This window comes from Colossoma macropomum, unplaced genomic scaffold, assembly GCF_904425465.1.
Source record: "Colossoma macropomum unplaced genomic scaffold, Colossoma_macropomum, whole genome shotgun sequence".
Lineage (NCBI taxonomy): Eukaryota > Metazoa > Chordata > Actinopteri > Characiformes > Serrasalmidae > Colossoma > Colossoma macropomum.
Genome location: NW_023494793.1, coordinates 2,149,865 through 2,294,043, shown reverse-complemented (window position 1 = coordinate 2,294,043; position 144,179 = coordinate 2,149,865). Strand labels below are relative to the sequence as shown.

At 40.4% G+C, this 144,179-nt stretch overlaps 4 protein-coding genes across 5 annotated transcripts; 2 read left to right on the top strand and 2 right to left on the bottom strand.

The window, feature by feature from the left end:
- Window positions 1–29,749: 29,749 nt before the first annotated feature.
- On the bottom strand, window positions 29,750–42,905 carry ccdc157 (coiled-coil domain containing 157). The gene is made up of 10 exons (XM_036579690.1): window positions 42,581–42,905; window positions 40,493–40,652; window positions 37,029–37,469; window positions 35,474–35,696; window positions 35,308–35,385; window positions 33,705–33,874; window positions 32,009–32,185; window positions 31,551–31,716; window positions 30,684–30,804; window positions 29,750–30,313 (listed from the first exon to the last, which is right to left on the bottom strand). Exons 1-10 carry the CDS (start codon window positions 42,826–42,828, stop codon window positions 30,082–30,084), a joined length of 2,016 nt encoding a protein of 671 aa, XP_036435583.1. The 5' UTR covers window positions 42,829–42,905; the 3' UTR covers window positions 29,750–30,081.
- An 82-nt stretch (window positions 42,906–42,987) lies between these two features.
- On the top strand, window positions 42,988–57,774 carry sf3a1 (splicing factor 3a, subunit 1). Its single transcript, XM_036578199.1, is given in 16 exon segments — window positions 42,988–43,242; window positions 44,518–44,627; window positions 44,749–44,959; window positions 45,887–46,144; window positions 46,361–46,435; window positions 47,538–47,688; window positions 48,931–49,127; window positions 52,024–52,141; window positions 52,735–53,042; window positions 53,249–53,494; window positions 53,571–53,778; window positions 55,170–55,300; window positions 55,302–55,331; window positions 56,190–56,291; window positions 56,397–56,468; window positions 56,900–57,774. Coding segments are annotated over 16 exon segments (2,358 nt in total). The 5' UTR covers window positions 42,988–43,203; the 3' UTR covers window positions 57,002–57,774.
- A 1,326-nt stretch (window positions 57,775–59,100) lies between these two features.
- On the top strand, window positions 59,101–67,436 carry pold2 (polymerase (DNA directed), delta 2, regulatory subunit). Its single transcript, XM_036578196.1, has 11 exons — window positions 59,101–59,154; window positions 59,502–59,724; window positions 61,790–61,911; window positions 62,099–62,222; window positions 63,474–63,588; window positions 64,389–64,587; window positions 65,428–65,508; window positions 65,627–65,784; window positions 66,040–66,167; window positions 66,697–66,798; window positions 67,018–67,436. The coding sequence occupies exons 2-11, from the start codon at window positions 59,511–59,513 to the stop codon at window positions 67,173–67,175; spliced, it is 1,401 nt and encodes a 466-aa protein (XP_036434089.1). The 5' UTR covers window positions 59,101–59,154; window positions 59,502–59,510; the 3' UTR covers window positions 67,176–67,436.
- A 1,169-nt stretch (window positions 67,437–68,605) lies between these two features.
- Window positions 68,606–123,931, bottom strand: si:ch1073-459j12.1 (inactive carboxypeptidase-like protein X2). 2 transcript variants are annotated; one of them, XM_036578195.1, is made up of 22 exons: window positions 123,627–123,931; window positions 116,310–116,384; window positions 114,094–114,303; window positions 108,621–108,923; window positions 106,495–106,638; window positions 105,399–105,488; window positions 104,857–104,937; window positions 97,903–97,959; window positions 95,498–95,560; window positions 88,492–88,578; window positions 82,582–82,691; window positions 82,232–82,371; window positions 80,850–80,934; window positions 79,704–79,848; window positions 78,422–78,510; window positions 77,183–77,306; window positions 76,505–76,701; window positions 76,090–76,269; window positions 74,467–75,202; window positions 74,183–74,322; window positions 73,902–74,001; window positions 68,606–72,370 (listed from the first exon to the last, which is right to left on the bottom strand). In XM_036578195.1, the coding sequence occupies exons 1-22, from the start codon at window positions 123,790–123,792 to the stop codon at window positions 71,754–71,756; spliced, it is 3,939 nt and encodes a 1,312-aa protein (XP_036434088.1). In that variant the 5' UTR covers window positions 123,793–123,931; the 3' UTR covers window positions 68,606–71,753. The 2 variants fall into 2 exon arrangements, with proteins under 2 accessions (XP_036434088.1, XP_036434087.1); XM_036578194.1 differs by having other exon boundaries at window positions 105,399–105,491; window positions 123,627–123,930.
- Between the last annotated feature and the right edge of the window lie 20,248 nt (window positions 123,932–144,179).

Here is a 144,179-nt window from a genome sequence, read left to right as displayed (position 1 = left end):
CAAAGACAGTTTTCCCTGAAATAAATCTCTGTGTAAATAAAACTATGTGTGTGAGAGTGGCTGCTGCATGTGTGTACAGTCCACAGCAGTTACAGCCTCAAAACCACACTTCACAGCACCCACAGCATGCATATCTATGCAGACTCCTCACCAGTGTGCAAAATAACCCCAGTCTTCGGGGGGTTCCATGTTGGCTCACTAATCCAGCATTGGCTGGCTGCTCACTGACCATAGCAGCCCTGAGGCCTGCTTCAGTTCCCTCTTTCTACCAGTCTCTTGGGAAAGTTTTACAAATGTGTTATGGCACATGGTAAAGTTTTTCAGAGGTATCCCCGGTATAATTACAGTTGTTAGGCCATAAAGAACCAACTGTGAAACAGTTTGCTACAGCGCCACCCTGAAGCAAACCAGTCCTGCATGTCTAGTTATTTTAGAATGCCAGAGACAGAAGTTTGCAGCTTGTGGGTAAAGCATGTTAAACAATGACAGCAAAATTTTATTTTTATTAATTAAGGGGTGCCAGACTACCTTGCTCTTCACTGGTGTTCCACAGGGCTCAGTCCTGGGTCCTCTTCTCTTTTCTCTTTGTACTGGCACTCTTGTAATGTAATATCCTCTCATGTCTTCTCCTACCACTGCTATGCTAATGACACTCAGCTAACTCTTTCTTTCGCATCTTCTCATACTCAGGTTTCAGTGGACTTCATAAAATGAGTGTAGGTACAAGGTAGAGACAATAAATTGGAAACTCATATAATCTATGTAATAATATACTTACATTTTTGAGAAGGTGTCACCATCATCTAAAGCCTCCAGGTTTTAACAGAATCAAAACACAGATATTGTTCATGTACACTGTATTTGTATTTAAAGAGCCTCACTGCCACCATCCTCTTGATGCCTAGTAAGGTGTAGTAAAGACTCACCTGGGCTACACGTTTGTTCTTATTGATGACAGGCTGAGTTGTCGAGGTGACCTCAACTGAAAAAAAATGGAACATTAATTAATGGTTTATTACAGAGTCATTTCATGCAAGTCTGAGTCGAGTCTCCAGTCTTTAGTAGAGAATTTCATTCTCATTATTAGCTGCATTATATATCATATAATTTTGCTACAACACAAACTCACCATCTATTTTCTTAAGGATGATGTTTACATCCCCTGATACTGTATTGTGAGAGAATGCTGGAGCACTAATAAGACCTCCACCAACAGCTGAAAGGTTCGCACTCAGAGTGGAGGGACAGTACTGTGTTAAAACTCCCCCTCCTGAAAAAAAGGAGAAATACACAAATCACAAATCACAGGAGGAAAATGATTCAATAAGATGTCACTTTATAGCAGCAATAAATTCATGCAGGAATTTATTTAGCACTGTTAAAAATGTGCAGTGAGCTACAATAAATGTTATTTGGTTTCCTTACTAAATTGATATCTGCTTGAGACTGTAATAAAAACAGAAGTTAAATATAGCCACAAGCAGCAATCATAGGGGTCCAAGCACCATCAGTCTTCAATAACATTATAAGTCTTCATTAACATCGTAAGTTTTTGATAATTATTAATATTCAGCATCTTACAAGGCTCTCAAGATACACACTTCACATTGCTTCATATTGCTTTGCCAAGGGCAGCTCAGGTAGGATTTAAACTGAGCACCTTCTGATTGGAAGGGAGGTGTTTTCATGGTGAGCCACAAGCGGCCCATGTCAACACTGCATTTTTTGAGACGATTTATTGGTAGTGAGCAATAAGGAACCAAGCACCATTTTAGGAACTAGTTTCAGACTTTCAATTATTGTGATTATTGAGTAATATAATAGATAATTCACAATAAACCCCTGGTTGTCATTCTGCACAAGTGTTTCAAATTCAGTTATAATCAGACAGTTGCTTACATATTGGTAGCTCTTTAATTCAGATGAAGCCAGGTCACATTGATTTGTTCAAATATTGCTGCCGTATTCTGGTTAAAAGTTATGATGGTTTTTATTAATTATTTATCCACAGATTGGTCTAAGACTAGTTTTGAGTTGATTCAATAAAAACTCGAGGAGCAGAAAAAAAAATCACATTTCAAACTTTTAACAATTGTGGAACAACTGTACCTTTTTTAAAAGACTTGTTGAGCTTGGTGGAATACACCAAATTCAGAAACTTTCTGTGCCGCAAGATAAATATTGGAAAGCCTACAACTGTATGTATATTTGAAGTCGTAATTTGCATTTCATGTTGAAGCTCCTTCTGGTGGGCACAGAGTATATTGCCATTCCTGATTCTTTGGCCAAGATGTGTTTGTCAAATTTCCATGTTTCCTGTGCAATTTTGGAACATACATGTAATTGCAAAGTTTTAGATGTTTTAGATGCCCATTACACCAGAAAAAGCAAAGCTGAACAGAGCAATTGATGTTTCATGGCCATTCTTTGCAATAAAGTCAAGATTATTTTAAATTATTTACCCACAGATTGTTTTAAAACCAAATTTGAGAAAATTTGTTTAAAATCCAGACTAGTTCAAAAAGTAGGCAACCACACTGAGCTAACAGCACATCTTAATGAAAGAATGAAATAAATACTACAGAAAGTTGGAGTGACGTAATCTGAAAAACTCGAAAATGAATTGTTACTCATTTTGAGTAAGATCATTTTTCAGCATATTCTGAGTCAAGGTGACTTTATTTAAATGTATTATGTTTACTAGTTTTTTATTCGTTGACTTTACATGCAAATACAAACAGGCCCATAATGGGTTGTTTTTAAAGACTGTTGAAAATTTAGTGCGGCTGGATTGTTTCCCCTCTTCTAACTACACTGTAAAAAGTGTCTCGTCAGATCTGCTTAAGAAAATTACTTCATGTAGTAACAAGCAATTAAACCAGTTTTATTCAGCTCAAAAAATTATCGTTCATTCAAAGTATTTATTTAGGTTGAATAAAACTAGTTTACTTGTTACTGCATGAAGTCTTTTTTTTAGTAGATCTGAGGAGCCTCTTTTTACAGTGTATATATGCATGCTTATAATGAATGACAGACTGTTTACTCCATGTATTAGTCCTAGTTTTAGCCTGTTCAGAATTACCTACATTAAAAGTGATAGTTGCCAATTAAGCATTTGAAACAGTCTTGATGCCTATCAGGAGTAGCTGGTCACACCAGCACAAGCGCAAAATGCCCTAATGTTTTCAGCCAAAACATCAGTTGACTTAGTGGTTGAGCTGTTGGGGTATCCTATACCAGTGAATTTATGTGATAGACTGCATAAATGTTTACATTTAAATGATTAGGACTTTTTTGTGCTTTTCTCATAACTTTATTTTGATGATTTCAGACTTTCAAATGAGACCTTTGAGTTCAATCGACTTCCTGCAATTTAGTTTAGACCTCACAGCTTGATCAATGTTTGGTCAATGCAATCTTCTTGAGTAAAATCCACATCATTCCTGTTGGCTCTTGGTACCATATATTTGCGTATTGAGCATGTCTTTTTACCTTATTTACCCAGCTGTCTGTGTGTCGTCACTTTCCCCAGATTCTAATTAGGCAAGCTGTTTCAGATTTTATTGCTTATTTTTCTTAATCTCAAGAATTCAGTTTAAACAGGTGAAAATAAAATTTCAACTAGTAATTATTAAATTCCTGATGTCAAATGTGAAAATTAAGTATTAAATATCGACTAATTAAACTAGGGCTTGCAATAAAATCAAATTACACTCCACTTATTTGGATTTCAACTTCCAAACACATTTTCCATAAACAGGAGGGAAACATGGAATCTGATGGAGGAAGAAGAGACTGTCCGTCCAAACAGATCAAAATGTGTCTTTAAAATATATCGGCTATTCAGCTGAGTGTGTGTGATGTGTTGCATGTTTAGAAACATTGTAGAAAATATCATTTTAATTTTAAAATAATTCAATTAACATTTTATTATCATTTAATCCACATCAGCTTCTTCCCAAATCACCGTCAGAAAGGCTGAGGTGTTGTTTTTTGATATTGTGTTGTGTTATGAATCGCTACCGGCACATTTGAACGCAGTAAACGCGCGGCCACGCCTCCTCCTTTATGAATCTGCAGACATGTTACGCTGCTACGCTATTCGCTCTAAACGTCACGCTAAATCTGCTGCTGCGTTTTATGAATCTGGCCCAGTGTCATTAATCAGAAAACTGCCACTCAGATATTTCAGACATTTTGAGAACAGTACCACTCACAGCATCACAGCCATTTCACTTCTCTACACTCTCAGAAAAAAAGATACCACACTGTCACTGGAGCAGTCCCCCTCCTGTCACTGAGGTGGGACCCTCAAGGGTCCATCTCAGTACCTTTAGTCAGGGAACATAACTGTACCATAATCCACAACTTCAAAATAAACGATTTTCTGTGCCTGTACACAAAATGAATTGATAAAGCTGAGAAAGGCTGCGCTGTAGTGTCTGAATTAGAAGCTCCTCAATAATGTAAAGCACAGAGAAGGTTCAGCGCATAATAATAATAAGTAAGTAGTGGTAAAATACAAACAGAACAGACTGAGCCAATATACGGTCAATAATGGTCAAATATTGTTGTGTTTGAATGGAAATAGGGTCCGTATGCCTTTAACAGCAACAAGCGCAAAGGCGAGACCTGGTTTCCTGTTGCTGCTGAGAGAGAGAGACACAGAGAGAGAGAGAGAGAGAGAGGGAGAGAGAGAGATAGACACACACACACACACACACATAGAAAGAGAGGGAGAGAGAGAGAGAGAGACAGACACAGAGAGGGAGAGAGAGAGAGAGACAGAGAGAGACACAGAGAGATAGAGAGATAATATAAACATAATAAAGATAATAGAGCAATATAAACGTACATTCAGAACCAAAAAGGCTCAGAACACTCACAAACACTAATCAGACACTAATCGAGGAGTCAATCAGAACAAACCAGTTCTGGGAGAACTGGAACAAGCTTGAAAACTAAGACCAAAGGAAGCCTGTTGGCCTGATGGAACTGAATGAAATGATAAAAACTCAACTTCTAAATTTCAACTGGCTATTCTAAAATGACTTAATCTGGTTCTGAGCGTAGGTCACTTCCCTGAAATCTGGAATCATGGACTAATAACCCCAATCTTTAAAAGTGGAGATAAATAAAAGTGGACCCTGATAATTACAGAGGCATCTGTGTGAACAGTAATCTGAGGAAGTTACTGTGCAGCATTTTAAATTCTAGATTTCTAAACCTCCTTATGGAGCTCAGTGTCTTGAGTAGAAGTTAAATGGCTAAAAATATTTGAATCAGTAATTGAACCAGTTGCCCTTTGTGGTAGTGAAGTGCGGGGTCAACTAACTAATCAGGAATTCCACAAATGGGACAAACATTTGTGTTTGACTGAGACCCTGCATGCAGAGCTGTGTGAAATGATTTTAAAGGTGCACAGAAACGCCACAAACACACACTAACACACACTAACACCCCACTAACACACACTAACACCTCACTAACACACACTAACACTCACTAATACCCCACTAACACTCCACTAACACACACTAACACCCCACTAACACACACTAATACCCCACTAACACCTCACTAACACACACTAACACTCACTAATACCCCACTAACACCTCACTAACACACACTAACACCTCACTAACACACACTAACACCCCACTAACACACACTAACACTCACTAATACCCCACTAACACCTCACTAACACACACTAACACCCCACTAACACACACTAACACACACTAATACCCCACTAACACCTCAGTAACACAGACTAACACCCCACTAACACCTCACTAACACACACTAACACTCACTAACACACACTAACACCCCACTAACACACACTAACACCTCACTAACACACACTAACACACACTAATACCCCACTAACACCTCACTAACACACACTAACACACACTAATACCCCACTAACACTCCATTAACACACACTAACACCCCACTAACACACACTAATACCCCACTAACACCTCGCTAACACACACTAACACCTCACTAACACACATTAACACCCCACTAACACACACTAAGACCTCACTAACACACACTAACACCCCACTAACACACACTTACACCCCACTAACACCTCACTAACACACACTAACACCTCACTAACACACATTAACACCCCACTAACACACACTAAGACCTCACTAACACACACTAACACCCCACTAACACACACTAACACCCCACTAACACACACTAACACCTCACTAACACACACTAACACACACTAACACCTCACTAACACTTCACAGGCTCAGGACCAGAACCGGAAACCTAATTAGAGTGAACCCAATTACAAAACAGCTCTGAATTATCTCACCTATTGGGAAACCGAGTCAGACTCACAGAGTAAACTGCAGTGTTATTTGGCCCTAAAACATCAGTACAGCGTAGCTGATTACCTGAGCACACTGACTGACCCTAAACTGAGGTCCACCTTGACGAGGCACAGACTCAGTCAGCACCGTCTGGCCATAGAGACGGGCAGACACAGTAAGTCTTGGCTACCCAGGAATCAAAGACTGTGCCAGCAGTGCCAGACGAATAGGCCTGAGACAGAGCTGCACTTTCTGACTGAATGTTCAAAATTTACTCACATTAGAACAGAATTCTTCAGTAAAATCACCAAAACATGTCCTGTATTTGAGAATCTTCCCCCCACAGAGAAGCTGCTGTACGTTCTATAAGAACATAAAGAGTTCTGCACACCTGCCACACTCTGAGGGTCAGTGAGTGACCACACCATGTCAGAGATACACACCTACAAACACATATTCTGCTTATTATTATTAGAATTATTATTATTATTATTATAACACCTGTTATATCTGTTCTTGCTTTATATCTGTTATTGCTTTTTTGTATATGTTGTACTTTGTTCTTAATCTTCCTACAAAAGCTTTGGCAATACTAGTGTTAAAATGTGTCATGCCAATAAAGCAACATTGAATTGAACTGAATTGAATTGAGAGAGAGAGAGAGAGAGAGAGAGAGAGAGAGAGAGAGACATAGAGAGATAGATAGAGAGAGAGAGAGAGACACAGAGAGAGGGAGTGAGAGAGAGAGTTTGACTTTTAACCCCCTTTTAATGAAGCATTATTGATTAAAAGATTTTACATCCTATAGTAAAGAGCTGATAGTTATATTATAAATAATGAGGATCTCCAAAGAAAAATCACCCGTTCACAAAGATTCACCAATTGAAAGATATCACACCCAGATCACTGACTGATACGATACTTTCACCAGCGCACCACTTTTTCTCAAAACAGGAAATGTTATGAGTGCTTTGGTAAAAGACAAATTCAGAGAGAGAGACACAGAGAAAGGGAGAGAGAGAGAGAGAGAGTGTAAACCGTGAGGGATCCTCTGTGGTTAATGTGCTACAGCTCTGAGGAAAAAAGCTGTCAGAACATCCAGTTGTGCTTGTGGTGAAATCAGAAGAAATAACCTCACTCCATCGTGGTGAACATGACTGTGAGTAGGAAGATCAGTTTAAACTAAAATTTAAGAAGCTGCATTTCACCCAGCAGCGTCCCTAAGCAGTACTGTTATGTTCCACACTTCAGCACTGGATGTCATTTAAGGGAACTGCCGTTGATCAATACCTTCAAGTTCCCTTTTTCACTTCTTATGATTTAGAATCACCTTTAAAGTGTCTTTAAACTGGGCGATTGAAATGCACCTCGAGTCTCTAGGAGAGTCACTTAGCGGCCATCAGTCAACACCACCAGGCAGTTATTTCAGGCTGTATAAGACTATACTCCTCTCTCTTTGAACGGAGAGACACCTAGAAACTCGAAACTGAAGGACTAATTATCATTTCAAAGACATATTCAAAATCATCAGTAAAAACCTTCTGAATAGTCTGTGGTGTTTGGCCTGAATAATGCATAAAAACCTGTTTTTCAGATTGTTCTGGCTACTGATCACACAGAACAACCATTCCACAACCATTCAGTTCTCATGTTTTGTATTTGCAACATATTTTTTGACATTTTGAAAGTTTATTTTGCTTGTAGATTTTCTCATTTTATTTGAAACTCCATAGCCAACTAGCCACTTTCAGGCTTTGCAATAACATTCATGAACATTAGCATATTACTGACACAAAGTCCATTTTGCATTTTGAAGGGACATGTTTCTCTGGAGTTTCTTCAACTTATTCTTCGACTTAAAAGAAAGAAGTACAACCTAGACTTTCACTTATTTGGTAACCAGCGTGTAATCTAGCCTAATAACTTAGCCTCCTCGTTGTCTTTCATTAGTTACTTAAGTTAAAGTTTCTTCTACCTGCTAGTCACACTTATGAGGCTCGCCAGCCTTATTGGGGATTTCCATGCTCTGCATCGTCTGCCTCTTGGCTCTTTGGCTCGGGTGAAATTCTGTTCGATGTTTAGATGTAAATTTGAAAGCCATATTTTGCTTTTATAACATTGTTATTGCCCTCAGCGCCTTCAGCATGTAGCATATTTTGAATATTAAAGTTATGGGGAAAATGTAAAAATGATCTAATAAGCTTATTTTGCACAACTTTTGTGTTTGATTTTGTGTGTACTTTAAATAAGTTTGTGCACAAGATGTGAGAAAATGCTTGTTTCAGCTCAGTGCTTGTTTTTACAATAAATTCCAATTTAAGTTTCACTTAAAGCCAGTAAAGAGTATTTATAATGCTCTGTAAAGTACTAGGTATTAAAATAAAATTTCCTTCAAATTTAATGGCATTAAAAATCAGTTTTCGCGAGCAGATGTAGGCTTGGACACTCTCTTCACAAAAACCCTCACTTTTCAAAATCTTCACCCCAGTTAGCAAAATTTGTCTGGTTAGTTGATCCTTGGTTTGTTCTGGCCCAATATATGGCTGGGTCTTTGGCCCAGATCTGGCCCACACACTGTAAAGTGAGTAGAACTAATTTGACCCCAGTCTGGCCCAACTGCATTGTTGGTCCACAACATTTATGCCAGAAATGTCCCACGAATGTAGACACAAGGCAAAACCATATAAAGCTGTCCAGGATCTGGGCCCTATTCAGGCACACATGTCTAGTACTTACTCAGTGGTGAACTAACACTTACATGGGAGAGCCAGAATGGGGCTTGTCTTGTGTCTTGTCTTAGATGTCTTGAGTGAGTTTTTCTTTACCCACATTACATTGCCGAGTCAGTATGAAAGTGTTAAGCACACAGCAGCAACAGAAGTACCTGACGTCCGGACACACGTCCTCCAACTGCACAACCGCAAATACTCTTATTGGCTCCCTACTGAAAAATCTGTAAATAATATGTGAATGAGGCTCTTGAGTTTACTATCTGAAGCTGGGCTCAAACCTCAGTTTGTGTCCACAAGGTGTCAGGAATCAGACACAGAGCAGTTCGTACGTCACTAAAAGCGGTCAAGTCTGCGCTTATATTGGGCAGTTTTGATGAACGAGGGCTATTGAACCTGAAGCTTTTACACACAGGTTATGGAGCGATAGATGTTTCTAAGATCTGTTTGATTAGCACAGCATCCTATACGTGTTTGAGGAAAAACAAGTCAGAATACATAAGAGATGCCTTTAAATATCCTGCCTTTGCCATGGAAATGATCTGAATTGAACCTAAACTACACATTTAGTGAAAATGATTTGTGATGCCATTTTGTAGCTTAGGCTTTGTTTTACAATAGTTTTAAGAAAATTGTGGCCTAAACCATATTTTTTTAAAATCTGTTTATAGAGGAGGGGTATATACAGAGCCCAATATATTACCATCATTAACGTTTCATATAAAAACTCAGAAGACTCGTGTAGGTTCACTGGTGGTTCTGGATAGTAAATAAAATGTCTATATTTGTGTTGTAGTCATGGCGACCCCTGGTTCCTATCACCACCACTGTAGAGACATCTGAACCATTTCACACCAAACCACTCTGAATCGCTGTGTTTGTATCTTAGCCACTGAATTATGAAACTTAAAAGTTGCTGAAATTTCCCCTTTAAAAGCATTTAAAAGTTATAATAATAATACAGTAGAAGCTGATATTCTCACACTCATTCTTTCGTGTCAAACTCAATGTCCAGAGCTAAAACGACAAAGCTGTCAGTATCTGTAAAACTGTAGAACAGCCTAAGATTTACTGTGTGGGTCATTTAGTAATCAGACGAATCAATATCTAACAAAAACAAAGTCATTACACATTTATTTGGACCTTTAAAACATTTTTGACTCTATTATAAAGGCTGAAACTGTAGTTTGGCCATTTTTAATGTCTCCAACAAAATAAAACAGCCAAATTCTACGTCTGTTACACAGAGACTGACTGACATGGACAAAAACACATCACTCTCAGAGTTACTGGCATTTAGAGTGTGGCTTGTTTTCACTTCACGTGTGAAGTTAATTCATCTCTGCCATCTAGTTGTCTCTGCCCTGTAGTTGTCCAGTCAGTGAATCTGATCCTGTAAGGTGCTACTTGGTGCCAAGACTATTTGTTGATCCTCAGAAACAAACAAAAGGACAAACAAAAGAGGCGAACACTTCCCTGAGTAAATGTTAGTAAACATTTTTATGGATTTTGCAGTTCACAGTGCAGGAAAGGCTGGAGTGAGAGAAGTATTTCCAGACAGACTCACATACAGGCCGTCAGAGAAGACACCAGGTTCTTCTTGCATAACCAGCCAGTCATCTAATGAAGTGACTAGCGTTTGTGACATTAACGCTAACATGTCCAAAAGTATCCAGACACTGATTGCTGCTACAAGTGTTAGACTGAGCGCTCACAGCTTTTATAATCTCCATGGTAATCTCAATTCCTAGGCTCTGGAATATAGCTCATGTAACTCCACTGCATAAAGGAGGTGATTTCTATTGGACTTTTCACTCTGCGCATGAGCGAAAACAGACGGTGGATATTGCGAGATGCAGCAAAACACTTTTGGAGAGGTGCTGAAATCAAACATGACATAAAGGATTTAAATATTCTTCATGCTGATCAGAATACTGATAAAATCTGATTATCTGCAGTTATCGGATTATTAAGTGCATGTAAACGCTCTCAATGACAGGGAAGATGGACTACTTGGAAGGTCAGTCAAGAACCCATGTGTCAAACACAAGGCCCACAGGCCAAGTCAGGCATGTGACACCGTCCTATTCGGCCCGTGAAATTATATTAATTTTCCGTTCTTTCCCGTTTCACCCTCAGATGCACTCCAGTCCCCAGTCTGTGGTGGTAAAGTTTCTCAAGTACAAAGACAAAACAACTGGCTTAACAAACTTCAAATACCTGAAGGGAAGTAACATCCACATTAGTGAGGACTGTACAGAAACTGTAAAGAGGAAATAACTTACACCCACAGTGAAAGCTGCAGTGGGTCAGTTGGCAAGCAGGACAAGTCCATTTGGATGTACAGAGAAAAAGAGGTGTGAGTCCAGGCGTGCGCCCACGAGAACACATACACAGACAGATAATGTGAAAAATTAAGAAGCACAGTAATATGAGGTGCAGCAAAAGCTGACAGGGACAGACCTGTCATAAACCACGAAAGAAGGGACTAAAAATATAGCACACATCAATATATCACTGTTGTCGGAAGAAACCCTTGTATCTCTATTTTTGACATTTTTCAGTTTTTGACATAATTTGAAAATACCTGTTGCCCTTTATATTGTATGTAAATTTCATGATGAATGGACCAAAAGAAACAGCCCAAAATTAATTTTGGAAAAACGTCTGGTTCCATTGACTTACATTAACAGTAAAGTATGTACGTAATACACAGTCATTTTTAGGTAATATGCATAATGTTGTCACTGTCTGGTTACAAGGTGAAGCTCAGATACAATCTAACTCCTCAAGACTCAGCAGATGGAGCTTCACCTTGTAACCAGACAGTGACAACATTATGCATATTACTTAAAAATTACTTAAAAATGACTGTGTATTACGTTTGACATAAACCTCGTATCTCCAAAATGGTAACTTTACAGGAGAAAGAAAAAACATACTTTACTTTTAATGTAAGTCAATGGAACCAGACTTTTTTCCAAAATTAATTTTGGGGGCGTTTATTTTGGTCCATTCATCATGAAATTTACACACAATGTAAAGGGCCACAGGTATTTTCAAATACCCAGTGGCCCTTTACATCATTAGTAAACCCAGTGACCCAGTGACATCATTAGTAAAGCCTAGTGCATGCACATAACACATGCTCATGCTTTCAGATATTTGGCTGATGCGCATGTTTGAGAGTGAATCATGTATTTCTCATCACATGTATCTGTCTCTGTAACAGCTGGCGGGCTAGCTGTGTAAACAAGCTGGCTCTTCGAAACGAGAGAGAGTCCAGTTTAAAATCGCTGTTCACTGTTTAGTTTTGCTTTTTGTATGTAAATAATTATCGGTTTAATTCTAAACTCAGGGACTTTTTCTGTCTTCTCAAACTAACGTTACAGCAGTGGAGAGACGCTGTTTGAGGAGCTGAGGAAGAGGAGCTGTTACGGGGAGAAAACTAGCCACTAGCCAAACGCCAGTGGCACTTGCCGCTCAAGAGTGGCACTAACCAAACGCCAGTCCTCGTACAGTAAAAGCTACATTTACAGAGACCTGCAGAGAACAACAGCTGAATAAACTCAGCACAAACTGGCAGCACTGCTGTGTCTGATCCACTCAAACCAGCGCAACACACACTAACACACCATCAGTGTTACTGCAGTGCTGAGAATGATCCACCACCCAAATAGTACCTGCTCTGTGAGGGTCCATGGGGGTCCTGACCACTGAAGAACAGGGTAAAAGGGGGCTAACAAAGTATCAGAGAAACAGATGGACTACAGTCTGTAACTGTAGAACTACAAAGTGCACCTATATAGTAAGTGGAGCTGATAAAATGGACAATGAGCGTAGAAACGAGGAGGTGGTCAGAATGTTATGCCTGACAAGACTGACAGAAAGAGCTTTCAACCGAGGAACGCATTTCGTAACCACGTAACCACAGGATTTCCGCATGGTAACTGTGAAAAAAGCGCGCTCTGGAAACGGCGTGGTCTGTACGCCGCGAATTGAAACGAGCAAATCAGAGTGTTATGACCCATCTGGCATGTGTTTTCATTGGCTGATACGCCTCTACATCAGATTCACCCTTGTAAACATTCTGAAGTTCGCTCTGGTGAAGGCACATTTTACTCCGGCAGGTCCGGGCTGCACATCAGCCTCTGCAGCCTCCGCAGACTCACCCCACAGTCTCTACCTGCGCTTCGTGTTTGTGGATTCAGGAACGAACAAAATCAGATCTGGGTTTCATTTGATCAGGTAGTGAATATATGAAGCTCTGTAGCCGGACAGTTTGTGTGTGTGAGACTCTGAGTGTCTGTAAAGACAGTTAAAGCCCGACTCTTCATCCCTGTTACCCTCACTGTATTCAACTCCTGCATGATCTGGAGGACAGACTCACTGACCGATCATGGGCGAAATATCTGTAAGATCTGAACACAAAGGACGATCAAACTCAGCTCAGAGTGGAAACGATGGACATGAAGGTGAGACTTACAGCTCTTACACCTGCACCCACTCGATTAGGGAACCCATAATGATCTATCAATAATGAGATGATTGACTACAGTAAAAATGTAAAGGTAACCCAATCCAAAGGATTATAGTCTAAAGTAACATAATCTGATTACTCCCCTCTCGTCACTGGGGTGGAACCCTCAAGGCTCCATCTCAGTACCTTTAGTCAGGGAACATAACTCTAACACAATCCACTGAAATGATATGTTCTAAGCTGTACTGACTCCACACACCCCGTCTCGCCTCCAGGCTTTTATTTTACTGTTCTGTTTTAAAACATTCGGTTATGAAAAGGTACAAATACAATACTTGTACATTTTAAAGTCATATAATTAAACAAAGCCAAGCGCAAAATAATCAGCGAGACTTTTTCATCGAGAATTTCACTGAACAGGTCAACAGGAGAACCGCACTGATTACAGAACTACATGATGGTAGATCATAGGTGACCTAACTCTCCGCGAGGTTTAAGCAGCTGATAGACAGAAATAGAGCAAAATATGGAAATATCTCAAACAAAAAGGTGACACATTTATACGGTATCATTTGTTTATCATTTGAGTTTAGAAGTACACTGAGAAATGTCCCCTGAGACTAAAACTGTACACTGCACTGTAAAACCTGATAAGTCAACTGTGATTTTCCCAAATATTTTAAGCTCAATAACTCATTCACACTTAAGTAAGCTGAGTAAATTGTACAAACTCCATTTGTCTTGACGACATTAATATGATTGACTATTTGGGAATTATGCTTAAGCTGTTCTAACTCGATATAATTAAGTATTTGTAAATGAAATTCACCATTAGGCTGTCATTTTGACAAATCATATTACTGTAATCATGTTGTATTACAGAGATATGATCATAGACATTTATAACAATATTCTGTCCATCTTAATATCACTACAGACCACCACACCAAACACTAGCAGTTCAGCCCAGAGTACGGCAGGGTTGGGATGGCTACTGAAAAATGAGTAGTAAGTTGATAGTGACACTGCAAATTTAGACTAAGTAAAGGCAAAGTTAGCCATTCCAGGTTTTTCCTGACAAAAATAACCAAATACAAACCAAACTATTTTGTGCAAAGAATTGTCTGTTGAAATAAATCAGCAAGATCTGTACGTGACATTCAGAGTCCTCTGTTAAACTTCAGCAACACTTTAGCCTCAAAATTCTCATCAGTGACGCTGGCTCTGCTTAGCACTGTTAGTAATAGTCTATTACGAAAAGGTTTTTTTCCGCTTCAGCTAAGTCAGGGGTCGGCACCACGCAGCTGTTTTACTGCCCTGTTGCGGCTCCATAGCAGAATTAGATTTTTAGGTAAAATAACAATCATCCTTTACAGAAAATAATGCTCTGCTAATCATTATAACATACAGTACTAACACTGTTTAACAATAAATGGTCTTAAACGCTGGAGTTAACGCATAACCGCTAATTCACCAACCTTTAATTTTTTTAGTGAAGGTAACTTTATGTAAATGTGTTATTTTCACTATTTTTATTTAAGTCGACAATACATGCAAATGCAGACAGGCCAATAAGGGGACTGTTGAAAATGTAGTGTGCCTGTGTTGTTTTGCACCTTTACTGCCTATATATACACATTTACAGTGAATGTCTGTTTACTCCATGTATTAGTCTTGGTTTTAGTCTATTCAGAATTAGCTATGTTAAAAGTGATGGATGCCAAGCACATGAAATAGTCTTGATGTCTGTCAGGAGTAGCTGGTCGTCTCAGCGCAAGCTCAATAGGTTCTACAGTTTTGTAGCTAAAATATCAGTTGATTCAGTGTTTGAGCTGTTGAAGTGTTCTGTATCAGTGAATGTATGTGATATACTGCATAAATGTTTACACTGAAATGATTTGGGCTTCTTATGATTTCTCATAACTTTATTTGGATGATTTCAGACAATCAAACAGGATCTTTAAGTTGAATAATCTTATTACAATGTAGGTTAGATTTTTCAGCTTCACTTCATAAAGGTTTGGTCATTGCAACCTTCTTGAGTAAAACCCACTTCGTTCCTATAGGGTCTTGCTACTGTATATTTTGCATATTGGGCGTGTCTTTTCACCTCGTTTACCCTCTGTGTGTTGTCATTCTCCCCGACCTACTTCAAAAGTCAGATATGGTCGCCTGTGGTTTTTTGAGCGTTAATGCGTTACCACAAAACCTACTTTTGCAATGAGTTATCGTTTTTGGGAAAAGTCATCGTCACTCAGCCCAACACGATACAGCACAAGCAGCACTGCTGCACATGTTAACAAGAGCAGCTTATTTAGCAGCATTAAATTCTCTCCTACTGCAAATGATGTTCTTCAGAGATGTTTGCTAACAAATCCTGCTGTCTGAGGCTGCAGCTACTGAAGCTGTAAAAGTGTTGATACTTGCATAAAATAATTACAAAAGTTAAAGTATCTCATAAATAGAAATACAAAAGAAGCAATGAAAATCTACTTAAGTACTGAGTCCTGCAGTGGAACTTCTACTACATTCAGCATTTATCAGTATAGGAAGTGAAGATTGTGCGACTCTGTTCTTCTCTGTTTGGGATTCTTTGGGTCTAAAATACGAAGCTCCAAAGTCAGAGATGTAACCAATCACAAAGCAGTACAAATATTGCCCCCTCAAAACAAACTAAAATTAAACGGAAGAAAGGAATTAGTATCTAAATATGAATGGCTAAAATGTAACAGAGTAAAAATATTTCTTTTACTGACTTTAGTAGAAGTAATATGATTTTAAAAACTCAGGAGAGTAAAAATCTCTTGATGTACTTCAGTAAATGTTACTGGTTACTACCCACCTCTCAATAGGAAAAGCAGTATGTTTTGCCCCACCACTTTTCGAGGTGTGGTGCCACCCCTGCCCAGCTTTGGCCACTGGAAGTGAGACCATTTGAGAGAAGCTCTCTGTTCACTTCCATTCATTTCAGGTGGTTTAGATCACCATACTGGCCTGTCCTCTTCTACAGAGGCTGGGCTGTCTGTTCTATGATCAACAGGCCTGACCAATCGTAATGCATAGCTAAAGATAATTTTATAAATGTTTTTTTTTTTGTATCTATTTCTTAAATTTATTTTTTCTCTGTGTTTCACGCATTTGATCAATTTAAAATCAGTTCAATTTGAATAATATTCATAGTGCGCTTGATTAAATTATTTCAAATAATTGCTATGTTTTATTGTATAGTGATCATTAATATCATACATTTTTAGCTGAGCTCACTGTGTATTGTCATATCACTCAGCCATAGCAGAAATGAATTTGAACTGATTTCTGGTTGTATTGCAGTCTCGTCTGCTCATATGGAGGAAGATGACAGTGAATCAAGAGCAGCACATCAAAATCAATTTAGTAAGGAAACAAAACCCCATTCATCCTCATTCACTGCACATGTCTACTACTGCTGAATAAATGCTTGAATTTAGGGCCTTCTTGTTGGATTGTTTTCCTCCTGTGATTTATGATTTGTGTTTTTCTTCTGTTTATGTTCAGCAGGGGGACTTTTAACACTGCGCTCTCCCTCCACTCTGAGAGCAAACCTTTCAGCTGTTGATGGAGGTCTGATCAGTGCTCCAGCATTCTCTCAGAATAAAGTATCAGGGGATCTAAACATCATCCTTAACAAAATAGATGGTAAGTTTGTGCTTGTGTGTATATATATATATATATATGTGTGTGTGTGTGTATATATATATATATATACACATATATATATATATATATACACACACACACATATTTGTGTGTGTATGTGTGTGTTCAAAAATGTTATTGTAGTATTGTAGTAGCAACACATTTCAAAAAAGTTGGGATGGGGCCTTCAAAAGGCTGGTAAAGTTGTGTAATACTAAAAAAAACACCTGGTGGAACATCTCACAACTAATTAGGATAATTGACAACAGGTCAGTAACATGATTGGGTATGAAAGAGCATCTCAGAGAGTCTTTCAGAAGTAAAGATGAGGAGGGTTCACCACTCTGAAAGACTGCACAATCAAATAGTGCAACAATTCAAGAATAACGTTTCTCAACATAAAATAGCAAAGAACTTCTGATTTTCATCATCTACGGTACAAAATAGCATTAAAAGATTCAGAGAATCTGGAGAAATCTCTTTATGTAAGGGACACGACATGTCTAAAGACACATTATGAAGACGTCTTAGGACATCTTGAGGCATGTCTTAAGAAATGAAGACATGTCTTTAAGACATGTCTATAGACACGGATCTTAAGATGTCTTGACAATAATAACATCCCAAGATGTCTCAAGATGTAGGATGCATAATACGTATTTTTAAATTTTGCCTAATTTTTTTTTAAATAAATCTTTTACTTTTAAATATTTTTAAGGGAATTTTAAAATGTAACATTATTTATAGCAAAAATTCTAGTGATTCAATTTTTTTCATTATTTATTTTTTTGTTCTATGTAGGATGCATAATGGTATCATTATTTTAATATATATATATTGTATATTATTTTATAAACATACAAACATTACATACATTAGTACATACTACATTTATACATTTCAGAACAAATTTAACAACAAAAGTAATATAATAATAATAATAATAGGCACATGGTTCCCAGTCTGTAACTTTCTCTACAATAAGCCATTTTATATGAAACCACTAAATGACTTTGTTTACATTGCAAGGACAGAATCAAGTTTACAAAAATGTGGAATTCGCCTTTAAATGTTTCTGTTGCATTAGAAAAGCTTATGGAATCAGTGAAAATGTATTTGTGAGTTCAGACCATGCCTTCAACATGGTGGTAGTATGAGGGAAGACTCTTATGCAACTATTTTGTAATACAGCGTTGCTGCAAAATTTAAAAATCTAATTTACTCTGCAATCCAAAGCATAGCCCATGAAAAAGCACCCGCATAGCTTTCAAAAAATATAATTACAGTTATTGTTTATTGTTTTTACAACTGTGTATATGCACAGTACAATAGTGTCATCACACTTGATATGTTCTACAGATGGGGAAAAACATGTTAACTGACTTTGTGTAGAAATCTGAAATATACTGCAATAGATACAGTTCCACAAACCAATGACTCTGATTTTAAGGTCTGCTGTTATTCCGTATATAAGTTATGCTAAAGTTACTAGCAATATAGTACTATGAACAATTATAAATGATGGGAAACAATTTTAAGACAAATTCATATGGACTGAAAAGAAAAACTGACCAACAGAGTAATACAGAGGTCTGAACCCCAGCAGCACTCATAACATACCTGAGCCAGATAATGATCAGCTGTCAAACAATTAACCCCAGACTCAGATGTGCTGGGAGCTGGAATAGAGCCAAGCTGTGGACATTTTATTTGGACATGCGTGGACACAGGAAACAGGACACAGATAACTCAGTGTGCATATGTCCATGCCGTAATGCCTGAACACTAACATTACTGATATCGCACTGCTAATGTTACCGATCTCTCCTTTCAGAGTTAAATCTGTGATGAGTGAGAGAGCTGTCAGATTCACAGCCCATCGCTTCTTCCTCTGCTTTTTCTCAGTGTTGGTCTTCTTTGTCAGAGATATGAGGAAAATGCATCTGCTAAAAAATCAATTTTAAGACAATAAATTTGAAATTACTTTTGGATCTGCATACACAAGCAGGCTGAATTTAAAGGGGACCTATTATGCTAATTTCCCATGTTCATAAATTATAAAATATTTTTGGGTCTACTATAATATATTTACATGCTTCAGTGTTCCAGAAACACATTATTTTTCTCATACTGTAATTGTTTACTCACCCTCTGTCTGAAACACTCAGTTAGAGTTCCTGTGTCTTTAAGCCCCTCCTTCCTGATGAGCCCAGTACGCTCAGATTAGTTAGCTCGCTCACTTGGCTCTGACTGATCAAGCGCCAGAGCTGTTCCGCCAATACACGGCCTCCGGTAGATGCGTTGCGTTGTGTGAGAGCATGCCAAGCTCACTGGTAGGTGGGCAATAAGGATTTTGTTATGGGATTACATCATCTTGTAACAAAGGAAAAGGGCTGGGGAACTTCAGCCCTCAGGCAGCTAAGAAAAGTGGTTTCTCTGGGAGAGAGTTTCTCCCTCTGGCATATACTTTCAGCTTTGTATCTTACACACACAAAAAGCTACATAACACAGTAAATAAAAGGGAAAGCATTATATATTCCCTTTATAAGTAGAATATAATGTACAGTATACATAATTTTACTCATCTAAAATCAACTCAGGCATTTAGTACACAAAGAAATGTGACAAGGCTTTAAATAATACCTATGCATGAACTCCAGCGTAAGAGCACAGTTGAGTCAACATGCAACAGAAATGATCATTTGCAGTTGAGGCTGGAGTGAGCTTAGTACTGATATCTGTATCTGTTGAAAGCTGTGTTAAAGGAGAATTACACGATTTTTAAGCACAATTTCCTCATTAAGATGCAAAAAAGTAGTTTGATACAAAATGTTCCACTGTGGAAAAACTTACAGAGTCAGAGTTGTTCACAGTGGCAGTGACAAGAACCAGACGTTTGAAGAGTTCAATGCCTCTAATCTCTCACAGAGAATTATTACATGAAATGATTTATTAATAAGAGCTGAACTCTATTAGAGCATGTTTACCACATGCTGTATGCTATAAATTGTAGGGCTCTGAGACTTGCAGTATTACACATTAAAGCACTGTGAAGAAGTAAATTCGTAAATATTGATACAGTGTTGGTGATATTGCCATATCGACATATTGAACACAGCTGTAGTGGCAAATAACATATTAATAAATTGAATGAACAAAGCGCAGATATTTGAATACTGTAACCCAGCTTTACCGAAACATTCTGCTCTTCTGCATTACAATAAAAACTTCATGAAATATATTTGTTTGAAATACCCACCAATTCTAAACATCTGTCTGACATTCATATAGTTTTATTTAAAAAATTAAAACTTGAGTCTCACCAGTTGCTCAGCTTCAGATGATTTCTGATGAGAAACATCTAAAACAAAACAGACACATGAGGTAAATGCAGCAAAACAACAACAGCAAAGCATAACAATGAAAAACACAAAACAAACTGGTCATTATATATTACTGACTAAAATGTAGCCGAGTAAAACATAGATTATTAATCTAAAGCACAAATAATACATTTTAAAAATACTCTAGAAAGTACAAATCCACCGAGACGTTACTAGAGTAAATGTAACTGAGCAAATTAAAATTATTACTACCCTCTCTGAGCTACACAGACTGACGGACTGTGTTCAGTTTCACTGCTGTATTGATCAGTGTGCTGACCCTGCTGCACTGTGATCAGTCTTAGGTTTCACTCTGAGGCAGTCTTTCATTTGGAGCGGTGCTAAGCGGCATCTGACGCAGCCGCGAGGCGCAAACAGACAAGCCGCTTAGCCGCTAGCTAGCTAATTATACGCTAACCTAACGCTGGTGTCGTCACTCGGCAGATCGACCCAGAAATACAGAAATACTCCAGCTGACTGTTAGTGAGGCTGCTTATCTCATTCGGTCACCACTCACGTTTTAAAAGCAGAATCTGACTATTGCACTCCACTCGATCCAGTCAGCTAGTTAGCGTAGCTAATTACGCAGCTGAAAATCCTCATTTGTGGAGCTGAAAGCGTCACCCTCACCGTCAGAAAAAACTGGAAATGTTATACTGGCATTTATATCGAGATACATAATAGTTTTCTAAGTTATATGAATCACTATATGCTCGACCAGGCCTGCGTTTGGTCTGACGGTGTTTGTGCTGACGTTCAGTTTCACCAGATCTGAGTCATCACGATGGATTTTCTCGAGACTCAAAGTCGTTTAGCTTGAGGAATGATGCCGCTCTGACTCGGAGGTCTGAGGATGTCCCACAATGTACCCCGTAGCCCCGCCCAGTGCTAATTAACATATATTTGCATGTTGGTCCATTTGAAAACGAAATCGAAAAGTCGAAAATGAAAAGTAAAAGTCCAGCAGGTGGCGCTGATGTTCGTTTGCATTTGCCTTTTCATTCTGACACTTAAAAACCGTCACTTTGCTGTTGATTTATCAGTTTTGCATTTTCATTTTGTCAGATCTGCAGCATTTTGGTTTTAGTTTTGACCCGTATTCTGCACTTCATGGAGAAAAGCCAAAGTGAAGCTTGGATTTTCTTTTCTCTATAAGCTTTTTCATTTTAGATTTGGCCATGAAAAAACCAGAATAACAACTAAAATTAATGACAAACAGCTGTTTTACATTTTTTTATATTTTTGTCACAAATGGCTCGTGCTCATGTGAAAAATGAAATTGCAAATGTAGGCATTTCATTTCATTTTCAATTTTGGCAGGATATTTGCGCAGATGTTTGGAAAAAGAAATGGCAAAAAGAGGTTTGCATTTCATTTTATGGTTTTAATTTTAACTTCTTCTTTGGCTGGATTTGCCTCCCATACGCGTTAGCGCCCTGAGAGACTCGCTCCACGTCCAAGCGGCAGAGTCTCGCGCTCTGATTGGTCTGAAACTCCCGCCAGTCTTTTGTTTGTCCTCCCATAGAGGTTTTGTTTTTCCGGTTCGCACCTCTCTGCTGTACTGAATGAACTGTGCTGTTTTGTTTTTGTTTGTTTGTTTTAATCTAGACACAGAGCAGAAAAACTGCAAACTCTTGAAATACATGAGACAGCTGTACAGGATTATTATACAAAGCATCACTGGAGGCCATGTCTTAATATATTAAAGTCAAAGTAGGAAGTTGGACATTTAAACAAAAATCTGTTTATTATGTAATTTTACGTGGTGAAACAATATAGACCTTTATATTAGTACTCAAATACATTTGTTTATTATTGTTTGTGTTTTCCAAATACCTGGAGATAATAATTTTTAAAGTTATACATGGTATATAAAAAAGTTTGTTCTCTCTTTCTGTTGGGCCAAATTAAAAGTCCTAATGGTCTAACTTTGGGCAGCCCTGATCTGCTTAAGAAAATAAACAGAAGTGTAGATGTTGAAGAGAGTGAACCAAGTGCTTTTTCTGCATTAAGTTTTGGTGGTGTGTGATCTCTAAAGTACCCAGGTTAGCTGTTAAGTACACTTACTTCCTAATAGTTCAAAGTTGTTTTATCTTGGTTCCTAGCTTGTTGTCTCTGGTTACAATTGTACATTTAAAAATAGATCAATGTTGTTTTAATCATAGCATGTTTTCTGCAAATGAGCAAAAGGCTGTGACTGACTGTGATTATCTCCATTGGTAAATGTTACAAATTAAAAGTTATTCTACCATGAACTTCAATGATATAAGAAAATGAGTTTAAACATTTTAAGGTAAGGTAAATGGTTTAAGAATTGAATTTTTCTTTTGCTGTTTTGCTACTGTAAACACATTTCTGCAATAATCAAAAAACAAAACATACACAAAAAAAAATCACAAAAGTACTATAATATAGTAATTATATTTTACATTAGGCAGTGCTGTGGTAATCCTGGTAATCCTCAGTTGTAATTTTCAGTTTGGCAGTACCACAGGAATACTACACTCATACCACAGGACTTTTTGTAATGGACTACTCTTTGGACTCAACTGAACTGTCTTAAGACACAACATCTCTATGTCTTAAGACAAAGTGATGTCTTAAGTCATGCCTCGTCTTCAAGACACACTAAATAATTACTTCTTTGTCTTAAGACGTTAACTTTCATGTCTCAAGACAAAGATCGTGTCTTCACTCATACGTCTTAAGACGTTCTTGAGATGTCTTGGCATAAAAAAATGTCTCAAGACATCTTATAAATACTGTCAAGACATCTTAAGACACAGTGACAGCTGGGTATGTTACGCTCATATTTGATTAAATGTTTCTAAAATTATAAGCCCTTGCATGAACAGGTTGTCAAAACAATACGCTGAAAATTCGTCATGATTTGATACAGTTCATTGCTTTATAAAAACATTTTCAGCTATTCTAGAGATGGGATCAGCAAATCGGACTCCTTAGTCACATGTTGACCTGACTCTCAACTTAAGACTCGAGTCTCTCTCTTATTTAAAGCCATGTTGAACCTGACAAGTGCACTCATCTCAGACTCTCATGAAGCAAACATCTGTGGAATAAACTATTAGCTAATATTCCAGTTTCTTTTGTTTGTTTGTTTTTTTCAGTTGTGGTCACCCCGACAACTCAGCCTGACAAACGTTTAGCTCAGGTGAGACTTCACTACACCTTACTAGGCATCAAGAGGATTGTGGCAGTGAGGCTCTTATAGAGCGTACATTAACAATATCTGTGTTCTGATTCTGGTAAAACAGGAGGCTTTAGATGACGGTGACACCTCCTCAAAAACGTAAGTGTTTCATTGCATAGATCATATGAAGCTACGCAGAGTTGCCAGTTCATGGACTCCTACACTGTCATTTTATGATGTCCACTAAACATGTGGCAGCCTATCTCTGAATAAAGGCATCCTGTATCTCATATATCTCAGAATCAGAAAATGCTGGACTGCTGTTGTCCAGATATTATGTGGGTGGTGGTTCATTCTCGGCACAGCAGTGACACTGACATGGTAGTGTGTGTCGTTCAGGCACAGCGGTGTTGCTGGGGTTTTAGACACGTCAGTGTCAGTACTAGGTTGGTTGAAGAGTGAGAAAATATTCCGCCAGGATTAATGGACCAAGAAAACCAAATAATTTCTGGTCAGCAGTGGTTCTGTTGTGGTCACTCTTTCCATTTATAGACATAAAGAAATTGTGCAACAACCACAAGATGAGGTAGAGTGTGGGGCGTGGGCAAAAAAATAGCCCACCAAAAAGTTCACACATTACATTACACAGTACAAAGGCATTAAAAAAGTAGGAAATTGACCTGCCATGTTTGTTTGTACACTGATTTGGCCACCACAAACATCGCATTTGGGCCCTCCAGGGCAAAAAGATTCAGCACCTCTGGGCTAGAGTCTGTAACTGTAAAACCTGGTTTGGTGAATTTGTTGTCTGTCTGTAAGTGAGACAGTTCAGTTGTCTTTGTTTTCTTTTAGGATTCTCAGGACTCCCAAAAAGATAAAAAGAAAAACACAGGTCATTTTCCGGAGAAAGAGAGGCAAGGGTCTACATTCTGCCAGAGTCAGGGCCACCCGAGGCAGGTTGATTTTTGATTATGTCAAAGGTCGGCCAGATCGGCTGGCCCTGGAAGACGAGAATGAGGAGAGCAGAGAGTGTATTCATCCACCAGGAGGACGCATTCTGACCAGCCTTACCGGAGAGATCACTGGGACTCGAGTGACCGCTGACTACCTCTGTTATGAATGTGACTCTGCAATTCACCACTTTAAAGCCAAAACCTTCAGAGTCAAGTGCGCAAAGTGCAAACACAGCTGGAAGTGTGCCAAACTGCAGAGTACATGCTCGGCTGAAATAACCATCGAAATGTCTGACGGCACAAACCGGACAGTGGAACTGAGCGACTCACTGCTGCGCTCGATTGTCAGCTTTGAAAGAGAGGGATACTGTAACACGGACAAAATCGAGAAAAAGGTTTTGAAGTTAGGCAACATTAGAGTGGACTACATGGATGGGCATCTTAAGAGGGTGGAAAGGATTGCAGCAGACCACATTTCTGCTTAGAGAGCCTCCTGTACGACGGCGCTTTAGGGCCACTGTTAATAAAAATAAAAATAGTAGTCTTTGAGAATAAAGTCGTAATATTTCGAGAAAATTAATAATATTTCGAGAAAAAAAATCGTAATATTTCGAGAAAAAAAATCATAGAGTTACGACATTAAAGTGGCATTAATACCAGGAAAGGTCGCAATATTGAGGCCAAAGGCTTTGCGAAGGGAAGCAGCCCCTCCTCATGTTAAATGAGGGGCAGTGAGTTGGTGGAGTTCTACTTTCACATCAATTCACCCATAAAGAAACACTCAGTCTCCCTGTCTCTCCTGCACATCAGCACCAGCCTGTTATTAGAATCTCAGGCAGGGTCGTCTACACGGCTATCAGGGCTACATCTCCCCCCATTCAAAGAGGGCATGAAGTTTCACAGACAGTGAGAATGATGATCAGAATGATCCACAGAGAGACAGGAGTGAGTGGAACTTCGGCGCCAGTACAGCAACCGAGACCCCAATGCGTTATGGCAGCCCCCCTACAGTTAGACCCCCTACAGTTAGCCCACTTTATCCTCCAAATATTATGACTTTATTCTCAAAGGCTTTTTTTTTAATTTACAGTGGCCCTAAAATGCTGTCGTACTCTTGTAATATTGACTTGTTGAATGTTTTTGAAGTATTCTTATCAGGAATGTACTGGTACTGTTTTAGTCCAACAAAGCCAAAGAAATCTACAACAAAAAACAAGGTGGTTTCTTAAAGCTTTGCTAAAGGTTCTTTTTAGAACCATATTGGAAGAAACAAAACAGTAGGTCAGTGGAATCTAAGGCAGCTCTCTTGATAAGTTGTTGGATGCCACTTGTCTGACTCCACGTTACCTCACCATGAATCAAATTGACACACAACTTACAAGCCATATTGATACTGTTTTTACTAGGTATGTTCACTTTGAATGGTTTGTGGTTGAGTACTTGAACCTAAAGCTTCCTGATCACTTGAATGAAAAAGGCTTATGAAGTATGGATAAAGCGCCCTGCCACACTGAACACATTGTGTTTACATGCTCTCAATAATCTGATCATATTCGTATTTCTGCAGTTACCTGATTATTCAAATGGTAGTGTAAACAGCACTCTCTGATTTCTTAGATCAGAATAAGGTCCGGAAATCTGATGAAGAAATCTGATAAAGAGGCTGGGTTTTAGCTCGGTAATGAGATTTCTCAGTGCATGTGAACTCTTACTCTGATTTCTTTCGGTTTTCTAAGTCTGCACATGAGCAAAAACAGACCGCAGTACCGAAACTGCGAGATGGCAGTAAAACACTTTTAAAGTGATGCTAAAACTAGCTACATGCTTGGCCAAATTAAGGATTTAAATATTCTTCATCTTCTAGACAATGGAAGTTCATATTTTCAGGTAAAGTGTTGTGATTAAAAAAAAAACGGCCTGAAGTTTGAATTTTACATTACGTTTACGTCACGTTGTATTCTGTGAGTTTATTGACTTAATATATCAGAATTTACTGATTAGAAGGACTGTCTGGATACTTTTGGACATGTTGTCAGTGAATAGCTGAATGTAGCTTAATGATCACTTCATTTTGTGTCTAGGCAGTTTTGCACCTTATTGCAGGGTCTTGTCTGATGGCCTCTGTAATCTATCCTTCACTGTAAAATTCATAAAATATGTTTATATGTTTTGTATTTGACTCTGTAAGAAAAAAGATATAAATTTATAAATATATAAATTTTCAGATATTTTGCAATGAAAATGGTAAAATAGCCTTGGGGCAAGTTTGTATACATCGTAAAGTGTTTTATGGATTGTAATTGTAAAAGAATGTACTTAAAGGTGGGTAGTTCAGCTCTAGAATGTAAAAAATCCTCCACAGGATTTTCATTCAACCGTCTGGCCACGGTCTGTGCTGAGGATGTATCTTTGACAGTGCCACCCCAGTGACAGTGTACCTGTTTAATACAGCATATTCTGGGATCAGCACTGGGGCCAAGTGGCCGTCTACTGGATCAGACTGGACAACTACACGTTTCTCTAAGCTGCTTCTCTATGTTGGGGAAAATCATCTGTTCTGTGAATCTTTTATTAAACTTGGTTTATAATAACCTAAGGCTGATTTTTTTATACATATTTATTTTTGGTAAACATTACAGTAAAAGATAAGCTAACTGATAATTAACTTACACTTGAAATAAAGCAAGACAAATCATTTACTTAAAACTTTTTACTTTACTTTACTTTACTTTACTTTTCAGATCATCTCTAACTTTATACTAGATGTAGAATTAAGCACTGCTGCAAAAAATAATTCTGTAGGTAATTAGTAGGTTATTATTATGTAATTAGTACAATTACCGGATGAATGTGTGTGTGTGTATATATATATATATATATATATATATATATATATATATATATATATATATATATATAATATATATAATATAATATAATGTGATATCACAAGTCTGTAGGTTCCGTGGCTTCATCTGATCAGTTACCTAATCTTCTAGATTTGTGGATTTTAATTTCTTTAAATAACTTTACAGATCATGCTTATTCTGACATCTTGTGGACAAATTCTGCAACTACACATTTAAAGAACATTAAGCAGAGCGCCCAATGAGACCAGCCCCCAATCGCGCCCCCCTCCCCTTTTTGGGGATCTGTAGTGGAAACACTGTGACTGGAAAGACGCCAAGAAATGTGAGAAAACTTCATTTAATGCTGAGTCTGTGAGCCACAATGAGCCAATGAGCTGCTCCGCTCGCCAACCAATTAGCACTCAGTAGCAGTAATGTTAGCGTCCCACTGCCCAAAACCCGTTTGCTGTAGAAAAAAGGAAACATAAAGGTGAGATTTCTTTGCTTTTTTAGTGAAATACATCCTTCTACTTTCTAAAATGGGAAAGGAAAGTTCTGGGCGAGAGATTAGAAACTATTTTAAGTTTTTCGTTTTTAGCTCCATTCACTCCCATTCATTGAGGACTCGCTTGCAGGCGCCCTCTGCTGTTTAGCAGTCTTTTTTTTTGATATAATGGGGGAAATAGGAAGAGGCCAGACTCCTCATAAGCCGGCTCTGATCATACCATTTGCTTAAAAACTGGCTAGACACGCCTCAGGTGGGAACCCTCTCCAGATTAGCTTCAACCGTCTTGAAGTTGGATACTGTTGAAGTTCTTTTGAATTCAGGAACAAATAATGTGATTTCGGTGTCATTTTATTATCTGTAAGGAGACATACTTGCACTTTTGACTGTCAGCTTCCAGCATGTAGGTGCAAAAAGGCTACTGTGTGTAAATCATCATTGTTTACAATAAAGGCAATCAGCTGCAGCTTCGTTTTTGTTAATGTAATTAATAATTAATGTAAACACATAGATTTCTGTGGACTGTAACGCCATCGTCTTTAAATTACATCACAAGTGGCAATCATAGGGGTCTAAGCTTTGCCGTACTACTGAACAGATGTAAATGCTGTGCAATTTACCACTGATTAAAATATTCATTTTCAGTTACTGATTACTTCCAACCCCCAAGGTTGGGAGGCACAATCCTGCTTCTGACACCAATGTGGCCCCACAAAGGGTTCTGCTACTGTTTGACATTGTTACAATAGAACAACTCTTTTAGACAGGTTCTATATAGAACCATGCAAACAACCCTGATTATCCAAAGGGTTCTTTGAGTGTTCATGGTTCTATATAGAACCATTTTCTTTACTAAAGAAACTTTCAAGAACCATCTTTTTTAAGAGTGTGTGTAGAACTTACCAGGAAGGCAGTGTTAACTGAAAAAAAACAGAGTAGGGTTTCTGGGTTTGCATGTGTCTCATGTTGGATATGTTTCTTAAGTAATAAAATCCAGACCTGGAGATATTACTGATATGGGATTTTAATGATAAACATGCATCCAGTGTTACAACAAGGTCGTTAAGGTGGAGAATAAAATATACAACTTTTTCTACCAGACTTAGGACCCAACAGCAAAACACCTATTTTATCAGAGTCTAGCGGGAGGAAGTTCCTGGGTATCCAGGCTTTTATATATTTAACACTTTATGTCTAATTGTACCACTGAGTCTGACTAAGCTGGCACATCTAACTGAGTGTCATTAGCATATAAATGAAAGGCAGCATTGGGTTTATGATTATGTATCCTAGGAGGTGTAAATAAGGGTAGAAAAGTAAGGGCGCTAAAACAGAGCCCTGGGGGACACCATATTGCACTTTACTATCTAAACCAACAAACTGGTAGCGTCCTGTCAATAAAGACCTAAACCAAGGCAGTAATGTATACTTAACTGTCATGTGTACTGTGCTCCTTAAATGTTCAGTATTCTTGATTTTCTTTACATTAATGGCGCCTTAAAATTATGCACATAATAAAATTTAAAAATCAGTTTTTTTATTTTTTGCTCTTGAACATGGGTTTAAGTTTGAAACAGGCATGTTTGGAAGTTACTGACCACAAACACTGCAGCATATAAAAAGATGTGTACATTTTTATTTTAAAAAACAAAATCATCTCACTTTGCATATATTACAGTAAGAGTCCCTGATGGTTTTGTGAGTCGCCTCCTGCCACCCAGCAGGTGGTCACTCAGATTTCACCGTTCAGGATTTTAAACTGATGAGTAACAGTAGATCAGTGCACCTACTGGTCAGTGATGCTATTTGCATAACGATGATGTGTCAGGAGTTTACAGAAAATCATTTACTGTTGATTTTGCCTGGTCAGGATTTTTGCAAGTTATTTTTACGCTGATACACATAAACATCTGAAAGCTGCCTGCTGTTCAGAGCAAACCTGTCCAAACGGGTCACACGAGTGTAGATGTAGTGTATCAGGTGGTTTGTGCAGAGCTGTGACATCATTTCCTCCTGCGGTGGGGGCCAGCGGAGCGGCTGCGTGCAGCTTGGCGTATCTTGCTGTACGTCTCTGCTGCGTTTGGACTGAGGGTCAGACAGAGGGTCTGCTGATGAAGAATGGAGGAGGGAGAGGATGTAGGGTGGTCCCAGGTCTCCAGCACTGCTGCTGTTTCCCTTCGGCCCCCTGTTGGTCCTCTGGAGTCTGGACGTCCAGGCTGGTCTCCTCTGCTCTGACTGAGAGTGAGAGTTTGAGGGAGTGAACATTGAATTGGCTTTATTTCAGTACATCATTTTCACATGAACAATGTACATAACATCAACATAATGGCAAAATTAAGTCAATAATATGTAAATCATAAAAATTATTATTATTATAAATGTGACAAATATATACACCTTTGAATCAAGAAATTCATTGCATCACTTCTTTTCAGTGCATTTCATTAAATGGCCTGGCATCTCTGAGCAGCATGTCATGCAACCATGTACAGTCTACCCTCATTATATATCTTTAGGACTTTCACACATACATAATGGTAGTTATGTAACAGACTTTTCAGAAGTTGCCTTTAAAATTTTGCGGAACGTATAAGTTGAAGCTCACCCAGTGTCTCTGAGTTTGGCCAGGCTGTTACTCAGAGTCGTGTTCTCCTGCTCCAGCACTCTGATCCTCACTGAATTAGCCTTCAACTGCTGCTCCATATCACACAGAACATCACCTGTACCTGGGAGAGAAATGTCCTGACTGTGTAGTAAAAACCTGCAGCACCAACAACATGTTCCTGACTTTGCAAAGTGCTTTTTATAAAAACTACAAACTACAGGGCTGGAATTACAGCCCTATTACATATGAGTACTTACACACACTTGGGACACATGACTATTACATATATACGCACTCATATCGCTGCTGTCAGAGGAAAATATTTTGTGTCTCAATTTTTGGCATTTTGCATTGTTGTTATAATTCAAAATCTCCAGCTGCCCTCTATACTGTGTCAAAATTTCGTGATGAATGGACAAACAGAAATGGTCTAAAATGACTTGAAATAATTGATTTCTTCATTAACTTTCATTAAACATTAAGAATGTTTTTTCCTCGTTAACGTTTTGGAGATATGAGGTTATATAATACATAAGTGACATGATATTATTACATATAGGCACTTACATATCGCCGCTGTTGGAAGAAAACCTTGTATCTCCAAAATGGTAATTTTACAGGAGAAGGAAAAAACAGACTTTACTTTTAATGTAAGTCAATGGAACCAGAATTCTTTCCAAGTCATTTTGGGCCGTTTCTTTTAGTCCATTCATCATGAAATTTGTACCCAATATAAAAGACAACAGACATTTTCAAATCATGTCAAAAACTGAAAAACGACAAAAATGGAGATACGAGGTTTTCTTCCGATTTATGTATGACTCTAAATTCTGATACTGTATAAAAACAAGTGTGTGTGTGTCTCACTTTGTGGTGCCGTGTGTTGAGGGTTAAGTTCGGGGAAAGCCACCAGTATCCTCTCTCTCTGAGCAGCCTGCTGTAAATCCTCATTCAGCCGATAAACGCTCTCCTCCAGCTCACGCATCCGCATGCGCTGCCTCTCTGTCTCCTCACTCAGAGACCGGCACTGACTCTATATATACAGTATAGCAGGGGAGTTAAAAAAGCATTGAGCTGAAGATTATAGACTATAACAGATTATGGTCATAGTTCTAACAATATTCAATAAAGTACACACTTATTTTCCACTACTGTGTAAACAGTTCCAGCTACTACATTAGTGTATTCAGTGTGCGAAGCCCCTCATCAACCTGGCTTGAAACTAACTCACTCACTCACTTTTAGCAGGAGCATAACTTTCCATAAGGGGGCGCCATTTTGAGTCAAATCATTTTTCACGCTACATGAGAGCAGTGCTGTGATACCGTTTGCTGTGTGAGTTGTTCCTGCAGTGTGTCTCTCTCCTGCGTGGTGTGTGTGAATGTGTGTGTAAGCTCCGCCCTCTCGTCCTCACACTCCTCCAGACGAGCCTGCAGGTCCTCGCACTGCTGCACTAATGCATCCACACGCTCCAGCAGAGCACGCTGCTTCACCTGCATTGCCTGACACACACACATCATCATCACTAATGATTATATTATATTAAATAATATCAATCATTACTAATAATATACAATGAATTCTTATTTATTGCACACATTAAAGACATTTGTATGTACTTGTGTACAGTAACACACTACAGAGGTCACACAGACACAGTATGGGTGTAAAATGTGATGATTCAACTCTATATATAGAATATATAAACTGAAACATTGGTTTGGATTTGTTGAAATGTGGCATTTGAAAGTAAAAGTGTTGAGAACGTGATGCTATGTGAATGTGTTATTGCTGTCTATGTGTGATTACTGTGTAAACAGTCCATCCAGCACATTTTAGGATTCAGCGCATATTTAACAATCATTCTGAATTGTACGATCACAACCATCATAATCTAATCTAATCACTTTGAGGGCTGAGACACAAAACCGGTCAAATGTTTCAAGCAGTGCTGGACGAAGTACACAAATCCTGTACTTGAGTTAAAGTAGAGACACCCAAGGTAAAATATTACTGCAGTAAAAGTAGAAGTTCCTCCCTTTAGACCTCCACTTGAGTAAAAGTACTAAAGTATTTGGCTTCAAATGTACTTAAGTATCAAAAGTAAAGATACTAAAAGATTAATTATGGCTCTGATGTCCTATTATCATTTTTATAACAAGACTCGCTTCATTAACTCATTTTAGGTGAAAATACTCCAGTGTCTCTCTTGGTAAACCAGTCTTTTAATAGAAGGTCATTAATTAGTGACGCTGATGTCTATTAAAATTATCATAAGCACAAAACACTGAAGGCGAACAGTTTCCATCAGGTAGAACTGAGTGGCTCTGAAATCACTTTTTACACACAAGCAAAGTTTCAGTTTAATATTATTTTGAACTTAGTTACGAGTTTAAGTTTAATAAAAACTTTAAACTCAGATTCACAAATGAGTTTCCTTTACTAAACTGCATCTGTAGGTCTCTGTTCATAAACATAAACTAGCCTAAACTAATTTACTATAAAATGAAATGTCTGAATGAATTCAGAAAAAAGACACGTCAGTCACAACTGCATATGTGTACATATTTCTATATTGTGGTCTATTTACACAAAGTTAGGTTAGTTCATCATTTATGTTGAACTAAATTTTACACTGTTGCACTGATGTTGAACCGTGTGCTGCACTGGGTCGGTATGACCAACAGGTCAAAACAAGCTCAAAACAAAGTGACCGCTGTGCCCTGATTGGTGTTCTTGCTTTGCGCTTCTTTCGTTTTGACATGTTACATTTTTATACACACATAAACCAAAAGGAACGACAGATTTCTCATAATGTAGAGGAGTAAAAAGTGAGATATTTGACTTTGAAATGTAGTGGAGTGAAAGTAAAAAGTCACCCAAAATGGAAAAACTTCAGTAAAGTACAGATACAGAAAAAAACTACTTAAGTACAGAAATGAATTACATTTACTTCATTACTGTCCACGACTGGATTCAAGACACATCAACAAAAAGCACAGAAAAGCATCACCCTCATACCTCACGTTGGCGCTGTGCGCTGCAGTATTTGGCGCGCTCTTTGTCCAGCAGCGTGTTTGTGTTACTGAGCTCCGTCTCTAACTCTCTCCTCCTCACCTCCTCCTCCCTCCACCTCACCTCCTGCAGACGCAGACTGTGCACCTCCTCCACCAGAGAATCCCTCTCACACTCTGTACAGAGAGACAGGACAGTAGTGCACAAGCAAACGCAAGACTTTTCCATAAACCTCTCCTCTGAACTGAAGGTTCACATGCTTATGCAGTTTCTGTTTATTTGCTGGGTTTAACATTTTGGAAACAAAAAAATATAAAATATGAAACGTGAACTAAAAACTTTTTTTTCCAACGTGTTAAATTCAGTACGTAAACAGTTATTGTGCATTAAAGTGCGCAGAAGTGTGTCTCTGCAGAGGATGTGTAACTTATTTACACTGAAAAAATGAACAAAACATGGAATTTAATCAGGGGTGCACAAACTTTTGTAAACGACTGTACATATTGGCACTGTCGAAACAAAACTTTCTCTTTTCATTTTGGTCATTTTTTATTTTTATATTTATATTTATATCTATTACATAATTTGAAAATGCCAGCTGCCATTTACACTGTCAAAACCTCAGGCAACAGAAACGGCCCCTATATATGCTTACATTAACACTGTACACAGCCTCTGCTCTTCTGGGAAGGCTCTACACTAGATGCTGATACATTGCTGTGAGGATTTGATTGAGCATTAGTGAGGTCAGGTACTGACGTTGGATGGTCTGGACCACGCCAACTCATCCCAAAGGTACTGGATGGAGCTCCATCACTCCAGAGAACACAGCTCCACTGCTCCACAGCCCAATGCTGGGGGGCTTTATACCCCTCTAACCAACGCTTGGCACTGGGCATGGTGACCTTAGGCTCATGTACATCTAGAGCGTCCAGTTCTATTTGTCAGTGATTTACTATGGAGAATAAAGTTGTGTGAGTGTCCGTAATGAGTGACCTCAGCTGAATGTATTCATTAGAAGAGCTGCCTGAACACTTTTGGACATGTAGTGTACGTTTACAGTCTAATGCAAAAAATTTGAGCACTGCTAGTCAAATCATTTTGTTTGTGTTGATTTTCTAAGTAAAATTAGGTTGATGCATCCTCTATAGAGAGTTTGTAGAGCATAAAGCGTTTATTTATGGAATTTAATACAATTAAAAAATAAAATGTTAAAAATAAAAAAGTTGATAAAATAACTTCATTTAACTTAATACTGGGGGGTAAATTAGAATATACAAACTTGTACAGAGGACTGTTTTGTGTTTTATTTGTCTTTATGTTTATTTCAGCAAATAAATAGAAATTGTGAACTAAAATTTGCAGAAATATGGCATATTTAGACTTATTCCTTAAAAAACATAATTTTTTACACATATCAGTGTCAGTGCTAGGTCTGGACCACCGCCCAAAAATATCCATACAAGAGAAACTGACCATTAATAAAGGGCTAGAACTAAGTGTACACCAGAAAGGTGGAGGGGTTTCCAATAAAGTGGCCAGCAACCGTCCTAAGTGAGTAACTACCCCAGCAGCGCAGCTGATACACTCATACTCATTATATGCTTACGGAGACTCTGCTGTGTCTCTCTCTGCAGCTCCAGCTCTGCTGTCAGCTCTGAAATCTTCACCTCTAAAGCTGTGGCTCCTGAAAAAGACATCAGAAGAAAAGTGATCCGGTTTGGAGTTGAATGGCTGTAAACATGCTGTCTTTTCTATAATTGCAGGGTCCTGACCTCTTTTCAGCTCCTCCTGCTGCTCCTGCAGCCTCCGCTGCACCTCCTCTCCTCTGGCCTTCACCTCCTGCAGCCTGCGCTCCCACTCCTCCTCCCTCCTCCTCCTCTCCTCTCTCTCTCTCGCTGCTCTCTCCTCCTCTCGCTCCAGCTGAGCTCTCAGCTCCTCTCTCTCCTCTTCAGCCTTTCTCAGTCCGTCTCTGAGCGACTCCAGCGTCTCGTTCACCTCCAATCCGAAACGACACAGTGATTAATTGACTGATTATGACACGTGGGAATTTGGGAATATCTTTCAATATTATGTTGCCACTGAGAGTTAGGAATATTACTAAAGGACTGAGGATGAGGATTGGAAGTCTGGACATACCAGTTGATCCATCTGGTGTTTAAGGGGTTAAACTGAGGCAAAAACCCAAATAATTATAAATAACAATAAAACGCTACAAAAAAATCTACACTTAAAAGATACACTTTAAAGGAATAGTTCAGAAAAACACACCTACACACACACACACACACACACACACACACACACACACACATATATATATATATATATATATACATACACTGATCAGGCATAACATTATGACCACCTCCTTGTTTCTACGCTCATTGTCCATTTTATCAGCTCCACTTACTATATAGGTGCACTTTGTAGTTCTACAGTTACAGACTGTAGTCCATCTGTTTCTCTGATACTTTTTTAGCCCCCTTTTACCCTGTTCTTCAGTGGTCAGGACCCCCATGGACCCTCACAGAGCAGGTACTATTTGGGTGGTGGATCATTCTCAGCACTGCAGTGACACTGACATGGTGGTGGTGTGTTAGCGTGTGTTGCGCTGGTCTGAGTGGATCAGACACAGCAGTGCTGCTGGAGTTTTTAAACACCTCAGTGTCGCTGCTGGACTGAGAATAGTCCACCAATCAAAAATATCCAGCCAACAGTGTCCTGTGGGCAGCGTCCTGTGACCACTGGTGAAGGACTAGAGGATGACCAACACAAACTGTGCAGCAGCAGATGAGCTATCATCTCTGACTTTACATCTACAAGGTGGACCGACAAGGTAGGAGTGTCTAATAGAGTGGACAGTGGGTGGACTCAGTGTTTAAAAACTCCAGCAGCACTGATCCACTTGCACCAGCACAACACACAGAAACACACCACCACCACGTCAGTGTCATATATATTTATATATGTATATATATATATATTTATATTTATATTTATATTTATATATATATGTACACGTGTGTGTGTGTGTGTGTATTTTTTTGAATTCATTCACAGCGGTTTAGCCCCGCCCCTTTAAACAGAGTTTCAGCTTATACTGCTTTTTGAATGAGGCACAATACAGGGCAGCCAATCAGAACAGAGCTCGTTTACATGTATTAGTCTTAAAGGCACAGCAACAAAAGCACCCAGTTTAATTCTAAGGATTCAAAAAAGTACAAATGAACTTGACTGTTGACTGTTTTGGTGCTTAAACCCACAGAGAAATGTAAGATGTGGCCCTTTAACAGTGAAAACCATGCATGTTTTCCTAATGAGCCTCACCTCAGTGATGTGCTTCCTAATGCAGCCCATATCTCTGCGCTGCTCGCACGCCCACTGGGCCACGTCGCTCGCAGTGAGGCGGCCGAGCTGTCCCGTGTCCTCCACAGCCACCAGGAGGTGCTGCAGGAAGGAGGTCAGACCCAGAGTCCTGCACAGAGACACACACGCCTCCGCGCTCTCCTTCAGACTGGACTGAACACGGGCACACGCCGCACACGGCACCAGAGCGGACTCCGCCGTCTGAACGCTCACATTGCGGGACTGAAGGGTGCCTGCAGGGTGCGCTGTCCTGCTCGGAGTACAGGAGGCCAGGGATGTTTGGTGGGGTGTGGTGGGTTTGGAGGCTGAGGCAGTTCTGGCAGTGGACGTGTGGTCAGTCTGTGAGATGTTCTTCTGGGATGTAGAAGAAGGAGAACGTTGGCTGCGCTCATTGGTTGTTTTCTAAAAAAGAAACCAGATCAGTCCAAAAGTGGCAACTGCATTAATTCTGAATGATAGAATAGATAAAGTTATAATCTACCAAAAACTATCTGTTCAAAAGTACCACATTGGCTGATACAGGGGTTCAGTTGCACACACACAGCTTTAATCTCTATAGTAAGGGACTGACCAATAGAATGGGACGCATTGGAGCAGCTGTACATAAGCCTAAGGTCACCATGCCCAAAGCCAAGTGTGTTTTTAGGCATAATTCTGATTTGTACTGAAATAATCACATCAAATCTTGGTGAAATGTGAGTCTTCCTGATGCATTTCCGAAATAATTTCCTTAAAAAACAGATAATTTTCTTAAAAAACTGGTAATCCGTTAATAATCTGACTAATAGCTCAATCAGAATACAATGCATCAATGTATACATTCCAATCGGGATAGACTCGTCGGATTAAAGCCATTCCGAATTCTGTTCCGATTGAACGAGGTGGGTAATCCAGTACATAATCCGTTAAACAGAAGAAAAATGATGAAAGTCAGGAGAGGCCTATAATTCGGGTGGCTAGAATTTTCTGGATTGTTATTTTGAAAGTATGACTTATTAGTGTCTAAAGATAACAACTTTTATTTTAAGATCACTACATAATTATGTTGTGATCTCTAGAGACCAACTTTTGTTAACAACTTTGTTATCTTGAGATCACAAGAGTTAAATCATGATCTCAAGATCCAGAAAATGATAGCTACCTTATGGTCTCTCTGGACCTTCGTAAAAAAATAGCCATGTAAATGTAAATCAGTAAGTCTGATTACCTTCCCAAATGGAAAGCTTAATCTTTTCAGGTCTTTGAGACCACCGGTGGTTCCAAAACGCACTTCGCATATTCTTCATAACTTTCATATTTCATAAGCTACATTCAGAAGGTGGGGGTCGTATGAGAGCTGTAACTGTCTTCTTTCCAGTCAAATAGATGGGTGATGTAATTTTAAACCCTTATAATAAAAGAAGCTGAACTCAATTTTTTTCTACTGAAAGTCGACCCATTTTTCCACAAATCTGGGCTATAAACTATAAACAGATGGCGTCTCTTCAGTGATCTGCTCTGTAAACATTATTTTTATAAAATAATACAAAGAGCGTCTAAGATTTTTGGCTTTCAGCAGTAAATTGTAAGCATATAACAATATGTGTGATCATAAAACACACTGTCGGTTAATTTGAGGGGAGCTTTCACAAAAAAATAAATAAATAAAATAAAAATTTACATTTATTTCATGTCATGTAAATTCAGATGGACAAACCAAAATATACCCTGGTGAATTTTAGTGCTTGTATGTTTATGTCATAACGGACATTTATAACGTTCAGCATGCCGGGAGCAGAAACTGGCCTGCAGGGAGACGAAGTTTATGCTTTAAACTTTAAGAGACTTAAAAATAACTACCAGAATGGACAGCCAATCTGCTCACAATAACGAGCTGATCAGACAAGTATATGAGCAAATAAACAGCAGTGGCTTTACACAAACTATATCTCAGAATGTTGCAGCACATCTCATCCCTTCTTTAATAAGTACATATGAAGTGTGTTTTCCTGAGTCGGCCATAATTTTAAAGCAATTTAAAACACAATCATGGCAACTGAAAGCTCAGGTAACACACTGCTGCTGGACTCAGGTCATGCTTGTTGTCATGGTAACATCTGCACTAAGCGGTACTCTACGCATGCGTGTGATTTTGGATCTGACTGCTTGTAGTGAGCAAGTTAACAGAGCTTTTCATCAGAGCCAGTTCATGAGGAGCCTGGCCACTTCTTATTTCCCCCATTATATCAAAAATAGGACTGCTGAAACAGCAGAGGGCGCCCATGAGCAAGTCCTCAGTGAATGGGAGTGAATGGAGCTCAACAGCTAAAAAACGAAAAAGTTAAAATAGTTTCTAATCTTTTGCCCAGAACGTTTCTTTAATTTTAGAAAGTAGACGGATGAATTTCACTAAAAAACAAAGAAATCTCACCTGTATGTTTCCTTTTTTCTACAGTAAACGGGTTTTGGGCAGCAGAAGGCGGGCTTTACTGCTAGTGAGTGCTGATTGGTTGGCGAGCGGAGCAGCTCATTGGCTGTCTGCGCTCACTGACGTCATGAACGTACATGAGGCGCCATTTTAAACTCCTATAACTCGAGTTTAAAAGCTCTTAAAAATATAACAGCAGTGTTAAAATGTTTTATGCTGCTCTGTGTTCAGGAAATGATTGCATTTTTTTACAATAAAAATGTTTAAGCATTTATAAACTATGATTTTGCTCAAATGCTCCATATTAAACCATTCATTGTGGACTCAGGAGCGCCCTCTAGAGTTTAAGAAACCCAGAAGTCACAGAGTGTAATTCTCTGTTTTCATCAGAGTGTTGAGTAAAGTGTGAATATAAACACCTCAGTTTTAATCTATAATCGGAATGAATTCAATCGGATTGGTGAAAATCTTTGCATGTAAACACAGCCAGTGCTGTGATGTCAGAAATGCACAGGTTGTCCAGTAGGTAAATATTGAAACCACTTCAAAAACACTGTTCATTTAACTATTTAACAAACACAAAGGAACATGCTGGTGAATCTACAGTACCAGTCAAATGTTTGGACACATCTATTCTTTTCTAAAGGGCTTTTTCTATCAGAGCTATGAAATAACATGAGAAATTATGCAGCGACAAAAAACATCTCGAACAAATCTAAACTATCTTCTACTTTAGATTCTTCAGGATTCCTCCCTTCGTCTTGATGCAGACGCTCTTAAGCAGCTTCTTACTTTTCCAACATGACTGAAGAAGAAACATACACAGAACTTGTTTGGCTGCAGCTTTAAAGATTATATTTAATTTCAAACTAATATTAAGTATTTGATTCATTTCAGACTTTTATGCATACGCCTTAGATGCAAATGTCATCAGTGTAATGAAGAATGATCAAGTGTGTCGTAATTGTTGGCTGTAGATCAGACACTGTAGGTAAAATGTGCACGTTGAATATCTTACTCCTTGCCGCTGTTGGCTGCTGAGCTGGACCAGGTTATTCCAGTAGCGTTTCACCACTTGACCAATGGACACAGACGGCCCGGTTTGGCCAGAACGGCTGGCTCTCTGCCCTCCGATCATCTCTGTGTAGACGTTAAAACTCTGAAAAAGGAGCATCAGCCTGTAACACAGAAACACAAACATACATACAATATATTATACAGCACCAATACAAACTGTACAAACTCTATAGTGCTATACTTTTATATTTATATACCTTTATACTCTTATTATATGTATTTCATTGACATCTACATCATATTGTGTCTACAATCTATATTAATCTACACCAATCAGGCATAACTTTATGACCACCTCCTTGTTTCTACGCTCATTGTCCATTTTATCAGCTCCACTTACTATATAGGTGCACTTTGTAGTTCTACAGTTACAGACTGTAGTCCATCTGTTTCTCTGATACTTTGTTAGCCCCCTTTTACCCTGTTCTTCAGTGGTCAGGACCCCCATGGACCCTCACAGAGCAGGTACTATTTGGGTGGTGGATCATTCTCAGCACTGCAGTAACACTGACGTGGTGGTGGTGTGTTAGTGTGTGTTGTGCTGGTACGAGTGGATCAGACACAGCAGTGCTGCTGGAGTTTTTAAACACTGTGTCCACTCACTGTCCACTCTATTAGACACTCCTACCTTGTCAGTCCACCTTGTAGATGTAAAGTCAGAGACGATGGCTCATCTGCTGCTGCACAGTTTGTGTTGGTCATCCTCTAGTCCTTCATCAGTGGTCACAGGACGCTGCCCACAGGACGCTGTTGGCTGGATATTTCTGGTTGGTGGACTATTCTCAGTCCAGCAGTGACACTGAGGTGTTTAAAAACTCCAGCAGCTCTGCTGTGTCTGATCCACTCAGACCAGCGCAACACACACTAACACACCACCACCACGTCAGTGTTACTGCAGTGTTACTATTGCTATTACAGCTCATTATTATGTTACTTTATACTTTTATATTTATATACTTTCATACTCTTATTATATGCATTACTTTGACATCTGCATAATATTGTGTAGTATTGATCTATATTAATGTATAATACTATACTAAAATTCAGTATAAGAGCACATAGTAAACTGTAATAATAGTCAGAATTTACTGTAGGATGTCTATAGGAACCCTAATGACATGCATGAGGAATTTCTATTGTTGTTTTCTATATGAAAATATAGAGTAAACTACATATTTAAGAATATGCTTCTTCAAGGGCTCCTTCTTTAGTCCTATTTACACCCATACGTTCTATATAGAACCATGTTTTTTGCATGATGAAACGGTTCTTCAGATTGACGGAGAATGTGTTGTATATGGTCCTATCTAGAACTCTTTTGAAAACAGTTCAATACTCCCTTTAAAAAGATGGTGCTTCAAAGGTTTTTTAGTAAAGAAAATGGTTCTATATAGAACCATGAACACTCAAAAAAACAGTTGCATGATTAAAGGGTTCTTTGCGTCATGAAATGGTTCTTCAGATTGATGGAGAAGATGGTTCTATATGGAACCTTTTTAAAAATGGTTCTATATAGCACCCAAATGGTTCTTTTATTGTTATGATGTCAAGCTTGTAACAAAAGAAGAACCCTTCTGGGTGGTATATAGAACCCTTTTTTGAAAAGTTTCTATACAGAACTATCTACAGCAAACTCATGCACATTTTCCACCAATCCGGAGAACCCTTTCATGATGCAAAGAACCATTTAATCATGAAACTGGCTGGTGGAGTGTTCATTGCTTTATATAGAACCACTGTCTTTACTAAAGAACCCTTAATGAACCATCTATAGCACCAAAAAGGCTCTTCTATTGTTACAAGCATGACATCATACCAGTAGCAGAACCCTATATGGTGCTATATAGAACCATATATAACACATTCATCAATCTGAAGAACCATTTAAGCATGCAAATGGTTCTATATAGAACTCATGGTTCCAAATAGAACCACTGCTTTTACTAAAGAAGCCCTGAGCTTCAATGTAAACTCCAAAACATGCATTTATAGTATGTGTATCAGACACGCTGACCATCCTGCTGACCTGTCAATCACCAGCTCCAGCAGGACAATGTGTGAGTGCTGGTTGAACTCAGTGTCCCCTTCAGTGTAGTCGTACTCCTGCAGCAGCTGCACCAGATCCAAATTACAGGAGACTTTATCTGGGAATTTCCACGAAGGAACGCGGACCGGTCCGGTTCGGGAAAACACGTCCAGAACTGCCGCCTGCAGGTCAATAACGTCCCTCCGGAGACTCTCCACACAGTCCCGGCGGCCCAAAAGATGTGTCATCACTCCTGAAACTGCTACAAACACTTTAAAATCGCTTATTTTCCTAACTCAGACAAGCAGAAGCCGCTTCTTCCTCTGTTTTCTCCCGTCGCTGTAGATACATGTAGTTCCAACGCAGCTAAAACTACACTTCCCAGAATTCTGCGCACGTTGGTGTACCGGATGTGACCGTGTGGCGTCGCAGACCGCTGATCTGGGCCTCGGTGGAATCCTGCGCACGTTTACTGTTCTTTCTTTTTTTGTTTTAAACCGACTAATTTAGCTTTTATGCTGAAGGAAAAGGACTCAGCGTAAAGCAGAGGGCTGATATCGACCGCCGGAGGCTGTGTGTGAGTGTTTATCCCTTCAGTCCGAGCCGAGTTTGGAGAGGCAGCCATGCCGCCTGTTCAGATCAGCCAGCCGGAGCCCAACAAGGTTTGTTTTTAAGTCATTTATAAGTTTAATATTCATTTTTCTGCCCTTTATTAATATGTCGTTTGTTTTTAGGAGGTGTGCAGAGCCTTTTAGCTAGACAGAGCAGAAATTCGGCAGCTTCTTGGTCGAATTTTCCCGTTCCACCTTAAATACTGAATGAAACTGCTGCACTACTTAAGGTGGAACGGGAGAATTAGAACAAGAAGCTGGCTTATTGTTTTGCTGCTCGACTGTCTTTTCATTATTTGGTCCTATATCCTCAATTTTATAAAGTATTCTGCTTTACATTAGCGTTTTCCAACTTCTCTATTATACATATTACTATATATATATATATATATATATATATATATATATATATATATATCACTTAGGCTGTTTTTTGTTACCTTTACTATTCCTTTAAGATTGATATGTTAATGAGCTCTGTTCTGATTGGCTGCCCTGTACTGTGCTTCATTCAAAAAAGCAGTTCAGGCTAAAACACTCCTTATAACTTCAGCCTGAATGGGCGGAGCTAAACTGCTATAGGCTGAATAAGGGGATGTAAATACGTTGATTTTCATGACCTTACAAAAACAGTTCAGAGCAGGCTGTTTTTTTTTTGGTGTAGCTTTCATATGAATGGCCTGAAGGGTTTACAGTTAATTTTTTGAATCTTTAACAATGTTTGCGTGGTTCATCAAGGTCCACGTGTTTCGTTTTTAAATTTTGAAATGACAGGAAAATAACGTTTTTTTCATTATATGGGTGCTTTAATAATCTATAGGTGGTATCAGTACTTCTGTGCGGTACTGTGATCATTCGGATTCGCTCTTGTCCTAAACAATGAGAAAATTAGTTTAAGAGTAGCTCTGAGGTTATATAGTTTAGTGCTTAAAGTTGGTGAAACTGAACGGCTCAGGCTTGGTTTTGTTTCATTTTGGAGTTCTTTTGGATTTATTTGGCCAAATTTCTGTCCCATTTTATTCTCCGCAAATGTGTTCATTAATGCCATTTGCACAGTTTTCACACATCAGTTTTTTCCTTTTGTTGCGTTATTTTATTTAGTTTTTGTAAAAGTTTAATATAATCGCGTATCACTTGTTGTTCATTCAGTTTATATTGTGTTTTATAACCTCTTCCTCATACTATTTCTTAGTTATTTATGCTTTTCTTCTCAGTTGCTTGTGGAAAAATAAGTGAAACTAATATTAAAACTGTTGTTCAAATGTTCTGCTTTCAACGTAATAAAATTAGCCCATGTTAAAAAATGTTTCCTTACGTTTTAAACAGGCCGATGAGCAGAAAGAAGAGACTCCGGCTACTAAGCCCATCGTGGGCATCATCTACCCGCCTCCTGAAGTCCGAAACATCGTTGACAAGACTGCGAGCTTCGTAGCCAGGTTTGTCACCCATTTCTGACAACATTGTGTTCGTTATTTTCAACAGTAACATGACTGAATATAAAAGAGTTTCTGATCTGTTGTTGGTATTTGTACATCATCAAATCTCTCTTACCTCCAGGAACGGCCCAGAGTTTGAGGCGAGGATTCGACAGAATGAGATCAACAATCCCAAATTTAATTTCCTCAACCCTACCGACCCTTACCATGCCTACTACCGCCACAAGGTTAACGAGTTTAAAGAAGGTAAAGGGCAGGAGCCGTCGGCAGCGGTGCCGAAGGTCATGCAGCAGCAGTCCATGCAGCAGTCCATGCAGCAGCTACCACAGAAGGTCAGAGGAGTTTGCTCAACTTGCAGAACGTTTCCTCTGTGTAGATCCGTGCTGAGCTAACGGCCACTTTTCGTATAACGCTGCCCACACAGTTTAGCACTGTTTCTGTTGACTTTATCAGATTTAAAGGTGTTCATTGACTGTCTGAAGGTCAGAAAAATTGTATACAAAAGTTTGGGCACTCCTGGTACAGTTTTATAGTTTGTTGACTTCATAAGTGAAGATAAGTTCTCTTTAGAGAACACACTTAAATCTAACACTGTTCTGCAAATTGTAATAGAAAAAAAAACTGAAAACAACAATTAAAATGTACCGTACATTTTTTATATATATTAAATAGTCTAATACATGAAATTCGATAAATAAACAGTAATAGTACATTTCAATCTGTGTTTTCTATAGAGGATTCTTAAAAAAATCAACAAAACAGGTCATTTTACCCAATTTTACATATGACTGTGTTATAAATAAACTCTGCAAAATAGTAACTTTTTTGAGGGGAGGAAAGAAATTCTTAATATTAACATAAGTTCATGTAAAAAATTTTAATTTGAACCTTAATTGGAATCAATTGCTAACAATAAAATAAGTAATAATGATCAGTTTCTGTTGGTCCATTCATTATGCAATGTTTGCCCATTATAAAGAGTAGCTTTCAAATGGAAAATAAATTGCTAGATTTTTAAAAAAATACATTATAGCAATCATATATTTTGATACATATTTTTTAGTCTGCGTCATTGTTAGATTATATTCATTGTCTATATTGATTAGTGTCCATATTTATTACTGTGTTTGAGTCTTTCTATAGTCAGTGTTTATTAGCTGGTTTCTGTATTTATTAGTCTATATATTCAGAGTACAGTGATGTATTTGAGATTTGCTTGTTGCAGTATTTAAACCTCTCCTGTGTGCTGATGTTTCCAGGTCCAAGCGCAGGTGATCCATGAGACGATTGTGCCGAAGGAGCCTCCTCCCGAGTTTGAGTTCATCGCCGATCCTCCCTCCATCTCAGCCTTCGACCTGGATGTGGTGAAGCTGACCGCTCAGTTTGTGGCCCGTAACGGCCGTCAGTTTCTCACGCAGCTGATGCAGAAGGAGCAGAGGAACTACCAGTTTGACTTCCTGCGGCCGCAGCACAGTCTCTTCAACTACTTCACCAAACTGGTGGAGCAGTACACCAAGGTGCTGCACTGACTGAGTAACAAGCACAAACCCATGCAAGAAAAATCTAGGACGTGGGCTCTTTAGAGGAATAATAGAAAATATTTAAATGTTTTTTATGCCATTCCAAACTGTGTATGCTTTATTTGAATATTCAGTATTGACTGTGTGATGTTGATTTATCCGTGAGTATAACTGCTAAATTAAGAGCTGTGCTCTCTTTCTTTTGTTCTAAAGGTGCTGATCCCTCCAAAAGGACTCCTACAGAAACTCAAGAGGGAGGCCGAGAACCCGCGGGAAGTTTTGGATCAGGTAAGACTTTACGAGATGAGTGATACACCACGTGTGTCAAGAGTGCACATTACTCTAAATACTGTATCTTTCTTAGGCCCAATCCCATTTCACCCCTCGCCCCTACCACTCAGCCCTACCCCTCCTTTTTGTATGTTCACGTCTAGGGGTAGGGTGTCCTAGTTCTTATTGAGATAGAGCGGTAGGGTGAAGTGTTGGGGCTACGTGGCCCTCGAAACAGAAGTTTTTCAGAGATGCTCCAAACAGAGAGCTATGAGAAAAAGTAAAAACAGCAACAGACCAAAGAAACACACAAGTGTGAGAGGTTTCTCTGTTTTAATTATGACAGCCATTGAAATATCTTTAGTTTAATGTTGTTTCATTGTATTATGGTCCTTTTCTTCATAACAAGCATAAAAAAATCACTATTTTTAGCTAATTTCTCAGTCTAGCTAGCTAACTTTCCCGTTCCACCTTAAATGGTGCAGCAGTTACATTCTGAAGCCTCAGGCGTCAGAACTGCTGCTCCATTTAAGTTGGAACGGGGAAATTCAAACGAGAAGCTGGAAGATATCTGACTTCAGCTTCATTTCACTGAAGAATTAGGGGTGAGTGATAATAAATAATTGCCCCCCTCTTTGAAGATCATATGATGCCCTAAATGTAACTAAAGCCCAGCAGTGAGGAGCTGAACTTTACCCTCCTCTGCTGTCACTGCAGACTGGCAGGGTCGCCTACAGAGCAGCGCTGGTAGCTGTTAATGAAGTGATGCTCTTTTTATTTGAGGGTCCCATTTCAGAGGGAAGATTTCAACCACTACCCTGTAACTCAGTTCCAAGAGGTTAGGGTGACACTCGAAAACAAGGGGTAGGGGTAAAAAGAAGAAATTGGACTGGGCCATTGAATTCTGAAGTCACTGTTTTGGTTATTCACAAATTTTTTTCTTTTTATTTCTTTTTTCCTTAGTTAATATTATTTTTTGATTGAATATTTGTGAACGTCTCTTTGTCTGGTCTGGTCTGGTCTGGTCGCGTATTTGTGCAGAAGATAAATCCTTGTATGTGCAGTTTACAGAAAAGGCCGCACTGGCAGCTCTTTTCATGTTCATGCTTCTGCGTTTCAGGTGAGGTACCGGGTGGAGTGGGCCAAATTCCAGGAGCGAGAGAGGAAGAAGGAGGAAGAGGAGAGGGAGAAAGAGCGCGTGGCTTACGCTCAGATTGACTGGCATGACTTTGTCGTCGTGGAGACGGTTGACTTCCAGCCCAATGAGCAAGGTGAGCATAACCAGATGAAGTAAGTTGAAGCAGTAAACTGACTGCAGATCCATATGCAGCCTACATATTGTATATAAGCCATATTGCAGACAGCATGTAGTTTATAGCTGAGTTAGTATGTCAGTATTGTTAGTTAGAACCAAGATTGTGTTGCCCTAAACACTGACAGTGTCTGTGAATCTTTTCTGTGATGTGTTAATACAAATACACCCAGCATGTTGATCTTTCAGTCACATATCAACTCTTTTTGTCTTTTTTGTTGTGTTGTGTGTTTGTTTTATTTAGTAATTGTTTAGTTTCCCAAAAAGTTTAATATAATCAGATCTCACTTTTGTTGCTCAGGCAGTTGAGTTTAGGTTTTAAAACCTCTTTTTCGTTAGAATTTTTTGTTAATTATGCTGTTTTTATCAGTTCCTTATGGAAAAATAAGTGAAACTATAACTAAAACTAATTCAAATGGGCTAATTTAATAATTTTGTAAGCAAAGCGTGAAAAAATGTTTCTTTAAGTTTTAAACAACAGACAAATGAGCAGAACGAAGAGAGTCCTGCTTACAGAATGACTTAGTCAGTATGTCAGCAATGTTAGATAAAACCCAGATTGTGTTGCCCTAAACACTGACAGTATCTGTGAATTAATGTCTTTTTTTGCGATGTGTTAATACAGATACACCCAGTATGTCGACCTCTCAGTTTTAACCTCTTAGACTCCTCGGAACCACCGGTGGTTCCAAAACACACTTCTTCATATTCTTCATAACTTTCATATTTCATAAACTACATTCTAAAGGCGGGGGTCGTATGAGAGCTGTAACTGTCTTCTTTCCAGTCAAATAGATGGGTGATGTAATTTTAAACCCTTACAATAAAAGAAGCTGAACTCAAAAGTTTTTTTGTCTCCGGAAAGTCGACCCATTTTTCCACAAATCTGGGCTATAAACTATAAACAGATGGCGTCTCTTCAGTGATCTGCTCTGTAAACATTATTTTTATAAAATAATACGTAAAGAGCGATTTTTGGCTTTCAGCAGTAAATTGTAAGCATATAACAATATGTGTGATCATAAAACACGTTCTGTTAATTTGAGGGGAACTTTTACAAAAATAAATAAAATAAATTTGCATTTCTTTCATGCAGTTACTGAAAAATTTGCTTTACGATTTGGTCATGTAGATTCAGATGGACAAACCAAAATATACCCAGGAGAATAAGAGATTAAATATGCTGTTAATCCTTTCTCAGGTAACTTCCCTCCTCCCACCACTCCCGAGGAGCTGGGCGCTCGCATCCTGATCCAGGAGCGCTACGAGAAGTACGGGGAGAGTGAGGAAGTGGAGATGGAGGTGGAGAGTGAGGATGAGGAGGACGAGCGAGAAAACAGAGACGAAGGCCACGCGGCTCAGCCTGACCAGGACACACAGCTGCAGGATATGGATGAGGTGGGAAAAACACACATACATACATACTTGCATAACTTAGACTCAGGGGCATCAAACTCAACGAGTAAAAGGGCCATATTAGAAAATCTCAACAAATCTGTGGGCCGGAGAAAAAAATGTTATTATTTCATTTAATTAATGTTGTGCTGTAACCCAAACTGGCCATTGTTTATTCAGAATACGCAAAAACTTCAGCAGTAAAACACAGACACTTGTAGTAGACCTTGAAATATTACACGACTACTTAAAATATTCAAAGTTTGAATGTTCCCAGGAGCTCAGTCTTTGAAACCTACCTATCTGCTTGAACTCAACACCTGTCATCCTTTCTATGCTATTGAGGTGTAACCTCTGTCCCATAGACTGTTGTTGAGGTAGGAGATTCGGAGTGCACATAACACTAGCCACGTTTACATGCAGCCTAATAATCCAACTAATAGCTCAATCGGAATAGTCTAGTCCGATTGAGGCCATTCAGAATACAGTTTCTATCCGACTGATCGAGGTGGGTAATCCTGTAAATAATCTGTTAAATAGAAGAATAATATCCGTGTAAACTCCTGTATCTGATTACATTCCCTATCGGAAAGTTTAAGTCCGTTCTGATCATGTTCGTCGCGTCATAGTGAAAGTTTATACCGTTCAACATGGCGGAGCAGAAACTGGTCTGCAGAGGAGACGAAGTTTATGCTCTGATCTTTAAAAGACGGCGGTGGGACGGACGTCCAGCTTATGTGTCTCAGAACACGACGTCTTCCTCTCAGCCTTCTTTAATAAGGACATGTGAAGGACGTTTTCCTGAGTCTGACATCATTTTAAAGCAATTAAAAACACAAGCACTGCTCACTGCTGCTCATCTCACTCTGACTGGACTCACGTGATGCTTGTTGTCATGGTAACGTTTACTCTAAGTGGTTCTCCATGCACGTGCGTCATTTTGGATCTGATTACTTGTAGTGAGAATGTAAACGGAGATTTTCCATCAGATTGTTTAATAGAGTGAGCAAATAAACACCTCAGTCTTAATCTATAATCGGAATGTATTCAATCAGATTGGAGAAAGTCTTTGCATGTAAACACAGCCACTGCAGTGCATGCTGGGGGCTGTTGTGAAGCACATTGTAAAACAGGCTAATATGAATAGAAAATTAAACTACTTCTGCGGGACGGAGAGAACTGTGTTAGGGGCCTGATCTGTTCGACACATGGGACTCAGACGATGATGGCCAAAAATATGCCATTTCCTGTTCACCCCGCATACAGTTAAAAGAGCCAAGACATGTTTGGTGTCTAAAGTTTGCTTTGATTTAAAAGTTTAAAGTTTTTTAAAGTTTCCTACGTTTGTCCTTGTTTATAGATGAGTGTGTTACGTCGTGTAAGACGCCACACAGTGCAGTTTAAAATGTATGTTGTTTAGCATGCAGTCAGCACCATGCTGATTTAGGGTATAGGCTTCTATTGCTTGTTGGCTTCATTAGCCACGTAGCACCGATGATAAAACCAAAGGAAAACATAACATCACGGTTTTTCACAATCACTCCACTGAGACTCCGTTGCTAAGCAACGACTTTGACAGCTGTAGGAGACGCTCAAGACATTTGAACGTTTTTACTTCTTACTTTGCCACAAACAGAAAATGGACACTTTGAAGATCACGTTTGACCGACAGCCGATTTGGTCAGACTCTGAAGATGAGACGACACTAAATTCCCAAACTGTCATCACCACTGAGCAGCTTTTCAGTCGGCAGCTGTGACAGAAGAACAGCTGAACAACCTGGAATCAACCAGAAATGAACCCAACACCATTCGCCAAACGTGTAGTCTGATCTTCAGAGTCTGACCAAATCAGACTGAGCCATAAAACTGCAACAATAAAAAACAAAAAAGCTGCTCAGTGGTGATGACAGTTTGGGAATTTAGTGTAAGGAGCTGGAGAACGAACTGCCGGCTGTGCAGCGAGTGGGCGGAGCTCGTTACTCTGACGTAGCAACGAGCTGCTCGTTAAGGAACTATAATTTGGTGAAGGAACTGCGAACATTAAAACATGTTAAACGCCGCGTTCACGGCCCAGTTTATTAATTTATTACTGTATTTATTTAACTGTTGTATTAAAGCAGTAGAACACTCGAGGAGTGTGTTATCGCCAATAACATCACGGCTGTGATGATCTACGGCGACCAAATCACAGCCGTGATGTTATTTCACTGTAACACACTCCTCAAGTGTTCTGTTGCTTAATTGACACACAGACAGGCACTGATAGTACCGCCTTTGAAAACAGCCAAACTATGAATGCAGTGATTTTTATTCAGTGTTTCACAAACTGCACCAAATCCATGTACTAATTTTATTCTCTTTGTAAGGAAACGCAGCTGGTCAGTGTTTAATTATTTGTGAAAAACGATCATCAGAACTCGAACAGTTGATTTGCGACGTTCTCCGAAAAAAAGTGCATTATTTATCACAATTACAATAAAATGTTGTCATGTTGCCCGCCTGTAAGTGATGGTCATATAGGACTTCTATGCTGGCTACTAACTATGCTGACTAAAAACAAAGACAGTAGGCCTCAATCATCGATTTCCTAAGTGTGTTCTTAAGTGTGTTCTTATGAAAGGTCCTAAGAAAAAGTCTACGTCAGATTCATGTCGTGTTCTTAAAGCGCAGAACTGTTCTTACCTTTGTGCTCTTGAGTGAGTGTAGACTCTTCTTACCTAAGAACAAATCCCACATAAGAAAACATTGGTGAGTCAGAGTCTTCGTAAAAAATGCGTAAGTGGGTTTTAAGAGGAAATTCCTCCTGAAGAACGGTTGGTGAACGAGGCCTTTTGTGCTCTTTTGAAAGGAGGTTTGTTGTAGTTTTACCAAATTGAACGTTGTATGGTCTCTCATAGGGCTCTGATGAAGAGGAGGAGGGAATGAAGGCTCCTCTTCCCCCTGATAACCCAATGCCACCACCGCTGCCTCCAACACCTGATCAGGTCATCATCCGCAAAGACTACGACCCCAAGGGTAAGACCCCTGACTTTGTGTTCAGTTTGAGAGGAACCGCAGAGCTGCTCACTGACCATTAGGTACCGTTAGTAGTCATATTTGTATGTTCACATCACAAAGAACCCTACATTCATTCATTACTTCTCTTTTGACTAGAACTGACCATATTTGAGTTGTTCTTTAGCTCTGTGGTCCTCAGCCAATTATGTGTAGAGAGTAAAGCGTTCATAAAGGTAAAAAAGCCATGTCTCCCATATTCCTGCTTACTGAAGTAATAACTGCTTTACATCCATAATATTTATGTAATATGTTTTATTCTTTCAATGGAAAGCAACATTATAATGTGATTAACACAACAAATGACAGAAAGGGGGAAAGAACTGACCCAAAAAGGACCAGAGGGGTCAGAAAGCTGTTCATGATTGGACAGGTGTGCCACCCTGACTGGTTCAAGAGCTGTTTATTCCCAAAAGAAGGTTAGGTGTGCAGTATAGGTTGCCATGGTGATGTAGCCCAATAAAAAGTAATCTTTTAAAAAGTTAGCAGGATAGGTAAGAAATCCTGATTTAAGACCCGGACTGTGTTTAATTTTCACTTTCCTTCTCCCTCAGCCTCCAAGCCCCATCCCATCGTCCAGGCTACAGAAGAGTACCTCATTTCTCCCATCACTGGTGAGAAGATTCCGGCCAGTAAGATGCAGGAGCACATGCGCATCGGCCTGCTGGACCCGCGCTGGCTGGAGCAGAGAGACCGCGGCATCCGCGAGCGACAGATCGAGGAGGAGGTGTATGCCCCCGGCTTGGACATCGAGAGCAGCCTGAAGCAGCTCGCCGAGAGGCGTACCGATATCTTCGGTGTGGAGGAAACGGCCATCGGAAAGAAGATCGGAGAGGAGGAGATCCAGAAACCGGAGGAGAAGGTTAGTGTTGAAGAGCTGGGTTATTTTTATCCAGGGAGGCAGTAATTTGAGTGATTTAGCAATGAGTTCTGTAATTTTAATCCAGTATGAATCTGCAGTGTGTAGTTTTACAGTCTGACAGTAATAATTGTGGAGTGATTTTAATCCAGTATGCATCTGCAGAAAGCTGTGCCGCTTACGTTCTCCAATATCTTATCACTCTATAGGTGACATGGGACGGTCACTCTGGCAGTATGGCTCGCACTCAGCAGGCCGCTCAGGCTAACATCACCCTGCAGGAGCAGATCGAGGCCATCCACAAAGCGAAGGGTCTGGTGCAGGAGGACGACACCAAGGAGAAGATCGGCCCCAGCAAACCCAACGAGCTCCCTCAGCCCCCGCTGCCCTCCACCGCGGCCAGCATACCCAAACCCAGCCCACCCATCAGCACCATGCCCAAACCCCCACCAGCTGTCAGTATTGTCCAGCTTGAAACACATCACTGCTCGTGCTGATTAAGACAAGTCACTAAACCGTTGTGTTTCACAGGTTCCTCCCCCAGTGCCGACCACCCTTCTGTCTGCTGTTCCTGTTATCCCACGGCCCCCGATGGCTCCTGTGGTGCGTCTGGCACCTGGCCAGGTGCTGACCCCCATGCCACCCATGGTACATGCACCACGCATCAATGTGGTGCCTATGCCCCCTGCAGCGCCACACATCATGGCCCCCAGACCTCCACCCATGGTGGTTCCTGCAGGTGAGACAGCAGCACTAAAACTTTGTAGCTCTTGTCAGAAACCAGATCCACCTTCCTGCAGGTTTCACCTGCAGGGAAATCGTAACGCATCTTATTCAGCTGCTCAAGAACGTCAGAAGACAGTATTTAGATCAGGGGTGCCAGGCCTGGTCCTGGAAATCTACCACCCTGCAGAGTTTAGACCAGGGGTGGCAACCCAAATGTGAAGAAGAGCCATTTTGTTCTCTCAACAAAAATCTAACCACCTTGGGAGCCGCAACATTTTATGTCCATTTCATTGAAGTAATGTTTTATCATCTTTGCTGTAATTATGCCTCAGTATGGGCTAATATACTAGGATAGGCGAAAAAACATAATATAAATGAAAACACAGACTTACTTTGCTCTGCTTTAAGCTTTAGTTCAGCTATAGCTGCTTTTCTCACATCTCCGGCAGGAAACTTGTCCTCAAAAGTAAAACAGTTTTTAGTAAAATGTCTCTCAACGTTTGACTTTTTACGAGGCGGAAGTCGCCTCTCATTCGGCAGCTTCTTGTTCGAATTTTTCTGTTCCATCTTAAATAGCGCCTGAGGTGCCAGAATGTAACTGCTGCACGATTTAAGGTGGAATGGGAAAATTTGAACAAGAAGCTGGCGAATAAGAAACTTTGTAGTGTTTGTCAGTTTCTCGTTGCAGATTAAACGTATCAGGAAACCAGCTGGAGTGATTATAAACACAAATAAGTCAATTCGTCTTTAAATTATCGATGTTCGTCTTAAATCTCTCTCTGCCGTTTCGTTAGCTACTAGCTAGGCGAGTCTGTTGTCTGTGTTGCTATGGTGACCAGCAGTCTGTGCTGATCTTCAGGGTTAAAGGGTGAATCAGCAGTTCTACATTAACTCCAGAGTTTAAGACCATTTATTGTTAAACTGTGTTGAACGATCAGCAGAGCTTTATTTTACTGTAAAGGAGGATTATTTTATTTTTACCTACTAATCTGATTCTGCTGTGGAGCCACAACAGGGCAGTAAAAGAGCCGCATGTTGCCGACCCCTGGTTTAGACACATATGGCTGTAATATTCAGACACCCCTGAAGTCCTTCTTTACCTGTGTCAGCTGTGTCAGACTGGGGTTTAAGGTGAGCTCTCCAGGACCAGGACTGGGCTCCCTGGATTGAAATGAACCAGATGTGGTGGATTAGAAACTGAAACTAATGTGAAAAATCTCCAGGATCACTGACGTAGCTTGTTCATCATTGATTTGAAAAACCTGTTTGTGTACATGTAAGACTTACTGCAGCCTGAATCGGCCTATTTTTCCATTTTTGTGTATCAGCCTGATCCAGATGCAGTTCCACCAAATCAGCCACAAAGACCCAGTACTGAAAGTGTTTTTCTGCTCTGCTCCTCAGCGTTTGTTCCAGCTCCTCCGGTGCCACAAGCCCCGAGCGCAGCTCCGGCCCCGATGCCCCCAGCCCACCCTCCACCTCCGCACGAGGACGAGCCCATCAGCAAAAAGATGAAGACGGAGGACAACCTGATCCCCTGAGGACGAGTTCCTCCGCAGGAACAAGGTGCAGTGTGAACTGCTGCAGTATACACACTGGACTAGGGCTGGACGATATGACCAGAATATCCTATCGCAATATAATGTCCACATAATTCAGTGTTTGTAATGAATAGTGCAGATTACAGTAATGAATACTGTACAGTACAGAGTAGTACAAAATCAGAAGTTTATTGTGGTGTAATATACAGTATATGGCCTTGTGCAAAAGTTTGGGTACCCCTGGTCAGTTGACATTTTGTTGGTTTTCTAAGTGAAAACATGGTAGCACATACTCACACAGAACAACGGAGAACAAACTTCTGCATATTTGAGTGCACAATTACTGTTTATTTGCTAAATGTAGCATGTCCTGTGCAAAAGTATACACCCCCCAAATATGTTAAATGTTCAGCAAATAACCAGTAATTGTGCATTAAATGCTGCACTTAATTTCACTTAGATCAACAAAACGTGGAATTTGACTGGGGACCATTCAGACTTACATATGGCTGTATTTGCAAAAATGAATTGAATATATATGAAGAAAACATGCTGGTTTGTGCAGTGACACACAGTGCCACCTAGTGTACGAAAGTAGCAATTGTTCAGAGTTCAAGACTGTTTTAAAGCATGCATTATCTGTATAGGGGAAAAAAAATCGTTTGCTTTGTTTTGATTAGCATTGTTATTGTTTATCATAGGCCCAAAGCTAGACTAGGCCTAGACTTCGCATATGTCCATCATGACAGCACAGATAAGGATAGGGTTTATTCTAATACACATACTGCCTCTACGTACCCTCGGTGCCTTCGTAATAAAGTTATGGACTTTGTGATGAACACTTTAATTTCTGTACTAACTGTACTATTTTTATGTCGGTCAGGGTCCCGTGGCGGTCAAAGTGCAGGTGCCCAACATGCAGGACAAGACAGAATGGAAGCTGGGTGGACAAGTGCTCAGCTTCACTCTGCCACTTACGGACCAGGTAAAGAGTTTTCCCTCTTTTTTGGGCAGAGGAACAACGTTCTTCTTTTGAATAAAAGCACTGCTGTTTAAGTTGTTCTCACACACCTGTTATTTGTCTGTTTAGGTGTCCGTCATAAAGGTTAAGATCCATGAAGCCACTGGAATGCCAGCCGGCAAACAGAAGCTTCAGTTTGAGGTAAACTTTTGCCATTGTTGCTGGCAATAAATATATGTAAAGGGCCCATATAATTTCATCATATAATTACTTAATCTGTAAAAAAGAAAAAGAAAAAAATATATATTTTTAATGTATATAGGACAGCCAATCAGAACAGAGCTCATTTACATGAGTTTTTAAAGCACAGTCACAAAAACAGCCTGTTTATTTCTAAGCAATGAAGAGAAATTAGAAAAGGGTCACGTAAAGATGATTATAACTGATTTTGGTAAATAACCACACGTGACAAAGTAAATTAAAGATAAATAATAAATAAAAGTTGTGATTGCATTTTTTGTGGCTTTAGCTGTAAAATGCATTATCCTTTAATGAACGTTATTAGACTGAACTGAGCATTAACTGGATTATTTTTATATTTAATTTATTTGTTTTTTTTTCACCTTCTACAGGGTATTTTCATCAAGGACTCCAACTCTCTTGCCTACTACAACATGAACAACGGATCTGTCATTCACCTCGCCCTCAAGGAGAGAGGAGGGAGGAAGAAGTAGCTTCTGCTCGCAGACCTCAGTGCTCTGCTTTACTATTACTGTGCTTGTTTAGCAGCTTCATGTGTACAAATTGCAGCATTTTTAGCCAGTTAAGTTCTGAAAAAACAGCCTAATTTCTTGTTAATATCACTGCTTTCAATTATAACGCTTACTGTGTTGGTCTTACACAACTAAACATGTTTTAGTGTAGAATTTCCCATTTAGTGAGCTGCAGTTGTTAAGACTGTTTTAGTTGCTGTCACTACTTTCCAGTTAGGTAGAGATGAGGCTCTGCTTTCACCTTTCATATCTGCTGCTTTTGTGGGGTGTGAAATGATATTCATTGTATGCTAAAGCGAAATCAAATAAATTTGGGAGAAAAAAAACATGGATTTCTTTTATGAGCTTGTTGTATTTTTAGTTCAGCGGGGCAGTCGGGGGCTGGAGGTTAGGGAGCCAGCCTTGCGAGCGGAAGGTCGTCGGTTCATCCCTTGAGTCGACAGTATGTGACTGAGGTCCTTGAGCAAGGAACTTAACCCCCAACTGCCACCTGGGCGCTGAGGATAGGGCTGCCCACCACTCCGGGCAAGTGTGCTCACTGCCCCCTAGTGTTTGTGTTCACTAGTGTGTATGTGGTCTTTCACTGCAAGGATGGGTTAAAATGCAGAGGTGAAATTTCCCTGTTGTGGGACTAATCTAATAAAGGGTCACTTAATCTAATCTCAATCTAATTTACCCAAACTACTCTGCTATTTGGTGAATTTAATTATGTGCAATAAAGTACCAAAAAAATATCACTGTTATTGTTATTTTTTTAATATGAAGTTAAAAAAAAACATTAATTTTATTATTTTAATTTTAAAAACTCAGATTAAACATAATGTTGATAAAATGTCCTTTTATGAATATGGTACAACTGATAGCCTTTAAGAGCAAGAGATACATATTTAACACAGTCACATTTGTATTGTTATGTTTTTAATTTTTTTTTATCAAATGTCATATGCCTCATGTTAAATGTCATAAATAGAGGAGGTAGGAATAGATCTATAAGCTTCTTGGTCGAATTTTTCCGTTCCACCTTAAATGGTGATGCAGTTACTATACCATACTACACCATAAATGTCATAAATAAGACATTTACTAGTCTTCCCATTTGAGAACGTTATTAATTTAATTTTGTGTATAAAAACGGCGTTGAAATTTTGCCGTTTACGTGACTTTTTTTATTATTATTAAAAGAACATACTAAATATACAACCAACGTCAGAACAACACATTATCAGACACCATATAAGAATATGTGAACAGTGCAGGAGGATGCATATATACACACACACACACACACACAAGAGGAAAGCCAGTTAATCAAGTGTCTCTCCATAAAGCTGGTCACAGAAATTCAGGAATCTATTACTTTTCTGCAAGATGTAAAGACAGAGAACTTATAGAGAGGAGAATTACCCTCTGCAATGTCTTCTGGTTTTCCCAAACGCTAGAGGGCGCTCCTGAGCGAGTCCAGAATGAATGGGTTGATATGGAGCAGATTTGAGCAAAAATCATAGTTTATAAATGCTGAAACATTTTTAATGTAAAAGAATACATTCATTACCTGAACACAGAACAGCATAAAACATTTTAACACTGCTGTTATATTTTTAAGAGCTTTTAAATTCGAGTTATAGGAGTTTAAAACGGTGCCGCATGATGTCCATGACGTCAGCGAGCGAACAGCCAATGAGCTGCTCCGCTCGCCAATCAATCATCACGCTCTAGCAGTAAAGCCCGCCTTCTGCTGCCCAAAACCCGTTTGCTGTAGAAAAAAGGAAACATACAGGTGAGATTTCTTTGTTTTTTAGTGAAATCCATCCTTCTACTTTCTAAAATGAAAGAAACGTTCTGGGCGAGAGATTAGAAACTATTTTAACTTTTCGTTTTTAGCCGTTGAGCTCCATTCACTCCCATTCATTGAGGACTCGCTCGCGGGCGCCCTCTGCTGTTCAGCAGTCCTGTTTTTGATATAAGGGGGGGAAATAGGAAGCGGCCAGACTCCTCATTAACCGGCTCTGGTAAAGACTGGTTTTCGCGACTTTTATTTTGTCGGCTGAGGCGGTAGTTGTGTCACTTCCTGGAGAAGTGACGGGTGCAGCATTTAGCGGGAGATCCTAAAGTCGGTGCGTCCGTGTTTCTGTCTGTTTACGTGTTTATTTTGGTGTTTACGGTCTGTTTATGTATTTATTTAGTCCTGTCCTTCGCCACTTTCACCCCTGAGGGTCTAAACAGTCTTTAAATTGTGATTATACGCTTAAAAAGCGGGTTAGAGTGGATTCATAAGCTTCTTGTTTGAATTTTTCCGTTCCACCTTAAATAGTGCTGCAGTTGCTATAACGCCTCAGCGGCCAGAATGGAACTGCTGCTCCATTTAAGGTGGAACGGGAAAATCGCGGGCGAGCAGAAAGCCAACTTATTTTTGTTTGTTGATTGTTTTTGTTTGTTGATTGTTTTTGTTTACTGTCCTCAGGGGTGAGTCATGTTCTCGGATGTAGCTGAGCCGAAGGAGACTCTGCTGGCTCCTCCAGGGACGGAGAGGCCGGTCTTCTCCCGGGATGAGCGCTCTTACAGCGGCTGCGGTGAGCCGTTCGGCCTGGGTGAGCGCAGCTTTCAGCGGCAGTACGCGCACATGTACGCCGCCCGGCTGATGCAGATGCGGGGCATCCTGAAGGAGAGAGCCGGGCAGAAGTGGGGTGAGAAACTTTTTCACTTTTTACTTTTTATTTGTTTAAGAGTTCGGTTTTCCTTTTGTCATGCATTGGTTTGGAGTGAATAAAGAATTTAACTTCATCAGCTGAAATAGTAAATTATTATTACTGTTGTAATTTAGTTTAAGAAGTAGGAAAGATTATGTATTAAAACTGGAAACCTTTTTTAGTTGTATTATAATAATAATAATAATTATTATTATTATTTAATATTCATAGAATCAGCAATAAAACACACAAAACACACACTAACAATTAGGGGTGGGGGGAAAATCGATTCTTAGATGCATCGCGATGCGGACGTGGACGATTCTGAATCGATTCACAAATGTCAAAACTCGATTTTCTAAATTTTAACTGATAATGTAATGTTGACGGAACACAAAAGGCGGAACTTTGCAAAGTGTATAAGTGCCGCGCCCAGACAGTCAAAACTAGATGCAGGAGTCGCAACCCAAATGTTAATAAGAGTAATTGTGTCTTTTCAACAAAAATCAAACCACTTTGGGAGCCACAACATTTTACCATCTTGGCTGTACGTGTCTCAGTATGTGCTGATGTTCCAGTGTAGAGAAAAAATATAATACAAACAAAAACACAGACTTACTCTGCTCTGCTTTAAGCTTTAGCTCAGCTGTAGCTGCTTTTCTCACATCTCCGGCAGGAAACTTTCCAAAAGTAGAACAGTTTCCTGTAAAATGTCTCTCAATGTTCTAGTTTTTACGAGGCTGAAGTCGCTTCTCATTCACCAGCTTCTTGTTCTAATTGTCCTTAGATGTTGCCTGAGGCGCCAGAATGTAACTGCTGCACCGTTTAAGGTGGAACGGAACAATTAGAACGAGAAGCTGTTCGACTTCAGTTTCACATGTATGTTTGACAGTTTCACAGGAAACCAGCTGGAGTGATTATAAATGCAAATAAGTCAATTCATCTCCAGATTATCAATGTTTGTCTTAAATCTCTCTCTGTGCCGTTTCGTTAGCTATTAGCTAGGTGAACTAGCAGTTATAGGCTACATTAATTCCAGAGTTTAAGACCATTTATTGTTAAACTGTGTTGAACGATCAGCAGAGCTTTATTTTACTGTAAAGGAGGATTATTTTATTTTTAACTAAGAATCTAAATTTTGACCAAAACCGAAGTTGTGAAATCACTAAATAACGCAGGTAGAATAGCTGTAATCTGCTGTGTGGACACTCATCACCACTGGACCTTATTTCACCGTAACTGCACATTTTATCGCAGATGAGTGGCAGCAGCGTCTCATGTGCTCCAAACCAGTGCAGTGAATGAGAGCCTTCCAGTTCACTCACCACATGACTTCCATTTGTTTTATTAATAAAAGACATTGGAAGTAAATTCATTATGGATCATTACAGATACTTTAAAAGTCCTCACACAGAAAATAGAAAATAGAAATTCTGTATGGAAAAAATCGATAATCGTTTTATAATCGCATCGCAGCCTCTGAATCGGAATCGAATCGAATCGTGAGGTGCCTAGAGATTCCCAACCCTACTAACAATGAACAGAGGCACCAAGCAACACAGAATGAAACAAGCTTTTTTGTTTTTAATTCTGAAGGTAAGTATTGCTAGGGGTCTTCAAAAAAGGCACATTTTTGAAGCACATCTATGGTCTCTTAGTGTTCCTACGTGTCATTTCCTTTAAAGCGAGGACATACAAAGATAATTCCATCTTGAAAACAGAACAATGTGGGCGCGCTGTCATATATTTGCATTTATGAATATAATATTTCCCTAAAATAATGATAACATTGATAGATCCATACTATTGTCTTCCATTATCATCCCAGGGATATTAACCTTCAACCAGCACTGTGAATATATATATATATATATATATATAATTTTCTGTACACAAAGGCTATGGAACTATTTAAACCTACTCTCAATTGATCCATTAATCAACTCTAATTAATCTAATTTGAATTTAATTAATCTGATTAGCTCTCTGATGTGTATATCTGTGGTCTTTGAGGATCTGTGCTCTGGTTGCTGTTATTAAGCAGCAGGTCTGTATGTTTTAGGTACCGAGGTGCCGGTCAGGAAGCTGTGTGACCTGCAGACGGGAGAGCACTGCATTATCGTCGGAACCTTATTCAAACACATGGAGCTCCAACCGTCCATACTGAAGGAGATCAGCGAGGAGGTAATTCACACAGTACACACCCGCATGAAAATACACCAACATTTGTGTGTGTTTGTTTGTGTCTGTTACCCACACTGTCTTCTGTAGGTACACACAATAACCGTGTATTACTAATACTTCCTTTTTTATTCTTTTTTTTAATTCCTCTCTTTGTCCTTCATCTTTTGTCTTTCTTCAATCTTCTCAGCACAACCTGCTGCCCCAGCCTCCTCGTGCTAAATACATCAGCCAATCAGACGAGCTTATTTTGGAGGATGAGCTGCAGAGGATCAAACTGGAGGGCAAAATGGAAACATCAAAGTTTGTTACAGGTAAGATGCTCAAAAACGTCTGTCATTAATTCTTATGACTGTAATATTCATGGTTGTTTATTTGTATGTTTTATATCTATCAGTTTAAGATTAAAATTAAGATTAAGTGACCTTATTAGTCCCACAGTGGGGAAATTTGACCTCCACATTTTAAACCATCCATGCAGTGAAACACCACATACACACTAGTGAACACACACACTAGGGGGCAGTGAGCACATTTGCCCGGAGCGGTGAGCAGACCTATCCACGGCACCCGGGGAGCAGTTGGGGGTTCGGTGTCTTGCTCAAGGGCACTTCAGTCACGTACTGTCAGCTCAGGGGATCACAAGGCTGGTTCCCTAACCTCCAGCCCACGACCGCCCCCAATATATAACTATATGCAGTCTTGTTAAGATGTCAGCATATCACTGTTGTCGGAAGAAAACCTTGTATATCCATTTTTGCCGTTTATCAGTTTTTGACATAATTTAAAAGTGTCTGTTGCTCTTTACATTGTGTGTTAATTTCACGATGAATGGACCAAAATAAACGGCCCAAAAGGACTTGGAAAAAAGTCTGGTTCCATTGACTTACATTAAAAGTAAAGTAGGTTTTTTCCTTCTCCTGTAAAGTTACCATTTTGGAGATACGAGGTTTTGGTCCGACAACAGTGATATATATGTGTGTGTATATATATATATGTGTGTGTGTGTGTGTGTGTGTGTGTGTGTGTGTGTGTGTATACATATATATGTATATATATATATGTGTGTGTGTGTGTGTGTGTGTATGTATACATATATATGTATATGTATATATATATATATATATATATATGTGTGTGTGTGTGTGTGTGTGTGTGTGTGTATACATATATATGTATATATATATATGTGTGTGTGTGTGTGTGTGTGTGTATGTATACATATATATGTATATGTATATATATATATATATATATATGTGTGTGTGTGTGTGTGTGTGTGTGTGTGTGTGTGTGTGTGTGTGTGTGTGTGTGTGTGTATATGAGTTTACTTTCAAGGGACTTGTGAGGGACCATGTTTTAAACCAGTTGTAAACCAGTTTTAGTACAATGTCCAAAAGAATTTAAGTAATTATTTTAGGTAAATTTCTGGTTTGGTGAATAAAAAAAACACAGAACGATTCAGACTGAATCTCATCTCACATAGTTTGGGACCGTTAATCCTTGTACAGTAAATTCAGAATACCTGCTTTGACTCTGTCCTTTAACTGATCGTTCTTTCTCAGGCAGTGTGATCGCGATCCTGGGTGCGGAGAAGAATGATGGTAAATTTACAGTGGAGGATTACTGCCTGGCTGACCTTCCTCCACAAACACCCAGAGAGCCTCTGAACACAGACAGGTAAGCTCACACCCAGTGTTTATACGTGTGGGCCTTTTTAAAGCTCTGTAAAAGGAGAATTCCACTGAATTTTTAAAATTCTGCACAATTCAGTCATTCAAAGTGGTTTGATGTGAAATTTGTAGAGAAATTTACAAGCTCAGATTTTCTTTACAGTGGTGGTGATAGGAACCAGGGGTCGCCATGACTACAACACAAATAGACATTTTATTTACTATCCAGAACCACCAGTGAACCTACACGAGTCTTCTGAGTTTATATGGAATGTTGATGATCTGAAATAATAAGTTTCTTTGGGGACTATTTTGCCTCACAGCACCCTGCATGTATCCCTCCACCATGAATGGAGTTTAATCAGCCAGTGAATTCATAACCATTTCATGTAGGAACTTTCTGTGAGGGAGCTTTTAGAGGGGGACGTCTGGTTCCTGTCACCACCACTGTGAACAGTTCTGACTCAGTAGGTTTCTCTAGAACAGAGTAAGTTCCCTTTTAAATATTAAGCAAATCACAGAGTTAATTGTTTTGTTAATGCGCAGTTGGACCATAAAATGAGCCACAAACAATCTGTACACAGGAGGCGTTTGTTTCTGGATCGTTTGAGACGCGTTTGACGTGGACATGTGCACTAAATGTTGGCAGTGTTTATAACGCGTACGATAGTCAATGCACCTTTTTTAATATTGTGGCGTCATCCGGCAGGAGACCCTTAAAACTTGTATGAAAACCTTTATTTTGAGTGCATATCAATGACTTTTCACCTCTGACCTTATCCCACCTGGTTTCCATGGTGATTGCAGGTTTGTGCTCCTGGCGTCTGGTCTGGGATTGGGCGGCAGCGGAGCAGACAGCATGCTGGGATTGCAGCTGTTGATCGACATGGTCACAGGTCACCTGGGTGATCTGGGGGAGCAGAGCGGGGCAGCGTCCATCTCACGGGTCCTGCTGGCTGGAAACCTCCTCAGTCAGAGCACACAGGACAAAGACTCCACCACCAAGGTCAGTACAGGGAGGCGTTCTCTCAGAGAACACAGGAGCTTTATGAAACAGATTATTGTTAGTTATGAAAAATTCAGTCAAGGGTTTCTCAGCTGTGTTTTAATGTCTTCTTTTGTTGTAGGTCAGTTTGCTTTTGCTTCATGTGACATCTGTTTTTTTTTGGTTTTTTTTGGTTTTGTTTTATTTTGTTCCAATATGTTCCAGGAAAGAAATAATAATGAGAGTAATAATAAGAGTAATAATAATAATATTTAATTTTTGTTTAAATTTTTTTATATTCAATTGTATGGTTTATTGTAACAAATTATTATTATTATTATTATTATTATTATTATTATTATTATTTTAACATATGACAAGACTGTAAATTACATAGTAATATTTTGTTTCAATTCAAACTTTTTCTGTTTATTTTTATATTCAGTTGTGTGTTTTATTATAAAGGCAAATTATTATTATTATTATTATTATTATTATTGTTATTATTTTAACATGTCACAACAAGACGAATAACTACGTAGTAATATTTTATTTTTATTTAAAAATTGACATTTGTTTATGTTTTTATATTCAATTGTATGATTTGTTTTAACATCAGAATAATGTGGTGTTTTTAATTACTCAGTATTTTAATTCCTGCTGCAATAACTGGACCACAAATAAATTCTTTTTCTTTTTTTCCTCTTTTTTCTTTTTTTTTTCAACTTATTCTTATTAAAATTGTACTTCTTTTTCTTATTCTTCTAATTTTTCGCTTCTTTTTCTTTTATTCATGTTGTTGTTGTTGTTGTTGTTGTTAAAGATGTTCTGATTGTTCTAACGTTCCTCTGTCGTTTCTAGGCAAAGTATCTGACTAAGAAGACTCAGGCAGGCAGTGTGGAGGCCATCAGGCTGCTGGATGAGCTGCTAGTTCAGCTTGTGGTCAGTGTTTTGCACCGTCTTCATCTCTACCTTTGATTTATTATTATTATTATTATTGGCTACAAAATCTGCTCTGAAGTGTCTGCCCTGACTCTGCTGTGCTCTCCGCCCCCTGCAGGCCTCTGTACCGGTGGATGTGATGCCAGGAGAGTTTGACCCCACTAACTACACTCTGCCCCAGCAGTCCCTGCACCGCTGCATGTTCCCCCTCTCTGTGCCGTACCCCACCCTGCAGCTGGTCACCAATCCCTACCAGGCCGTCATGGACGGAGTCCGGTGAGTCAGACTCAATACACAAATCCAAACTCAGCTTAATATTTGTTTACTTGTTACTTTGTTTACTTTGCTAATCTGCAGCTTGGAAAAAACTGAAATAAATAGTAAACTGGCATTTTTATCATGTGATGACACAAGCTGCTGATCTGACCAATGGGGGCACTTTCCCAATTTTCTGTTGGGCATTTCTAACAAGTATTGACATTTTTTTATTTTATTTTAGCTTAAATTTACTTTTTATATGTGTGTGGTCAGTTTTCTGGGCACCTCTGGGCAGAATGTGAGCGACATTGTCAAGTACAGCAGCATGGACGATCATCTGGAGATCCTGGAGAGCACCCTGCGTCTCCGTCACCTCGCACCTACTGCCCCCGACACGCTGGGTACAGAAACCTCCACTTCCACTGCATTTCACTCATTTCCACCTCAGTTATGACCACAGATAATTGAGCAGTTTCAATATTATGAATCGAATACTTTCATGTGAAAGTCATGGACTGGAGCTTAGGGAACCAGCCTTGTGACCGGAAAGTCGCCAATTTGATCCCTCTGAGCTGACAGTACGTGACTGAAGTGCCCTTGAGCAAGACACCTAACCCCCAAATGCTCCCCGGGCACTGTGGATAGGGCTGCCCACCACTCCGAGCAAGGGTGCTCACTGCCCCCTAGTATGTGTGTTCACTAGTGTGTATGTGGTGTTTCACCACATTTCCATGTTGTGGGACTAATAAGGGTCACTTAATCTTAAGAAGCTTTCATTTTTTTTTAGTATTTCATACTAAATTATTATTTATAGTATAAATAATATTTTTTTCCACTCGTGATCCTAATGAGCTAAACCTTTACATACAAACCTTTCCAAATTATCACTTCCCAATGATATTTATCTCATTGAGCTTTTCCTGTTTCCAGGTTGTTACCCGTTCTACCAGCAGGACCCGTTCATTATGAACGAGTGCCCTCATGTGTACTTCAGTGGAAATGCACCAGCGTACCAGTCCAAACGCGTTACAGGTCAGTTCAGAGCTCCTTTACTAGCAGCACACAACTCATACTGACCTCTAACTGGGATCATTTTAAGCTGTTGTGCACATTCTTGGTCATGTCCCATTTATTTAGGTATATTTAAGTCCTTGCACACTTTAGGGCTTCAGGGCTTGGAGCATGCATTGGGACAGGGCCTGTGTTTGTGTTTAGTGTGCATTTTAACACCAGTCTTCTCCCCTCTGTCAGGACCTGAAGGGCAGGACGTGCTGCTAGTAACTGTCCCAGAATTCAGCAGCACACAGACGGCCTGTCTGGTGAACTTGCGCACTCTCGAGTGCGAGCCGGTCTGCTTCTCCTCCTTCTCCGCTCAGGACGACGAGGACGAGATGAACATCAGCCACTGAGCTCATGTGTCATCATAGCCACACAAAACTTGAGTGAGAGCTTTAAACACTCCGGGTAAAATATGATTTGGGTCAGAGTAGAAGTGTTTATAAAGTCACTGTATTTGTACCTGAGTTGAACTGTACTTCAAGGGAAAATCCACCACTTTTCGATAATTTCTGCATATCTCAGAGGTTGAAATGTAAACAAAGTCATTCAGAGTGGCTTAATGTGAAATGGTTCCTGTCACCTCCTCTGTGAACCATTTAAATGACTTAATTATGCAGAAATTTTGGAAAATCAGTGGAATTCCCCTTCACATATCAATAGCAAAAGTAGTGAGTTATTTTGATTGTTACATTATTCTGATGAACTGTTTAAAGGTCTATAAAGGTCTTCTTAATATAAACCTTTTAATCAGAATATAATAAACATGTAGTAACTCATTACCTTTGGGTTTGATACATAAGTACAGGTAAAAGCAAGAACCTTTGTACCTTGCCTACAAATATGTAGGGAATATTTCTGCTTCTACTTTCCCAAAAGTATTCATACCCCCACTCAAGTACAGAAGTGTTGTACTTTTCTACTCCTGGTTATAGAATATCTATCAAGAATACACAAACTGTCCAGCATCAGCCGTCGGCCTGTTTGTTTCCTAGAGAAAACGCCGTAATGCTTGTATGAGCAGGAACACGATTCAACCCACGTCTGCCTTCGTCACACTTTAACAGCTGAAGTCATGAATGTAAGTCAGTGTTACGTTTAGTCCTGCAGAGTGCAGAGCGAATTACTTCAGTACTACCAAGTATCAAAAAATTGTCTTGCGGTATCTTTCAGTACCCGAGTAGTCAGTCATTGCAGCTGTGAGCCAATAAGCATGCTTGTTTAAAATCCAGGCTGCTGATTGGTTGTCTGTTACATTCCATGTCGCTGCTGTCTGAGCAAAACCTTGTATCTCCAAAATGGTAACTTTACAGGAGAAGGAAAAAAACTACTGTACTTCTAATGTAAGTCAGTGAAACCAGATGTTTGTCCAAGTAATTTTGGGCCATTTTTTTTTGCTCCATTTGTCATTAAATTTGCACAGAATGTGCAAAATGTGCAAAAGGTATTTTCAAATTTTGTTAGAAACTGTAAAATGACAAAGTGGCAAAAATGGAGATACAAGGTTTTCATGCAGCAGCGAAATGCATGTTATTAACATGAGTTTCTTGATGACTTTGCAGTCTATTAGTATAGTTTACAGCACCTCATACTTCTGGTTTAAGCCACACCCACTTCCAGTTTGTAATTCTCATCTCACAATCACTGATCTACGTAACTGATCTGCTGACTTTTTTGTGCAAGCAAACACAAACCAAGCTAAACTTCAGAAGCTGATAGTTTCTCTTTGACTGTCTTTTGTCTTGGACTGTATGATTTAAAATACGGCAAACACACGAAAAAATACATAAACAGGCCTTTATTAGATGAAGAAATAACAGTTCTTTACCTCCAGTCATTCAACCTCGAGGAGTTTTTGAGAAAAGTCCCTCCTGTAGACATTGTGCCGTCTTCGACAAGCGAAAGGTTTGTTTACTTGTGTGCAAGAAATGTAAATAAAGTCCGTTTTGTATACACATTCTCTTTTTCTTCTGTGGGAAGCAGGTGGGTGGATCGAATAGACATGGCGGAGAACTCTCTTAAGTTAGTGCCCAGGCTGTTTAGCTGTTGGTCAGAAATAATCGATGGAGACCAGAGAGGGTGATGCTTCAGCCCACGTGGAGGACTTAAGTGAATTAAGGATGAAGGCTTTGGCAGAAAGCTGTGCCAGATGCAGAGGAGTTGGTGGCCTATAGACTCTTCCCAGGACATGAGATCTGTAACAGCAAACATTTCAGCTACTTTTGGCAGCACGAGCTGATGGAGGAGTCCAAAACCAAAATACAGGGTGATTCAAAAAGATTCATCCGATTCCAAAATGATTCATTTCACTTGTGAATCATTACAGATCAGTGCAGTGAACTGTAAATGGTTTAAATGAGCATGAAGTTTATTATGTAATTGTACAAGTTCTCAGTCTGAACCTCCTCCAGCTGTACAGACAACATCAACGCCATAGTCAAACTCATCCCATACTGGATTGAGCATGTCGGGTGTCGCTGCACTCACGGCTCTTTCAGTGCGATTTCGGAGATCATCCAGTGTTGTGGAACCAACGACGAATGCTCTGAGCTGTTGGAGCTTCACTGCCCACGAAAATCACACTGCACAGTTATGACGGATTCACTCTTATTGAAGTGGAGAACGCAGAACGCTTTCTGCTCAGGGGTCTCATCTCCTCTCAGACTGAAAAGAGCCATCTTCCACTGATGGTCAGAAACTCTATGACCCCCTCTTTCAGTTGGATTGTGATTGGTTCCTAGGCGCCTCATGGTTATAAAAATATGGCGCTTTGAAATCGGATGAATGTTTTTACCACCCTGTACGTAACAGTGATGATATATATTCGTTAGGTTGTGGTCACCAACCCTCCTCCTGGTGATGTGCTAACCTGTAGGTTTCACCTCCAAGGCCCAATCCCATTTCACCACTTAGCCCTACCCTTCTGTTTTGCTCATTCATGCTAGGCATAAGGTGTCCCGATTCTTGTTGAGATAGAGGGGTAGGGCGAGTTGCTGAGGCTACATGGCCCTCCAAACAGAGGTTTTTCAGAGATGCTCCAAACAGAAACCCACAAATTTGAGAATTTTCCCAATTAAAAAATTACAATAACCATCATATTATCTTAGTTTAATGTCATTTCAATGTATTATGGTGCCTTTTCTTCATAACAAGCATAAAAATTACTAGTAGTATGCTGATGTCTCGGTGGCTTGCTAAAATTCCTGTTCCACCTTAAATAGTGCAGCAGTTACATTCTGGAGCCTCAGGTATCAGAACTGCTGCTCCATTTAAGGTGAAACGGGAAAATTCGAACAAGAATTTGGAGAATATCTGACTTCAGCTTCGTATCACTGAAGAATTAGGGGTGGGTGATAATAAATAATTGCCCCCCTCTTTGAAGATCATATGATGCCCTAAATGTAACTAAAGCCCAGCAGTGAGGAGCTGAACTTTACCCTCCTCTGCTGTCACTGCAGACTGGCAGGGTCGCCTACAGAGCAGCGCTGGTAGCTGTTAATGAAGTGATGCTCTTTTTATTTGAGGGTCCCATTTCAGAGGGGAGATTTCAACCACTACCCTGTAACTCAGTTCCAAGGGGCAACACTTGAAAACAAGGGGTAGGGGTAAAAATAAGAAATTGGATTGGGCCCAAATCTAACACACTTGATTACCTGGTTGAGGACTTTTCAAGACAGTAGTTGGATCAGTTGTGTATGATTTTGTTGGAGCGAAACTCTGGAGGATGGTGGGTCTCCAGGAGCAGGGTTGTGGACCACAAGTGGTCTTAATATTGGGGTCCAAAAGTCTGAGACCACATTGAAAATCTGGATTTTTGGGGTTTTGTTTAAATCATGGAAATAAATTGAAAATGTGGAAAAGTTATGACAAGAAGAAAACATTGAAGATTCTGCTCTGCGTATCGGTCACTATCCAAATGTAAGGACATTTCTGACCTTGTTGAGGCCACGCTAATGTACAAAAAGGTCATTTTTGTCTTATCTCGTCCATTGAAGCTCGTGTTCAGACGACTCTCGGGTCAATTTGACCTGCTGATCAGAGGCTTTTGCCCAATCTTGTGGTTGCCATGCAGCTTGAGTGCACAGTCATTAAAGCAAAGGGGGCAAAAACTACCAAATACTAAGAAATATTTAAAATATACTTTTTCACTCACATTGTTATGCTAATCTTATCATTTGTGATGAAAAATACTGCATTACATTAGAAAATAATGCAAAATAGAGTCTTTTTCATTAGTGGTCTCAGACTGTTGTACCCCACTATATGTACTCCCTTTAGTATCTGTTGTTCTTATTGATATAGATGCACACTGGACGATGGCAGGGGTCATCAGGTCCAGTCCTGGAAGGCCAGAGACCAGCACAGTTTGGTCATTCCCTGGCTCACACACTCCTGATGCAACTTAATTACCAGGTTTGGTTTTATGCTTGAGCAGGAAGGTCAACAAACTGTGCTGGACATCATCTCAGGACTGCAGTTGATGACCCCTGGCCTGTAGTATTGAGTTTTGATTATTTGCTGTTTCTAGAACTGTACATGAGCGATCATCCCTCCTTTTTCAATCTCACGGCTGAAGAAGGAGAAGCTGGTGCGTATTCTATATCAGTGGTCACCAGCCTTCCTCCTGAAGCTCTGCCTTCCTGCAAAGTTAATCTGTCCAGAAGAACTGGACCGGCGTGGTTAAATAAGCAGAACTTTGTACAAGGGTAGACCTCCAGGCGTGAGCTTGGAGACCACTGGCCTATGTTAAAGTGATATATATATATACCCGCTCCTGAACCTATTCTTTTATTTGAGGTGGTGTACATGCAGACTGGTAGATCGTTTCCTCTGCGGTCCGGTTCTTGAACTGTCCGTGGGCACTCATCTGTCCTTTGTGAAAGAAGGAGAAGCTGGTGCGTACTCTACGTCTGAGGCGCACCTCGGACCCTTCAGTAATCCTCTGTCTTGGAGCTGTAGTTGTAGCTGTCGGTGTAGTTGTAGCTGTCGTTGTAGTTGTAGTTGTAGTCGAGTGAGTCTGTAATCTCAAGCTCAGGTTGGGTGGTGTTTTCCTTAGTAATCTCCTCCACAGGCCCGTAGTCGAACCACAGTGTGGTGCTCTCAGTAGTTGGAGGTATGGTGGTGGTAGGCGTGGTGGTTGGCGTGGTAGTTGTTGGAGGCAGCGTGGTAGTGGTCATCTGGGCTGCCAGCAGCTGTTTTAGACGCTGGCGCCGGAGCCATTGCCGCCGGCGATGAGCTCTGGCGATGTCGGTACGAGAAATTTTGTTACGGATGTCGACCCCACTACTGCCTACCCTTCTACGGCCACCTCTGGGCATGTGGGGATGGCCTTTTCCGGGGTTAAGCACTCGGATGGGCTTGTCACCGTGGAGAGCCAAGATCTCCATAATGCGATCCCAGTTGGACTTGCTGAGCTCAAAGTTGCAGAGGGTGGCGCCGGGTTCGAAGCCGACCACACACATCCGGGTTTGTGAGGAATAGCCATAGGCGCGCACCGTCACACGGTACTCACCAGGGTTCAACAGTCGGAAGTAATCTCCAGCCTCACCTGGGAGAGAGACAGAGCCGTTAGGCGTGCAGAGTGCACAGAGCGAACTGGTGGGGCATACGTTTCCATTACTTGACCACCACATTAGGTTTGTGCTCAACTTAGACTAAAGATACAAACCTTGGACACTAAATGTTTTAGTTGATCGACTACGTTTGGCATAAGGGAGTAAAATAAGTAAACATGGATAAAGTGGGACAGTTAAGCTTGATCCTCTATTAGGGCTTGGCGATATGACAATATATATCGTTATCACAATAAATTATATCACAATACAATATGCTTTTCTGAACTTATTGTGTATATCGTCAGTGCTTGTTGGTCAGAACAATGACTGACTGAATGTTTCACTATAAAGAGAGCAAAGTTAGACCTGTTTAACTGGATTCACTGCCAAATATGGAAAAAATCATAGGTACTTTTTAAATGTAGCACTACTTGCTCTTTTTCTGTGTTCCAACTGCTCAGATGTCTGAAAAAATAAATATTGTGATATATTGTATAAAGTATCGCAATATCATAATTCTGCCATATCGCCCACCTGTATCCTCTATTTTTTTTCTGTATATATACTTCATTGATCTAAAATCATTACCAAAGTCATCCTGTCAAAGTAAACTGTTAAACTGGGTTTTATGTTTATGAAGTCATTACTGGGGGAGGGGCTTCCTCAATCAATAATAATTTAAATTTATGTTTATAGGTTAAAACTCCAGCAGAATCTAGAACATATTTTTTATGTTTTTATTGTGGACAATTTTTCCCACTTACCAGTAACTGGGTGTGGGACAGACATTTGTATATAGAAACATTTTGTGTTTAAATGGTTCTTTGCATGGTAAGATTGTTCTTCAGATTGATGGAGAATGTCTGTTATATGGTTCTTAAAAGCACCAAATGGGGCTTTGCTGTTGTTATAAGCTTGACATCGTCACAACAGAAGGACCCTTTTTGGTGCTGTATAGAACCGCATACTACATTTCCATCCAGAAATGATTTCACCACACATGAAATGGTTCTAGATAGAACTTAAGGTTCTTTTTTAAGAGTTTACTCAAAAACAACAAAGCAAGCTGAAGAGTTTTGGTTTGATTTCTTCCACAGGCTCACAGATATTAGTCATAAATTTAATTCATATGCGTATTACAGTAAAAATAAATAATCATTAAACATGTTCATTAAAGTGGCAGCCTCTGTTTTTACAGTGAAAAAAATGTATCCCAATTTTTGGTCCAAGTTTTGGTCAACAGCGTTTCGTATTTCGTGTTTCATATTTCTTAATGTTTGACTAAACATGAGGGTGATTTCAATCTTTTATGAAGATATGCTGTTAGATATGTGACGCTGAGAGTGCTAGAGAAATTAATATATCTGATAAGCTCCCACTTTAGCGATATTCACCCTATATTAGAAGGAAATGAATTGCCACAAGCACAAATATGGTGAAGACACTCAGGAATTCTTTAATGAAAACACACTGTCTAAAGCAGTAATAGAAATAGCTTGACCTCCAAAAAGCTACCGGTCTCACCTGTCGTGACGTCATGGTTGACTCCCTCCACAGAGACAGAGGCGTTTCGAATAGGTTTGCCGTCCTTGTCAGAAACAACCCCCTTCACACCCCGATGCACCTGCAGAAGATGGAATGGTGAGCGTTAAGTCACCAATGAAGCAAGAATTGGTAAGAATCGCTAATATAAAAGCAGTTTATCTACAGGATATTTGGACCAAACAGTGTTAACAGGGCAGAAAAGCCATCAGAGTGGTTTGGAACCATGCAAAGCATCGATCCAGCAGTGGTGACCCGCTCACCTGCTCCATAAGGGTGAGCAGAGCCTCTCTGTTGTGCTCCCACTCTCTCTGGAGCTCACTCTGATGGGGGAACTTATCACAACCCAGGAAGATGGACAGCTCAAAACAGTTGGTGTGCAGGTAGCTGAAATCATTCATGCCTGAACGAGAGAGAAATTAAAATATGAAATATCTGGACTAAGATAGCACGCTTACTTTTATGAATCAGGTTTTCCATCAGGTGGAAAAGATAAAATATAAAAATAACACAATGGAATTTTTATGGAAACCCCCTACATACTCACTTCCTGGAATGGGCTTCCACTTGGCGCGGTTAACGATTCCCAGACCACGCGTGGGGTCGTCGGTATGACAGCCACCCCGGAAAGTGTTGGTCATCGTGCGGTGAGTGGAGGCGTAAGATATGGCCAGCCAGCGGAACAAGGACTGGTCCTCGACCATCCTGATCTCCTCCTCTGCATCCCCATCTCCATCTGCGCCCTCCCTGTAGCCCTCTGGATAACTCTCCTGATACCCTTCTTGGTACCCCTCATGATACCCTTCAGAATGACCTTCAGGGTAGTACCCTTGGTTCTCCTGATGATACCCTTGGTTCTCCTGATGATACTCTTGGTTTTCCTGATGGTACTCCTGGTGCTCTTGATGGTACCCTTGGTTCTCTTGATGGTACCCTTGGTGCTCTTGATGGTACCCTTGGTTCTCTTGATGGTATCCATAATTTTCCTGGTGGTAGCCATAGTTCTCTTGATTGTAACCATGGGGGTCTGGGTTGTATCCATAGCTCTCCTGATGGTACCCAATGTGGAGGTAAGGGTTGGGTTCCTCTTCCTCCTCCTCATACTGGCGCTTGTACCGGTTTGCCCTGGGGTGTAGCCTCTTCTCCCGTTCCTCAGACTCCTTGGTGAGACGTCGCATGTCGAAGGGGTACGTAACCATCCGCTCCCCTCCTTGCAAGTTTGCGCCTAGAACAAACGAGTGGCTTTCCATCCAGGAGATGAGGGCCCGGGTCTCCACAACTACCTATGGTCACAAGCAACTAAGGTTATTGCTCTGTTTTTCATTACAGCTGGTTCACAGCACTGTCTAGTCCAGGGGTCGATAAATGGTCTTAAACTCTGGAATTAATGTAGAACTGCTAATTCACCCTTTAACCCTGAAGATCAGAGCAGACTGCTGGTCACCATAGCAACACAGACAACAATCTGGCCTACGTAGTAGCTAACGAAAAGGCAAAGAGAGAGATTCAAGATGAACATTGATAGTTTGGAGACAAATGGACTTATTTGCATTTATAATCACTTCAGCTGGTTTCATGATACGTTTCATCTGCACTAAAAAGTTGTGAGGCTGAAGTCAGTTTCTCATTCCACCTTAAATGGTGCAGCAGTTACATTCTGGCACCTCAGGAACATTTAAGGTGGAACAGGAAAATTCAAACAAGAAGCTGGTGAATGAGAAGCAACTTCAGCCTCATAAAAATTGAGAGACTAAGAGACATTTTACAAGAAACTGTTCTACTTTTGGAAAAGTTTCCTGCTGGAGATGCGAGAAAAGCATCTATAAAAGCTGCTATAGCTGAGCTAAAGCTTAAAGCTGAGCAAAGTAAGTCTGCATTTTTGTTTATATTTAATATCCTATATTAGTACATCAGCACATACTGAGACATATTTACAGCCAAGATGGTAAAATGGACATAAAACGTTGTGGCTCCCAAAGTGGTTTGATTTTTGTTGAAAGGATAAAATGGACTAGTCAAATGTAAAATTTAAAAAAGTTATACTTCTATCAAAATAGGTCTTGTTAGAAATACGATATCCAGCATGTCAATTATTTGGAGTATGTTACTATTATATTACGTTCTTTAGAAGCTAGAATATGCCTCGTATCCCTTGTAAAGTTTCTCTTACAGGTCCGTTTTCCGCCAGGTAGCCATCAGGAATAGGCACATGGTGATTTGGGGTCAGTTTGGGCACCATGCCCTTGTCCTCCGCATCCCAGAACATGCTAGTGAGGTCTGGAAAGTTCTGGAAGATGTCAGCGCCATCTTCAGTCCAGTGACCCACTGTCCAGCTGCCCAGCTCCGAACCCTGAGACACAGAGATTGGTGCTGAAGTTTAACAGACGTTTTCAAAAGCAAAAGCTCAAAGTTCCTTTAAGATCTGAAAGCCAATACAAACTAAACGCAAGCCTGACTCATTTTTAATTGCTACCTGGGAATAAAACTGTGCATCAACAGTGGACTGTGAGTAATAACAGACTCAAAAGACAGGATAAATTCAGAGACACAAAGATGCAGAAGGATGACGATTGGGCACTGCGTACTCTCTCAAAGGCTTTCACGTGGCCATCCGGGTTGACTGAAGGAACGAGGTGGATGCGTGTTCCGTCCACCAGGCGGCGCACTCGCGGGTTGCCGTCCTTGTACTCCCTGCACAGGTACTGCGTGAGCAACAGCAGGAGCTCTCGGCCCAGAGCCTCGTTACCGTGGTAACCAGCCGTGTAGCGGAACTCCGGTTCTCCTGGACAGACAGGGAACAGGTGGGTTTGAGTCATAAGCCTTCAGGAGTTTTACAGCTTGGCCTTCGCTGTTAATTTAACTAGTGGCATCAGGAATATGAATGTTTTCAACGTTTTTAATATGCAAGAGTGTCAGAATATCATAGCGATTCCATAAATTTACATTATCACCTGCGGGTACTTCAGACTTCAACCATCTTTCCGTGGTTATTCAACTTGTAGTGTCAAGTTTAAAGAAGGCAAATTATTCATGGGGATATTTTATATTTAAAAGTCAGGCTCACAAAGCAATTCCATTAATTTACATAATAATCTGGTATATCAAACTTTCCAAAGTGCTAGAAGTATCTGCTTCATACCTGCCTTATTTGTTTTTTACCTGAAGAGCCTTGAGATCCATTAGAGAGGCCCATCCTCATTCATCATTAAAATTCTCCCCTTTCTAAGACCCAGTCTACCTCTACTGTTTGTGGAGTTCCTCACCTATCTCGTGAATCCCAGGTTTATCCGAGATCTCCATGGCGTAAAGCTCCCGACCGTTTGAACTGTTGCCCAGGCTGTACAGTCTGGTGATGTCGGGACACTCGTCTGAAACAGACTTCATAAACTGTAACAACAAAAACAGATAATTACTTAACATTAATCTCTTAAACTCTAAAAACATTCAAGACTTTCGTTCCTCACTCATAACTGCACAACTCATATTAGTTCACAGAATAGTTTATAGTCATCACTGTAATATAATCCTTAAGATTACTGACTATATAAGAACCCCTGAGTTTAAGGGATTCCTCTTAGTAATGAAACTGGTTGAAAATCTTGATGATGAGCTTTTTGTATTATTATACTTACTATATACACCGATCAGGCATAACATTATGACCACCTCCTTGTTTCTACGCTCATTGTCCATTTTATCAGCTCCACTTACTATATAGGTGCACTTTGTAGTTCTACAGTTACAGACTGTAGTCCATCTGTTTCTCTGATACTTTGTTAGCCCCCTTTTACCCTGTTCTTCAGTGGTCGGGACCCCCGTGGACCCTCACAGAGCAGGTACTTTTTGGGTGGTGGATCATTCTCAGCACTGCAGTAACACTGACGTGGTGGTGGTGGTGCGTTAGTGTGTGTTGTGCTGGTACGAGTGGATCAGACACAGCAGTCCTGCTGGAGTTTTTTAACACTGTGTCCACTCACTGTCCACTCTATTAGACACTCCTACCTTGTCGGTCCACCTTGTAGATGTAAAGTCAGAGACGATAGCTCATCTGCTGCTGCACAGTTTGTGTTGGTCATCCTCTAGTCCTTCATCAGTGGTCACAGGACGCTGCCCACAGGACGCTGTTGGCTGGATATTTTTGGCTGGTTTACTATTCTCAGTCCAGCAGTGACATTGAGGTGTTTAAAACTCTGATCCACTCGCACCAGCGCAACACACACTAACACACCACCACCATGTCAGTGTTACTGCAGTGCTGAGAATGACCCACCACCCAAATAGTACCTGCTCTGTGAGGGTCCATGGGGGTCCTGAGCACTGAAGAACAGGGTAAAAGGGGGCTAACAAAGTATCAGAGAAACAGATGGACTACAGTCTGTAACTGTAGAACTACAAAGTGCACCTATATAGTAAGTGGAGCTGATAAAAAGGACAATGAGCATAGAAACAAGGAGGTGGTCATAATGTTATGCCTGATCGGTGGTCTCCCCTGGCCACCTCACCTTCTCCATGTCCTCGTAGCTGTGGTGTCTGTAGTCCAGGTCGTCTTTAGATATCACCTCATTCTGACTCTGGTACTGGCTCAGGGGGTCTGAGTGACGGGAAAAACATCAATCACAAATGCTTACATTATTATCAGAAGTGTCTTTATTATTACAATCACTATTATTTCTCACAGTTATTAGAATGATTTCTCACTTGTAGCTCAAAGTTAAGGTCAAAGGTTCTATAACTTGTAGCAGACTTTTTAAAACCAAATCTTGACAGGTTCTTTAAAGAGCAGGGTTCGTATCACAGAGAAGAACCGTTTCACCCTGCAAAAGAACCATATATGATTTTCGACTTGCTATAGTTCTTTATATAACTTTATAACTGCCTTTACTGAAAAACCCTGGAAGAACCGCCTTTTTAAGGGTGAAGAGATTATTATTATTATTATTATTATTATTATTATTAGTTTGAACTTGATGAAAAGTTGTGTGTACAGTCTTATTTTGTGGAAACATAAAACATCTTTTTACAGATAACCTCAAAAAATTGCAACTCCTCCAGTCAAATGACGTTTTATTGATTTTTTTATTGAAAAGTGAAAATAAGCACACATCTTTTACAGGAAACACGCTTAAATATGATATTTGTCTGCTATTTTTACGCATTATTTCTATTTATGTGCTAAGTTTAACATACAACATGTATATAACAGATACATAAAAACAATGTATTTATATATTGTATATAAACATACATTATAAAGGTGCCATAACCTTTTGCACGGGCCACATTTTATGTTTTGTACAGTATTTTAAGTTCCACGTACAGTAACTGTTGATTAAGATGTGCAGTAGTGTGCTCTGTATAGAGGATGTGTTCACCTATTTACACTTAGAACCTCAGCAAAACATGCAATTTGACTAGAGGCGCCCAAACCTTTGCTCACAGCTGTATTTTTGCCATGTATTTTTGTCATTTATTCATATCAAAATAAACCTGTCCATACAGAATGTTAATCAAATGTAAATGTAATTTCTTGCATAACTATGACATAATTATGCAAAGTGGATCAAATATATATTAAAATGACACTAAAAACACTACAATCCTAATAGAGGTAGATGATAAAACAGTATTAGTAATAGCAGCATTAATGGCATCACTGTTATCATTAGTAATATTATGCATATATATGCTGGTTGTTAGTTGTATTATACGTATTTTGGCTGTTATGTGCAGCTTGAAAGCATCAACTACAGGAAGCAACTGAAGGTCAAAGGTGGTGCAGCTCACCAGGCAGAGGGCAGCCCATGACCTCCATCCTCATGCACATGGTGCCGTTCCAGCTTTGGGGCAGGATGCGGATGTAGCGCGCCACCACAGGCTCCACGAACTGAGACATCGCTGGACTGTGTTTATCATTGTTCCCAAAGAACAGCTGAAAAAAGAGAGGGGTGTAGAGGAGGAGGTGGATGAGTAGATGTAGATGGTTTAACCCATTAAGGAAGATTTTAAAAAGTGTCCATTTACACTGATCAGGCATAACATTATGACCACCTCCTTGTTTCTACGCTCATTGTCCATTTTATCAGCTCCACTTACTATATAGGTGCACTTTGTAGTTCTACAGTTACAGACTGTAGTCCATCTGTTTCTCTGATACTTTGTTAGCCCCCTTTTACCCTGTTCTTCAGTGGTCGGGACCCCCGTGGACCCTCACAGAGCAGGTACTTTTTGGGTGGTGGATCATTCTCAGCACTGCAGTAACACTGACGTGGTGGTGGTGTGTTAGTGTGTGTTGCGCTGGTCTGAGTGGATCAGACACAGCAGTGCTGCTGGAGTATTTAAACACCTCAGTGTCACTGCTGGACTGAGAATAGTCCACCAACCAAAAATATCCAGCCAACAGCATCCTGTGGGCAGCGTCCTGTGACCACTGATGACCACCAGTTATCATCTCTGGCTTTACATCTACAGGGTGGAACAACAACACAGGTGCATCTAATAGAGCGGACAGTGAGTGGACATGGTGTTTAAAACTCCAGCAGCACTGCTGTGTCTGATCCACTCGTACCAGCACAACACACACTAACACACCACTGCAGTGCTGAGAATGATCCACCACCCAAATAGTACCTGCTCTGTGAGGGTCCACGGGGGTCCTGACCACTGAAGAACAGGGTAAAAGGGGGCTAACAAAGTATCAGAGAAACAGATGGACTACAGTCTGTAACTGTAGAACTACAAAGTGCACCTATATAGTAAGTGGAGCTGATAAAATGGACAATGAGCGCAGAACACAGTTCTATTAACGTAACACATTTTCAACCAATCAGATTGTGTGGTCGGAACAAACTGCACATGACAGACGCTGCAGTTATGACAACAGAACCTTTCAACAAGCAGTGGTGGACGATTAACAAGGATCTAGGAACCTACCCACTCCGAGTATCCATCATGAAGAACCGTCCATTCTCTACTGTCATTGCTGAAGGCCACGTAGTATGAAGTCACATAGTCGTTTCTAAAAGCAAACGAATACGTTAGCTGTATGTTTCCCTTTTGTTTCCAGGACACGCTCAGACCTCCTCCGTATTAGATGTGGCTAAATGACGTCACTGTTTTGTTTAATTTAAACAGAGTTTCCAGAATCTGTTTTTGTTTCAGACTGGTCTACATGCATATTTTGTAAATCCTCAGATGTGTGTCTGCACAGAACTTTAAACTGTGCTTCTACAGGGAGATTCACTTGAAAGAGGCCCCGAATATTCTGTAATAACTCTTGCTAGGATGAAGCAATCTGAATGACACAATGTGCAATGAGCTCCTCAGTACATGGAGCTTCAAACAAGCCAGGATGCCCCTGTGTCAGAGTGATGAGGTCGCGATGCTTAAGCTCCGTTTGGAACTTCAAGCTGCATACCCCCGTACCCCTTCATGTGTCTGGCAGAAAATGGAGATCACTTCCAGCATCACATGTAATGCAATCGATTACACACACGTCGAGGTATGTAGCGTATTTTTTTGGTTCAGATTGCTTCATCCTAACAGAAGTTACAGCAGAATATTCGGGGCCTCTTTCGAATGAATCTCCCTGTAAATTTGCTTCTATAATTTCCTTAATGCTACTAAACTTTTTAGTATTTTTAGTGCTACAAATGCTACCAGGTAGCCTGAACTGAAGGTTGGATGGACAACAGAAATTAAGGTGGGACTTTTGAATTTTGCAAGCAGCCAGTTCTTTCACTAAGCAATGTAGTTCATTAACAGTAAGCTGCGGTTGCCAAAGCAACATTTGATTCTATGTAACCATTCATTGTTTTTTAATAATCTGGTGCATTAATACAGGATTCAGCTGATGTATGTGGTCATATATGTGTGTATGGATTACCTTTCAATGACTTAAAACATGGATGAACCAATCAGCTTTTAGAACTGTAACTATCTGTTTGTGTATTTGGTATTTCAGTTGACATCAGCACCAAGAAAACTCTCAGTATACTGGCTATACTGGCTGGCGCTGGCCTCTGGACGCTCCTTAGGTGTGGCCATGCTGATGGCTGCGCCAGGAGGTTCATGGAAGCTCCGCACCATTCAGAAAGGATACTTATGTTGTTGTTTGTGTTTATTGTTGTTCTGTGTAGGGGAGCGGGTTTGGTTAGTGTGGGTTGGTGGTCACCATGAGGGTGAAGTGCCCACCCTGCAGGGTCAGTGCCTTTCTGCCCTGGTTTTAAATAAAGAGCACTTCTCGTGGTGGAGCTCGTGTCTTACTCTACACCGACACATACGACGAATAAAGATCCTCATTCAGTATATCTCACTCGATGGGATCGTCTCGGCCCTGTGTGATGACCCCGGTGAATTCTGTGAGTGTCCGAGCGTCCAGTTCGATCCAATGGACTTTGTCATCCTGGTTACCGCACCACGCCCCTCCGTTCATATCGTCCTCATCTCCAGACGCCTGTTCGGTAACAGTCAGAGAGACAAGAGCAAACATTCAAATAAAATGAGGCTGATTACTGTAGTGCAGTGCCTCTCAGCTCAGGCCGTGGGGGCCATTCTAGCGGTTCCACATCGTTCCTCTAACCAAATATGTTGGGAACTGGGATAGACTGGGATAATGTGGAACAGTCAGGTGGGCCCCAAGTCAGTGTAGTCTCTGTTTATTTACCTGAATATTAAGGCGCGCCCTGTGAGGCCCGTAGCGATGATGACTCATGGATGATGTCAGCAGCTGGTCAGCATCCACACGATGAGACTCCATTCCAAGAGGAGGACAGACTGAAAGAAGGAGCATATTTTACATCACGACACACTTATTCCTCAGAAGTTGCAGGAATTACCGCCAAAAACGATATGAGGAAAGCACAGATTTCAAACCTTCAATCCGAACCACATTTTTGACCTCAGGATGGTTTAAATTTGATGAAAACTTATTGTTGTGTGTAGACATTTCGTAGAAAGAACACTTTTTGACAAATTTCTGTAATTTTTGACAAATTCGGGGTGACAAAACATTTTATATCAGAATAATCAAAGACATCACGATACACAATATACATCACAATATTTAGTTTTCCTGAGATTTAAGTAGTTGGAACACCAAAAATAAGATAAGATAATCCTTAAAAAGGCACTCAAGAAAAGTACAAGAAGTAACAAGAAGAGAATTAACAAACGAGATAAATAACCTAATTAATTACTTAAAACGGTTACAGTTTCTTACTTATTACTGTATAAACAATATATATGATACTAAAGATAAAAAAACCTAAGATAAAAAATATAAACTCTATCCTTCACATAAACTCTATTCACAAAAATTAACAATATAAACATTATTGTTACGGGACAGCAGGGAGGCGGACCCAAGAGCAGAGAGGAAAACCCGTGAGAAATGGGTTTTAAACGAATTTATTGAAGTGATGGAGTGCGAGTTTGGTGATCGCGCACGTTGGAGTTGAGGCTGATCAGAGCCAGGCTCAAACCGCCAATGTAATGATGGGCAGCCTGGGGAGTTACTGCTGCGCCCCCAGGAAGCACAGGCAAAAACAGGAAAAGACCACCTCACTGAATGTAATGAAATAAAAAAGGCGGGAATAGGGCAAACAAAAGGGACGCTGACAGCAGCGATTTCAAACAAAGGTGTTCTTATGTGCCGTCATGTCTCTGCCATGTGCTTTTGTTTTGGTTTCCAGCTCCGCCCTTTCGTCACACCCCACACCTGTGTCGTGTTATAGCCCCGCCCACTGACTACTCCCAGGTGTTTCTTGTTGGTGATCACAGTATTTACACCCCCTTGTTTCTGTATTATCTTGTCCTGGCATGTTTGCTCTTTGTTCAGTTGTAGCTTTGGTGTGGTGTTAATTCGTCCAGTGTTTATTAGCTGAGTATCATGCTCTTTCTGTGTTTTATCATTTTTCCTGTTTGTTTAGTGTTCCTGGTCCCTTCATTTTTCTATTGATTCTAATAAAAAAGACATGCATGTCGCTGCTGTCGGAAGAAAACTCTCGTATCTCCGAAATGGTGACTTTACTGGAGAAGGAAACACCTACTTTACTTTTAATGTCAGTCAATGGAACCAGACTTTTTTCCCAGGCATTTTTGGGTTGTTTCTTTTGGTCCATTCATCATGAAACTGAAAATGGAGATACGAGGTTTTCTTCCGACAGCAGCGATATGCAGCTTGCTTCGTTTCCTGCTCACTCTGCGTTACAAATATCCCCAGAAAAGCATACTGTGATGTAATTTATCATGCTAATCATAAAATGTTGTCAGGCATCAGACGTGTAGGCTTAATCCTGTCATTACCAAACGTAAATAAAAAGTGAATTCATTATGGCCAGGGCCAAAGTTTAATTACACACTTCTACAACCTAAGAATAACTCAATCAGTTTGCACTGAAGTCCCTGTAGTGAATAATAAGCCTCAGTGTTTAATAAGTCTGGGGTTTTAGGGGTTAATCAGCATATCACAGGGTGTTTACTCAAAATGTGTGGTCAAAGAAATGGACGAAGGGGGTCCTGACAAGAAGGGTAAACAGCCTAATTCACGTGTCTGTCAACAGCAGCGCAACAACAGAATCCCCATATTCCCCATTCTGAGCGTTTGCCGTGATGAGCACATGCGTGACCTGTGGCTTGGAGGGTTTGCTGTGCGCTGTTTTGATTCGGAATGAAACCATTTTTATACATCTGGTCCTGGAATGTTTCAAAGTTCCCTTTGAAAAGAAACAGCTGTGGAATTGGGACACGGATTTGGCCGGATATCGTCTGAATCAATCACTCAAAACGAACGAAATCCTCACTTGTACAGAGACACGGTCAGTAATGGGCAGTTTGCATGACCTCGCAGCTGCTTTGTTGGGAACCTGCTCTCTGGAACGTGTCTCAGGTGCGATGACGCCGGGTCTGGTTGGGGATTTGGAGAGTGTGACTTGGCTTGGAAGAAAGCTTAGTTTAACAGGGCTTCCAAGGTTCTGCTAGAGGGAGATGACGGATCGCTCCATTTCGGGACAGAAACAACAGCCAGACGACTGGAGCTTTTGTATCACATTACTTCTAGGTTCTGACACAAGCTTGCTGTGGCCTACAAATGACATAACGCTCGGCACCGGGCTCAAAAACAAGCCCAGACCCTTTACGTCAAGAGACATACCTGAACAGATGTGTAGTTTGGTGGACAAACTCAATTTCACAGGTTCCCTCCTTACCACAAACCCTGCTGATCAACTGAGACGTTTCACTTCATTACACTCTTAAAAGAGAGGGTGCTTCAAGGGTTCTTTAGTAAAGAAAATGGTTCTATATAGAATCATGACCACTCAAAGAACGCTTTGTATGATTAAAGGTTCTTTGCATCTTGAAAATGTTCTTCAAATTGATGGAGAATGTGCTGTAAATAGTTTTATATAGACATTTTTGAAAAGGGTTCTATATAGCACCCACAAGGGTTCTTTTATGTTATGGTGTTAACCTTGTAACTACAGCAGAACACTTTTGGGCGCTATAAAGAACCATCTATAGTACATTCATGCACATAAAAATTTGTTTTTACCGAGGGTTCTTTAGTAAAGAAAATTGTTCTACATAGAACCATAAGTACTTTGCATGATTAAAGGGTTCTTTGCATCATGAAATGGTCCTTCAGACTGAGGGAGAATGTGCTGAGGGAGAAAGGGTTCTATACAGCACCCAAAAGGGTTCTTTTATGTTAGGGTGTTAAGCTTGTAACAATAGCAGAACACTTTTGGGTGCTACACAGAACCATCAATAGCACTTTCATTTTTCAAGGGTTCTTAAGTAAAGAAAATGGTTCTACATAGAACCATGAATACTTTGCATGATGAAAGGGTTCTTTGCATGGTGAAAGGGTTCTTCAGACTGATAGAGAAAGTGCTACAGATGGAGCCTTTCAAAAAAGGGTTCTACACCAAAAAGCGTTCTTGTATGGTTATAGGTTTGTATCATAACAATAGCAGTGCTTTGTAGAACATTTTTCAAAAAGGTTCTATGGAGTACCATATACAACACATTCTCCATCAATCCAAAGAACGCTTTCATGATGCCAAGAACACTAACCATGCAAACGGTTCTTTGAGTGTTCATGGTTCAATTTAGAACCATTTTCTTTACTAAGAACCCTTGAAGCACCAGCTTTTTGAGTGTAGTTTTGCACTGGAGCTACAAAGCTAAAAAATATACCCCTAAAATAAACTCAGAAAAAAGGTCCAGTCATTCTGAGTGTGTATCTATAGCATAAGCCCCGCCCTCTCTCCATATATTTTACTAAGACACACCCAGATGCCTTGTTTGGACCCCTGACAGTGGCTCCCACAAAACTACTATTTTAAGGGCCCATAACTTACATTGTTCTTGTATCTTATTTTTTCTCCCTGATGTCCACTTTTACATTTTTTATGGTTTTATGTACCAAAAAATAATTCACTTTTACATGATAACTAATGGATGATTCGTCATGTAAAAGTGCCCTTTCTTTAGCCTTAGACTCAAACAGGCTGTTTTTGTTACCATGTCTTTAAGGCTTTGTTCAGACTCCCAGCCCAAATCTGATTTTTGGCAGATCCAGATTGTTTCCAGACTAATTTTTGATAGTCTGGACAGCAAAATACCACATGAAATCTGATTTTTGGCAGAAAAAAAGAGTTTTTTACGAAGACTCTGACTCACCAGTGTTCTCTTAGGTGGGATTTGTTCTTAAGAACAGAATCTACACACTCAAGAGCACAAAGGTGGTAACAGTTCTGCGCTTTAAGAACACGTCGTGAATCTGACGCAGACCTTTTCTTAGGATCTTTCTCAAGAACACACGAACAAACTTAGGAAGATGTTGGCAAATGAGGGCCAGTGTTTACTTACGACATCAAATTCTTTCGAAAAAGTGGGTCAAATATGGTTTGACATGATATGGGCCCTTTACACTGTGGTTAGTGGTTAGTATAGCATAGTGGGTAACATCTCTGCCTTCTACACTGTAGACTGGGGTTCAATTCCCTGCCTGGGTAAACACCCTACACTATACCAGTAAGAGTCCTTAGGCAAGACTCCTAACACTACCTTCACCTACCTGTGTAAAATGATAAAATTGTAAGTCGCTCTGGATGAGAGCATCTGCCAAATGCCATAAATGTAAACTTCTAACTTAAACCTTAAGCTTTTTTTTCAATACTGTACTGAAATTGTTACACCTTTAGTAGTTAATTAGTAAAGGTAAAACCCTGTGGTGACACTTTCTATGAATGTCACGTTTGTAAGCATCTATAAACACAGTCATATGTTATAATTAATTCTTAAGGCATCATAAACATGGCTATAAATATTTCTAAAAATGCATTACTTGTTATAGCCATACTTATTATGCATTATGAATTGTAGTACTGTTCATAAATTACTAGAGCTCATAAGTCGTATTTGTCCGCTCTAAGTAAAGTGAAGCGTACTGTACTAAAGCCTCCTCCAGTGTTCAGAGTGAAGCTTCAAGTTGAAGTATTTACTGAAGGATTTACTGAAACACTAAAACATCACAGTAAAGCACATTACAGGCTTCAAATGTCAGAGTTTAAACTAGAGCTGCCATCAGTGTTTTACCCAATGTGGGAAAGGTAATGTACACCACCGTTAGCTTGGAGCTAACTTAACACTGCATATCCAATAGAACGCTAGCAGAAATTAGCAATACTGTACTGTAGTGTAGGGATGTTACAGACTGAAGGGTTCTAGCACTTGACGTTAGAACCAGTGATGGAACAAATTACAATGACAGCGCTCTACTATCTCGCCTCTCTCTCTCCAGACCTTCACTCCACAGTGACTTCACGCTCAGTGTGATGTCAGAGGGGGTTCAGGAAAGGGCTGATGGGTACTTGGTTTGCTGTGATGTAACATAACATTTAAAGTGAGAGCGCTGGGTAAGAAAAGCTCACTGTAGTAATAATTCTAGGCTGGACAGCCAGTTTGGAGCATCTGAATATTCAGGACTGAAGATGCAGCTTTAACAGCACCAGCACTGAGAAACACTGGAAATCTCAGGGTGTAAATAAACTTTGTATTTATCTTTACTTTACACTCTCCAAGCTGGGACTGACCTCTTTGGCACTGACAGTATAACATGTTATTAACACTACTTACAATGCATTATATTAAAAATTCATAATGTATAACACACATGGCTATAAAGTGTAATTCATTTTTACAAATATTTATAACCATGTTTATAATGCCTTATGAATACATTATAACATGTTATAAATGTGTTTATAGATGCTTGCAAACATGACATTCATTCTTTACAAACTGTAAAGAAGCTTTCAAAGTTGCTGCCACCTTGAGGCCTGAATTTTGTCTCTACTTTAGTCCAAATTTTCATTCTTCTACCACTTGTTAGCTTCATAACTCCAGCGCAAAACTCTGGACCCAAAACACGTAATGACTGTATAACTACATTTCGGTTTAGGGTGAAACTGAGTACATGTGATAATCCAGCTTTGGATAGATATCCAGCTTTGGGCCTAACGTCACACTTCAGCTCCGAATGGGCCGAGAAGAGATGACCTCTACTCACTCTTTGGCTCTTTGTAGACCCGTGGGGGAGGTCTGTTAATCCTTCTGTCTCTCTCCTCCTCTTCCTCCAGCCTCCTCTGCTCCCTCTCTGAAAAGAAGGTCAGGATTGAAATATAATTACCATCACGTACTTCACCCCAACAGCTCAAAACATCAAGTGCAGATTCACTGTTGTCCTGATAATCGGTCACTGGTGTTGTCCAGCTCTGGCTCGGTTGCCACATTTCCTAGGAACACGTGTCGTTCTGATATTCGTCAGTTGTCTACGGGTTGTGAGACTCTTGCCAAGCACAGCAAAGCTTGCAGAGGCCCCCAGGAATGCTAGATCTGGAGTCTCGACTCCTCGATCCAGAAATGAAGTAATTTAATACAGATCTGTGCTCAGGAAATATTACAACGATCATAAGTGAACGTTCGAAAACCTGCAGTTATATGTTTATGAAGATGCAGAAGAGATATAGAAATGTATAGAAATTGTGTTTAAACTGCAGACTCAGTATTTACTATGAAACTGCTGTGTTAATTCTGTAGTTGTGACTGTCCTGCTAGGAAAACCAGCATACCTGATGACCAGTAAACCCAGCATACACCGATCAGCCATAACATTCTGACCACCTCCTTGTTTCTACGCTCATTGTCCATTTTATCAGCTCCACTTACTATATAGGTGCACTTTGTAGTTCTACAGTTACAGACTGTAGTCCATCTGTTTCTCTGATACTTTTTACCCTGTTCTTCAGTGGTCGGGACCCCCATGGACCTTCACAGAGCAGGTACTATTTGGGTGGTGGATCATTCTCAGCACTGCAGTAACACTGACGTGGTGGTGGTGTGTTAGTGTGTATTGTGCTGGTCTGAGTGGATCAGACACAGCAGTGCTGCTGGAGTTTTTAAACACCTCAGTGTCACTGCTGGACTGAGAATAGTCCACCAACCAAAAACATCCAGCCAACAGCGTCCTGTGGGCAGCGTCCTGTGACCACTGATGAAGGACTAGAGGATGACCAACACAAACTGTGCAGCAGCAGATGAGCTATCGTCTCTGACTTTACATCTACAAGGTGGACTGACAAGGTAGGAGTGTCTAATAGAGTGGACAGTGAGTGGACACAGTGTTTAAAACTCTAGCAGCACTGCTGTGTCTGATCCACTCAGACCAGTACAACACACACTAACACACCACCACCACGTCAGTGTTACTGCAGTGCTGAGAATGATCCACCACCCAAATAGTACCTACTCTGTGAGGGTCCATGGGGGTCCTGGTCCTAGTATGTGCAAATTCCAGTGGTTTTCTAGTGGGTGTACAGCATATATATTACAGGATTAAACTATTTGACCACTATGCCTTTCTCGTGTGCAATCATGGAACATAGATCAGTCACATCTGGTCTTGTTCATCAGTCCTGCAGGGCTTTACATTGCTGAGAACTCCTGAGTGACTCTACAGTTACAAAATCCTCCTCTACCCCCAACTCTACCCTTTCAGCAGACATACAGACACGTGGCAGTATCAGCCTCAGCCTAAACCACAGCTACAGCACTTCCCCAGCTTTTTCTTCAGTTCCTCCCTTCATTCCCAACTCTTTCCCGCCATCTTTTTTCTCCAACTAGAAAAAATCTTTCTGGTTGTTTCTTCAGTGGTTTATTTTGTGGTTCCATGTGTTCTTAGACCAAAAACACATTTTCTAATTCACATACACTTTCTCTCTCTCTCTCTCTCCCTCTCTCTCCCCTCTCTCTCTCTCTCTCTCCTAAAATTCCTTAGGAGAGATAGCATTAGACAAAAAGGAGTTATAAAATAGAGGAGAGATAAATAAGAGATGGTAGTTTAGCTGCAGATGAATATTATTGTTTTGAGTTTGAAAAACCATCGTTCTGCATCTCATAGCAGATTCGGACACAGCCAACTGCAGCTCAGTGATGGTGATAGCATTACTGCGGTTTGTGCCCGTGTGGGGAGTGATGTAATGAGCCACTCTTTCATCCTAAAAGTGTTTTGAGCACAAGCTAATGTTTCTAATAATGTGTTTTCGTTGAAGTTCTGGAGTTGATGCTCATGAATGGGTAATCAGGGCTTCAGCTGCCATCATTCAGCGCCCATGTTTCTAAATAAACAACCCAACAACATTCGGTTTATTGTAGAGGTGGGCGATATGGAAAAAATTGAATATTGCGATACTTTCATGATTGACGACATATCACAATATTTATTTTTTCAGACATATGACCAGTTAAAACAGAGGAAAAAAGAAGCAGTAGTGCTATATTTTTAAAAATAGTTTCAAAAACAATTATTTTTATTCAATATTTGGCACTAAATCCAGTTAAACGGGACTAATTTTGCTCTCTTTATAATGAAACATGCAGTCCGTCAGTGTCTACAATTACTGACACTATGCAAGATATGTTCAAAGCATACTGTGTTGTATCGTGACCTAATTTATCACAATAACGATATATGTTGTCATACTGCCCAGCCCCAGTTTATTCTGTAGGTAATAGCAGGATTATTAGCATATCTTAGCAAATCTGTGCATGTGTGACTTTACTGAGATCTCAAAGTTTAAAGAGGAGACAAATGTGAGATGACTGGGCTCTTTTTCTCAGGAGGAACGTCTAAACAGCAGGAGAGACTCGAGCTAAAGTCTCCTTTGTCTCTCCATCTGATCTCACTTTTGTCCAAGAGAAACTACAGAAACGTTAAGAAGATATTTTTTTTCTTGCCTATGAGTCTCTTTCTCCCATTTTTCTATCTCTCTCTGTCTCTAGTTTACACTCTGTGTCTCTTTCTCTCTCTCTCTCTCTCTCTCTCTCTCTCCTCTCAGCTGCAGTTCAAGTCGGATGCATACATTCCCCATTTCACATTCCTGCTCTTAAACTTTGCCCTGCTCTTTCTGCCTCCCATCACAGACGCTTTCCTGTGTGTGTGTGTGTGTGTGTGTGTGTGTGTGTGTGTGTGTAATACTTGGTGCATGTCTCCATTCAGTCTTCCTTAACGCATCATTGTAAAGGGGCGCTAAGAATAATAAACACTATAATCAGACTCTCACAGATCCAGGCCTGTTTACAGTCATAAGGGCCAATCTGAGTTCTGTTCAGCTTGGCTTGATTCTTATTTATACATGTATCAGGGTGTTTCACATTATCCTGCTGGAATTATGAAATAACTTTATCCTAAATCTTAAAATTGAAAGGAATATTCCAGTCTGTTCAACCTAATCTCTCTCTGCTGTATCTGTACCATACGACTGAAACAGACGACAATTTCGAAACATTATGAAGGAAAAGAACAAGAGTTCAAATAAAGTTCAGATTTGGATGTTTTTAAAATAGCTAATGTGGGTCTGAAATCCTGCATATCATGACTGAATCCAAGATCCTAAATGAATTTGAATTTGATGAATTTAATGAAAAACATAAAAAAGTATATTTAAAGCAGAATGTCAAAGCACATAATGTCTGGTCAGCAATCTTGTTGTCAGAAACTGACCAGTGATGAATGGGGGGCACTGATCTGAACTGTGGAGCTGAGCTACAGCTCATAAAGTGGACAGTCAGTGAAATCATAATGTAGGGGTTTCTAATAAAGGTGTCAGTCAGAGTTCATGAACATGGAGAATGTGGAAGGTGAACAAATGCATTCTATCTCTGATACAGTAAATATTAATCTCTCATAGAACATGACATACTGGTACGTACGCCGGGGACGGACAAGAACTTTTCAAGAATCTGCTTTTGTCCCCTGAAGTGATCTGGAGACTGTGTGAGATCTGTAAGTAGTGCAGGTCTTTATTGCCCAGGAAACAGAGTTATAACATGGACTACAGCTACACCACTCGTTTCCATAGTTACGCTACACTAATTTCCATGGTTAAACTACATGCATTTCCATGGTTATGCTACTCCCATTTTCATGGTTACGCCACACTCGTTTCCATGGTTATGCTACTCCCATTTTCATGGTTACGCTACACTCGTTTCCATGGTTACACTTCACTCATTTCCATGGTTATGCTACTCAGATTTCCATGGTTACGCTACTCTCATTTCCATGGTTACGCTACTCTCGTTTCCATGGTTACGCTACTCTCGTTTCCATGGTTACGCTACTCTCATTTCCATGGTTACGCTACTCTCGTTTCCATGGTTACATTACACTTGTTTCCATGGATGCACTACACTCATTTCCATTATTACACTACACTCATTTTTATGGTTATGTTGCACATATTTCCATGGTTACTATAGGGCTAAACTCACTTCCATGTTTATGCTACCTATTTTCATTTTTGTTTGTTTGTTTGTTTGTTTGTTTTTGTGGCAGAAGCCAACAAAAAACAAAGCACACATTATCAAGAAACCCCATTCCAGTAAAATGTTACATGAGGAACTGATACAACATCTGACTGAAAGACAGAATGAATTAGTCTATTATTCTTTTTGAGAGATGAATTCAAACAAATCTTACCTACTACAGAGTCTGAAACATCTTACACAGCTGGCGACACAGGGTTATCGTTTCTGAGTAAAGCTGCAGCTCCAGACGGGACAGAATGAAACACCACAGCAAATTCTAACAGGAAATTAAAAACGAGCTAAAAATGATAATTTAGTAACTGACCCTGGTGCTTTACCAGCTGACAAAACAAAATTATATTCCCATCAAACCAATTCTGCATGAACAGCGACTTGTTCCTGTGAAGAATGTCACCAATGTTCCAAATAAAATATCTGTGCAGAGAAAACTGTATGTGAAAGCCAAAGGACTTGCCTATGAAAGGCAGACAGCAATGGGGTAACTTATTCATTTTATGGTTACATATGAGGAGAAAGTCTAGGCCATCAATATGTGAGAATATAGAACAAGGAATAAAATACGGCAAAGATTGGCTTAAACATTCTTCTAAAATGTTTAACCCAATTAATTTCAAATGTATAGTTTACTAAAATCTAAAAAGTTTACCTTTTTCATGGTTATGCTGGTGACATGTTGTGAGAAGACACTCACTGTTACTGGCTGATTGCAGTGGGTAGCGCTGGGCCTGGGTTCAATGCCCCGACCGGGTGACCAGAGGCCTTCCTGTGTGGAGTTTGCATGTTCTCCTCAAGTCTGGGTGGGTTTCCTCCCACAGTCCAAAGACATGCAGTCAGGCTTATTGTCTAGGCCACCAATATGTGCATCAGGGGTGGGGGAAAAATCGATTCTCAGACGCATCACAATGCGGACGTGGATGATTCTGAATCAACTCACAAATGTCAAAAATCGATTTTCTAAATTTTAATTTATAACGCAAAAGACGGAACTTGGAAGTGGGTAAGTGCAGCGCCCGGACAGTCTGTGGCGGCACATAACAAAAACACAACTGGATGAGTGAGAAATCCAACCGGCTCCCTCTGCATTAAAGCCAGGTTAGGTCAGGAGTCACAACACAAATGACAAGAAGAGCCATTTTGTCCTTTCAACAAAAGCCAAACCACCTTGGGAGCCGCAACATTTCATGTCCAGTATGTCTCAGTATGTGATGATGTCCTAGTATAGGTTAAAAATATAAACGAAAACACTGATTTACTTTCCTCCCATCTCCGCCAGGAAACTTTTCCTCAAAAGTAGAAGAGTTTCTTGTAAAATGTCTCTCAACGTTCGACTGTTTTACGAGGCTGAAGTCACTTCTTATTCTCCAGCTTCTTGTTCGAATTTTTTTCCATTCCACCTTAAATTCTGCCTGAGACGCCAGAATATAAATGTGGCACCATTTAAGGTGGAACGGGAAAATTTGAAAGAGAAGCGACTTCATCTTTGCAACTTTTTAGTGTTTGACAGTCTCTCGTTGCAGGTTTAACGATCCAGGAAACCAACTGCGCTGCTTATGAATGCGAATGCTATGGTTACACTACTCCCATTTCCATTGTTACACTACCCTCATTTCTATGGTTACGCTACACTCATTTCCATGGTTACACTACACTTGTTTCCATGGATGCACTACACTCATTTCCATTATTACACTACACTCATTTTTATGGTTATGTTGCACATATTTCCATGGTTACTATAGGGCTAAACTCACTTCCATGTTTATGCTACCTATTTTCATTTTTGTTTGTTTGTTTGTTTGTTTGTTTTTGTGGCAGAAGCCAACAAAAAACAAAGCACACATTATCAAGAAACCCCATTCCAGTAAAATGTTACATGAGGAACTGATACAACATCTGACTGAAAGACAGAATGAATTAGTCTATTATTCTTTTTGAGAGATGAATTCAAACAAATCTTACCTACTACAGAGTCTGAAACATCTTACACAGCTGGCGACACAGGGTTATCGTTTCTGAGTAAAGCTGCAGCTCCATCGTGAGATGCCAAGAGATTCCCACCCCTAATGTCCATCCTGTGATGGACTGGCAGCCTGTCCAGGACGCTTCCTGCCTTCCGCCCAATGAGCGCTGGGATAGACTCCAGCCCCCACCGTGACCCAGGAGGATAAGCAGCCTAGATAATGTGTGTGTGTGTGTGTATTCCACTCTGTCAGCACCAGCTTTAATTACGTTACAGTTTACTAGACGTTTGACCTTGTTAGCCATCGTTAGCTCTAATTTCACAGCACCCCCCACCTTCCAAAACCAAAACTATGTCTTTGTGCTGGAGCGGCTGAGTGGAAGTGGTAACAGCAAGCTTGCTTGTTGGGTGTGTCATCTTGCGCACACAGTGACAAATAGGCGTGTTGTGGACTTAAAAGCAACCATAAACTTTACAACCAGCCCTCCTGCCAGTTCCACTTAAAGACAAAAACAAATTGCATCTTATACCCAAAATATAGGCATAATTTCTTATCTTAATTGTTAGATTTCGCCTCATGTTGTCTGATTTACGCCTGTAATAATCACTCTCTGTGCTACACTGTTATTGTGGCTCATACAATCACAGCATGCTCAGGCCTGAGCTTTACTAATTTGACAGCGTGGCAGAGAGATGTTAGAGCTCTCCGTGGATCTTAGTACCGTACCTCTCTCCTCCTGCCTTTTTCTCGCCCTCTCTCTCTCCTCCTCTTCTTCTTCCAGTCTCTTCTCTGGAGAAAACCAAAAATATGAGAATTTTACTGCTCTGACGCCCAAATCCAGAACCATAAAAACAGCAATAAAAGCTGATATTATCATTTGTGATGTGCACACATTTGGAAGATTAATGGCGATCAGGACAGGATATCAATCTAAACCATGTTAATGAGTTAAAGTTATTTCTTTTTCCCTGGTGCTGTTGTCTTCGAGTTCGACGCCACTTGACAAGATGCCACTTCTTTGTGTAGTGAAGACAAAGCTGTCATTTTGACGTCAGAGCACGTAATCAGAACAGACTGTTTGTGCTGGACTCTGTGTCGTTGGTGTAGTTTTGATCTTCATTCAAACATGTCTAAAATTGCATCGTCTCTCATAGTTTATCCTTCTAAACATATGCTAAACGTGAAAATTGTGCGTACTGTTATCACACTTTTCCTGGAACTCCATCCTGTCCAGTTTGGCTTGGCTTCATGCTTATTTATACATGGATTCAGGCTTTTGTGTTTCACATTATCCCACCAGAACTATGGAATTATTCTGTTCATTTCCGCTCAACCTAATCTCTTTCTGCCTGCCGCATCTATAACACATGGCCAAGTGAACCAGACAATAATTTCAACACATTATTTAGAAAAAGAACAGAAAACTCACTGAATCACATCTCACTCATAATGAAGTCTTTGGGCAGTTGCTGAATTTCATCAGTAAACGTTAAAGTGCTGCAGGTATTAAAATATATCTTTTTTTATAAACTCTGTCAAAGCTGTATATCTGTATAATTCATTCTTTCAGAGATGACACAAGTTTTCCAGAAGATATCATCTGTGGTAACTCCTTAGCAGCAGTGTGGGCGAAGTTTCCACAGGTTCTGCCTGATCTCCTGCACAGGACAAGCTTTAAAGGTGCAGTGTGTAAAATTTAAGGGGATCTATAAGCAGAAATGGAATATAGTAAACAAAACCATGTGTTCCTTAGTGTATAATCACCTCTTACTATGAATCATTGTGTTTTGGTTAGCTTAGAATGAGCCCTGTATATCTACATAAGGAGTGAAGGAGCCATGTTGTGCCGCCGTGTTTCTACAGTAGACTAGAATAAATAAACCAAACACTCTAGAGGCTCTAGAGGGCGCCTTTCTCATTTTTACATTAAAGCAGCAGCTTGAATTTGGTGTGCTGTAGCTCCGGTTGGAAGATGTAGAAAAAAGTAGAATCTATGGTTGCTGTCGGTGCTGCTGACCACTTTGTGTCATGAGAAGTTTGACAATTGGAGGATCAAACTTATTATTTAGCACCAGAAAAAGCGAGACAGGGTGAATTCTCGCCATCAAAGATGCGAAAACACAAATAAGCAAAATAAAATCGGGACAGGCGTTGACAGAAAACCCGACGGCCACTGTAGGTTCTACTACACGCTTGGAAAGGGAGGAGTGAGGGAGGGGGATTCGGTTGGTTGCAATCTGCAACATCACCACTAGATCTCAACTAAATCTTACACATTGCACCTTTAAGTGACAGTAGCCAGTATCAGAAAATCCCTTTTTACTGTGTTGCTTCAGTTTTGTGAAGCCGGATGAAACTTTAGAAGAACAGTTTTGGTAAGACGTTCCCTGGAATGGCATTTTTACCCCTTAAAATCCAGGCTTATTACATAATAAGTCTTATTATTCAGTAACTACAGGGACTTCAGTGCAAACTGGCAGAGCTATTCTTAGGTTATAGAAGTGTGTAATAAAACTTTGGGCCTGCTGGTGGTCCTGGACATTTAAGGGGTTAAAGTATTTATTCACAGAACGCAGCAGCTGCCCTAAAACTGTTGTCCCATGGTAATCAGCCGTACTCTACAGATGAGGCAGGTAAATATTAGGTTGAAAATATTTCTATAAAATTTTAAGATGTGTTCAAAAGCTTAAAATATCAACTGAGACAAAAGGTCTTGTTCTGTTTCTGACTCATTAAAACTGACCGATTTCACTCTGTCACTATCCAAACCTTCGACAGCGTCTATAGTCTAGACCACCATGACCAAAGCAAAAGACAAAAGACATTCCTCCGACGGGAAACTCTTTCTGTTTCTTTTGATGTTCTGTTTCGTCCGTCGTTTCATCTCTTTCTCTCTCTCTCAGAGTGAAGATTATGACGTCTGGCTCCACCTGATGTTTACTTCAGAGTAAAAGGCGAAGTTAAATGACAGGCCACGCTGTCTGTACCCTAATTCGGGTGGAGAGAAAAAGGACGGAACTGTCATGCTTTTATTTACGCCGTTGCACTGGCTGCCCTGTAAAAACCTGTAGAGTTCAGAGGGGTCAGAGCGAGTCTGTGTTGTACAGTAAGTATAAAACAGGTTTGTATACCTGGTCCGTATTCATACTCCTCGTACCACTTGTCATAAGGAGGGATTGTGGGTTCATCTGTAATGAAAGGAGAGTAAGAGTTACAGACCAGAGTTACAATTTCCTTCTCATTTTCAAATCTGTGTATATAAGAAGAGAAGAAATTAACCCTTAAATGTGGGGCTGTTTCTCCCAAATACCTCGCAGCCCACAACTCATATCTAATAAAAACTCTGCCAGCTGCCATGCTAGCATAAAACTGTAAAGGGGTTCATTCTCCATTTGGAGGGGAAACCATGTCACACAAGTTTCAGGGCTTAAAAAGATGCTTAAAATATCAGGCACAGCTGCAAAAGTCAGTATGTACATTTATACAGTCAATCTAAGATCAAATAATACTTTTCTCTTATGATTCTCTGATTTTTCTCTTTTCTTTTTCTTTCTTTTTATCCTGTTTCATAGTCACTCTGCATCTGTGAAACAGCTCCTCACAAAACAAATTTCAACATCTGAGAAACTATTTTTATTATAAAACAATATTTTAAGAGGTTCAACTTAGAAATTTGTATAAAACAGATTCATGTTTACTTTTTACATCATTATCATTATACTACATTTAAGAATTATGTATTTTAAAAAAGGGATTGTGGTCGCTGGTGTTATCAGGACTCTTATTTTACATTTGAACACAGTATTTTCAGCTCTATTAAACTGCTTCTTTGGGTTGAGGCTCATCAAAGAGGAAGCATCTCAAGGCATGAGAAGGCGAGTCACATCATTAATTTATTAATAGTTTTGTTTATCAGGCAGCTCATAACTTCTATGTGTCACTGGTGTTTTGTGCTTTAAAGGCTGGGTAATTAAAATTTTGTTAAAATAATGCCATATTATCATTTTATTACTGAATACACAAGGTCACCTGACCAACAATGAATCGGCCAATTAATAGAATCCTCGGTTTTAACCAGAATGTCACTGGAGTCACCGTCACTGGTGTTACACCATATTCATACAACACCAGTGACTGTAAAACATGTTTGGAATGAAACTCTCCTTTTTGCATATATAATAATAGGAGATGTTAATGGACATATTGAGATTATTTAGTTTTGGGATGAAAGAAATGTATTTTTTTAAAAATGTATCCACCTGAAGTCCACATGAAAATGACCCAAAAACATTTAATTGACATTAACAAGATAAAACCATGAAATGTTTTGTTCTATTTTAATATTTTGTCTGAAAAAAATGAATGAGGTCGAGCAAGGATGTCAAACTCAACCACTAAAAGGGCCACATTAAAAAATCTCAACAAATCTGTGGCCCAGAGAACACTTCAAATAGCAGTTTGCTATAATCCAAACTTTATGGTGGCTAAGAAGACCCAACAAACTGCAAATAGAAACGAGCTGCAAACACAGAAAACACTGTAATCAAAATGACACAGCGGAGATGTTTCCAGGGGGCACTCAGAGACGACGGAGCCATTCAGAGTTTTAAATTCTATGCAGCACAAACATTCACCAGTAAAAGTAAGTTTAAAAGTAAGTAACTTTTATTTGAGTAGATTACTGACATCACTGTATCCTAACGGGAATTAGCTGTACAGTGTAACTGTAAAGGTTTAACTAGTAACACCAGATTAGCAACCACAGCACAGCTACGATACGTCAGAGAGCAAAGGTTAGCCATGAACTCGGGATGTGAGTGTCTGAGTGTCTGTGGTCTGATCTACTTCTGTCAGTGATTTTCCATCATAGATATTTCATCCCCTTTGAGTCTTCCGCAAACATTTGTGTTGTGTTGTGGCTCATTCCCTGTTGTGTTGTGGTTCATTCCCGTTGCGTTGTGACTCATTTCAGTTGCGTTGTGACTCATTTCAGTTGCGTTGTGACTCATTTCCGTTGCGTTGTGGCTCATTTCCGTTGCGTTTTGGCTCATTTCCGTTGCGTTGTGACTCATTTCCATTGCGTTGTGGCTCATTCCCGTTGTGTTGTGGTTCATTCCCGTTGTGTTGTGGCTCATTTCAGTTGCGTTGTGACTCATTTCCGTTGCGTTGTGACTCATTTCCATTGCGTTGTGGCTCATTTCCGTTGTGTTGTGGCTCATTTCCGTTGTGTTGTGGTTCATTCCCGTTGCATTGTGACTCATTTCCATTGCGTTGTGGTTCATTCCCGTTGCGTTGTGACTCATTTCGGTTGTGTTGTGGCTCATTCCCGTTGTGTTGTGACTCATTTCCATTGCGTTGTGGCTCATTTCCGTTGCGTTGTGGCTCATATCCGTTGCGTTGTGGCTCATTTCCGTTGCGTTGTTACTCATTTCCGTTGCGTTGTGGCTCATTTCCGTTGTGTTGTGACTCATTTCCGTTGTGTTGTGGTTCATTCCCGTTGCATTGTGACTCATTTCCATTGCGTTGTGGTTCATTCCCGTTGCGTTGTGACTCATTTCGGTTGTGTTGTCGCTCATTCCCGTTGCATTGTGACTCATTTCCATGGCGTTGTGACTCATTTCAGTTGTGTTGTGGCTCATTCCCGTTGTGTTGTGGTTCATTCCCGTTGTGTTGTGGCTCATTCCCGTTGCGTTGTGGCTCATTTCCGTTGCGTTGTGACTCATTTCCGTTGCGTTGTGGCTCATTTCCATTGCGTTGTGACTCATTTCCGTTGTGTTGTGGCTCATTTCCATTGCGTTGTGACTCATTTCCGTTGTGTTGTGGCTCATTCCCGTTGTGTTGTGGCTCATTCCCGTTGCATTGTGACTCATTTCCGTTGCACTGTGGCTCATTTCCGTTGCGTTGTGGCTCATTTCCATTGCGTTGTGACTCATTTCCGTTGTGTTGTGGCTCATTTCCATTGCGTTGTGGCTCATTTCCGTTGCGTTGTGGCTCATTTCCGTTGCGTTGTGGTTCATTCCCGTTGTGTTGTGGCTCATTTCCGTTGCGTTGTGGTTCATTCCCGTTGCATTGTGACTCATTTCCATTGCGTTGTGGTTCATTCCCGTTGCGTTGTGACTCATTTCCGTTGCGTTGTGGCTCATTCCCGTTGCATTGTGACTCATTTCCATGGCGTTGTGACTCATTTCAGTTGTGTTGTGGCTCATTCCCGTTGTGTTGTGGTTCATTTCCGTTGTGTTGTGGCTCATTCCCGTTGCGTTGTGGCTCATTTCCGTTGCGTTGTGACTCATTTCCGTTGCGTTGTGGCTCATTCCCGTTGTGTTGTGGTTCATTCCCATTGTGTTGTGACTCATTCCCGTTGTGTTGTGGTTCATTCCCGTTGTGTTGTGGCTCATTCCCGTTGCATTGTGACTCATTTCCGTTGCACTGTGGCTCATTTCCGTTGCGTTGTGACTCATTTCCGTTGTGTTGTGGCTCATTTCCGTTGCGTTGTGGCTCATTTCTGTTGCGTTGTGACTCATTTCCGTTGCGTTGTGGCTCATTTCCGTTGTGTTGTGGCTCATTTCCATTGCGTTGTGACTCATTTCCGTTGCGTTGTGACTCATTCCCGTTGCGTTGTGGCTCATTTCTGTTGTGTTGTGGCTCATTTCCATTGCGTTGTGACTCATTCCCGTTGTGTTGTGGCTCATTCCCGTTGCACTGTGACTCATTTCCGTTGCACTGTGGCTCATTTCTGTTGCGTTGTGACTCATTTCCGTTGCGTTGTTACTCATTCCCGTTGCGTTGTGGCTCATTTCTGTTGTGTTGTGGCTCATTTCCATTGCGTTGTGACTCATTTCCGTTGCGTTGTGGCTCATTTCCGTTGCGTTGTGACTCATTTCCGTTGCGTTGTTACTCATTCCCGTTGCGTTGTGGCTCATTCCCATTGTGTTGTGGTTCATTCCCGTTGCGTTGTGGCTCATTCCCGTTGTGTTGTGGCTCATTCCCGTTGTGTTGTTACTCATTCCCGTTGTGTTGTGGCTCATTCCCGTTGTGGTGTGACTCATTTCTGTTGTGTTGTGACTCATTTCTGTTGTGTTGTGGCTCATTCCCGTTGTGTTGTGGCTCATTTCCGTTGCGTTGTGGCTCAATCCCGTTGCGTTGTGGCTCATATCCGTTGTGTTGTGGCTCATTCCCGTTGCGTTGTGACTCATTTCCGTTGCGTTGTGGTTCATTCCCGTTGTGTTGTGGCTCATTTCCGTTGCGTTGTGGTTCATTCCCGTTGCGTTGTGACTCATTTCCATTGCGTTGTGGTTCATTCCCGTTGCGTTGTGACTCATTTCGGTTGTGTTGTGGCTCATTCCCGTTGCATTGTGACTCATTTCCATGGCGTTGTGACTCATTTCAGTTGTGTTGTGGCTCATTCCCGTTGTGTTGTGGTTCATTCCCGTTGCGTTGTGACTCATTTCGGTTGTGTTGTGGCTCATTCCCGTTGTGTTGTGACTCATTTCCATTGCGTTGTGGCTCATTTCTGTTGCGTTGTGGCTCATATCCGTTGCGTTGTGGCTCATTTCCGTTGCGTTGTGACTCATTTCCGTTGTGTTGTGGTTCATTCCCGTTGTGTTGTGGCTCATTTCCGTTGTGTTGTGGTTCATTCCCGTTGCATTGTGACTCATTTCCATTGCGTTGTGGTTCATTCCCGTTGCGTTGTGACTCATTTCGGTTGTGTTGTGGCTCATTCCCGTTGCATTGTGACTCATTTCCATGGCGTTGTGACTCATTTCAGTTGTGTTGTGGCTCATTCCCGTTGTGTTGTGGCTCATTCCCGTTGTGTTGTGACTCATTTCAGTTGCGTTGTGACTCATTCCCGTTGTGTTGTGACTCATTTCCATTGCGTTGTGGCTCATTTCTGTTGCGTTGTGGCTCATATCCGTTGCGTTGTGGCTCATTTCCGTTGCGTTGTTACTCATTTCCGTTGCGTTGTGGCTCATTTCGGTTGCGTTGTGACTCATTTCCGTTGCGTTGTGGTTCATTCCCGTTGTGTTGTGGCTCATTTCCGTTGTGTTGTGGTTCATTCCCGTTGCATTGTGACTCATTTCCATTGCGTTGTGGTTTATTCCCGTTGCGTTGTGACTCATTTCGGTTGTGTTGTGGCTCATTCCCGTTGTGTTGTGGTTCATTCCCGTTGCGTTGTTACTCATTCCCGTTGTGTTGTGGCTCATTCCCGTTGTGTTGTGACTCATTTCTGTTGTGTTGTGACTCATTTCTGTTGTGTTGTGGCTCATTCCCGTTGTGTTGTGGCTCATTTCCGTTGCGTTGTGGCTCATTCCCGTTGTGTTGTGGCTCATATCCGTTGCGTTGTGGCTCATTCCCGTTGTGTTGTGGCTCATATCCGTTGCGTTGTCGCTCATTCCCGTTGTGTTGTGACTCATTCCCGTTGTGTTGTGGCTCATATCCGTTGTGTTGTGGCTCATTCCCGTTGCGTTGTGGCTCATATCCGTTGTGTTGTGGCTCATATCCGTTGTGTTGTCGCTCATTCCCGTTGCGTTGTGGCTCATATCCGTTGCGTTGTGGCTCATATCCGTTGTGTTGTGGCTCATTCCCGTTGCGTTGTGGCTCATATCCGTTGTGTTGTGGCTCATTTCCGTTGCATTGTGGCTCAATCCCGTTGTGTTGTGGCTCATATCCGTTGTGTTGTGGCTCATTCCCGTTGTGTCGTGGCTCATATCCGTTGTGTTGTGGCTCATTCCCGTTGTGTTGTGGCTCATATCCGTTGTGTTGTGGCTCATTCCCGTTGCGTTGTGGCTCATTCCCGTTGTGTTGTGGCTCATTCCCGTTGCGTTGTGGCTCATTCCCGTTGTGTTGTGGTTCATATCCGTTGCATTGTTACTAATTTTGATAAAGTTTTCTGTGTTTGAAACATGTTTATAATCATGCTCAACAGTGTTTTGTCGGCCAATGTACAACTTGCCACTGTTTATTCAGAACACACCAAACACCAACAGCAAAACATGCCTTTGTAGTAATCCTTAAAATATTACGTGAATAGTTTAAATATTAGAAAAAGGTCTTTTAAATCTACCTATTTACTTGAATTAGACACCTGCCGTCTTTACTTTGCTGCAAGTTCATTAATTCTTGCGATCAGTTTCTGAGCTGCTGAGCGTTTATGTTGGTTGAGCTGCAGCTGAAACACAGCTAATATGTTTGGTGATGTGACTGGTGTACTGCAGACGGGAGGGGGTGGGTGCGTACATCACGATGCAGTGCATGCTGGAGATTGTAGTGCAGGGCACTGTGAATTGGGCTAATAAAAATAGAAAATCAAAACAGTGCTGGGGCTGGACAGGATCTGGCCCACAGGCCTTGCATTTGACATGTAGGAGGTAGAGGGAGGAACCGAGGCCATGGCTTGTAAGCGACACATGGTATGCATTTAAGGGATAATAATGCTTCTCATGTTAGGACACATGAAACTACTGCTTGTTGACTTTCCCCGCTGTCCTACTGATCTCTGTGCCAAACACACCAAGCAATTGTACTGTACAAAAACAAAGTCTTTAAAGTGCTTTATCACAGTTTTAGTTGTGCAGTTAAACAGTTTCATTTGCATTTATGAGGTACATAAATCCACCCATCAAAAGGCCAGATAGGACAACCCAGTCAGGCTGTCTCTGTACCATATATAAAGACAATGAAAGAGCCAACCACACATTGGTGTGTGCTGCAATCGCCCCTACACTTCCTGTAGTGTATTACAGTCTGTCAGAGTGACTATGTGGATCATATGAACATTATAGAGGCTTTTTAAATGAAACAGTAGAAGCCATATCGCCCCCTACACTTCCTGTAGTGTATTACAGTCTGTCAGAGTGACTGTGTATGGTATAAACATTATGATTACATTCCAACTATAATTGCACATTAATTACATTATACTAAAAAAGTGCTTTATAATAGTCTATAATTATAACTACATTGTAATTATAGAGGAATACAGTGTACAAACTTTGTCTATTAATGCCTGCAGGCCTGTTGAACACTGTGATCCTGCATAATGCTTCATTACATAATAGCAAATCCACAAAAACACGAGTAAAGCTGACCTGTGGCACTGTAAGTCCAGTCGCCGTCAGTTGGACTGACCTCTTTACCGTCCGGGAAGGGTAAATTCTCTGGTTCCTCGTCTGTTAGCACAGAAACAAAAACAGAAACAGAGGAGTTTGGATAGAAATGGAAAAATGTGCCTGCAATGACAACCAGCTGCACAGTGATACTTCACTTCAAACAAAGAACAATGCGTACAGCTGAGAGTGACCTGCTTAGGATGGAAAACAGTTTTCCTTAACCATTAAGAACCATAAGGAACTGCATTTATCTGATTTACTGTCAGTATTGACAGGTTCAAGTCTGCACTTCTAACTTCCATCTGTTTTGATGGAAAAAATGTTTTATTTTTCACAAAACAAGACTTCACCACAGAAAATCCTACTGCAACTCAGTCATTATGTCTGAAAACTGTCCACATCTAACACAATCCTGACCAAGCCACAACGTGGTCAACTCTGCAGATTCACTGTCCACCAAAACTCTCCTCTGAGAGAAACACTGATTCGACACTATAGGAGACCAATAAGGAGACACTTACATGTAGCATCCCAGTAATCGCCGTCTTTACCCGTGACGCTGATAACTGGCTCTGTGGGTTTGGTCTCACCTACCAACCAGTAGTCATCATCTTCTGGATGATAGAGATAGAGAGGATGGATAGAAGAAGAAGAAGAAGAAGAAGAAGAAGAACAAGAACAAGAACAAGAAGAACAAGAACAAGAACGAGAACAAGAACAAGAACAAGAACAATAAGAAGAAAAGGAAGAGGAAGAAGGAAAGAAGAAGAATGAGAAGAAGAGAAAGAAGCAAAACAAGAAAAAGAAGAGGAGGAAGAAGAACAAGAACAAGAAGACAGACAAGAACAATAAGAAGAAGAAGAAAAGAAGAAGAATGAGAAGAACAGGAAGGAGAAGAAGCAGAAGAGAAAGAAGAAGAAGAATGAGAAGAAGAGAAAGAAGCGAAACAAAAAAAAGAAGAGGAGGAAGAAGAAGAACAACAACAACAAGAAAAAGAAGATGAACAAGAAGAACAAGAAGAAGAGGAAGAGGAAGAAGAAAACAAGAAGAACAATGAGAAGAACCGGAGGGAGAAGAAGAAGAAGCAGAAGAGAAAGAAAAGGATGAAGAACAAGAACAATAAGAAGAAAAAGAGGAAGAAGGAAAGAAGAAGAATAATGAGAAAAAGAGAACGAAGACGAAGAAGAATGAGAAGAAGAAAAAGAAGAAGAACAACAGAAGAACAAGAGATAGAAGAAGAAAAGGAATAATAATAAGAAGAATAAGAAGAAAACTGAATTCTCACTTAATGAAAATGCCAATAGCTCAAATCACCATACATCATATTTGTGCAGTGTTTTTGTATGAATGTCAGTATTTGGCATGACGAGCTGAAGGTCATCTGCAAGAAAACCTTCAGCCAACCGCGCAACAGTATCTAGAGCTGAAGGCTACGGCGCTAACCTAACTAATACAGCTAAAGCTGGTGAATGTTCGAGCCTATCAACCAATCAGGTTCAGATCTCTGAAAAGCTTGATTACATAACAAAAAACATACATAAACACCTGAACTTTCCCAGCTGTAGCTGTTAAAGAACACAGTAGAGTGGACGGGACAGCTGGAAACAGATGTTTTACCTGAGTCAGGATAAGGATTAGGATACTCCTCCACATCCGGAATGATGTCTGTCGGGAAGTCTGTGGGGAAGTCTATATCAGCTTCAGTGGGCCTTTCTGTGGGTGAATCAGTGACCACTGCTGGGGCTTGTTCTGTAGTGTACACTGGGGAACAAACAGTTATTGGAATTTACTCCATGAATAACAATGGTGACTAACACAGCCTTAGAACTCTTTGTTTAATACCACCAAACCCACTGCTGGCCTTCGATGAGTCAAGCTTAACTCTAAGGGCCAGTTTCCCAGGCACTGATCATCAATAAATACATTTGTTTGCACTAAATAAACTAACCAATCTCAGATTTCGGCAGTTATCTGATTATTCAAGTAGTCATCTAAACAGCATGATCAGATAAAGGCCTAGAAATATGATTAAGAAATCTGATGAAGAGGCTGGATTTGAGCTCAGTAATCAGATTTCTCAGCGCATGTAAACTCTTACTCTGATTTCTTTCGTTTCTCTCAGTCTGAGCACGTGTGAAAACAGAGGGCCGTCCCGGAAACAGCGAGCAGCGTTTAACACAGCACCCGCGAGACCAACACAGCACTTTTGGAACGACGCTGAAACCGACTACACGCTCGACCAAATTCAGGATTTCAATATTCTTCATCTTCTGGATTATGTATATTCATATTTTCCACTGAAGTGACTCGATGTTTAAAAAAAAAAGCTGTGGCATGATGATGATTTTTACGTTATGTTTACGCCACGTCTTATTCTGATAGTTTATTGGCTGGATGTAAAGCAGAAATCCCATTACCCATTATCTGGTTACTTGAGCATGTAAACACACTGAACCAGTTACTGACACAATCTGATTTACTGCAGTGATCAGACTATTAAGTGAATGTAAACACACTCACTGATGATGCAAATTCTTTTTAGTCTAAAAGGCTGAATGTGGGTCTAAATGTAGCTGAACCTAAATTTGGGTCTGGAAAAATGACCCTAAAGATCCGTGACTGGGTCTAGAATTTCTCACTATCATAACTACACAACTTACACATTAGTTTCATAATACTACATAGTGCACTGATACTAATAAAAATATACTAAATAATCCTTAGTAGTTACTGAATAATTCATAGTAGATACTAATTATTCAAAGTAGATACTAAATAATTCATTGTAGATACTGAATAATTCATAGTAGACACTAATTATTCATAGTAGATACTGAATATTTCATAGTACTTACTAAATAATTCATAGTAGACACTAAATAATTCATAGTAGACACTAATTATTCATAGTAGATACTGAATATTTCATAATAGCTACTGAATATTTCATAGTAGATACTAATTATTCAAAGTAGGCACTGAATAATTCATAGTAGATATCGAATATTTCATAATACATACTGAATAACTCACAGTAGATACTAATTATTCATAGTAATTACTGAATAATTCATGGTAGATACTGAGTAACAAGCCTAGAGGTTAAAAGTTTAAGTTCATTTGTGATCATTAATGCTAAATAAATATGTATAAAAAGTGTTTCTGCCACTCAGAAAGATGGATTACAAACTGGAAATACACTAAATGTTCAAAAGTTTCTTCCTCCAGCGTTTCTTATGAACTGAAGGGTATTAATAGTGAATTTCTCTCCCTTTGCTGCAGTAACAGCCTCTACTCTTCTGGGAAGACTTTACACTAGATGTTGAACATTGCTGTGAGGATTTGATTGAGCATTAGTGAGGTCAGGTACTGATGTTGGATGGTTTGTTCTGGATCACAAACTCATCCCAAAGGTATTGGATGGAGCTCCATCACACCAGAGAACACAGTTCCACTGCTCCACAGCCCAATGCTGGGGGGCTTCATACCTCTCTAGCCCATGCTGGGCACTGGACATGGTGACCTTAGGCTCATATGTGGCTGCTCCACAGCATCTCATTCTAGTGGTCAGTGCTTTTCTACATATATTGTACAAGATGTATTTGCACAATCAAAAGCCTGTGTGATCTTAAATTAGCTGACTTCACTCATTAAAAGGCCTGTCTGTGTACTTTTGGACACTTTTGGCTTCGGTCAAGAAAAACACAGAAAAATGTGAATAAAAACATAAACGGTTCTCCAACCTTCATCCCAGTACTCATCAAGCCCTGGGTCAAAAAACTCCTCGTCGTACACGATCAGAGGCGTGGTGGTAGGCGGTAAAGTGGTGGTCGTAGGTGGTAGAGTGGTGGTGGTGGTGGTGGTGGTGGTGATGATCTCTTTATTCTTCTTTCCTTTCTTCTTCTTCTCCCCTTTAGGCTTCTTGGTGGTTTTCTCACCCTTGGGCTTCTTGGTGGGCTTTGGGCCTTTGGGTTTCTTGGAGGGTTTGGGGTCTTTCTGCCTCTTCTCCCTTCCCTCCTTCGCTGGTCCTCTCCGGACTCTCTTCACTGGATAGAGGGATGAAGAAAGAGGATAAAGAAAGGATGAAAAACCCAAGCAGGATTCTGCTGTGACGCACAACTATAAGACCACCGAAAACTCTTTACTGATTAATATTCACAACATTTTCAAGAGCAGCTGAAAACATCTTTAAATTAGCATTTCGTTAGGACTCGTTAGGCTGTTCTTATTATTAGTTCTCTTTTAAAATTTAAAATTTTCTACCCTATAATTTATTTCCTTTCTCTTTCTGTTAGTTTTAATGCTTGATCTGTCTTTTTATTTTTTGCCTTTAGTGAAAAACATCTGTTTTTGTTATTCCGCATTCTTTTTGTCATACATGTTTGTTTGTTGGTTTTACTGTTTCATTTACATACTTTGGAATCCACTTTGATCTGTATTTAAACCTATATATATAAATCACTGCTGTAGGATCAAAACCTTGTATCTTCAAAATGGTAACTTTGCAGAAGAAGGAAAAAACCTACTTTACTTTTAATGTAAGTCAATGGAACCAGACGTTTTTCCAAGCAATTTTGGGCCATTTTTTCTGCTCCATTCATTGTGAGATTTACACACAATGTAAAGCCCAACAATGTCAAACTGAAAAGCAACAAAAAAATGGAGATACAAGGTTTAGTTCTGACAGCAGAGATACGTTTTATACGTTCTATATATTATATTTCGCTGTTGTAGGAAGAAAACCTCGTATCTCAATTTTTGACGTTTTTCAGTTTTTTTACATTATCTAAAAATCCCTGTTGTCCTTTACATTGTATGTAAATTTCATGATGAATGGACTTACAGAAATGACTGAAAATGCCTTGAAAAAAACTCTGGTTCCATTGACTTACATTCAAAGTAAAGTGTGTTTTTTCCTTCTCCTGTAAAGTTACCATTTTGGAGATACAAGGTTTTCTTCCAACAACAGTGATGTATTATACATTATACTGTACTATATATGTTAAATATTGATATCTTTGATGTTTTAGTGTTGTTTCTTTCATGTAATAATTACCACTGAGCTGCTGTTGCACTTCTGGTCAGTGATCTCACTGCATTAGACTTTGGTGTTTTTCACCGAAACCCTCATTAAAAGGGTCAGTTATGAAGTCTTGGTCTAAACATGCAGCTTATCATGGCCTCAGCATCAAACATTACAAACTCCCCTTAAAAACACTGTCTGAACCAGAAATATGTTCCGTTAGTTCAGCCGAGTTTAACGGCCCTTCCTGCTAATCTCAGTGTAAACTGATTTAGAGCAGAAGAGGGACTTCAGCCAGGCGGCTCCCGAATCCCACAGGGGGAGTAAACGGAGAAGAGTTTCAGCCTCATTACCGGTTACGTCTTTAGGACCATGAAAAGAGGTCAGAGTCAGCAGTTCAGTCACTGTGAAGCTTTGTGTCTGAGTCAAAGTGGGAAAACTGCGTCACATTTTCCCGAAGGCTGGAGAAACGCACATTCACTGCTACTCCATATCCGGGATATTAGCTGACATTGGCTTTTATTTTTCCCTGAAATAAAACTTTCATTAGTTTTTATTTCTTCATTAGGTTTTCAATTTCAGTTTCAGTTCATTGTCTACTTATAGTTTTTCTTTTGTTTTATTTTCTGAAAAAAGTAGAATTTTTGGTGTAGTATTGATTTCATATTGTATTCTCTGTATGGGTATTAATTTATTACAGCATTTCACCTTTAAATTATTCATTTTAAATTTAGACTCTTTTTTGTCTGACAAGAAATGCAACATTAGCATATTTTGGTTTCAAAATCTGTCATTTGTGCTTTTTTTTTGTTTAGTAATAGTTTTAAAAAGAGTTTCTGCAAAACTACTGCAGATATTTATTGTCTCAGTTGTTCCTCACAGCTAAGCTAACATGAGCAAACCCAAGTGATCGAGATCGCTGTGTGGTTTACACTGAAAAACAAAGACTGCTTTGAAAGTACTGATCTAAACATATTCAGTGGTTCTACATCACGTGTGTCAGGCTCCAGTCCTCACGAGTCAAAACACGGCAGACTTCAGCTCACTGCCTCATTAAACACAGCTGATTCAGCTCATCAGATAATTAGCAGGCCATTTTGGCCTGGAAGGTCCCCAGTTTGACAGGTCAGTTCCACATGGACAAAACGTACCACATCACCACAGGTGTCTGTGTCTTTTTACCATTTTCATATAAAATATACACTGTTTGTTTGCCCTTTTACTTTTGGCAGTAACTGTATTGTTTCAGCATCATTTGTTTGTTGATGTTTGAGTCAAATACATTCAAAGCACTGTTTCTCTCCGGCGCAGAATCAGGAACAGGACCAGGAGTTATTAAAGTGAAACTCAGTCCAGGCTGAAAAACCCACATAAACCCACCCAGTCTGGCTCTTTCAGAGCTGCGCTACTGCTGCCAAAAGACTTTACTCTTTCCTTCGGGCCCCAGGCTCAGCTCAGTGTCTGGTCTTTTGTACCAAAAGAGAGACAAACAAATAAATAGAATTAAATCCATGAAGATATCCAAGTTCCAAAGTTCCAAACACATGGCTTAAGGATTTGCAGTTTCAATACAAAATTTTCCAAAACAGCTGCTTTCAGGAAGAGAAAATATCTCTTAGGACATACGAGATTAAAGTTGACGTGCAGTGATACGAATGACCTCCAGCATAATAGCAGTTATGAAACAGGCCAAATACTTTGGAAACATAGCCACATTTAGGCACGGAAAATAGCAGCCTGCAAAATATTACTAAATAAAAAGTGTGTTTTTATATGTTTGGCTGGAAATATGACTTATGCATGTAAAAGCATTCAGTAACGCTTTGCTGAAGGGCAGCACTCATAAGACTACATTAGCTTTTCACAACAACTGACATAAACCTATACAGACAACAACACTTGTTGGCACAGGCCTTTATTTACGTTTATGCAGGTCTATGTCAGCTGTCATGAAAGGCTTATGTAGGTGTCATGGAGCCAAACGAACCCTAACCCTAAAGCGTTTTTTAATGTAAAACTATACTGCACTGTCCATTTTCATTGCATACATCACAGTATATACTATACATACGTATAAGTTTAAATATATCAGTACTTTACACTGTGACGTTAAAAATCCTGAATTTTCTAAGGGGTAATTTCAACTGTTTACCAAAACTTCATTGTAATGAGCTTCTTCAGAAGTACAGAGACCCTAAAGGGACGTGGTGGGTTATTTAGATAACCAGACACTAATAGGTGCGCACCAAATACTATGCACCTGATACTATCAGGTACGTACCAGATTCTATGCATATTTGGTCCACTGTTGATAGTATCAGATGCTCACCACATAGTAAATAGTACCAAGTGTGTGCTAACCCAATAGTATCTGTAGGGCACCTAATAGTGCCTGGCGTGCACCTAATAGTATCTGGTGTTCACCTGACAGCATCTAGTGGTCACCTAATAGTATCTGGTGTGCAACTAATAGTATCTGGTGCTAACCCTATAGTATCTAGAGGGCACCTACTAGTGCCTGGCGTGCACCTAATAGTATCTGGTGTTCACCTGACAGTATCCAGTGGTCACCTAATAGTATCTGGTATGCACCTAATAGTTTATGGTACGCACCTGATTGTATCTGATACAAACCTGACAGTATCTAGTGTGCACCTAATAGTATAATGTATGTGCACTAGTAGTATCTAGTGCTCTTCACATAGTATCTGGTGCTCACCACAAAAAAATTACAGCACATTCTTTCAGGGGCTCCATAGAGAAGTAATTAGGATTGGTGTGATGAAGAATGCACTATTCAGGAGGATCATACTGAGTTAGTATTTAAGCAGTAGAACACAGAGGGAGTGTGTTACAGTGAAATAACATCATGACTGTGATTTGGTCACCGTAGATCATCACAGCCGTGATGTTATTGGCGATAACACACTCCTCGAGTGTTCTACTGCTTTAATACAACAGTTAAATAAATACAGTAATAAATTAATAAACTGGGCCGTGAACGCGGCGTTTAATATGTTTCAATGTTCGCAGTTCCTTCACCAAATTATAGTTCCTTAACGAGCAGCTTGTTGCTACGTCAGAGTAACGAGCTCCGCCCACTCGCTGCACAGCCGGCAGTTCGTTCTCCAGCTCCTTACACTAAATTCCCAAACTGTCATCACCACTGAACAGCTTTTCAGTCGGCAGCTGTGACAGAAGAACAGCTGAACAACCTGGAATCAGCCAGAAATGAACCCAGTACCATTCGCCAAACGTGTAGTCTGATCTTCAGAGTCTGACCAAATCAGACTGAGCTGTAAAACTGCCGCAATATCAAGTTTAGCTCAGTTTTGTCAGTTTTTGCCAGATCAGTATTAATGTTGTTTTGTTCCAGCCAGTCTGTAAAGCATCTTACAGCCCATTTAGTTTGGCGAATGGTGTTGGGTTCATTTCTGGCTGATTCCAGGTCGTTCAGCTGTTCTTCTGTCTCAGCTGCCGACTGAAAAGCTGCTCAGTGGTGATGACAGTTTGGGAATTTAGTGTCGTCTCATCTTCAGAGTCTGACCAAATCGGCTGTCGGTCAAATCTAATCTTAATCTTCAAATGTCTTGAGCGTCTCCTACAGCTGTCAAAGTTGTTGCTTAGCAGTGTTTGTGAAAAATCCTTGATGTTATGGTGAAATAACAGCACAGTTAGAACACTTCTCAACCAATCAGCTTGCATGGCCGGAACTCACTGTTGTATAAATACTAATATACTACATCCTCTGGTTACTTCCACGATCCTCACTGTAGCTGAAGAAAACAGATGTTTGTGGATTTACATTTTAGCATTATTAACATTGCGAAACACAGAAGAACCATATAAAGTCACTGTTTCAATAACAAACAAATTGCTATATTTGTGTTGTTCCTATCACCGGTACTGTAAAGAAATCTGAGTTGCTTCAAGTTTCTTTATAAAGGCTCATTTTCCTTCAAGAAGTTCTGTATAACTTTACTTTTCAATGCTGAGATTTTGAAAACTGGTGGAATTCCCCTTAGACCAGTGTTTGTGCAGATGTTTAGTTTGTACTGAGGAAACTCAAACATTCACAAACAATGGAAAAAAGAAGTTAATAAAATCATGGCCAGACCCCCGAGGCTTCACACACTTATGACGGTTTTACAGCTCTTTAGCAGTTTTATAGCATCGCTCTGAGCTGCACTTACAGAGGACCTCCAGGTCGACGCTGGCCTGCGCTGCAGTCTCAGTGTTTTCAGCCACACACGTATAAGCTCCAGCATCCTCCGTCCTGGCCGCGTGGATGGTCAGAGAGGAGGACGTCCTGTCGTGTCGGTGCACTCTGACGTTTCTGTGTTTTTCCTGGATTTTCTCTCCATTTGGGGCAATCCAGTCAATGTTTACAGCTCCTCCGACCACTGAAACCACACAGAGCAATTAGCACATTTATGGACTTTTGAGGAGCATGTAAGTCAGAAAGCCACCAGAGGGATGGAGTTTTAATTACTCTATACATGCTTCATCCACAACTGGAGGGCAAGAGTTTGTACCATAGCAACTCTTGCTTTGCTGGACAAACTTTATAGAAACCTGACACAATGTAACTCAACACAACTCAGTTTTTTGACATAATATCTACGTTAACACGTTATTAATGATAAACATATCGCCGCTGTCGGAAGAAAACCTCGTATTCCCATTTGTGTCATTTTTCAGTTTTTGACATAATTAGAAGATACCTATTGCCCTTTACATTGTGTGTAAATTTCATGATGAATGGACTAAAACAAACGGCCCAAAATTGATTGAAAAAATTTCTGGTTCCATTGACTTACATTAAAAGTAATGTATGTTTTTTCCTTCTCCTGTAAAGTTGCTGTTTTGAAGACACAAGGTTTTCTTCTGACAACAACAATATGGTTGTTAGACTAAGCAGAATGTTCACCAGCTTTAACTGTTGTAATGTGGTTAGCTTGCTAAATTAGCACCTTAGCATACACCACTAGCTACTCTAGCATGGCTGAAGCTTCTCTAAGAGATTTGATGCCAACATTTCTCATTGTATTGCCATATTTTACAAGACAGAAAATGTGACAATATGTTGCCTTAAGCTACATTAATAAAGTCCTTCTGATAAAATCTATAAAATTCCAAATGAAAATCAATCGGTCACTTTGGCTCTCGAGCAGTGCTGACCCTACTGAGGTCATTCAGTGCCATGCTAGCCAAGGAGTGGTGTCACAGTTAGCCTTATCCTCCAAGCATGTTAAGCTCTCCAATGACGTTGCATTGGTTTATAAGATGACCGTGTCTCTAAGGAAGCTCATGCTAGACTTCACCCTCCCAGCTCAGTGGTGTGATAAGTGAAGACCTATCTAGCAGTTGGATATGATTATGATTAAATTGGGTAAAAAATTAAAGATGCAGTGTGTAAGATTTAGTGGCATCTGGTGGTGAGGTTGCAGATTGCAACCATCTCCCTCACCCCTCCCTTTCCAAACGTGTAGTACACCCTTAAAAAAGATGGTTCTTCAAGGCTTCTTTAGTAAAAAAATGTTTCCATATAGAACCATGAACACTCAAAGAACCATGATTAAAGGGTTCTTTGCATCATGGACCTATTTGTAAAGGCTTCTATATAGCACCAAAGGTTCTTCTATTGTTACGATGTGAAGCTTGTAACATTTGAAGAATCCTTTTTGATGCTATATGGAACTATATACAACACATTCTCCATCAATCTGAAGAACCATTTCACGATAGAAAGAACTTTTCAATCATGCAAAGGGTGCTTTGAGTGTTCATGGATCTATATAGAACCAATTTCTTTACTAAAGAACTCTTGAAGAACCATCTTTTTTAATTGTGTAGGACCTACCGTCGTCTGTCCTGATCTCATTTTGCTTATTCATGTTTTCTCTTCTTTGATGACAAAGATTCACCCTAGCTTGCTTTTTTTGTGCTAGTCTGATCAAGTCTGATCCTCCATTTGTCAAAATTTGGGTGCTTAAACTTCTCACAACACAAAATGGGCAGCAGCACCGACAGCAACCGCTGATTCTTCTTCTTTCTACGTCTTCCAACCGGAGCTACAGCGTCACCAAATTCAAGCTGCCATTTTAATGTAAAAACACGAAAGGCGCCCTCTAGAGGCAGAGTTTGGTTTGTTGTTCTAGGCTCTTGTAGAAACATGGCGGCGGCAGCCTCTGTTGGAAAAAGAGCCGTTCTCTCTGTAGATGTGAAGGGCTCATTCTAAGCTAATGAAAACATGATGATTCATAGTAAGAGGTGATTATACACTAATAAAAACATGGTTTTGTTTACTGTATTCCATCTCTGCTAATATATTCCCCTAAATTATACACACTGCACTTTTACAGGTAAAAGATAAAGGTTAACATTCCGTAAAGTTTAACAGTCTCACCTTCGCACCGGAACCTTTTGCTCTCTCCCACTTGGATCTCTCCATGTGAGGGTGTTATCACTACTTGTAGCAAGTCTGGTGAAAGAAGAACACACTTAAATGGGTCATTCTACAGAAACGTGCATTTCTGTGTCCCTAGTGTTTACAGACATATTACACTTGAAAAACATGTCAGGGTTACAATTTTTTTATGTTTTAAAATAAAACAATGCTATTTTTACAATTACACCTTCTTGAGCCTCAGTTTAGCAATACTTGTTTTTAAATCAATCATATAGAATTCCAAGCACCACAGAAGAGCTCGTCCTCACAGTCATGTGTAAAAGCTGAGGCCATATTTTGAGGTAAAAAACGTTTTTCTGCTATTTTTAACTACAATAATCTATACATGACTATGAAATATGATTCAAATGACATAAAGAAAACAAATGCCAGATAAATATTATAAAATATATAATGAAAGTTGTGCCCAGGAATCATATCACTGGTGTTACTGTGTAACAAAAAATCTCTTATTTTGAAATAAAGGTCACACTGGTGACATCACTTGACTTCCTTTTACCTGTTAGGATCTATGAAGAAAAGCTCATGGTGAGTCCACTGTGTCTTTCAGTTATCAGAGATTTTGTCATTCAGCTCATGATTTCATATGAAGCCTTTAGCTTAACTGGTGTGACCGACTTTATTCTGAGGTAATTGTGGAAAAATAGAATACAAATGGATTAAATTCCATATTTTAGTGGATATTCTATGATTGACAACATGGTTTGATGATCTGTAGCAGCCATTCTGTAAAATGCATTGTTCATTAAAATGTCTCTGGTGTTTCCTTTATTATGTGTTACACCAATGAGGATCAGTTACACCAGTGACTCCTATGGAGAGACGGAAAAGTGGACGTTTCTGTAGAATGACCCTACTACATTAGTCTTTTAGGCCTGTCTTCATGGTTTTGTGTATATGCTTTTCCACCTCACCCAACCGAAAGATCAGCTTTGGTCTATTTTGCTCTAATAAAAGCTGACGTTTTGGGGGGAATTTTTCCTCATGGAGAGCAGCCAGATGTCCCCACAACCGCTAAGTATTCATTTTTCATCACCCTGGAAGGATAAAGGACCCATAAAGAGCCCACAAAGAGATAAAAACACAAACACACACAGACAGGATCCCACGTTGACCCAGACACTCTGGCACTCGGAGCTCATCCTGTCCTGTCTCGTTGGGCCCTTTCAGCCTCCGAGAGAAAGTTCCAGATATTCAGCCACCTTCCCCCGCACTGCACTGATCTCACTGTTCAAACACACGGCCAGGCTAGTAACTACATCAGTGTGTGTGTGTGTGTGTGTGTGTGCGTGTGTGTGTGTGTGTGTGTGTGTGTGTGTTGAGGATTAGCCGGCTGTTTTCTCGAGCTGTCAGTCACGCTTCTTAGCCCTAAACTACAGTGTGAGACTAATCAGAGCTGAACTATCTAACGATGTTATTTATTTTGGGATTATTTTATGCTGAACAGAATTTGCGAAGCACAAATCCGTCTCCAAAAAAGTCTCCCCCACTCAAGCAGATTGAAAGAAAATATATTATATTTCAGGTTTAAATCCTTCTACTCAACACTGCCTTTCACAATCATCTAACCTCATTCAGGAGCCAGAAAATTTCACTTTAATTCCATTCAGATTTATTAGTTTGGAGGTTTCCACCACAGCCACTGTGCCAAAGCAGCTTTGAGGGACCATTTCAGACAAATTGTTGAGATGCAGACAAACCCAGAAAGTGTGTGTAGGTTAGCTGGTGGTTCTGTAAAGACATCAGACTCTGTAAGTTTGTCTACACTCTTAAAAAACGATGGTTCTTCGAGGAAATTCTTCAGTGGTCAGGACCCCCATGGACCCTCACAGAGCAGGTACTATTTGGGTGGTGGATCATTCTCAGCACTGCAGTAACACTGACGTGGTGGTGGTGTGTTAGTGTGTGTTGTGCTGGTACGAGTGGATCAGACACAGTAGTGCTGCTGGAGTGTTTTAACACCTCAGTGTCACTGCTGGACTGAGAATAGTCCACCAACCAAAAATATCCAGCCAACAGCGTCCTGTGGGCAGTATCCTGTGACCGCTGATGAAGGACTAGAGGATGACCAACACAAACTGTGCAGCAGCAGATGAGCTATCGTCTCTGACTTTACATCTACAAGGTGGACTGACAAGGTAGGAGTGTCTAATAGAGTGGACAGTGAGTGGACACAGTGTTTAAAAACTCCAGCAGCACTGCTGTGTCTGATCCACTCACACCAGCACAACACACACTAACACACCACCACGTCACGTCAGTGTTACTGCAGTGCTGAGAATGATTCACCACCCAAATAGTACCTGCTCTGTGAGGGTCCATGGGGGTCCTGACCACTGAAGAACAGGGTAAAAGGGGGCTGACAAAGTATCAGAGAAACAGATGGACTACAGTCTGTAACTGTAGAACTACATAGTGTACCTATATAGTAAGTGGAGCTGATAAAATGGACAATGAGTGTAGAAACAAGGAGGTGGTCATAATGTTATGCCTGATCTGTGTAAATCTGATGTTCATGATACATTTTATTGTAAGATTTAGTGGCATCTAGTGGTGAGGTGGCATATTGCAACCCCCTCCCTCACCTCTCCCTTTACAAGCGTGTAGTACACTCTTAAAAAAGATGGTTCTTCAATGCTTCTTTAGTTAAAAAAAACGTTTCCATATAGAACCATTCAATAAAGCTCTTCTAAAGCTCCCAGTATAGCCTCTGAGCCACCTTGGAGCCTGAGTTCATTCTGTACTTCAGTCCATGTTTATAAACAGTGTCTGAAACCACATAAGCAAGTTCAGATTACCTGTCATTACCTTGACTGGCTGGATGCTAATTGGTGTACACATGTTTCGATTACTGGTTAGCCACACCAGCCTCAGTCCAAAACTAAAGAAGCAAACTTCAGACACCGAACATGTCTTAGCAACTCAACTACAGTCAGGTCCATAAGTATTTGGACAGTGACCATTTCTGTACTTTTGCCTCTGTACACCACCGCAATGGATTTTAAACGAAGACGTCAAGATGTGTTTGAAGCGTAGACTTTCAGCTTTAATTCAATGGCTTTAACATTAGATACTGCAGCATAGTCCTTCTACTTTCACAGACCCAAAAGTAATCGGACACTTCGCTGATAAGCAGTTTAACGGCCAGGTGTGGCCTGTTCCCTCGTTATTTCGTCACAAATTAAGGCGACAAGAAGTTTTGAAGTCAATTCCAAGTGTTGAATATGCATTAGGTTTATGGTAAATCTCAATATGCAGCCCAAAGATGTGTCCATGCAAGTGAAGCTGGCCGTGATTAGGCTGAAAAAAACAAAACAAACCAACCAGAGAGATGGCAATAACTTTACAAGTGCCCAAATTAACAACCTGGTACATTGTTTAAAAGAAGAAATACACCGTCGAGCTCAGCAACACCAAAAGGCGCCTCTTGCTTCAACTTTGTCACTGTCCAAATACTTATGGACCTCTCGGGTTTACTTAAGGGGGAAAATGGTTAAATTGTGATCTTGTAAGCACTATGATTATCTGTACTTACAACAAAAAGTACACATAAGTAGCACTATGATGGTGATAACACATCTTTTACCACCAGCTGTCTGTTTGGCCCAATCCCATTTCACCCCTCGCCCCTCCCACTCAGCCCTCAGCCCTCTGTTTTGCGTGTTCATGTCTAGGGGTAGGGTGTCCCAATTCTTGTTGAGATAGAGGGGTAGGGCGAAGTGTTTGGGCTACATGACCCTCCAAACTGAGGTTTTTCAAAGACTCTAAACAGAGAGTTATGAGAAAAAGAAGCAAGATGGCTGAACAAGAGACCAAAGAAACCCACAAATGTGAAAAAATTCTCTGTTAAAAATTACAAATAACCATCATATCATCTTAGTTTAACGTTGTTTCAGTGGATTATGGTCGTTTTCTTCACAACAAGCATAAAAAATCACTAGTAGCATGCTAATGTCTCAGTAGCTGGATACCTAACTTTCCCATTCCACCTTAAATAGTCCAGCAGTTCTGACGCCTGAAGCGCCAGAATGTAACTGCTGCACCATTTAAGGTGGAACAGGAAAATTTGAAAGAGAAGCTGGCGAAAAAAAAACTGACTTCAGCTTCATATCACTGAAGAATTAGGGGTGGGTGATAATAAATAATTGCCCCCCTCTTTGAAGGCATCTGATGCCCTAAATGTAACTAAAGCCCAGCAGTGAGGAGCTGAACTTTACCCTCCTCTGCTGTCACTGCAGACTGGCAGGGTCGCCTACAGAGCAGCACTAGTAGCTATTAATGAAGTGATGCTCTTTTTATTTGAGGGTCCCATTTCAGAGGGACGATTTCAACCACTACCCTGTAACTCAGTTCCCAGGGGCAAGAAGATCCTCGAAAACAAGGGGTAGGGGTAAAAATGAGAAATGGGACTGGGCCATTGTGTCATCATTGATCGCATCTGATAATGTACTCATTCGCTTTTGCCCCACATTTGAGCAAATAAAGTAGAGTAAAACCCAAACCCTTCTGCTTTTCTCATTATGTAGAGGTTTAAATGCTCTATCAAGGACGCCAGAGAAGGGCCCGCTAGCTCCATGGAAAATCTTGAGGGGCGATTGAACCTCTAAGCCTGTCATTACCCATATTTCCTCAGTAACATTAGAGTCAATCTCTCGCTTGCTCATAAATCCCATTAGTCTGGCCTTTTGAAATGTTCTAAAAGGGATTCCTTGGTTATCTTTCCTCTTGTTGAGACATTCTGATGCACGATTATTTGCTTATTCAGTTCCGCTGCACCTCATTCATCTGCCAGATAGTAAAACACTGGAATGAACGAACGTCGCCCAACATGCTCAGCTGTGTCTGAGTACTCCAGTCTAGAGAGCTGCTGAGCCAATCGAGCCTTATGCCAGTTTAATATTCATGATTCTTGGCTGAGGTTTTGACACCTTTACTCCTCTCCCAGGTTTGCGGAGAGAGAACTGTCAGCTCTGAGAAAACTCAGCTTGTGTAATGGAGACAAACATCTGCATCATCCCAAAGAGCTACCTCACTCATTTCCCTGGCCACTTTATTAGAAACGTCTACCTCAAAGGTCCACTATGTAGACCAGTGATGAAGGGCTGGAGGATGGCTAACACAAACTGTACATCCACAGAGGGGCTTCAGTCTCTAACCGCCCGCCAGCAGGGTGGAGCTACAACAGAGGCGTTTCTGATAAAGTGGCCGGGGAGTGTATACGTAGTGATGTTAGAAAGTCATACATCACTGTTAACCCCTTAAACTCCTCTCATAACTACAGAACGTACACATTAGTTTCTTAGTAGATGCTGAATACATGAATGCAAATTGTCTACTGAATATAAAAGTTACTGAATTAATTGAGTTAATGAATTAATTAAGCTTTAAGATTAATATAGTATATACAGTATAAAACTGGGAGGTCACTTTTTTGTATTTTCAGTATAAATTGAACTGTAAACTCTCAAAGAACCCTTTGCATGATTACAGGGTTCTTTGCATCATGGAACGGTTCTTTAGCCTAATGGAGAATGTGCTGTATATGGTTCTAAATAGAACCTTTTTGAAAATACACTGCAAAAAATGGTGTCTTGTCAAGTGAAATGATCTTAAATCTAGTCAATATATCTAATATTCCCCATTCTGAGACGGTTATGTATCCTATTTCTAGACATTTTTACTTGTTTTAAGTCATTTTATTGAGTAAAACTATCTCTCACTATACTGGCAGATAGTTTTGCTGGTTTCAAGCTCATTTCTTATAACAAGCACAATTACCTACCAGTATAGTGAGATAATTATACTTAATAAAATTACTTAAAACAAGTAAGAAATGTCTAGAAATAAAGTAAATAATTTTAAATTAAGCTCACAACAACCTCAACAGGAGAAATATTCGATTTATTGACTATATTTGAGATAATTTTACTTGACAAGATACTGTTTTTTGCAGTGTACTTCAGTATAGCACCTAAAAGGGTTCTTCTATGTTACGGTGTCAAGCTTGCAACAATAGAAGAACCCTTTTCAAAAAGTTTGTACAGAGAACCATCCATAGCACGTTCTCCATCCGTCTGAGGAACGCTTTTGGGTGCTATGTGGAACCCTTTTTGAATCAGTTCTATAAACGTAGAACCATCTATAGCATCTATAGCGTATATAGTGTGCCGGATATATACCACAAGACTAAATGAGAGCAATATTGTGTGCATATCTTGTTTTCATAATCATTGGAAGCCAAATTCATAACTAAAAATAATAATCGATTAATCGCCGAGCCCCAACTTCAACATTTAATGTACCTGAATATAAAAATTACTTGATACAATCGGACCGAATGACCCATATCCTCTTCTTGGCTCCCCAAAAGTTATTCCTCTCTAGCATCATCCTAAAGAACCCTTTTTTCAGGCTTTGGGCTTTTTTTTTACCCATTCATGTCCAACAGCTGTTGATCTGTACATCAGTTGATGGTGCATCAGATGGCCTTGACAGATTCACCGCAGAAAATGTATTTTTGTCAAGTGAAATGATCTTAAATATAGTCAACAAATCTAATATTTCTCCTGTTAAAATTGTTATAAGCTTAATTTAAGATGATTTACCTCATTTCTAGACAATATTATTCATTTTAGGTTATTTTATTCAGTAAAATTATCTCAATATATAGGCAGGTAATTTTGCTTGTTTTATGAAATGAGCTTGAAACCAGCAACATTATCTGCCAATACAGTGAGATCATAGATCATAATGCTTAATAAAACGACATAAAACAAGTAAATAATGTCTAGAAATAAGTTAAGTAATCTTATAATAAGTGCACAACCATCTCAGAATGGGAACTATTAAATATATTGACTAGATTTAAGATCATTTCACTTAACAAGACACCATTTTTTGCAGTGTAATCGACTGATCCACTCATGAACATCCGGCTGTACCCATTTTCATACTTTTATTAACAATCAAAACTGGATTTTTTTTCTGGATTGGTTTTGTTGAAAATTGGTGGTACAAATAATGTAGTGATAATTTCAGCAATACAGTTTCACTGATTTCAAGAACCTTTTCATGCAAGCTCAGATAACATGTGGACCCAAAGGGAATATAAGACATTAAACATGGACATTAATGAGTTAAGGGTGTATAATTTACTAATAACTCTATTATTTCACAGTTTCCAGTGCAGTTAGTGAATAAAACACTCGGATATGGAGACAGAGAGGAGTTTAAGGGGTTAATGTTACTCAGTACCTGCTGCAGGCTTGATCTTCTGCTCCACATGTTGCTTTGTCTCTCCGTCCAAACCCAAAACTCCACTCAGAGATACTCCTAAAGCTGGAGTCCAGCACTGCAGCAGCACGGTCAGCGCGGTCAGACTGAACACGGACAGCCCAGAGCGAGTCCTGCCTGCAGGCATGGTGCTCCACACACGCTCCAGAGACAGGAGACCACGAGACCAGGAGACAATCCACAGAGGAGCAGAGAGCTGAGGAGAGAGAGGAGTGAGAGGGGGCACCTCAGAGAGAGAGAGAGGGAGAGAGAAGGGGGAGGAGAAAGAGAGAGGGGGTGGAGAGGGAAGCAGCTATGAGCGCAAAGTAGTTAGAGAAAGAAATGAAGAGGAGAGAGAGGGAGGGGAAGAGGGAGAGACAGAGTGAGGGAGAGAACGACGAAGCAGGATCTACTATGAACCGAGAGTAAGAAAGAGGGGAAAAAAGGGGGAGAGACAGAAAGAGAGAGAGAAGGAGGAGAGAGAATAACATATATATATATATATATATATATATATATATATATATATATATATATATATATATAATTATACAATATTATATATATATATATATATATATATAATTTTTGTAGTGTTTTGCAAAAGTAAATTTGTCATGTCAGTAAAGCAAACTTGAACTTGAGAGAGAGAGAAAGAGAGAAGACAGTGATGGAGGGAGAGAAAGGAGGAGATTACCTAGAATTAATGAAGTTACATCAGGGGGGAGAGCCTTCTCGTACAAAGCCCCCCAATTCTTCCAGTCAGTGTTCAGGACTCAGACACAGCCTCAGTCTTTAGGTCTAGGCTAAAAACCCACTTGTTCAATTGAGCCTTTGGTAATTAGTGTTGGTGCTGTCGTCCTGCTGCCTCACGCACTCACTCAGGTTTGTTGACTGTGGAGTGGAGGGGCGCCGACATCTCAGGGAGCCTCATGACTCTGTTACCTTTCTGGTTTCTTCCTCTTAGTGAGGCTGTAATAACTAGACTTGCTGGAGTCTCTGCTGCTCTGTTACACTGTAATCTGTGATCAGTCCCTCTTTACAGAACTGACTCTCTGTGTGTTTTTCCTTTCTTTGCTGAGTTGAACAGCTGCCCATCCTGTGGGTCTGATGCTGTTGCTTCAGCACAACACACTCTGCCTTGATCGGGTGCCACTGCTCACCAGCCTTCTGGACTGGTTTGACCACCATGGAGCTTCATGCTGTACAACGCTGTGCAAACCTCACCTGCATGAACCGACCCTCCTGCTGCTGCTGCATTAACTCAAACTACTCAAACCACTGATCCGCCTGTTTTCCCTGTTTTTGTACTACAATACTTTATACTAACAATGTTTACTATCCGGTGTCGACCAGAGGAGGATGGGTTCCCCTTCTGAGTGTTGGTTCCTCTCAAGGTTTCTTCCTCTTACTCTTAGGGAGTTGTTCCTTGCCACTGTCGCCGTTGGCGACGCTCATGGGGGCTCGGACCCCCCGAGAGAGAGAGGGAGAGGGAGAGAGAGGATGAGAGAGGGGGAGAGAGGGAGAGAGAGAGGGAGAGAGAGAGAGAGAGAGAGAGAGAGAGAGAGAGAGAGAGAGGGAGAGAGAGGGAGAGAGAGAGAGAGAGGGAGGGAGAGAGGGTGAGAGAGAGAGAGAGAGAGAGAGAGAGGGTGAGAGAGAGAGAGAGAGAGAGAGAGAGAGGGTGAGAGAGAGAGAGAGGGAGAGAGAGAGAGGGAGAGAGAGAGGGTGAGAGAGAGAGGGAGACAGAGAGAGAGGGAGAGAGAGAGAGAGAGGGAGAGAGAGAGGGTGAGAGAGAGGGAGAGAGAGAGAGAGGGTGAGAGAGAGGGTGAGAGAGAGACAGAGAGAGAGAGAGAGAGAGAGAGGGAGAGAGGGAGAGAGAGAGAGAGGGAGGCCTGCTGCTGTAGTTGTGTTATACTGAGACAGACTCTCAGCTGAACAAACAGAAAAAGCCCTTTTCGGTCCAAACGCTGAGCCAACAGGTGAATCAGGAAAATGACTGAAAGGCTCCAGACTGTGGAGTCTGGAGTTACAGAGGAGGGAACACAGACGGACAGACAGGAGGAAAAACACCGACAGGAGCAGCTCAGAGAAACTTCACTTCACACTTATTCACACATTCGGGCAGCTGAGACGTGTTTGGTGTCTGAAGATCATTTCTTTAGTTTCAGCACTGGAGCTACGAGGCTAATACAGCTAACAAGAAGTGGAAGCTTATAGGCCACTTAGGGGTGATGGTGGGGGACGATGCCCAATATTCAGGTGCTGTAGTCCATCTGTTTCTCTGCACTCTGTTACCCTGTTCTTCAGTGGTCAGGACCCCCATGGACCCTTACAGAGCAGGTACTATTTGGGTGGTGGATCATTCTCAGCACTGCAGTAACACTGACGTGGTGGTGGAGTTTTTAAACACTGTGTCCACTCACTGTCCACTCTATTAGACACTCCTACCTTGTCAGTCCACCTTGTAGATGTAAAGTCAGAGATGATAGCTTATCTGCTGCTGTACAGTTGGTCAGTGTTGGTCATCCTCTCGTCCCCATGTGTCAAATACAAGGCCCGCGGCACAATGATTAAAATGATTTCAATCTCCTATTATTATTAGCCCATTTCGCCATGAACTGCACTACAGTTCCCAGCATGCATGGCAATGTAATGTGTGCTTCCACCCCCTCCCAACAATCAATGGGATGGCAGCACACAAAAAAAAAGATGCCAGGTGTCCAGTTCAAGCGAATGGGCAGTTTTAAAAACCTACTGTACACTGGGCACATTTAAAGAGCTAATGTAGTCGTTTGTAGTTGTTTTATACGAAACAACATGTTTTTATTTAAATTTATTTTTGAATCGTTCAAGTATTCAGTGCCTGTTTTTTACCATTTTAGTTTTGGTATATTTTGAGTAAACGATGGCCGGTCAGGGTCAGGGCAAAATGACAAGTAAAAATAAAATAAAAACTTAGCTGGCCCACAAATTTGTTGAGAATTTTTAATAGGGCCCTTTAAGTGACTGAGTGTGACACCCGTGGTCTAGTCCTCCATCAGTGGTCACAGGACACTGCCCACAGGACGCTGCTGGCTGGGTGTTTTTGGTTGTCAGTCCAGCAGCTACACTGAGGTGTTTAAAAACTCCAGCAGCACTGCTGTGTCTGATCCACTCAGACCAGCACAACACACACTAACACACCACCACGTCAGTGTTACTGCAGTGCTGAGAATGATCCACCACCCAAATAGTACCTGCTCTGTGAGGGTCCATGGGGGTCCTGACCACTGAAGAACAGGGTAAAAGGGGGCTAACAAAGTATCAGAGAAACAGATGGACTACAGTCTGTAACTGTAGAACTACAAAGTGCACCTATATAGTAAGTGGAGCTGATAAAATGGACAATGAGCGTAGAAACAAGGAATGTTATGACTGATTGGTGAATAACATAGTGAATAGTTCTGTTGGGTTATAAATGCACTAAAATGAGTAAAATACGTATATTTCAGTGCTGTAATCCAGCATCACCTAAACACTCCGACCTTCTAGAGTTCAATAAATACTTTATCAGATATCAGTCAAATCTAAACATCTATCCAAAGTTGATATCTTTGATCTTTTGCAATTTTACCCAATTTTCTCCACACTTAAGTCATGTTAGATTCCCACCCAGCGAGTCCAAAATTATCATGCATCCCCAAACTCACCAATTAGCATTAAGCTAACTGCATGTCTGAACGTTCACACACTTGTTCAGTATCTCTGATAGACTTCATTATGTGGTTTCTGACACACTGTTATCCATAAACATGGACTAAAGTACGGACACATTTCAGGCCATATAAGGCTGTTACTGCTGTTTTTAGCTATGAGACGTACATTTGTCCACGTTAAGGGTGCATTTAGTCTGTCTGAAGGTCTAGACCTCCTCAAATCCGGTCCGGGAGATCCGGCGTCCTGCCCAGTTTGGTGATTTTCCTGCTCAGACACACCTGATTAAACTCGTCTGTTAACTGGCAGGTTTAGTGGGTGTGTTTGAGGAGGAAACCACCTAATAGTGCTGGACACTGGCCCTACAGGACTGGACCTGAGGAGCCCTGGTCTAGACTGAAAGTGCGTCTAATCTCCTCTTGACCTCATTTGACTCTGTGTGAGTTTAAGTTCTGTGAGGACGTCTGAAGATAAAGTCTGAACTTGGCTACAAATGAAAGGAGAGGATTTTTTTCTCTTGCTCTCTAATAACTGTCAGACGGCTCTTTTAGCTTTTTTATCACTTCAATCAAAAGAATGTAAAGAGTGTTTTTAAGCATTATTATAACACTGTTTCCACAGAATTACACCGATCAGGCATAACATTATGACCACCTCCTTGTTTCTACGCTCATTGTCCATTTTATCAGCTCCACTTACTATATAGGTGCACTTTGTAGTTCTACAGTTACAGACTGTAGTCCATCTGTTTCTCTGATACTTTGTTAGCCCCCTTTTACCCTGTTCTTCAGTGGTCAGGACCCCCATGGACCCTCACAGAGCAGGTACTATGTGGGTGGTGGATCATTCTCAGCACTGCAGTAACACTGACGTGGTGGTGGTGTGTTAGTGTGTGTTGCGCTGGTCTGAGTGGATCAGACACAGCAGTGCTGCTGGAGTATTTAAACACCTCAGTGTCACTGCTGGACTGAGAATAGTCCACCAACCAAAAATATCCAGCCAACAGCATCCTGTGGGCAGCGTCCTGAGACCACTGATCAAGGACTAGAGGATGACCAACACAAACTGTGCAGCAGCAGATGAGCTATCGTCTCTGACTTTACATCTACAAGGTGGACTGACAAGGTAGGAGGGTCTAATAGAGTGGACAGTGAGTGGACACAGTGTTTAAAAACTCCAGCAGCACTGTTGTGTCTGATCCACATGTACCAGCGCAACACACACCAACACACCACCACCACGTCAGTGTTACTGCAGTGCTGAGAATGAGCCACCATCAGGTCCTGTAAATCATATGTATCCAAACGCATGTTACATAACATTAACATTGCACTCTAAAAGGGGGTATTTCGACAAAACTGTGGGAAAAAAACTGTCCAACATAGAAATAATTGCTAAGAAAGAACCATTTATAGGCTAATATGAACGTTCTAGCTCAAAGAAAATGATGAGGTGATCACACAGCTGCATTTTGTATGTTTAAATAACAAAATGCTGCAGTAATTCTGACGCTAATCTGATTTAATTCTGAATGTGCCGTCTCTCTGACTGACCCTCTTCAGTTTCCGTGTGAGAAAATTCCTTCCGTCTTCTGAAATGGATTTGCCGCTGCCTCTAAAAGACTGAGGTCCGTCTTGGAGGGGCTGTACAGTGGTCCCACTGAGACAGGAAACATACAGGCAATGTGGAAAATTCACCTCATTCATCTCTCACTCAATCGTACACAGTTCCTGGGGCCGTTTAAGGCCACTTTGTTCTCCTACACAGGCAGTTAAGGACAGTTTTAATACATACTTAACAAAATAAGAGAAAAAGTGAATATTTTTACATCATTCCTCCCAGGATTGCAGTGGATTCGGATTCCTGTGTGGTTGTAGGTGATGTTTCCGCTCGAGCACAGCTGATTCAACTAATTAGTTAATTACCAGGCCTGAATCTCAAATGGCTCCCTACTCCCTACACAGCCCACTGCATAGGTCATGAAACTATGGCTTCTACATCCAAAGAGTGCTTTAAATAGCAGGCAGGGAGTCATACAGCTTTGGTTTTGGATTTATGCTAGGCATAAGGCTGTCGCACACCGGACACGTCGCGTTGCACAGCATCCAAAAATTCAAAACCATTGTTTGTAACGGAGGAACGCAAACCAATGCTGACAGGGAGTCGAAGCTCCATCCCTGATAGGAAGAGAATAGGACTGATGGCAAAGCTGGCGGTCCACCAGCGTTTTGCTCAGCGTTTTCTGGGCGTATTAGACAAAATTCCACGTATCATCGCTCATTTTCCACTTTATAAATTAGTTTAGTAAATAATTTTAATCTAGTTCAGTGCCAGAAATACCATTTTCTATAAAATCATTTTATATCTAGCCATATTTTTTCATTTCTCAGATGTTTGCAATTTTTGTCTTAGTTTATTTTCTAAAATAAAAGTCTTAGTGCATTAAAAATCTGTTTAAGGAGATTAAAAACTAGTTAGAGCTTGTATGCAAGACAGTAATCTGGGTGGCCAGACGGTGGACCTGCGGTGACAAAGAGTCAGCGGGATGCCGACCTTATCAAGCCAGCAGACCGATATATGCTCGCTATCTGGGAAGACCTAGAACACTGTTCAATTTCTCAGCACGTCACACAGCATTCTGCCATTACTACATTAAATTAAGGCCATATTGAAACCACAGAAAGCCACCGTAGATCACATGTGGCTTGAAATCTGTGCAGAGAAAGGCAGCCAGTCTAGATAGACAGACAGATGCAGTAAGTTAACGGTAAGTTAGCTCAGCTAATGTAAATAAAGGCCTGGTCTTTTTAGCTCAAAACCAGGCAGTTTGTAAAGCGTTAGTAAACGGATGCAAAGTGACACTGAACCGTTTACTTCACTCAATTTATATGAGTAGAGTGTAAAAATGAACTTGAACCTGGTGTTTTTGGGATCTCCCTGTGTTCTATAGCAGCACTCTGCTACCTGAAGCTACGCGGCGCTGTACTGCGTGACGCGTCTGATGTGTAATGGCCTACATAATGAACTACTTGAGTTAAAAAAACGAGAGCAGGTAAAGCTGATTTCTTTACCTACTTTACATCAGTGTTGTTAAAAATTACTGATGTATTGATACATAATGATACTGCACTTTCTTTTGACCAGCATAAGCTTCCGGTTTATTATGCTGAATTATACAACAGTTAGTTCCGGCCACGCGAGCTGATTGGTTGAGAAGCGTCTCTAACTGTGCTGTTATTTCACCATAACATCACAGGTTTTTCACAAACCCTGTATCATTTCACTGAGACGCCGTTGCTAAGCAACGACTCTGACAGCTGTAGGAGACGCTCAAGCCTTTTGAACATTTTTACTTCTTACGGACACTTTTAAGATCACATTTGACCGACAGCCGATTTGGTCAGACTCTGAAGATGAGACGACACTAAATTCCCACACTGTCATCACCACTGAGCAGCTTTTCAGTCGGCAGCTGTGACAGAAGAACAGCTGAACAACCTGGAATCAGCCAGAAATGAACCCAATACCATTCGCCAAATGTGTAGTCTGATCTTCAGAGTCTGACCAAATCAGACTGAGCCATAAAACTGCCACAATAAAAAACAAAAAAGCTGCTCAGTGGTGATGACAGTTTGGGAATTTAGTGTGAGGAGCTGGAGAACGAGCTGCCGGCTGTGCAGCGAGTGGGCGGAGCTCGTTATTCTGACGTAGCAACAAGCTGCTCGTTAAGGAACTATAATTTGGTGAAGGAGCTGCGAACATTAAAACATATTAAACGCCGCGTTCACGGCCCAGTTTATTAATTTATTACTGTATTTATTTAACTGTTGTATTAAAGCAGTAGAACACTCGAGGAGTGTGTTATCGCCAATAACATCACGGCTGTGATGATCTACGGCGACCAAATCACAGCTGTGATATTTCACAATGACACACTCCCTCTGTGTTCTGTTGCTTCACAGCCTTGGCGATCTGTCTCAGTCGATGAAGAAAACAGCGGGAGTTCTGAGTGGACATACTTTGGCATCAAAGCAAATAAGGATGGAAAGGTAGAGAACATTAGCAAACCAGTATGTAAATGTTGCTTCAGCTAAGGCTAATAACACATCAAATCTGGCCGAAAACCTGAAGGACCAGCACGGTAACCTGTACAGAGAGTTCCAAGGGTTTGGTGATCGATCCTGTTTTCAACATCACTGAAACATTTCAGACGGTTTCTCATTAAACTGCTGTCCTGATAAATGTTCATCACTCTAATCTTGGGCTGAGAGGCAACAACAGTGCTAACGACAGCTAAGCTAACTCGAAGTCACCTCGAAGCATCCAGTAACAGCTTCAGCATTTATGTTCCTGCTGTTCATTAAAAAAGCATTTATGTTTATTTTTAGCAAAAATGGTGTGTTTAAAACTCCAGCAGCACTGCTGTGTCTGATCCACTCGCACCAGCGCAACACACACCAACACACCACCACCACCACGTCAGTGTTACTGCAGTGCTGAGAATAATACCTGTATTAATAATATCTAGATAACAATATTGATATTTGGTAATAATACCAAGAAAACAACTTTTGTTATCTTGAGATCACAAGATATTTAAGTAATGATCTCAAGATAACAGCTTTTGTTATTTCAAGATCACAAGAAAATTAAGTTGTGATCTCAAGAAAACATCTTTTGTTACCTTGGATCAAAAGATAATTAAGTTGTGATCTCAAGAAAACAACTTTTGTTATCTTGAGATCACAAGATATTTAAGTAATGATCTCAAGATAACAACTTTTGTTATTTCAAGATCACAACACAATTAAGTCATGATCTCAAGATAACAAATTGTGTTATCTCAGATCAAAAGATAATTAAGTTGTGATCTCAAGATACAACTTTTGTCATCTCAGGATCAAAAGATAAATAAGTTGCGATCTCAGAGCGTCTTGAGATCACAAGATATTTAAGTAATGATCTTAAGATGCTCTGTGGGGGTCCTGTGGGGGTCCTGACCATTAAAAAATGGGGTAGCAAAGTATCAGAGAAACAGATGGACCACAGTCTGTAACTGTAGAACTACAGAGTGAGACTATACGGTCAGTGGAGCTGATGAAGTGGACAGTGAGTGTGGTTTTAATGTTATGGCAGATCGGTGTATGTAATGTAGACCCTAATGTTTAGCTGAAGTGTAAAGCAAGTCATTGCTTGGCAACCAGTGTTTAGAAAAATAGTGAAAATATGCTTTTCAACCAAACAGATCAACACAAAATAAAATACAGTAAAACACAATAAAACACAATAACAATATAAAAACACATCTGAGCCAAGTAACTGCAGCAGTGCCGACTCATCTGACCGTAATATGACCCGTGAGTAACCATGCTGAGAGGAGAGAGGGGAGAGATGGTGGGGGAGAGAGGGCGGGGGACAGAAAACGAAGGAATGGAGGAGAGAAGGGGTAGTAGGGAGAAACTGGTACCAAAAAAAAAAACAAAGAAAGAGAGTGAGAGGAAAAAGAGAGAGAGATAAAGAAAAAGACACGCAGAGAGAGGAGGAGGGCAGTATTGACCAGGAGGCTCTAAAGGTTCAAATGGAGGAAAGTAAAGCTTTAATCTCTCTGTTTTACTCAATGAGAGAGAGAGAGAGAGAGAGAGAGAGAGAGAAAGAGAGAGAGAGAGAGAGAGAGAGAGAGAGAAAGGAGAAAGCAAGATAGACTAAAAAGAAGGAAAGAAAAAGAGAAACAAAGGGGAAAGGAAAGGAAAGGAAAGAAAAAAAGGAGACAGCAACAGAGAAAGAAGGGAGATCGGAAGGGGATGACATTTGTGAGAGAAAGAGAGACAAAAGAGTGAGATAAGACAGAAAAATGAGAAAAGATGGAAGAAGAAAGAGAAGAGTTGGAGAAAACAAAGATAGAGGGAAAGGAAGAAAGAAGACAAAGAGAAAAGAGAGAGAAGGGAAAAGAGAAGAAAAAGAGAGAGAGAAGAGTGAGGGAGAGAGAGCATGTATAAATAACAGGAAAATGACTCGCACTGCTAAGGCTTCTCTCTCTCTCTCCCTCTCTCTCTCTCTCTCTGTGGTTAATGTCTCTCTAGCCAGCATCCTAAAAGCTACAGTCACATCCCAACAGAGAGGCGTTCATAAGTTTAGCTGCTTAATCATGGAAACACTGATGTCTCTCTGACTCACAGACGCTCTGCGCCTCCCTGAGAGCCCAGAATGGGGGGGAATCTGGGCCACCACACCGGAGCGAGGGAGGAATCCGCTGAAGTTTTCTTTTCCGCTAAGGCGAGGCCGGGGTGAGGATGGTGGTGGAGGGGCACGGTGATGGCTTTAGCAGCACGTTCTCAACTCCGTACACATCTGGAACTCTGATCACACACAGATGGGTGAATCTGGCACCACGTTCAGGCCTCTTCCTCTCCGAGTCGGGATTTTTAAAGCGATAGATCAGGAAAAAATGTCAAATTTACAGTTCTGAGTTTTCCACAATCCTGACGTGTCTCGGATTCTGAAGGTTGTTTAGTTCTACACTGGTACGGAGGTCCGGAGAGGCCCTGAGGTGGCTGTAATTTTCTGGATTGTGATCTTGAGATCACTAGATGTGTCTGTGTGTGAATGTATGTGTCTGTGTGTCTGACCTGTGATGGACTGGCCACCTGTCCAGGGTGTTTCCTGCCTTTTGCCCAACGACTGCTGGGATAGGCCCCAGCTCCCCCGCGACCCAGAAGGAAAAAGCAGTTTAGATAATGTGTGTGTGTGTGTTATCTTGATATCACAACTTAACTGTCTTGTGATCTCAAGATAACAACTTTTGTTATCTTAAGATCACAAGACAATTAAGTTTTGATCTCGAAATAACGTTATCTTGAGATCATTACTTAAATATCTTGTGATCTCAAGATAACATGTTATTTCGAGATCACACGAAAATTAAGTAATCTCAAAATAACCTTTGCTATCTCAAGATCACAAGATAAGTGTCATGATCTCAAGATTACAATTTTGTTATCTTGAGATCACAAGACAGTTAAGTTGTTATCTTGAGATTATAACTTAATGATCTTCTGATCTCAAGATAACAATGTTTTGCACAACTAACACTGCATTTACACCAGGCCAGCGTGGCAAAGCGCCACATCCCATTCATTTTCTATGGAAACACCATCAGCGTCTGTCAGATATCACCACTCAGTGTGTTTGGGGGCTGCAGTGCATCAAAACATTTGGGCGGAGTTGGACTTCATGCATATGAATGCTGCCCACATGATGCGTTTACCCACTCAGAAGACATGGTGTTTGCATGTTTCGTACGAAGCCCTGCTGGTCAAATTCCGTATAAATAAAAATAACGCATGGCCACAACGTATTAATGTGTGGGAATGAGATCCTAATCCATAGCCACAACTTAGTAAGGCATGGGAATGAGATAAGTCACGGCTACGACTTACTAAGGCGTGGGAACGAGACCGTGCCTTACTAAGCTGTGGTCAAGGCTTAATTATCTCATTCCCATGCCTTACTAAGTCATGGCCACAACTTAATTATCTCATTCCCACGCTTTACTATGTCATGGCCATGCATTATTTTTATTAATATGGGATGTCGCCAGCAGGGCTCCACAGATTAGTGATTACACAGCTGAACACATCAGACACTCAATCTGATTATCAAACACCAGACAGCAAACATATATCGGTCCGCTGGCTTGATAAGGTCAGGACCCCACTGATTGTTTGCCACTGCTGGTCCACCTTCGGACCACCCAGATTACTGTCCTGCATACAAGCCCTAACTAGTTTTTAATCTCCTCAAACAGATTTTAAATGCAAGAGACTTTTATTTTAGAAAATAAACTTAGAAAAATATACAAACAACTGAGAGGAAAAAAAATAATGACTAGGCCTGATATAAAATGATTTTATAGAAAATGGTGTTGCTGATGCTGAACTAGGTTAAATTTATGTACTAAACTACTTTATAAAGCGAAACTAAAGAAAAGAAGGAAGGAAAATTAAGTAAATTTGACTGAGTGGAAAAATGAGTGATGATAAGAGGAATTTTGACTAATACTCTGCCTAAACACTGGTGGACCGACCAGAAAACGCTGAGCAAAACGCCAGTGGGCCGCCAGCTTTGCAGTCAGAAGGGCCAGCAGTGGTCCACTGTTCTCTGGCTATCAGGGACATTGCTGTGCAACGTGGAAGAACAGCAGCAAACTGTATTTCTGAGGTGTTTATATACAAAATTCCACATTTCTTATGGAAAGATTTAGTGTTGGAGGTCAATATGTTGAAATCTATTTAGTGGAATTCATGACAGACTGAAAAGCAAGTGGAAAAATGTGAAATGCAATGCACACATGGCGCACATTACACTGATTTCACCTCACTTGACCTCTTTACTGAAAACAGTGTGAGAGGATTTGCATTTAAAAACCAAAATGCTGAATTGATTTCAGAATTGAACACAATCCACTTTAAAATGTAAAGAAGGAGCTGCTTTACACTGTGCAGCACTTAAAACAGTGTTAAATCAATGTGATCAGTCTTTTACTTTTCATTGTGGCACGTTTTCTGCCTGTTACTGTTTACATGCATTTCACTGTTTTGGTTGCATTTCAATGAGGCAAATTCATTTAAAGTACAAAAATAGAGGTCAAGCGATATGAAAACAGTGTAACAGAGGGTTTGTTTTTCATTCTGGCACTGACACCGGTCAGGCATAACATACATACTTTGTTAGCCCCCTTTTACCCTGTTCTTCAGTGGTCAGGACCCCCATGGACCCTCACAGAGCAGGTACTGTTTGGATGGTGGATCATTCTCAGCACTGCAGTGACACTGACGTGGTGGTGGTGTGTTAGTGTGTGTTGTGCTGGTACGAGTGGATCAGACACAGCAGTGCTGCTAGAGTTTTAAACACTGTGTCCACTCACTGTCCACTCTATTAGACACTCCTACCTTGTCAGTCCACCTTGTAGATGTAAAGTCAGAGACGATAGCTCATCTGCTGCTGCACAGTTTGTGTTGGTCATCCTCTAGTCCTTCATCAGTGGTCACAGGACGCTGCCCACAGGACGCTGTTGGCTGGATATTTTTGGTTGGTGGACTATTCACAGTCCAGCAGTGACATTGAGATGTTTAAATACTCCAGCAGCACTGCTGTGTCTGATCCACTCAGACCAGCACAACACACACTAACACACCACCACCACGTCAGTGTTACTGCAGTGCTGAGAATGATCCACCACCCACATAATAACTGCTCTGTGGGGGTCCATGGGGGTCCTGACCACTGAAGAACAGGGTAAAAGGGGGCTAACAAAGTATCAGAGAAACAGATGGACTACAGTCTGTAACTGTAGAACTACAAAGTGCACCTATATAGTAAGTGGAGCTGATAAAATGGACACGGAGCATAGAAACAAGGAGGTGGTCAGAATGTTATGTCTGATCGGTGATTCTGCATCTCACTTTGGAACAGCGATATTGTGTTTTTAATGAATTTCACGTTTTTTGTTCACTTTTGTTTTCAATCTGGCACAAATTCCTCTCCATAGAAGTCACTGATAATGACCGCAAGTGGTAATCAACAACCTCCACACAGCCGAATCTGTGCTATTGTGACCTAATCGACGTTTCTGTAAACGTTAGTCAATAAAGCTTTACTGTCCTTTCTTCTCATCACAGAGGTGTTGAGAGAGGAATGAGATGTAGTTTCTCCAGGACACAGAGCTACATTTAACACAGAACAGCAGCAGATAGACAATAAATATAATTATAGACAAACTACATAAACACAATACAGTAAATTCTTCTCACAGTAGAGACATTAGCAACAATAGCTGTGTGTGTTGTTTATCAATCCACTGATAATGAACAAGAGTGTTAGGAATGCAACCACAAAGATGAATAAAACTGCAACGAAACATCGTTTAACCATCGTTTGGAGGAGGAACATCTCCTTACTCTGCTCTATATTTAGCAAAAAAAAACCCTTCCACAGCTCGATTCCCCTCTTCCTCATTAATTCGGCTCCAGGTGTGCCCTTAAATAGAAGTCTGGTGATGTGATTAGAGTCAATTACGCACTGCAGTCATTCTCCCGTTTTTTGTCCAGACCGTTTGGAGACTTTGTCCAGGACGGGTCTCTTTAGGATGTAGAGGATAAAGAAAGCCAGAGGTCGTTAAATCCATAAGGGTGTTCTACAGTTTGGCCCAACTTCATAGTTAGCTACCTATTTTAGTTAGCGATGCTGGTCAACTTCATAGTTAGCTACCTATTTAAGTTAGCAATGCTGGTCAACTTCATAGTTAGCTACCTATTTAAGTTAGCAAGGCTGGTCAATTTCATAGTTAGCTACCTATTTTAGTTAGCACTGGTCAACTTCATAGTTAGCTACCTATTTTAGTTAGTGAGGCTGGTCAACTTCATAGTTAGCTACCTATTTTAGTTAGCGATGCTGGTCAACTTCATAGTTAGCTACCTATTTTAGTTAGCAATGCTGGTCAACTTCATAGTTAGCTACCTATTTTAGTTAGCAATGCTGGTCAACTTCATAGTTAGCTACCTATTGAAGTTAGCAAGGCTGGTCAACTTCATAGTTAGCTGCCTAGCTACTTATTTAAGTTAGCAAGGCTGGTCAACTTCATAGTTAGCTGCCTATTTTAGTCAGCAAGGCTGGTCAACTTCATAGTTAGCTGCCTATTTTAGTCAGCAAGGCTGGTCAACTTCATAGTTAGCTACCTATTTTAGTCAGTAAGGCTGGTCAACTTCATAGCTAGCTACCTATTTTAGTCAGCAAGGCTGGTCAACTTCATAGTTAGCTACCTATTTTAGTTAGCAAGGCTGGTCAACTTCATAGTTAGCTGCCTAGCTACTTATTTAAGTCAGCAAGGCTGGTCAACTTCATAGTTAGCTGCCTATTTTAGTCAGCAAGGCTGGTCAACTTCATAGTTAGCTACCTATTTTAGTCAGTAAGGCTGGTCAACTTCATAACCAGCTACCTATTTTAGTTAGCAAGGCTGGTCAACTTCATAGCTAGCTACCTATTTAAGTTAGCAAGGCTGGTCAACTTCATAGTTAGCTACCTATTTTACTTAGTGAGGCTGGTCAACTTCATAGTTAGCTACCTATTTTAGTCAGCGAGGCTGGTCAACTTCATAGTTAGCTACCTATTTTAGTTAGCGAGGCTGGTCAACTTCATAGTTAGCTACCTATTTAAGTTAGCAAGGCTGGTCAACTTCATAGCTAGCTACCTATTTTAGTTAGCAAGGCTGGTCAACTTCATAGTTAGCTACCTATTGAAGTTAGCAAGGCTGGTCAACTTCATAGTTAGCTGCCTAGCTACTTATTTAAGTCAGCAAGGCTGGTCAACTTCATAGTTAGCTACCTATTTTAGTCAGCAAGGCTGGTCAACTTCATAGTTAGCTACCTATTTTAGTCAGCGAGGCTGGTCAACTTCATAGCTAGCTACCTATTTTAGTCAGCAAGGCTGGTCAACTTCATAGCTAGCTACCTATTTAAGTTAGCAAGGCTGGTCAACTTCATAGTTAGCTACCTATTTTACTTAGTGAGGCTGGTCAACTTCATAGTTAGCTACCTATTTTAGTCAGCGAGGCTGGTCGACTTCATAGTTAGCTACCTATTTTAGTTAGCGAGGCTGGTCAACTTCATAGTTAGCTACCTATTTAAGTTAGCAAGGCTGGTCAACTTCATAGTTAGCTACCTATTTTAGTCAGCAAGGCTGGTCAACTTCATAGTTAGCTACCTATTTTAGTCAGCAAGGCTGGTCAACTTCATAGTTAGCTACCTATTTTAGTTAGCGATGCTGGTCAACTTCATAGTTAGCTACCTATTTTAGTCAGCAAGGCTGGTCAACTTCATAGTTAGCTACCTATTTAAGTTAGCAAGGCTGGTCAACTTCATAGTTAGCTACCTATTTTAGTCAGCGAGGCTGGTCAACTTCATAGTTAGCTATATTTGATCTAGCAATTGTGAAGTCAACTCTAACTACTTATTTTAGCTAAATATCTTGAAGTTAACTTTAAGTTTAAGATAATTTCACTTGCCAAGATTAAGATTAAGATTAAGATGTATTGCTGAGTACGCAACTTTAGCGTAGAGCCCAAATATATCGATGGCTCTGCACACTGGAATTCACAAGACACAGTAAGGAGATTTATCAGCGTTCTAAAATTCACATTCAGTTAATGACGCTTATAAAATCCCACAACACACACTGTGGATCGGTTGTTTTGGCCCACGCCTCTTGTTTGTCTCCCCACGATGCCAGCAGAGCAGTAATCACTCCAGCAGGGCAGCACATCACAGAGATCTGGAGAAAGGTCTGCTGCATGTTTCTCTGGACAACTCTCTCATGTTTTTTACAAACTGCGGTGGAACCCCAGGCCTCCTCCTCCGGGCCACAATCAAACCCTGATTAATTCAGAAAATCCTGGAAAACCTCTTAGGCTTCTCCGAACGTCCCACGAGACGAGTCTGGATGTGCAGCGTGAGCTCATGTTAGCTGGAGCCGTATCTGTGCCAGAGCAGCAGGTCTGCATTTGAATCTTAAATGAATGAGCCAAGGAGGCGCGAGCCAAAGGAGCACAAGCTATTCAGGAAAACAGTGAAGCGTTTCTGCACAGCTGAACGCTCAGTGCTTCAGGGCCTGATGGAGAAACCAGGTTCCTAAGTCGTTTATTTTTAATTTTATTTATTTTTCATTTTGGCAAATCTGGTCCTCCATAGTTGATAACTGTTCTGCAAAAAATGGCATCCATGTTGAGACTGTAAGCTTATTATAAGATTATTTAACTTTTTACTAGTTTAAAAAAAACAATCAAGCAATATTTTAAGCATTTTTCTTAAAATGAGATACGGAAATAGTGAGATTATTACTTAAAACATGCAAAAAATGTAGTTTAAAATGAAATTTTAAATATATTGACTGGATTTAATGTAAATTAATTTGCCAAGATGCCATTTTTTTACAGTGTAATAAACAGCTCACACTCAAATAAACAAACATTTCTCACTGCTGCCCTCTAGAGGTGTTTTAGCACATTGCAGCACAAGTCAAAAGTTAGAACTCTGGGCTTCGTTCACCAACCGTCCTTAAGAAGAAAATTCTTCTTTAAACCCACTTACGCAGTTTTTACGAAGATTCTGACTCACCAGTGTTCTCTTATCTGGAATTTGTTCTTAGGTAAGAACAGAACCTACACACACTCAAGAGCACAAAGGTGGGAACGGTTCTGCGCTTTAAGAACACGTCATGAATCTGACGGAGATTTTTTTCTTAGGACCTTTCTCAAGAACACACTTAAGAACAAATGTAGGAAGATACTGAAGAAAGAGGCCCAATCTTTTTAAGACCCTTCAGTGTCTCAGTAAACGTGTTTTGCACTTTCTTTATGTTGTGACGTAAAAATACACTATATGTCCAAAAGTTTGTGGACACCCCGTCTTATTAGTGAATTCAGCTGCATTAAGCTGCACTCACTGCTGACACAGGGGTTCAAGTGCAAACACAGCTTGTATAGTTTCTAGAGCACTGACCAATAGAACAGGACACTATGGAGTAGCCACACATGAGCCGAAGGTCACCATGTCCAATGTCAAGCATGGGCTACAGGGGTATAAAGCCCCCCCAGCATTGGGCTGTGGAGCAGTGGAGCTGTGTTCTCTGGAGTGATGGAGCTCCATCCAATACCTTCAGGATGAGCTGGAGTGACCCAGAACTGACCATCCCAACATCAGTACCTGACCTCACTAATGCTCAATCAAATCCAGGTCTAAAGTCTTCCCAGAAGAGCAGAGGCTGTTACTGCAGCAAAGGAGGACAAACTTCTTTTTATACTGGGTCATTCTACAGAAACGTCCATTTTTGTGTCCCTAGTGTTTACAGATATATTACACTTTAAAACATGTCAGTGTTACAATTTATTTATATTTTAGAATAAAACTAAGTTATTTTAACAAGTACACCTTCTTGAGCCTCAATTTAGCAATATTGGTTTTTAAATCGATTATCTAGAATTCCAAGCACCACAGAAGAGCTTGTCCTCACAGTCATGTGTGAAGGCTGAGGCCTTATTTTGAAGTTAAAAACATATTTTTCTGCTAGTTTTTAACTACAATAATCTATACATGATTATGAAATATATAAATTAAATGACATAAAGAAAACAAATGCCAAATAAATATTATAAAATATATACTGAGAGTTGTTGCCCCCAGGAGTCGTGTCACTGGTGTTACCGCATAACAAAAAAACTCTTATTTTGAAATAAAGGTCACACTGATGACATCACTCGACTTCCTTTTACCTGTTTTCTGAGGATCTATGAAGAAAAGCACATGGTGAGTCCACTGTGTCTTTCAGTTATCAGAGATTTTCTCATTCAGCTCATGATTTCATATGAAGCTTTTAGCTGAAGTCACTGGTGTGACCGACTTTATTCTGAGGTCACTGTGAAAAAATAGAATACAGATGGATTAAATTCCATATTTTAGTGGATATTCCATGATTGACAGCATGTGGTTTGATGCTCTGTAGCAGCCATTTTGTAAAATGCATTGTTCATTAAAATGTCTCTGGTGTTCCTTTATTATGTGTAACACCAATGAGTATCAGTAACACCAGTGACTCCTATGGAGAGATAGGAAAAGTGGACGTTTCTGTAGAATGACCCTACTCTTGATTGTAGGAGGAACATTGGACGAGCAGGTGTCCACAAACTTTTGGCCATGTAGTGTTTGATCGTGAAAGCTAAAAACTGTGGAAGATGGTTGTGGTCAGCTCAAACACTCGTGTTCAGAGGGGTTTGTAATAACCGTGACTGGCTGAAAAGCCAGGTTAAATAGACTATACAAATGAGTAAAACTGCAGTTATTCCTTGTTTCATACATTGGGCTGGACTGGGAAAGGAGTGGGAATGATTTGAAAGAATGCAAAGGGATGCCATGAGGTGAAAACCATCACTCTTGGAAAACGTCCATCCTCTCAACCGCTTAGATACTCCAGCCAAAATGGGAAATTCAACCATCACCACATCTGTTGTAAACATGCTGACTCACATCCTACAGCAGTGCTGCATTAGTCTCCACACATAAAATCATGGTCTTTAAGGGCTCTTTGGTAAAGGAACTGGTTCTGTATATAAACTATTTTTATATTTGATGGTTATATGGTTCTTCACATGGTGAAATGGTTCTTCAGATTGATGAAGATTGTGTTCTATATGGTTCTGTATGGAACCTTTTTGTATATGATTCAACAACCCCATTTCCATGTTATCGTTTACAGTGTTTAGTCACTCAGTTCATTCCGTGGACGTGACCTGCACCTCCGCACTGTTAGTTACATAATATTTATGCGATTTTACTTACTTATTTTTGTACTGCAGATTATATGTTATGGATGTTTTAGTATATTTTATTATATATCTTTACTTCTTCTATTTGCATCTGTGTAATAGTGTACGACAATACCTCAGCCCTTATTCTGCTGTTTAATGTACAACCCCATTTCCAAAAAAGTTGGGACGCTGTGCAAAATGTTAATAAAAACAAAATGCAATGATGTGCAAATCATTTAAACCCTATATTTCATTGAAAATAGTACAAAGACTGAGAAAATTTGATTGTTTTTTGAAAAATATTTGCACATTTTGATTTTGATGGCAACGACACGTTCCAAAAAAGTTGGGACGGGGGCCTGTTTACCACTGAGTTTCATCACCTCTTCTTTACCAACACTCTGTAAGTGTTTGGGAACTGAGGAGACACTGCTGTAGTTTAGAGAGTGAAATGTTTTCCTGTTCTTGTTTGATACAGGATTTCAGCTGCTCATCATTTCGGGGTCTCATTTACAGTGTTTTTCATTTCATAATGCGCCAAATGTTTTCAGTGGTGATGGGTCTGGACTGCAGGCAGGTCAGTTTAACTCTTGAAAAATAATTCAACCACTTGGGACAAGAATAATAAAAAGCAGATTTTTCATCTCATCTCATCTCAAAATCACAAAACTGTCACCAACTGTCTCATCTCCACTCCACTGTATATCTTCTCTGTCCTCCTGTCTTTGAAACCAGCACCTCGAACGGTTAACCGAATACTTAAGTAGCTGTAGTCCATACTAAAAGATTGGTTAGCATTGTGCAGAGTGACACCCACCCAGAGAGAGAGAGAGAGGACAGTTATGTATCTCTCGGACTTCTAATTACAGTTGGCTGTGGCATCACCAGAGACCAAACTCGTGTCATTGGACAGTTGCCTGTTACACAGATTTTCAAAGGTCTCATTAGAAGTATCTGCTTTTTATAATCAGACTACACAGTCTAGATTAGATTTAGGCCCAATCCCATTTCTTATTTTTACCCCTACCCTTGTTTTTGAGTGTCTTCTTGCCCCTTTGGACCTGAGCTACAAGGGGTAGTGGTTGAAATCTTCCCTCTGAAATGGGACCCTCAAATAAAAAGAGCATCACTTCATTAACAGCTACCAGCGCTGCTCTGTAGGCGACCCTGCCAGTCTGCAGTGACAGCAGAGGAGGGTAAAGTTCAGCTCCTCACTGCTGGGCTTTAGTTACATTTAGGGCATCATATGCCTTCAAAGAGGGGGGCAATTATTTATTATCACCCACCCCTAATTTTTCAGTGATGTGAAGCTGAAGTCAGATATTCACCAGATTCTTGTTTGAATTTTCCCGTTCCACCTTAAATGGTGCAGCAGTTACATTCTGGTGCTTCAGACGTCAGAACTGCTGGACTATTTAAGGTGGAACGGGAAATTTAGCTAGCTGGCTACCGAGACATTAGCATACTATTAGCCATTTTTTATGCTTGAT

What these genes read in the sequence shown, in the direction of transcription:
- pold2 (XM_036578196.1), top strand. Translation starts at nt 59,511, where the DNA reads ATGTTCTCGGATGTAGCTGAGCCGAAGGAGACTCTGCTGGCTCCTCCA. An exon ending in GAGCCTCTGAACACAGACAG is followed by an intron (nt 63,589 to 64,388) that starts GTAAGCTCACAC and finishes TGGTGATTGCAG; the next exon opens with GTTTGTGCTCCTGGCGTCTG. An exon ending in TACTGCCCCCGACACGCTGG is followed by an intron (nt 66,168 to 66,696) that starts GTACAGAAACCT and finishes TCCTGTTTCCAG; the next exon opens with GTTGTTACCCGTTCTACCAG.
- si:ch1073-459j12.1 (XM_036578194.1), bottom strand. Translation starts at nt 123,792, where the DNA reads ATGCCTGCAGGCAGGACTCGCTCTGGGCTGTCCGTGTTCAGTCTGACC. An exon ending in CAAAAGGTTCCGGTGCGAAG is followed by an intron (nt 114,304 to 116,309) that starts GTGAGACTGTTA and finishes GTGTGGTTTCAG; the next exon opens with TGGTCGGAGGAGCTGTAAAC. An exon ending in GTGGAAGCCCATTCCAGGAA is followed by an intron (nt 74,323 to 74,466) that starts GTGAGTATGTAG and finishes TCTCTCGTTCAG; the next exon opens with GCATGAATGATTTCAGCTAC.
- ccdc157 (XM_036579690.1), bottom strand. Translation starts at nt 42,828, where the DNA reads ATGACACATCTTTTGGGCCGCCGGGACTGTGTGGAGAGTCTCCGGAGG. An exon ending in TTAGGAAGCACATCACTGAG is followed by an intron (nt 35,697 to 37,028) that starts GTGAGGCTCATT and finishes TTCGGATTGGAG; the next exon opens with GTGAACGAGACGCTGGAGTC. An exon ending in GCCAAACTCAGAGACACTGG is followed by an intron (nt 30,314 to 30,683) that starts GTGAGCTTCAAC and finishes TCTCACTCTCAG; the next exon opens with TCAGAGCAGAGGAGACCAGC.